The sequence below is a fragment of the Lepus europaeus genome, chromosome 2, assembly GCF_033115175.1.
Source record: "Lepus europaeus isolate LE1 chromosome 2, mLepTim1.pri, whole genome shotgun sequence".
Taxonomy (NCBI): Eukaryota; Metazoa; Chordata; class Mammalia; order Lagomorpha; family Leporidae; genus Lepus; species Lepus europaeus.
In genome coordinates, this window is record NC_084828.1 from 114,164,681 (window position 1) to 114,308,859 (window position 144,179).

General features: G+C 35.8%; 1 protein-coding gene across 1 annotated transcript; it reads left to right on the top strand.

Moving 5' to 3' along the window:
• Positions 1–41,947: 41,947 nt before the first annotated feature.
• LOC133751549 (importin-5-like) lies at positions 41,948–115,753 on the top strand. The gene is made up of 3 exons (XM_062181662.1): positions 41,948–42,074; positions 42,210–42,397; positions 113,754–115,753. Exons 1-3 carry the CDS (start codon positions 41,948–41,950, stop codon positions 115,704–115,706), a joined length of 2,268 nt encoding a protein of 755 aa, XP_062037646.1. The 3' UTR covers positions 115,707–115,753.
• The last annotated feature ends 28,426 nt before the right edge of the window (positions 115,754–144,179 follow it).

Genomic DNA, 144,179 nt, shown 5'->3' on the forward strand with positions numbered 1-144,179 from the left:
TTGTTCTTAAAAAGGAAGTACAAATATTTGGAATGAGTTAACTTACCTTAATTATAGTCCACGAAAGTTAGGCTTGTGTTGATTAAAGTTTAAAATTGTTGGAAGAAGTCAAAAAAATTTTAGAGAATTTGAAACATATGCATTTATTTATTTTAAATGAAAAATCAAAAGGAAAATTCCTGGTTACAATATTGTGTAATGTACATTCTCCTATACACTTCCATTAGTTTACATAATGATCATTCAACCCAACTTAAGGTCTTGAATAAGTTCTGTCAATTAAAATGAACTAGAACAATGTCCCCACCACAAAATATAATGAACTAGATAAGAAGCAAGCAGATGACCTATTTTCTTAAACCTACCACTTTGCTCCGATCTGACTTTACCATGTTTAATCTGAGACTAGTCCATGTAACTTCTGCAATTTCTATCCAGGAAGAAAGAAATTCCAGCTTATTTTACGTAAAGAACGTAAGGGTTTTTCAAACCATAAGGATGTGGTTGAGAAACCACATGTTTTTGAATTTATTTTTATTAGTATATTGCTTTCAACGATTGTTTTCACTTATTTTTTATGGGTTTCAAAGGAAAATAGAGAAACAAAGATCTTCCATGTGCCCATAACAGCTGGGTCTGTGCCATGCTAAAGCCATGATCCAGCAACTCCATTCAGATTTCCCATGTGGATGATGGGGACCTCAGAATCAAACCATTATCTACTGACATGTAGGACAGATTCACAAGAAGCTTTATTAGAAGTGGAGCAGCAGGGACACCAACTAGCACTCCAGCATGGGATGTGGATATCCCAAGCAGAAGCTTAACCTGCTGTGCCACAATAACCACTCATTTATGATTTTTTTTTCTTCAGTGATACATCAGCTACCTCAGGTAACACTACTAATTGTCTTTGTATGTTATGAGTAGTTGTTGATGAAATAAAATGTCAGCAGAGAAGAGGACTTCATATTTGATGAAATATTACAGAATGGCTAAACAAAGAGAAGGGACAAATGGAAGAAACTGGTTTAAAAAAATTGAGTAAACCAATGGCTCTACTCCCAACCTGTGTGTACTGATGGTCCTCTTCCCCACTTAATGCTGTATAATTGTTCAAACCTGGTAATGCCACTCTTAGGATCATTGGTTACTATCCTCACTCTGTCTTTTATGACCTTGTCTAAATATGATCAGAGTCGGCAAACTTGGAAGGCTTCCATAGCCTTGGCAACTCATGACGACAGCCTAGGATGGTTACTGGCACCATAAACTAGAGTGTCAATTTGTTGGGTCAACAACAGGAGTCACTGTGCACTTGCTCCTCATGTGGGATCTCTGTCCTTCATGTGCTGTACATTGTGATTTAATGCTATAACTAGTACTCAAACAGTATGTTTCACTTTGTGTTTCTATGTGGGTGCAAACTGTTGAAATCTTTATACTAAATTGATCTTCTGTATTTAAAGAGAATTGAAAATGAATCTTGATGTGAATGGAAGGGGAGAGGAAGTGGGAGAGGGGAGGGTTGCGGGTGGGAGGGAAGCTATGGGAGGGAGAAGCCATTGTAATCCATGAGCTGTACACTGTAAATTTATATTCATTAAATAAAAGTTAAAAAAAAAACTGAGTAACATAAAATGTCTCCCCTCTGTGCTGTAGTTATAAAGAAAAAAAAAAACATTATCATACACAGACTCAGTCTTATTAACATAAGAGTTCCTGAACGTAAAGAAAATAAAGCCCAACACCTCATTCCAGATCCCTGGGCAATCAAAAATGTCAAACAGTCAGGAGAAGTCCCTAACTAAATCATTCATTCTAAGTATTTAAAATTTTAAATTCAATTTATTCGGTAAAATTTTTGAAATTTTGGTTGAAGATACTCTTTTAATTAATTCTGAGAGTTTTAAAAATTTGTTTGATTAGCTTTCCATAATTGAGTAGTAGTTATAGGGATCATTTTTACTATGCTTAAACTCTCCAGCAGCTTTCCACATAAAAAAATGTGTTTTAGAGACTACATTCATATTTGTATTTGAAAATACATATTGATTTCCCTAATGAAGCAATGTGATGGTTAATTTTAGATGAAGTGCTAAAGTTCATAAATACTACTCTAGCTGTGTCTGGGAAAGCATTTTTAGAAGATATTAATTTTTTATCAAAGCAACATTTTATCCACAGCTTTATTTCCAACTTAAAAACCAAAATTAAAAACAAACTATAGATGATATCCAGATATGGCAGCACTGCATTGAAAACAGTCTCTTCATTACCAGAGAAAAGAAGCTAATGTCCTTTGTCCTCTGCTCTGGTACAAAGCATGCTGGGATACCACTGTCCGATGACATGAGAAAAGCTTAAAACAACTGCATACATTGGTACTAATAAATCACTGACAATTTCACCAAAACCATAATTAAAGATTGTAAGATGCAGACGGCTAAAGCTAACCAACTTCATGATCACATTTACATAAGCTACATTACACACACTTCAAATTGCAGTGCAAAATGAACACTGCATATCCAAATGGCTCATATATAAAATTATTATTATTAAAGCCCAATATGCACACAATATGCATTACACTCCCCTATGTTTAAGATACTGAGAACAATTTAATATTGAGTCAAGGAGATGACCCTCACAAGGTGGGTGTGACTCATCTAATCAGCTGTAGACCTTAAAAGACCTGGTCCTCCCAAGAGAAGGAGCTCTGCACTTTTGACTGAAAAATAGAGATTCTGCTTCAGTTTTCGGAGTTCACACTCAATACTGAAACATTTAACTTTGCTGGGGATACTCCAGTCCACACCCATTCTCTCTCTCTCTCTCTTTCAATCTGTGTGTATGTGAGTGTGTGTTTGAGAGAGAGGGAAAAAGAAAAAAAATATGTGTTCTCAGAAGAATCTAAACAGAACTGATTCAGCCAAGCACAAATGAAACCAAACACTGATGAGATATTGAAGAAACATACAGGTAAAATATTTGAGCAACCAGAATATACACAAAAACAGGAAGAGTCATTCCTAAATCCTAGATCCATACTTTGAAAAGCAAATTACCAGTTTGTTCAAATCCTCTGTTATGATGTCAAAACAATGGTTAATATTTCTCTATTCCTAAAACAGCAAAAATTTAGCTCCAGTATATTTTTCATATTCCATCAAAAATGAATGCAAGTCTCATGCTTCATGAAGTTTAGTGCTCTGGGCCAATGTGTTACATGGGGAATAAGAGATTTTAGGCATAGTTAACCTCATACTCAACACTGTTAAGCATTTCAACATCTTATAGGGAAATCTTGTCAGAATAATTGATTAAGATATAATGGTAAAAACTACTTAGTGCTAAATTTTTTTCTCTCAATTTTTTTTTTCAATTTACTAAAGAAGATACAATATCCACATGACATCTCAATCACTCTGGGGAAAAAATGCACAAAACAGAAGAGAAGAAAGTGTACTGGAACTAAATAGCCTGACTGTTAGAAATAACTTATACCAGGAAAAATTAACAAAATGGTGATGGTCAAAACACATCTTGTTAACAGGCTGACTTGATTGTATCAATTATTTTAAAAATATTTATAGATTTTGTACTTAAAGAAGGTGAACAAATTTCATATCTTGATTATTTACAGATTTAGGAGCATAACGAGACTTCTCACCCTACTCTTCCACCTGCCTACATTTCCAGCATTCCTTCATTTTCCTTTCTTATTGCTTATTTTAAATTTCACAATGACATATGTTCAGTTTCTTTTATATCATAAGATTAACCCTCTATTAAGTAAAGAATTCACCACATAATAAGGAGAAAAAAAAACCCACTGTTCCTCAAAAGTAGAGTCAAGGGCTGTAAACAATAATCAATAATCAAAATGTCAATTTTTCTCAGAATGGAAAACAATAGTATATTAAACGACACTTGTTTTGTCTCCCTCTTTTGTTGTTGTAGTCTACTATTGTTGCTTTTGTTTTGCGTGTTTTTTTCAGTCCCTTTATATTTGGTTTGGTTTGCTGGATTTGATTTTTACGTTAACCATATAGCCATAAGAATGTGAAGAATAGAGGAGAAGTCGTGAAATTCTCAAGAACTGATAAGCAGCAAAATACCTGCTATGGGAAGGAAGGATTGGGAGCCTTGACACCTATGCTGACAGGGAGAGAGACACTCTACCTGCAGCCTCACAATCCCCAAGAGATTCAGGAAAAGAGAGCAGCAGATACCCTGGAAGGGGAAGGTACACAGGAGATACACATGAAAAGATTATTTTTTCATTTATGTTTTTGAAAGGACAATTTCTCATTTCTCATTTTTCTTTTCAGATGTCATTCAACGTCTCTTCCCAGCAGAGGAATCAAAGCTTCTGTCCAAAAAAACTAGGGCACATCAGGCACAGTGTGGGCAGGCTGGGGGTGGGTACAGGATCTTGCAGTAGTGTGCTTGCCTTTGCCGAGAACACTGAGGGCCAGCAGAAGAGATAACCAGCTTTATCTTGTGGAAATCAAAGAAGGATCAAAACTTCAAATGATTCACAAGCAGCACTGACGGCAAGGAAGAAATGGAGCAATGCATCCCAAAGCTGAAGGTAGGAATTTTCCTTATGGATAAATGGAATTTATTCCTATCCCAATCATATTTCCAAAGTAAAAGTATAATAAAATCCATTTCAGAAAATGAAGGTCTTGAAGGGAACATATATTCAAGTTTTCTCATTCTGAGACACTGTACTGGCATGAGTTGTGAACCAAGAATGAAATAGACAGGATATAAAAACCAAGGGAACCCAAAGAAGATCAGGATATACAAAGTGTGGTGGTTAGAAGGTATAGTATAGTATAGTATAGTATAGTATAGTATAGTATAGTATAGTATAGCTAGTATAGCTGCTAGCTCAGTGGGATGAATTTTAGTAGACTCCAAGAAAAAAAATAATTGGGGCTCATGTGGTTTAGAAATTTAAAGTGTTGCCGAAAAATAATGTTTCAAGTAGTGATAAACACATAGAAAGAATTTGGAAATCAAAAATTGGAGATAACTCCAGTCTATGGATAGGATTATAAAAATGTGGACTGGACAAGTAGCACTTACAGGATTAAAATGGTATAACCCCCCCCCCAAAAATATATATATATATATGTATGTATATGTATGTATATATAATGTATATATCACAAATGTAAACACAACTCTAAAGGGAAATATAAGAATATATAGTGAAAATAAGCAAGAAACAGTAAAATTTGTATTAACATTATTAAATTGTCAGTTGATAATGCTTATACTATTTAGGCATGTGTTGTATGTATGTATATGTACACATATGTGTTTATATTATGCAAAGTTACACATATATTACATATATGATAGCAGGAAGTAGAAACGAAAGGATGCTATTAAGTGGCATGAAAGTAAATACATAAAGTTAAAACAAGTTGGCCGGCACCGTGGCTTAACAGGCTAATCCTCCACCTTGAGGCGCCGGCACACCGGGTTCTAGTCCCGGTCGGGGCGCTGGATTCTATCTCGGTTGCCCCTCTTCCAGGCCAGCTCTCTGCTATGGCCAGGGAGTGCAGTGGAGGATGGCCCAAGTCCTTGGGCCCTGCACCCGCATGGGAGACCAGGAGAAGCACCTGGCTCCTGGCTGCAGATCAGCGAGATGCACCTGCTGCAGCGGCCATTGGAGGGTGAACCAACGGCAAAAGGAAGACCTTTCGCTCTGTCTCTCTCTCTCACTATCCACTCTGCCTGTCAAAAAAAAAAAAAAAAAAAGAAACAAGCAAAAATGATCTCGTCAGAAAATAAAATTGAAAACAGTGCAAGATAGATGTTTCCTTTTAAAATTTGACTATATAAATATGTAAAATATCTAAATGGTAATATTTACTTTTATCTAATCCCACAATGAAAGAAAAGTAAGATATTAGGAGAAAAAATAGATGATCATTTCCATTCATTTGGTTCCCTTTTATACCAAACCACATTACAACCTCAGTAAAGAAATTTATGTTTAAAAAGCAAAACCTCACATCCATAGAATAAAGGAGACAACGCAGAAGTACCTAAACAAAACTGGAAACTACTCTGGTTATAGTAACTGTGTTAAGCAAATGTAGAAGGCTGATAATTACATACAAATGGAGAATCCAAATATTTAATTTTCATAGCTGTGGAAAAAATCCAAAGTTGAAGGCACTAAGTGACATGAAAGTGGCACTAACATATGTAGATAAACAGAAAGGCCCAAGGCAAATTTACTAGAGAAATCACTGAAATTCAAGGTGTTCAGTCTAACTCCACAATGCAAAGTGATTCACTGCCCTTCTCCCTCCACACAGGCTATTTATTTTCTGATAAATGTACCCAGAAGTATCTGGGACTGTAAATAACTCAAAGTGTCCTTTCTTTTCCCAGCTTCTAGAACAATAGTAGCAGAGGATTTTACTCACCAGGAACTTTGTTGAAAAATACTTTTCTAAGAATAACACTAGAAAAAGAGAATTCCTGAAAAATCCCAGAATTGCATTAGTGGGATGGTGAAAGGGAAGTTGTCATTGGATCATGATGCGATAGTGAAGTTAATTAATTAAAGAATGAGGAGTAAGTGATCAAGAAAAAAAAAGAAAGGAAACATGGAATGGGAAGGAGGAAAAGAAAGGGGAAAAAAAAAGGATAATATGAAGAAATATGAATATGAAGATAATATGAACAAATAGGAAGACAAAAGAAAGGGGAGCTCTATGGGGCCAGCACTATGGCACAGTGGGTTAAAGCCCCAGCATGCAGCGCCAGCATCCCATGTAGACACCGGTTCAAGTCCTGGCTACTCTGATTCCAATCCAGCTTTCTGCTATGGCCTGGGAAAGCAGTAGATGATGGCCCAACTCCTTGGGTCTCTGTACTCTTGTGGAAGACCTGGAAGAAGCTCCTGGTTCTTGGCTTTGGTTAGCTCAGCTCTGGCCTTTACAGTCATTTGGGGAGTGAACAAGCGGAATGTGAGACATCTCTCTTTCTCTCTGGCTCTACCTCTCTTTATAACTCTGTCTTTCAAATAAATAAAATAAATCTTTTAAAAATATATAGGAGCTCCACTAAAATATCTGATATGAAATTAAAAAAAAAAAGTCTTCCATAAGTGGGAGAAACACATATTGAAAAGAAAAGAAAGTTCCATTTTTTTTGAAGTGGTAATGTTGTATTTAGTAATAATTATTTCAATAGGAAAAAGAGTTTAATATGAACTAAAATGAATTTCAATCCCTACAAAAGTGGATGGGCTTTTTAAGAGATGAAGAGTAAGGACCCTGCAATTTGAGGTTCAGGAGAAAAGAGAAAGAGGTAAAGAAAATAAAAAGAGTTATTCGACATAAATACAGTTAGACTAGCTGTGTATTCTACTGTAAGTTATTAAAGTTAGTATTCTATCCTGTGGTTTTGACTGGGACAAACAAGAAGTAAATATTTTGGGCAGCCTAGGGTTTTCTGAGGAAGGCACATTGATGTGATTTTAGGTGTGTGACCTTGAGTGCTAGAAGGTGTGTTAGTGTGTGTTCAAGACTTTATAGACCAAAGTTAAGGTCTAATTAAGAAGAAGGTTCACGGGAACCTGGTTAGAGGTTGATCAAAGGAGAGAATCCATCAGAATACAGAAATGCATTTACCATATTAATATAGCTTTTCCACTCTTAATATCTTCATTGGATGGTAGTCAATGTTTCCAAATTTAAATGTTATTTTATTTATCCACACAGTTCAAATGATGCATTGCTTTTCCAAATCATGTTTCTATTTACTGGTTAGATTTGTTTACTACTAGAAACAACCTGGATACATAGGTTTAATGCTTACCTTATATAGTCACATGCATGCATGCACACACACATACATACACAGGAGCTTAAATAAAAACATCAATTGAAAAACAAATTAGGGATTTCAGATCAATATGAAGTAGCTTTAATGTTTAACCAGCACAAACCTAGGCAAAGAGAACAACTGATTGCTAGAGAGAAATAAACCTATTTCTGTTTGCCAACCATAGTCACATTTTGCCTGAAGTTATATGCCTTAATAAGTGACCCTGCTATGCAACTCCTAATGAGTCATCATTTGCCACCACTTCTAAGAACTGAATATAGGAAATTGAAGAAGAGATTGGTATGATTTTGACCTTAAAATTATATAGAGGACAGTTTTAGATGTTTACATTGAGAAGGGATTAAGAAGAAAGAAGTGAGGACAAAACAGTGACAAAATACGATGGTTCTGGCATTGGGGCACCAGTTTATCAGAGTACACATTGGAGTCCCGCTATTCTGTTTCCAATCCCATACCGTGCTGATGCACCTTGGAAGGCAGAGCATCATGCCTGAAATACTTGAGTCTCCGTAATCTGTGGGGGAGACCTGATGGAGTTCCTAGTTCCTGGCTTCGACCTGGTCCCTTGCTGGTTGTTGCAGCTCTTTGGGGAGTGATCTCCAAAGATGGAGAGTATCTCCTTCTCTCTGGCACTCCCTAGCTCTCTGTCACTCTTCCTTTCAAATAAAAAAAATACATTTTCAAAAACCAAAGATCATTACAAACCTCATCCCATATAAATTAGTTTGTTGTTGTTAATTGTGTTTCTATTTCTTTTTTTTTTAACTTTTATTTAATGAATATAAATTTCCAGTGTACAGCTTATGGATTACAATGGCTTCCCCCCCCCCCCATAACTTCCCTCCCACCCGCAACCCTCCCCTCTCCCGCTCCCTCTCCCCTTCCATTTGCATCAAGATTCATTTTCAATTCTCTTTATATACAGAAGATCAATTTAGTATAAAGATTTCAACAGTTTGCACCCACATAGAAACACAAAGTGAAACATACTGTTTGAGTACTAGTTATAGCATTAAATCACAATGTACAGCACATTAAGGACAGAGATCCCACATGAGGAGCAAGTGCACAGTGGCTCCTGTTGTTGACCCAACAAATTGACACTCTAGTTTATGGCGCCAGTAACCATCCTATGCTGTCGTAATGAGTTGCCAAGGCTATGGAAGCCTTCCAAGTTTGCCGACTCTGATCATATTTAGACAAGGTCATAAAAGACAGAGTGAGGATAGTAACCAATGATCCTAAGAGTGGCATTTACCAGGTTTGAACAATTATACAGCATTAAGTGGGAAAGAGGACCATCAGTACACACATGTTGGGAGTAGAGCCATTGGTGGTAGAGTAGAGGTTATGATTACAAAGGAATGAGGCCCAAGTGCACTAGACAGGGCCTAGAACAAAGGACAGAGTCATTATTAGAGGAGCTAAGAAAGGTGCTGTCTAAGCTACAGTTAATAATTGTGTTTCTATTTCTTTGTTCATGCTTTCAAGAACTCGTTTCCCTCCATAAGATCTCTTTTTTATTTTATTTATTTATTTATTTTTTTTATTTTTTGCCAGGCAGATTTAGATGGTGAGAGAGAGAGACAGAGAGAGAGTTATAGACAATGAGAGGGAGACAGAGAGAAAAGTCTTCCTTCTCTTGGTTCACTCCCCTAATGGCCGCCACGGGCGGTGCTGTGCTGATCCAAAGCCAGGAGCCGGGTACTTCCTCTCAGTCTCCCAGGCGGGTGCAGGGATCCAAGAACTTGGGCCATCCTCCATTGCCTTCCTGGGCCACAGCAGAGAGATGGAATGGAAGAGGAGCAACCGGGACTAGTGCCCGGCGCCCAAACTGGGACTAGAACCTGGGGTGCCAGAGCCACAGGTGGAGGATTAGCCTAGTGAGCCACGGCACTGGCACCTCTGTAAGATCTTAGGGGCTGGCACTGTGGCGTAGCAGGTAAAGCCATTGCCTGCAGTGCCAGCAACCTATATGGGCACTGGTTTGAGTCCTGGCTGCTCCACTTCTGATCCAGCTCTCCGCTATGGCCTGGAGATCGGCGCAGTTCCAGCCATTGCAGCCATCTGGGGAGTGAACCATCTCTGTCTCTGCCTCTCTGTAATGCTTTCAAATAAATAAAATAAATCTTAAAAAAAAATGATCATAGAGCTGTCACTCTGTTATGAAATCAAACAGGATAAACACGAATTATTTCATTGCATAAATTCATTGTTTTCATAGACTCTCTTATCTCAATGAAATATAAATGTTATAAACTATATTAATTATTAATTTTATATAACCATATTTAACCATAGTATGAAGTCAAATTAATTATGCTATGGGGAAATTATGCAACATTGAAAATATGCTTTTAAAACTTACCATTTTTCTTTATAATTTTAAAGCATACCTTAAAATATAAAGTTGTTTTTCTTAAAAAAATGTTTGATAAACAATGCTCTAGAAGACAAATAGGCTATTATACCTACTTGCAAGATCTAATTCACAGACCCTTAAATAAAGTATAATTGGAATGCAGTCACATCTATTTGTTTGCACATTGTCCTGGTTTGCCTTTGTACTGATGTAACAGAGATGAGTTGTTGTGACAAACTTCACATGGACTGCAAAAATAAAAGGATGAATTTTAGAGACAACTTTTGCAATTCTTGCTCTAGATAAATACATGAACAAATAATTCAAGATTTATTTAAATATACTCACTTTATATTTATATTAGAAAGTAAATTTATATTATAGGATTCTTAAATACCCTATCGTATTTACCAAACTGTGATAAACCAAGTGCATGTCATGCCATATTTTATGCATGAGTCTGAATCTGCAGCCATAACCATGTGATATGCAGGTGGGCTGTGTGTCTTCTCTTTTGCTACAAGAAATACCTACTTAAAATTTACCTTAGCATTTCTCTGAAACTGAAAGAAACTTTCTCACTCCATTATTGGAGGCTTCTCCTTGGAATAAGGCTGCTGTGAGCTTGTGAAAGGTCAGAGACTGGTCTTCCAGCAATGCTCTAAATTACTCCTTCAACAAAACCAAAGTCCTTTGGAAAGCATCCTTATTAGTGTCCATGAATAATGGAGATATTGCTCTATGGTTCTGGCCAGGCCTTTTCCTGAGTCTTTCCTGAAGTTCTTCACTTGTTCATGTCATGAAAGGATAATCTTTGTCAACAGTTTTAGGAGTCAACTTTAAAATCTTATGTTCCTTCTGAGAGACAATATAATTTCTTCATGAATGCACTCGTTGAAGAAGCTCAATTTAATGAGGAGATAAATGAGGCTTTTTAAAAAACTTTTATTTTGGTTTCAAAAGGTGTATTCAGTGATGAAACTGGAAAGCTGAGAGAGTTCCTGCCTGATAATATTTTTGTCAATAAAGCAAGAGGTGATAGGTTCTATTGAGAAAGCAAGGACTTTTTAAGAGTGCAGTCTCTGAAGGATGTAATTTTACTGCAAACAACATTCAAAATCAAATATTGATGGAGTAGTTGAGTTTAAATAAAAAAGGAAATTAAATTAGAACTTTTAAGTGATTTATAAAATATTGTAATCCACAATTTCTCTCTCTTGCACCATTTTCTAAATTGAGGTAAAGGCAAGAATTAGTCAATAGTATGGCATAACTACATTTTTTAAAAAGATTTTATTTATTTATTTGAGAGGTAGAATTACTGAGAGGGAGAGACAGAGAGAGAGGTCTTCCATCTGCTGGTTCACCCCCCAAATAGCAGCAATGGCCAGAGATGGGCTAATCTGAAGCCAAGAGCCAGGAGCTTCGGGATTTCCCACAAGGGTGCAGGGGCCAAAGGACTTGGACTGTCTTCTATTGCTTTCCCAGGCCATTGTAGGAACCTGGATCAGAAGAGGAGCAGCTGGGACTAGAAACGGTGCCCATATGGGATGCTGGCACTGTAGGAAGAGGATTAACTTACTGTGTGCCACAGCTCTGGCCCTCTTAACTAACTTTTGAAGTAAAGCAATCAAGAATGACAGGAAGCAAAAGATATTTGAATATTTAAGATAGATCATGAGGCAAGTATTTGAATCCTGCATTCTTTATGGGTAATCATATTGGCAAAGACAAACTATTTTATCATTTATTGTAAATAACATTTTTTCTCCATACCTACCAATAAAGATCCTGTGATATATTTTCTAAATATCTAGTAATGGAGTTGAAGAAGATGTGAAACTGAACAGATTTGAATGTAGAGGGGAATTTATAGTTTGAAATCCAACCAACAGAAGGCACTTAAGTTTAGGTAGTGTTGCTCCTCCTTTACAGTTCTCTACTTGCTACTGATAAAACTGGATTACAATCTAGAATATTCACAATGGCTTCAAAGGCTACACACCATCAGGCTCCAAATTTCCTACTACCTCCCAGGGTCTGCATTGACAGCAACCTGGATTCAGGAGGTGAGGATGGGAATTGATCCCTGCACTCTGAAATGGACTGTGGGTGTCTTAAACTGTGTCATAACCACTAGGTGGAAAGCCTGCTCCAATTTTCTTTTTTAATGATAAACAGTTTCCTTGATCTGCACAGGTTATGTTGATAATTAACCTAAGTTCCTTTTATTATGTTTTTCCAGCCAATAAAAGAATCCATTGCTACCTATAAAGGAAAATGTCTTCTTCAGGGCAAAGTATTTCCACAGTAGACTTCTGTACAAGTCCTTGAAGCATCATCTGTTTCTCCAAGTTGTGTGTTACAATCCTACAAGTGAAAAGCATCAGACCTCAATTCCTTTTTAACATTTTCTGCCTTGCCTGGCCAACGACTTAAGGTGCATAATTCATTTCTGAGATAAATATTTGTTAAAGTGCCACCAATAAAGACTTGAGATTAGCAGTTGATGACAGTTGATAAAAGATTTAAGGATTGAATTGTAATCTTTCTAAACTTTTTAGTTTGTAATCTTTGTAGGTATACATAAGCATTACAAAGATAGTTTCTAAATACCTTTATCCAGCTTCCCTTATATTAGAATTTCATAAAGCTACAGAATATTAATCATGACTGAGATAGTGATAGTGATACAATACTATTATCTGAACTGCATACTACTCAGGGTTCATCACTTTGCCCTCTAACATCCTTTTCTTTTTCTAGGATCAAGTCCAAGATAGCACTTTGCATTGAGATTTCATATATCCTTAGTCTCCTTTGATCTGTGACAATAATTTAAACTATGTGTTTGAAGCTATTGACCCTGATAAAAAGAAGTGGTCATGTATTTTGTAGAATATCCTTTATACTATATTTGTAAAATGACCCTTATGATTAAACATAAGTTAAAAGGATTGCGAATAATATTACAGAATGAATATGTTCTTTTCATCACATCATATCAAGGTATGCATGATGTCAACATGGTTTCCTGATGGTGATTTTAACTTTGATCACTGCAATGTGTTGGTCTCTGCTACCTTTCTTCATCACAATTTTACTAATTTTGTCTTATAATACTCTGTAGGGTGTGTGGCTACATCTTCCTATCTTTTCCTGGGATGATGGCATTTCCTAGATGGAAGCCAGGGGCATAGATGCAGGATTGGTTGGTGGTGTGGAACAGCTGGCTGCATCCATCCCCCTGCCCCCATTCCTTGTTGTCTTGTGGGGTCTCTGTACTGTACCATCACTTTTTAAGTTTTTTTTTTTTTATTTTTATTTAGGTAAGGTGAAAGAATTTCACGTATTTATTCAGATTTAGGAGCACATTGATGCTTCCCACTCCAAATTCTCTCTAACTCATGTTCCCACCACCCTTCCTCCTTCCTTTCTCATTCTTTATTTTAACAATGACATTATTTAAGTTTATTTTGTAATCATAAGTGGAACCCTCCAGTAAGTAGAGAATTCAAAATAGTAAGAAGAAGAAAAACAAAAACACTGCTTCTCAGCAGTAGAGACAAGGGCTATAAACAATCATCAAATCTAAAAATGTCAATTTCTCCCACATACATTACATTTTTTGTACTCTATTAGGTACCACAAATCAGGGAAAGCATATGATATTTTCCTTTTTGGGACTGGCTTATTTCACTAAGCATAGTGGTTTCCAGTTACATCCATTTTGTAAGGCAGGATTTCGTTCTTTATCAATAGCAAGTGGTATTCCACACTATATCTTATCTTCCATATCTATATTTATACAATTTCTTTATCAGGTCATCAATTGATGGATATCTGGGTTAAGTCCATACCTTAGCTTTAGGGAATTGAGCCGCAATAAAAATGGAGGTAGAAATAGCTCTTTCATATGCTAATTTTGTTTTCTTTGGATAAATTCCCAGGAGTGAAAAGGCTGGATCATATGGTATATTTTCAGATTTCTGAAGAATCTCCTTAGTGTCTTCCACAATGTTTTTACTAATGCATATTTCCCATGAAAATTTCTTCCTTTGTTTTTCAGATATCTCTCTGTGGCTGAGGTTAGTGTGGATAAGGTTGTATGGCTTCTCATTATTTGGCCAAGTTGTGTCTCCCCAACTTTCTGAAATTTGTTTCATATTTGTTTCATGCCTGTTCTAGGAACTCTTCACAGGCTCTGTGTTCTCAGACAATCCTCACTGCTCCTCTGCCAATCTGTGTCCTGAGCAGCCTGGGCATACAACTTTTTTTCATCATTTCAATTCCTGTGATGTATCAACTGTTGACTGTCTCCCTGCACTTTTATTCCTGATTTGAAAATGTATTTTTTCTTCTTCTTTACCTGCTAGAAATTTATCATAGTGAGTGCTATCAAATAAATATTTTTTACCCAGAAATATTTTATTTAAGATATAAAAACTTCATTCATTTCATAAATACAACTTTAGGAGCATAGTGATTCTTTGCACCCTACCAACCCTCTCAGTCACACTCCCACTCTTCTTCCTCCTCCCTCTCCAATCCCCTTTCTTATTTTTACTAAGATCTATTTTCAATTAACTTTATACATATCATATTAACTCTATGCTAAGACAAGAGTTCAACAAGTAGTATGAAAAAAAAATTGATCTTCAACAGTCGAGACAAGGGTTGTTCAATGTCATAGCATCCGAAAATATCACTTTCACTTATATAGATTACCTTTTAGGTGCTAAATTAGTTACCACAGATCAGGGAAAATATATTTTTGTCCTTTTGGGACTGGTTTATTTCACTAAGTATAATGGTTTCCAGTTTGATCCATTTTGTTGCAAATGACAGGATTATTTTAACCTTTTGTGGTTTATCCAGTAATTTCTTTTTCCAGTGTTCAATAGATGGACATTTGGGTTAATTCCATATCTTAGATATTGTGAATTGAGCTGCAATAAACATGGGGGGTACAGATGACACTTAATTTGCTGATTTCATTTCCCTTGGGTAAATTGCCAACGGTGGGATGGCTGGGTCATATCGCAGGTATATATTCAGATTTCTGAGGCATCTCCATACTGCCTTCCACAGTAGTTGTGCCAGTTTATATAACATAAACAATGAATTAGGATACCATCGTCCCACATCCTTACTAGCATTTGTTTGTAATTTCTGTATGAAAGTCATTCTAACAGGAAAAGTGAAACCTCATTGTGGTTTTGATTTGCATTTCCCCGATGGCTAGTGATCCTAGACATTTTTTCATGTTTCTGTTGGTCATTTGGATTTCCTCTTTTGAAAAATGCCTGTTTAAGTCCTTTGCCCATTTCATAACTGGGCTGTTTGGTTGTTGCTGAGTTTCTGAGTTCTTTATATATTCTATATACATATTTATATATAAATATGTATAAATTATGTAATTTATAAATATATATAATATACAAATGTATATAAATATATAAAATATATTCTATATATTTATAAATTACATAATTTATACATATTTATATATAAATATATATTGCACAGTTTGTAAATAATTTTTCCCATTCAGTCAGTTTCCTCTTCCACTTTGCTGAGTGTTTTTTTTACAGGGCAGAAGTTTCTCAATTTGATGAAATACTATCTGTTAATTTTGGCTTGGTGGCCTGTGCCTCTGGGTCTTTTGCAAGAACTCTTTGCCTATTCCAATGTTTTGCAGGGCTTCACAATATTTTCTAATAATTTGATGGTATCAAGTCATAGATTTAGGTTTTTGATCCACTTTGAGTGGATTTTTTGTGTAAGGTGTAAGGTAGGGGTCTTGCTTCTTGCTTCTGCATATGGAGATCCAGTTTTCCCAGTACCATTTGCTGAAGAGATTATAATTGTTCCAGAGATTGATTTTAGCTCCTTTGTCAAAGATAAGTTAGTTACAGATGCATGGGTTGGTTTCTGGAATTTCTGCTCTGTTCCATTGGACTATCCATCAGTTGTTGTGCCAATGTCTGTTTTGATTATAAGTGCTCTGTAATATGTCTTGAAATCTGGTATTGTGACACCTCTGATTTGTTTTTGCTGTGAAAGATTGCTTTAGCTATTCAGGGTCTCTTGTGTTCCACATGAATTTCAGTATCATTTTTTTTTTTATATCTGAGAATAATTTCCTTGGTATTTCAGTGGTTTCACATTGAATATTTAAATTGCTTTTGTGGCTGGCACCATGGCTTAACAGGCTAATCCTCTGCCTTGAGGCGCCGGCACACCGGGTTCTAGTCCCGGTTGGGGTGCCGGATTCTATCCCGTTTGCCCCTCTTCCAGGCCAGCTCTCTACTATGGCCTGGGAAGACAGTGGAGGATGGCCCAAGTGCTTGGGCCCTGTACCAGCATGGGAGACCAGGAGAAGCACCAGGCTCCTGGCTTCGGATCAGCGAGATGCACCGGCCGCAGTGGCCATTGGAGGGTGAACCAACGGCAAAAAGGAAGACCTTTCTCTCTGTCTCTCTCTCTCTCACTATCCACTCTGCCTGTCAAAATAAATAAATAAATAAACAAACAAACAAACAAATTGCTTTTGGTAGTATGGACATTTTGATATTGACTCTTCCAATGCATGAACAGGGAATAATTTTTCATATTTTCTGTCTTCTTCTATTTCTTTAATGTTTTGTAATTCTGATAATAGAGATCTTTGATGTCCTTGGTTAAATTAATTCCAAAGTATTTATTTATTTATTTTTTTTGCAGCTACTGTGAGTGGGGTTGATCCTAGATGTTATTTCTCAGCCATGGCATTTTCTGTGTATACAAAGCCTATGGATTTTTGTGTGTTGATTTTATATTCTGCCACTTTACCAAACTTTTCTGTGAGTTCCAATAGTCTCTTAGTGGAGTCCTTTGCTATATATATGTATATATATATATAAATATTATATATTTAATATAGCAATATATATATATAAAATTATGTCATCTGAAAAAGGGATAGTTTGATTTTCTCCTTCCCAATTTGAATCCCTTTGATTTATTTTTCTTGTCTAATGGCTCTGGCTAAATCTTCCAGGACTATATTAAATAGCAATGGGGAGAGTGGTCATCCCTGTCTGATTCCAGATCTTAATGGGAATGCTTCCAACTTTTTGTCATTCAATAGGATGATGGCTATGGATTTGTCATATATTGTCTTAATTGTATGAGGAATGTTCCTTCCACACACAATTTTCTTAAAATTTATCATGAAAAAGTGTTAGACTTTATCAAATGCTTTCTCTGCATCTAATATGATAACCATATGTTTTTTGTCCTTTGGTTTGTTAATGTGATGTATCACATTAATTGATTTGTGCATATGGAACCATCCCTGCATTCCAGGGATAAATCCCACTTGGTTCGGGTGAATGATCTTTCTGATGTATTGGATTTGATTATCTAATATTTTATTGAAAATTTTGTGTCTGACTTCATCAGGGAAGTAAGTCTGTAGTTCTCTTTCTCTGCTGTACCCTTTTCAGGTTTAAGAATTAAGGTGATTGTGGGCTTTATATAAGAAGTTTTTGATAGCTTGAGAGGAAATAGAGTTAGTTTTTCTTTTTTTTAAAATATTTATTTATTTATTTGAAAAGCAGAGTTATAGGGAGGCAGAGGCAGAGAGAGAGAGAGAGAGAGAGAGAGAGAGAGGCCTTTCCTCTGCTGGTTCACCGCCCAACTGGCCTCAACAGCTGGAGCTGGGCTGATCCAAAGGCAGGATCCAGGACCTGCTTTTGGGTCTCCCACTTCAGTGCAAGGGCCAAGGACTTGGGCCATCTTCCACTGCTTTCCTAGGCCATAGCAGTGAGCTGGATCAAAGTGGAGCAGCCAGGAATCATACTGGCACCTATATGGGATGTCAGTCCTACAGGCAGCTACTTTTACCCACGTTGCCACAGCTCTAGCCCTTAGTTCTTTTCAAATGTAGAATTCAGCAGTGAAGTCCCCTGTCCTGGGCTTTTCTTTGTTGGAAGGTCTTTGTAACTGACTAAATTTCTGTTTTGGATATTGGGATGTTTAGGTTGTCTATTTCTTCATGACTCAATTTAGGTATGTTGCATATGTCTAGGAATCTACCCATTTCTTCTAGGTTTCCTGATTGATTGGCATAAAACTCTTTGTAATAATTTCTGATGATTCATTTTATTTCTGTGGTATCTGTTGTTACTTTCCTTGTTAATCTCTAATTTTATTGATCTGTGTCTTCTCCCTCTTTTTTTCTTTTTCTGTTAGTTGGGCCAAGAATATGTCAATTTTTTTTTTTTCAAAAAGGTAGCTCTTCATTTCACTGATCTTTTCTAATTTTTTAGGGGAAGTTTCAATTTTGTTTATTTCCTCTCTGATATTAATTATTTATTTTTCTCCTACTAATTTTGGGTTTTGTTTTCTGTTGTTTTTCTAGGTCCTTGAGAGGCATTTATAGCTCATTTATTTGATGCCTTTCCAATTTCTTGATGTAGGCAGTAACTGCTATAACCTTTCCTCTTAACACTGCATTTGCTTACCCTGTAAGTTTGGATATGTTGTATTGTCACTTCATTCATGTCTAGATTTTTTTTTTATTTCTCCTTTGATATCTTCAGTGACCCACTATTCATTCAGAAGCATGTTGTTCAGTCTCCATGTGTTTGCATATGATCTTGAGATTCTTGACTTGATTTCTGGCTTCATTCCATTGTGGTCAGAGAAGATGTATTATATGGTTTCAATTATTTTTTATTTGCTGAGACTTGCTTTAGTTTTATTAGTAGTCTTTCTCTTATTCTAAATGCAGGGTTAACCTGTGTGGATTAACAGGTGAATATGTAAAGATGACATGTTGTCTATACAAAATGGAATTGTATCCAACCATGAGCCAGAATGAAATCCTGCCAGTTTTATTTATTAAAAATTGTTTTACTTATTTATTTACTTGGCAGACATAAAGATAGTACAAGAGATACAGAGACAGAGGAAGAGAAAGAGTTTTCTCTACCAGTTCACTCCCCCAAGTACCCACAATGATCAGGGCTGGGCCAAACAAAGACCAGGACTCTGGAACCCAATCTGAGCCTCCTATGGTGTATTTCAAGGATCTGATTACTGGCCACCTCGCACAGTCAACGTTAGCAAGAAGCTGGAATTGGCAGTGCTGCAAGAACTCAAAACAGGCATTCTCACATGGAATGTACCACAACTGGCCTCTTAACCACTAGGCAAAATATGTATCCCCTGCCAATTTTATAATTAGCTAGTTATGTACTATTAGAAGGGTGCTAGAATTTTGGTGAAGATCCATTAATCTCACAGCTCACTCTCCAAGATAATATCACGTTAACAAAGTTGAGTCTTCCTACTCATGATCATAGTACAGCATTCCACTGTTCAAGGTAGCTCTTCTTTAGTTTTTCTCAGCATTGTTTTATAGTGTCTAGTGTATAGGTCTTCTGCATCTTTTACTAAACTTATTTATAAATATTTTCTTTTTATGTTATTGTGGATGGAGTTTTTAAAAAATGTGTAAAATCCCTCACTGATAGCATATATGAAATAAATTATTATAAAATGACCCCATATAATAAAAATTTTCTAAATCTGTTTAATAAGTTATGGTAGATTTCTTTGCAATTTTCTACAACATTCTATATATTTTGCAAATTCTTACTTTCATTTCTGTTTTAATCAGTTTGGTTTCCCTTTAATTTATTTGCATAATTATTGTGTTATGGTATCTTATTTATATAGCTTCACTGAACTTTTTTACTGATAAACCCTAAATATGTGCTTTTTTGAAGCCCAGATTCTATTGTTTTCACAAGTAAATATGGAACACACTTAGGTATTCCTTTTAATATTGAGTAACTTTGGCTTAAAACTGAGTACCTATATATTTGGTTGATTTGTTCTAATAGGCAAAAGTCTTACTTGTAATAAATTTCATAATTTGCACATTTTTCAATGAGGTTGCTGTTAGATTAGCCTCTCTATAAATTTTTACTGTACAAAATTAATTTAGTTTCTGTATAATATCGCCAGGTTTCCTCTTCATGATACATATGGTGGATTCTTGTTTTTCATTATAAATAATGATAATGTTTTGGCTCCATTATCTTTAAATTCTTTGTTCTTTCTTCTCCATCTACTAGTAGATGTTTTCTAAATTTCTTCAACAATGGATAAATTGTTCTGGTTTGTGGTAATGTTTCGTTTCTTTGTCTTCTTTTAGAACATTGCTTGTGTTTACTGAGTCGGTTCTGCTATTTACTATTATCAGTGTAGATTTCATTTGATTTGTCATTTCCAGAACATTCTTCCTTGTTTCTTTTATTTTGGTATTTAGTATTATTTTCTTTCATTTTTATATTAGTCCTTTTTTCTTATTTATTAAAAGGCTGCAAAGATTGTCCGAGAATGGGTTGTAAACTTGGTCATCTTTTAGTGTCCTAGAAAGATTTGTCAATTTGTGCTTCAATTCTTTAGCTAGAGATAAACTCAAGAAATGTTCAGTTTCTTATACAATTCCTTTATTTATGAGTTTCATCACTTTTCTTCACTACTTATCTCTTTTTACTGATTTAAACCTGGATTTCAAGCTTTTAAAGCTCTTTTAGTATCTAAAATATGTAATTTCCCTTTACTTTGTCCTTGGCTTAATTTCTCCACTGGCACAATTTTATCACTAGTAAGTCCTTATTAATTTGTTTGTGATTTTACAATTACCCTGCTTTTGCAATATACTGTGAATGGGGAGAACATTGGCATTTTAGCTTTGATATAATGATCATCTCAAATTAAAAGTCAACAACATAAGTGAGATTTCCTCTCCTCTGAGCATGTCCCAAATTTCTGGTCAAGAGGTGGTGGATGATATAAAAATCCAACAAATTTTAATACTTTCTCTGTTCATGAAATAATGTTTGCATGTGAGATAAGTTATAGTCTACTTGAGTTTTTTTTTTTTTTTCCCCATCTTCACATCAAATTAACTAGATATATTCCTCCATGTTTGGTCAATTTGTTCACCAGTGCTTTTTTTTTTTTTTTTGTGATTGTTAGAGATTTTCCATTTATATATACATGCACTTAAGAATTTTTGAGATCCTATGTTGTTGGATGTCATTTTGTTCTAGATGTGACCAGAGATACTTTTTATAGCTTTATTGTGATTGTACCCCATCTATTCCGTCTAACAGAAAAATCTCCTTGATTTTCTTTTGTGAGGCTGTTTGGGAAAGCTGAGTTATAAATCCTTCATCCTCTTGTGCTATCTTAAGCCATCTCCACTTCCCAGTAAAACTTTGATTTCAACATTTTTGAAGTGCATTTCCAGAAGTCTTGCCACCACACTGAATTTAAAAAGGATAGTAGGAATAACTGGACTCACACTTGTGACAAAGTTTTTAATAGCTTATATAATATAATGTTATTACAATATCAATTAATAAAGGGCACAAATTGAAGAAAATAATTTTAATTTTTAAGTCTACGTAATGGAGAACAAAAATTGCTATTATTAGTGATCATTAAATTAATTTATGTCTTTTCTACTAAGCTTTAGATTTCAGTCTGGTAACACTACACTCTTCATCAGTGACTGGTTCATAAAAGCATCTGCTCAATAAATGTTTGCTAGATTAAATATCAGTATTATATTAAATAAAAATGAAGGAACATGTATAAAGTATCAATCTACACAGTAATTTCAATGTATTTATAACAGATAAACATTGTCCCTTATAAATGAAGCCTAAAATCTCACCTTTTACCTTTGTTATTTAAAAGTTGCTAAATTTTGCCTGTGATTAAAAGAGTCAGGAATCCCCAAATAGCTTTTTTTTTTTATTAATTACCTGACCCTAAGCAGGCATCTTAATTTTTCTGTTACATTTCTGTATCTCCAAAATGCTGATAAAACACATAGATTGCTTTTCTCCTGTCTTCCATCCCCAGAATTAAATAAAGTAACATATGGAACAAACTTGGGCTATCCAGTGATGTTCAAGTGTATATTAGTATCATAAATAATTACCTACCAACTTACAGACTCATTCTGGATGCACACTTACTCATTAGATAGATAGAAAAGGGGAGGGATGTGCTTGATCACAAATCTTCCTAAATGAAACCCAGATTTTAGATTTTCTCCTTGCCATTTCACCTTAGGAGACTTCCAAATCGACGGATCAGATTTTTTATTTTCTTAATATCTTTGGAAAAGACAAGATATTTTAGCATCACGATATAGGAATTTCATAGAGTTTCTTCATATAACTTTATGTAATGTTATCTCTAGCCAATGTCTCACTTATGCTACTCTGTATTTTGCACTTCATTGATAACAAGCTGGCTATTTTTAACCTGTATATATTGGTCTCTACCTTTCCCGTTTATCTTCACACACAACATTTAGTATTGCTGAAGTATCTAATCTATTGTGTCCATCAAAATTTCACAAGTGAGACCAGGAGTGTGTCACATTTAGTTAAGTGGCCTTTGCAACACAGCCATCAAATATCAGAATGCTACTTTGAGTATTGGCTGCTTTACTTTGGATAAACTTTCCTATTAAGGCTTCTTGGAAAGCAGTAGAATAATGGCCAACATATTTGGGCCCATGCCACCAATATGAAAGACCCAAATTAGAGTTCCAGGCTTTTGATTCTGGTCTAGTCCAGACTTGACTGTTTGACTGTTGCAGCCATTTGGGGATTGAACAAGCGGAATGATAATTTCTCTTCCTCTGTCTCCTCTCTCTCTGACTCCATCTCTGTCTCTCCTTCTCCATCACAATGCTTTTCAAATGAATAAATAAATTAATTAAAATCTAATCAGCCAAGTCTAGGGTTAAATATTATTCTTTCTTGGAATCACTGCCCATCTGCCAAAGTCCTATTTAAATACTCGCTCCATAGAGCCCTCTTAATGTTTTGTGTACATTTTTATTTTCATTAAAATTTGCCTCATCTTATTGCTACTGGTGTGTTTTTGTATACATCACTAGATAATAAGCCTTTTGGGAGCAAGAACCAATTATACTGGAAATTGGCATAAATTCAGCATAGTTTTCTTGCCAATAAACCTGAGTTCAAATCATGAATATTAATATATTTATATGATCTTCAGCAAGCAATTTCTATTTGACTCCCTTTGCATTATCTCAGGATTATAATGCTCAGAGAAATGGCATGCTACAACAATTATATTGCATTATTTATTTTGTTATATTTATCATTGCTTATTTTTAATGTATAGGTCTTTGTATTATTCCCCTACCACCTCTGTAATCTATTCAGAACTCTGCTCAGATGCACAATAAATATGTGTTGAAAAAATTATACTATGTTCCTCTTTAGCTATATTTTATAATATTATTCATCAGAAGATGTTTACTCATTTAACTAATACATTTCCAAAGATGGACTTCGGTTTGCAGATGTTTAAAGTTAAATACTGATCTTGCATTTCAATTAGGAATTAGATTACTAATAAGATATTTAAATCAAGAAGAGTTCAATATTAAATTTAATTTTAGGTAGTAATCAAGTTAAATAGAGCACTTAAGTAAAAGTAATACTCCAATTACTGTCAAATCATTATAATCATGTTGTGTTACTTTTGCTGTTGTATTCTTACAAGCATGACCTTTCATTTTGCAAAGTCTTGAATATACTGAATGAACTCACCACCTATTGATTATACCTTCATATTAATGTAGTATAGCATTTCACATACAATTGAGACACCTATTGCTTTGAAGAATAAAGCGGAAGAATGATTCCCACTAGGCTGTTACAAATGAAGAACACTGCACATGTATTGAATTATTTGACATCAAGATGAGCACATATTTTATTAGCAGCACATATTTGCCTTTTTCAAGCTTTGAAAATGTATGTTAATCTTGCAATATGAAAGGTCATAATGAAAGCCACTAATTATAAAGGAAATTACAATAAGAACATTATCATAGGAGTTAAGATATCTGATTTCAGACTCTTCTTTGAGTCCAGCAGAATGTGGTTTCAGGCAATAGATTCATGCCTTTGAGTCCCGGGGTCCTTATGAACAAAATGAGAAAACTTAATAGTGATTTCAGATGAAACATTTCATAATGTAGAGGCATTAAAATTAATACCCGCCTCTTCATATCTATGTCTGTCTATAGCTATTTATATTTATCTTCTTATTATAAGAGTAGCTATATACTTGTCTCTGGATTTAGACATATTCAAATTTATTTTGTCTTCATAGGTGTGATATAAATTATGTCAGTGCCGTTTTATTCTGTAATTTTATTTACGTAACAAAACACACACTTTTTTTGTAAATTACATCGTTTTGAAAGTGATGACAAAGAATCTCCCTTCACAAAAAGAGTCTCCAAAAATGCTTGAGTTGATTTCAAAATTGTGCTTAAATGTTGCTAAAAAATTACCTTATAATTTAAGCAAACAAAACAAGTAATATAGTTTAATGAAACCTCAGGGATGCAAGAAACTGTCAAATTTACCATATCATTGAATAGAAAAAGACTACAATTTTACATTACTTATGAGTCAGTTTTTGATCCAAAATGTCATTATTCTCTGAGCCAAGGATATTTTAATTAAAGTACTGTTAGAGAAAAACTAATAATATATTTCTCTACTTACAATCATAATATCTTATGCTAGCAGAACATCTTATGGGCAAAGTTGGTACAGTATAGAATCCTTTAAAATATAGACATCAGAAAGTGCTGATTTCTGTGAAATGTTGTAAAATAATACTGATGCAAGGAAGTTAAGTGAATGAATTCATAATTTATGTACTAAGTTATGCCATGATGCCTTGCTGCATTAATAGCATATGAGTTAATATGAGAGTTAATAGCTTCATTCCCTAATGCAGTAACTTCTGATGTGTTTCTTTAAAGCAGGTAAGTTTTCAAGGTACTTGTCCTTAATCAAATTCATAACTCGATTTGTAAACACAATTGCTAAAACTTAAAATATCAGTGACAAGTACAAAATGGCCAGTGTAGACGTGCTGAAATGGAGTATCACAAACTTCAATGTATGCACAGTGTATCTGAGCTTTTGATAAATAACATTTTGGATGCAATAGTTCTGAATGTTCTAAAAAATTTTCCATCTGATGACAAGGCTATTGACCCCTTGCTTCACAATGAATGAAATGGCACTAAAAACCAGGAAATCTGCTGTGTATGTTAAAGGTGTTTAGAGAAAGAATAATAATAAAAACCATGAAGACTTTCAAAAAGAATTGTGTGGGAGGGATCTGTAATGTTATAACAAACATATGCAGTTACCATTCTTTCAAAAGATCTATGGGGGCCGGCGCCACTGCTCAATAGGCTAATCCTCCACCTGCGGCACCGGCACACTGGGTTCTAGTCCCCGTCAGGGCGCCGGATTCTGTCCCAGTTGCCCCTCTTCCAGGCCAGCTCTCTGCTGTGGCCAGGGATGGCAGTGGAGGATGGCCCAAGTGCTTGGGCCCTGCACCCCAATGGGAGACCAGGAGAAGCACCTGGCTCCTGGCTTCAGATCAGCGTGGTGTGCCGATTGGAGGGTGAACCAATGGCAAAGGAAGACCTTTCTCTCTGTCTCTCTCTCTCAGTGTCCACTCTGCCTGTCAAAAAAAAAAAAAAAATCTATGGGAATTTTTCAGTATAGCTATATATCTTACTAGGAATATTGGATAGAATCTGGAGAGATACAAATGTCAAAGGACCAAAAATGCATTTCACGTTCCTTCCACAACACAGGCTTGTATAGTGAAACTCATAGACATGATATCCATTCAAGGCTGTTTCAATGGGAACCTGAGTTTACAGATCCAGCCTGCAGCTATTTCTCATATCTCTGAGTTTATAGTTGACATAGGTATACCTAGTGCCTAGCAGAAATCTTTGAAATTCTAGGGACTGATGTGGTGCCTTAGTGCCCATCATATCCCATTTTATTTTATCAGAATATCTGAAAAATCCACATGAATAACCAAAAAAGATGAACTAACTTTAAAAGATTCTATACCTCCACTTTGCCTTTCTTTAATGGATATGCTATCTTTTCTAAAACATGCTCATAGCGTTTAATATGCACATGCTGATCTGGCTAATAGCTTCTTTTTCAATCTCTTCAAGGAAACAATATCAGACTGTTGCAACCATATATATATATATATATATATATATATATATATTTTAATCTCACTACAGGGAAAGATTGAATCCCCTGTTTTTTTGTTATTACATAGTCCAAATAAATGGTTTCTTGTTCTGACATTTGAGAGAATTATTACTGGTGTATTATCTTCAGGATATACTAAGATTTCCTGATCAAGGGATGACAAATATTCCAGATAGTCTGGAAAGAAACATTTATACCAGAAGTTGGAAGATAAACATTCCAAATTGTTTTATCATTAGAAAATGATCAAAATGTCCACTGATCTTGCACATGGTGAGATATACTGTAGAAAACAAGTACAATATAATTTACCTCAAAACTTCAACTTTTTCAGAAGTTAATTTTGAAATTTACAGAGAATATGAGTGTGTGCAGTACTGAAGCGAATTTCCTGTGGTGTACTTGTTAAATAATGCAGAAGGCTACTAATTTTGTGAGGGTGCTATAGCAAGTGCATTTCTGTATCCAAGAAGTACCTATGGCATTTGAAGATTCTTTATGCATTTCAGGATGCAGTGAAATATGTTTGTGAGAGGTTCTTGGTTCTGGAGCAAGACTGTACCATTCTGAGTGTAATCTGTAGTCATTTCTAAACCACATTCTTTAAATATTTCTTACTCCTGAATAATTTTTTGAGAATAACAAGGTGATACTATTTACGTCCATTATTCATTGTAACTCAGTGTCATTTTTCCCCAGCCTTAGTCTGACAATGTGTCTTGCTTGCAGAACTCAAGCAAAGTTCATCACATTGGAAGATTCCAACTCAGATTCCGATTGAGTCATAATGGAGTCATTCATGCTTCTTGATGATCCCATCCCAATTAGGCAGCTTAAATATTATTTCTTTCAAATATACTCTGCAGGGTTTTCTAGACACTGATATTTTATAGTATGACACTCTAGGAACTCAAAATATATGTATATGTAATAGATGTGAAAATGATGCACCTGATATCAAACTTCAGATTTCTAGCAGACTGCTATTTGAAACAAAACTGCTTTATTTTAATAATAATTTTGGAGCTAGTATTATGTCATCTGATTAATATTGAACTTTGTAAGATGTCTAACAGAATGCCAATTATATACATTTTGCAATTAATATTATAAAATGTTGTCACAAATTTAACATGACAACTATGTTAATAAACACGTTAACAGATAAATCTCCAGAAAATATTGCAGCACGGATTATGAAAAATGCATGATTTTTAAAAAGCAGGCATGATATCTTTTTTCAAAAAAATTTAGGGAGATTCAGATATTTGATTATTTTCGTAGGACTGGGAAGGGAGAGAGGGAATTCACGTGCAATGGAGAATGAAGGTAAACTCTTAAGCTCTTGTTTCAGTTCTGCCAGTACAAGTTTTGGTCTTAAAAATTTACCTCACCCCTTATATTTTCTGAGATTTTGTGTAGATTTAATGAGGAACCAAATTTAAAGCTACCTTTTTTTTTACTAATAAATTATGTTGCAATAATCTTAAAGACACATTTTAAGCCTTTGTAATTCTGATATCTCAATATAAGACATGTATGTTTATGTGTGTATGTGTGTATATATGCACCTTTTGGCTTCATTGATATGAATTTATCATTGATGGAATAAATCACATACTTTTTTAATTTTTGAAATAAATTTGTAGATTGCTAAACTGTGTGAATTTAAGAATTTGTTAAAAAATGCTACCCATGTCAAGCATTTATGTCTTAAATTGCTATTTGATAAATTGAATCAACTGCATTCTTTTATAAATTAATTCTAAAACTTAGAAACCATTACAAGACCAGAATTTTTATTTTATTAGCTTGGAATAGAGGTATGGTAATACAAATATTGGAAAAAGAGGCTCGCCGGCGCAGTGGCTCAACAGGCTAATCCTCCGCCTTGCAGCGCTGGCACACCGGGTTCTAGTCCTGGTCAAGGCACTGGATTCTGTCCCGGTTGCCCCTCTTCCAGGCCAGCTCTCTGCTGTGGCCAGGGAGTGCAGTGGAGGATGGCCCAAGTGCTTGGGTCCTGCACCCCATGGGAGACCAGGAGAAGCACCTGGCTCCTGGCTTCGGATCAGCGCGGTGCGCCGGCCGCAGCGTGCCTACCGCGGCGGCCATTGGAGGGTGAACCAACGGCAAAAGGAAGACCTTTCTCTCTGTCTCTCTCTCACTGTCCACTCTGCCTGTCAAAAAAAAAAAAAAAAAAAAAAAAGAAAAAGAGGGAATTCATTCACTACCTCAAAATATTATTTTCACTGTTCCAGTGATTAAAAAGTTAATCTTTATAATTTTCATATATTTAAAATAAGCATAAAGGAAAACATTTTGAATTATTTTCACACTAAATTGAAATGTCATCAAAAAACAAAGCTAATAGTTTACTAAATTACATTAGATATTGTTATAATTTGCACTCCTGAGATTGTGTGAAGGACATCTTAAAATTATAATCTAAAACAGCCAGGGTTGTGTAAAGAAAATAATCAAAAGTTTGGTGCCATTAATTATGAACTTAAAGTTTCTTTTTAGGGCCGGCGCCGCGGCTCACTAGGCTAATCCTCTGCCTTGCGGGGCCGGCACACCGGGTTCTAGTCCAGGTTGGGACACCGATCCTGTCCCGGTTGCCCCTCTTCCAGGCCAACTCTCTGCTGTGGCCAGGGAGTGCAGTGGAGGATGGCCAAAGTGCTTGGGCCCTGCACCCCATGGGAGACCAGGAGAAGCACCTGGCTCCTGCCTTCGGATCAGCATGGTGCGCTGGTCGCAGCGCACTGGCCGCGGCGGCCATTGGAGGGTAAACCAACGGCAAAAGGAAGACCTTTCTCTCTGTCTCTCTCTCTCACTGTCCACTCTGACTGTCAAAAAAAAAAAAAAATTTCTTTTTAATCCCTATGTTATAGCTATTTAATAAGGGGCTTGTTATATAAGCAATATTCAAAGCACAGTTGTAAGCACTGATTGAATATTAGTTGCTAGCTTATTTCCAAGTTAATTTTTTACAGATACCAACCCAGAATCTTAAGAAATATTTGCATAATTTAAGTTTTTATTGAACGGAATCTAGGAAACATAAAACCATGTCTAATCTTGGGCTTAGAAAAAATGTAGAGGGGCCCCAATTCTCTTTTTGATTTGATATTCCTCTGATCTTGGAGTTGATAAAAAATAAACTAAGAATAATATGTCAAATTTGACTGGCTTTAATTAGAATTAAAAATACTGTGAATTGAGCCATTTTTTCTAGGTCTGATTCATGTTATATCGTTTCATTTATAGAGTGATTGTGTGCTATTTTCACAAAATTTCTTTGAATGCAGAACACATGAAAGCTATCGAACAAAGAGGCCCTAAACTACAGATCTTAGTGTGAGGAAAGCTATCATATGTTTGGATATTTTGTTAATAGTATCTGATTATGTTTAAGATATCCTTTACCTATTAGGATATTTGTGCTCAGCTTCTGGAAAAGGGATATTGTCATGCTGCACATCTAGAAACAATTTCAAATGTGCACAAATATACTTCCACCTTCCTATACATATATAAATCCATACACTTACATTTACCTATTTGTATAAAGTTATATATATCTGAGTTTTCCTTTAGGTATACAGCACTTGCTTGAAAAAGAAGTTATCTATAATGACAAAATAGAATCTTTGTGAATATGTTCATAAGCTTTTGGTTGTGACACATAAGTTGCATATTCCAAAATTTACCTCATAAAACAGTGTTTTTTTCATGTATATATTCAATATAGTTTTTAATATGTCAATGACCTTTCTTGTATTCATTTGTTTCTAAATTCTGGAATATATTTGCAACATATAAATACTCCACTTTAAATTATAATTAGGTTTCAGAATGTCAAACTATCTTTGTAAAATGATTCTTTTAAGTATATAGACAAAGGAGTTACTACAGTAAGCTTGAGTTTACAGTAAACTGCATTTTGTTTCCTATTTCTTTAAAATGTATTTCATCAGTATGAAAGCAAGTTATGTTACAGAAATAATGAAAATGGAATCACTTATCCTAAGGGAAAAATAATAAAGTTGTATTATTTTCTTTATTTTATTTATTACATAAACTTCGTATCTGATTTTATATGAGACATCTAAACAACTATTTTTGATATTAAATATCTGTTTAATGATTTAAATTGAAAGTACTTAACATTGATCACTCTCTCCTCATTCTTTGCTTCTGATGTGCTCATTATTTATATAGATAAATATTAAACATCCTCACTAAATTTTATTTTAATCAGAGAGATTATGCTGGTCTTTATCCATTCCTTACATATACTATTAGATTAATTTGATATATTATTAAACCCTTTGAAAATCTTTGTACCTATTAAATATTAATAATTTTACTAGGTTGACAATAAACATTTCATTTTCTGTGTTAATTAACATGCTTATTAAAATACAAATGTTAGAATAAATGCATTATTTTATACCAGAAAAATAACATTATGTTGATATTGTTGTTTGTATTCCTAAGCTTTCCGTGAGCGAAAAGTCATAAAGTGTTTTATATTTTCTTTTTTTAGAGCAAATTATTTCTATATTGACTTAAATTTATTTATATCTCTCTATGCCAAATGACTTAGACATATTACACAGATTTTTAGAGTTGGCCTTCTGTATATAACATTAATTAAAGTGAATCTTAATAAAGAATGAGATGGGAGAGAGAATAGTAGGTGGGAAGGGAGTGGTGGTGGGAGGGTGGGTATGGGGGAACAACCACTATATTCCTAAAGCTGTATCTATGAAATTTGCATTCATTAAATAAAAGCTTTAATTTTAAAAAGTGATTAATGAATAACAAAATTGATAATTCAAATTATTTTTTCTAAATTATTCTGAGCTAAAAAATCATATTTGTAAAAGTAAGCACAAAATTTAATAGTAATAACAAGATGAATGTGCTTAATTTAAATATTTCTTCATTATTGGCAGGTGCCTCAGCTCAATAGGCTAATTTTCCACCTGTGGCGCTGGCACACTGGGTTCTAGTCCTGGTTGGGGCACCGGATTCTATCCCAGTTGCTCCTCTTCCAGTCCAGCTCTCTGCTGTGGCCCGGGAAGGCAGTGGAGGATGGCCCAAGTGCTTGGGCCCTGCACCCGCATGGGAGACCAGGAGAAGCACCTGGCTCCTGGCTTTGGATCAGCGTCGTGCGCCAGCCACAGTGCGCTGGCCGCAGAGGCCATTGGGGAGTGAACCAACAGAAAAAGGAAGACTTTCTCTCTCTCTCTCTCTCTCTCTCTCTCTCTCACTGTCCACTCTGCCTGTCCAAAAAATAATAAATAATAAATATTGTTCAATTACCAACATGAATATTTGACCACTTACATATTTTTGAAGAAAATTACTTTGGGGTGGAGGGCTTAATATATATCTTCTAAATAAATTTGCATTCACTTTCAGTTTTCATTTGAAAGGCAAGGAGGCAGAATAGAGATGATCTTACATCTATGGGTTCATTCAGAAAATGCTTGTTACATCTGAAGCTGTCCAGAGAACAATGCTGGTCTCCCATGTGGATGGCAGGGACCTAAAGACAGGACAGTTATCTGCTGCCTCCCAACAGGCACATTTGCATGAAACTGGATCAGAAGTGGAAGCAGGTTCCCCCCACTGTAGGATGCAGGAGACCCAAAATGCAATTTAAAACACTGATGTCCAAAAATGTACTGATTCATATATGTCTTCAAATTTTACTATTAGTATTATGGGCAAAATATATGCAAGGAACTGTACCTTTTAATCATAGCTTTGCTACTTTGATCTTGTGTATGTGTATTTTAACCCCTTAAATATTACTGAAATTGAAATTTTTCTCTGGCTTTCAAACACTGATGCAATCTATACTGCATTTTGAGAATCATCTATTCATTTACTCATTTATTTGCTAAATAACTAACATGTGGAACACTCGGCTTCAGTGTTAGAAAATTATAAAGATGTATCATCAGTGCGATGCTTCTTTAAGGCAGAGGAGAATATTTTAGACGAGAAATATGAATGTCAATGTTTATTTTACATATGATACAATGTAGAACACTGCAAGTGCTGTAAAGGAAATGCTCATAAAATGGACTAAAATAATTTACTACATATATGAATTGAATGATAAAAGTATAATACCGTCATCTCTGAAGATATAAAAAGGATAGAAAAATTAATTTTATTTAATGATTAAAATATATTTGTATGCTGATACAGGAGAATATGCTCTTAACATGAAAGACATACACATGTGCTCAAGCTAATTTCATTGTAAACAGGAAAAGAAAATGACAAATGAGAAGAACTTTGATCATCATCAGGAAGTTGGTTTTCTTTTTTTTTATTCTTGGATTTTAGTCATTAGGTGTTGAAACGTTTGCAATCTTTTAACTTTTGGAGGTTTAATATTTCAATCTTAGGTAATAAATATAGTAGCATTTGCCCCATAGATTTTGTCAGTGTTATTGATGCATCTTTATTTTATTTCTTCTGAGCCTTATTTTTTTTCATAGCAAAAAAAGCTTTACTAAAGTATGTCACCTGTAGGAAAGAGTTGAGAAAATATAATTAGACAACAGTACACACAAACTACTTGGCTTACAGCTTATTACAAACTAATCACTAAAAACTATCAATGCAATTATTAATTAGTTTTCTCTTTCAGTTTAATATCCCTTTGGTACAAAGTGAATTTTGTCAAAATTATAGGAATGATTCCTGCAAGCTTTCCTTCTTTTTTTATGTTTTTTGTTTTAGTATGGCCTAAACATTTTGCTTACTGGAGCATCTTCAAAATCCACCACCGATTCAAAGTGAATCACGCAGTCTAGTCATGTGTGGTCTCTTCTTTATTCCTTAAACACTCATTTCACTCCAAAACCAAAACTTTGTTTTTGTTGCTTTCTTTTGTCCATAAATTATTTCTCTTCAACCTAAATGCTTCCCACTCCACTCATTTCTACCTAATTTATCACTTCTCCTACTTTGCCGTTCTATACTCAGACATTATTCTTCAAACTACTAATATTATTATATCTTGAACTACTTTGTGATCTTCATTTTTGTTTGCATAAAAATAGACAAACACCTGGACGAATGTGTACATTTGCAAGAAAGAAAAACATATATTCCAGATGTAGAGTTCAAGATCCCAGGCAGGCATTAGGCACAGCCAGTTAATCCACCATTCGGGATGTCCTCTCTGCCTGGGAATGAGACTTAGCCATTTATTTATTGGAAGCAAAGCAACAGAGAAAGAGGGAAAGATCTTTCACCACCTGGTTCATTCCCCAAAAGACCAAAATTGACAGGGCTTCTGGGCCAGGCAGAAGCTAAGGGCCAAGAATTCCTTCTAGGTTTCTCAGGTGGGTGACAGTGCCCTAAGAACTTGAGTCATCATCCACTGTATTCCCAGACTCACTATCAGGAAGTTGGATTGGAAGTGGCATTTGATATGGGATGCCAGCATGGCAATCACCAGCTTCAGCCACCGTGCCATGTGCCATTCCCTATATGTCCCCACTTCCAATCCAGCTTCCTGGCTTCAACCCGTCCCAACATCAACTGTTGTGGGCATCTGGAGAGTGAATAAGCACATGGAAAGTCTCTCTCTCTCTCTCTTTCTCTGTCATTCTGAATTTCAAATAAATTAAATTGAATACATATTTTACTTAACAAAATAATTCTAGATCATCAGTCTTACTTCCTTTTGCAAATGCTCTTAACTGACTGACTTCCTCTTTTTGTAAATAAATAACTGTTTGTTACCTCACCAGTAAGAGTCAGCATATATTGTAGTTAAAAAATGAAATTCCAGAGTCAAAATTCCTGGTTCAATTTATTTACCCACTTACAGGGAAGTAATTCAAAATGTATATGGTAATGAAATTGAAGACAAGTTGTTTTTGAGGTAGAAATTGTTAAAATCATGTATAAAAAATGCTATCAAATCTTCATGAAAATAACATATTATGAAAAAAATCTACATGTATTTCAACTTCTATACTGATATAAACATCTTTTAATTCCACATTTTCATGAGCTTTTTGAAATGTCCTTATATCTGAGTGATCTTGGGTAACTCAATTTTTCTTACCATTTTTCAGTTTTTTTTTTTTTTAAAGATTTATTTACTTACCTGAAAGTCAGAGTTACACAGAGAGAGAAGAGGCAGAGAGAGAGAGAGAGAGAGGTCCTCCATCCGCTGGTTCACTCCCCAATTGGCCGCAATGGCCAGAGCTGTGCAGATCTGAAGCCAGGAGTCAGGAGCTTCTTCCAGGTCTCCCATGTCAGTGCAGGGGCTAAAGGACTTGGGCCATCTTCCACTGCTTTCCCAGGCCACCGCAGAGAGCTGGATTGGAAGCAAAACAGCCAGATCTCAAAATGACGCCCACATGGGATGCCCGTGCTTCAGGCCAGGGCATTAACTCACTGTGCCACAGCACCGGCCCCTAGTTTTTGGTTTTATTACCAACAAAATGTGGATAATATAAAATGGTTTATCTCATAGCTTTTTATTATAATGAGTTAATCTTTTAAAAATGATAGATATCTAATAAATAAACTCTTGTTTATATAATATAAATTTATTTTTTTTAATTGGGTGAACCCATCCTCTTTATATTTGGGTATAATGAATACTGGTTTCATTTTTTATGTTTCTTTTGCATATATAATATAAAAACTGCTTTTGAATGTCAAGAATATTTCCAAGAAGCAGCTGTCTTTATTCTATCTACCTAATAGTTTTTCATAGGGACTGAAATTATAGTAAAGTCAACATCGATTTTGGAGCCGGGGATATTGATGAAGTTCCAGCTTACTTCGGTTTAAAACCCTCAACTATATTAATTCAATATCTATGCCTCACTTACTTTCACTTTGTAGGTAATAGTATCTACTCTTGCATGATTATTATAAGCATTCAATTAAATAACATATGAGAAAAGTATTTTAACCAGCTCCTAGCACTGTCGTTGCTTCCCTATAAATTGTGCAGCCAGGGTTTTATGATCCATTGATATCCAATTATTTGAAAAAGAATGCTCTTCACAATCCTAAAATGCAAGTGAGTCTGTCATACCAGGGATCTCCAAATCCGCACCATCACAAAACACAGTGATGTTCCTGGGATTAAAGTCCATCTACCATACAAAGGAGTAGTTGGAAAAGCCACTGTGCAGCTACCATTTATGACTTCACACAGATAATGACATTGGTGACTTATTCTCACAACAGCTATTAGGCATATAGTGATATTTGAATTTAAGCTTCTGGAGAACTTGTTTTCTCACTGGTGGGAGGAGGAGCAGGACCATAGAACTGTAATGAGAAACAAGAGAGAAGTGAAAAGCTATGTTTACCTTGTACCAGCATAAGTAGATATATAATTAAAATATCAATGTAAATATATTTGTTAGTTTGCTTACGTAATGCCAATTAAGCACAAGCTTTAAATTATAATTATACTCACGCATTCTACATGGGAGCAAATTAGTGAGTTACTAAATGAGTTAAGAATTTATGTAATGTACTTCTAAAGGAAAATATATCAGTATATACATTTTCAAAAATTTTTGAACCATAATAAACTTGACTTTTAATTTTATTTTTCCCATGAACATTTTGAAGTACCTTCTACAGTCTTATAACCTCGACATTCAGTACTATATGTGCTGCAGAAGCGAGCACAGACATTCAGTACTAACAAATTATGTAGTGTTCCATATAGAAGTATGGATAGACTGCATGCAACATCATTTCATGTAATTTAGTTTAACACATTACCTTTTAATTAATATTCAGTAAATGCATATATTCTATCAACAAAAATAATTCCTATCTGTATTCCCAGCTCTCACAGGCTACAACTATGATTAAAGTATTGCATTACTGCTTTTAAATATCCTTTCAAGAGCCAGCGCCGTGGCTCAGTAGGCTAATCCTCCGCCTTGCGGCGCCAGCACACTGGGTTCTAGTCCCGGTCGGGGCACCGATCCTGTCCCGGCTGCCCCTCTTCCAGGCCAGCTCTCTGCTGTGGCCAGGGAGTGCAGTGGAGGATGGCCCAAGTGCTTGGGCCCTGCACCCCATGGGAGACCAGGAGAAGCACCTGGCTCCTGCCATCGGATCAGCGCGGTGCGCCGGCCGCAGCGGCCATTGGAAGGTGAACCAACGGCAAAAAGGAAGACCTTTCTCTCTGTCTCTCTCTCACTGTCCACTCTGCCTGTCAAAAAAAAAAAAAATCCTTTCAAAATAATATTTGCTAGAACAGGAATTAGATACAATTTGCAAATATTATGTCCATAAATAAATATTTTGTTAGAAGGCATAGTTGTAAATCATTTAAAAATATTGAACAATATGCTCAAATAAAACATATTTGTCCTTCTTGTTTTTTTTTTCTATTCCATTCTTTATTTCTCAGAGGAAACAAAGGATTGATATTGTTTAATACTTTTTTCTTATGTCTAATATAAGAATCTAAATTTGATTAAATTATCAGATTGCAATTCTAAGCAGAATGGATAAATTGGTGAATTTTTCAAAGTATTAAAACAGAAAAATACCAATAGTCTCCATCCAAAGAAGAAATTCTAATTACAATTCTAACAGAACTTGTCTTATATATTGATTCTAAAATGTATATTTCAATGCAAGGGATATAAATTAAGCACAATAATTGCAATCACATTCATTGACTTTCATATTTTGAAGCATCTTTGTATCTATTTGATGAATCTTTCCTGGTCATTGTGATTCATAGTTTGAAAATGCTTTTGGACACAGTTTGCTAGTATTTTCATGAGGATTTTTCAACCTATTTATGTCAAAGAAAATTGGCCTGTAGGTTTCTATTTGTGTTGCTTATCTGCCTGGTTCTGATCTCAGTGTAATGTTTACACATAGAATGAATTTGTCAGAATTACTTCCTCTTGCATCTTTCAAAATAATTTAAGAAGAATTGATACTATTTCTTCACTAAATGTTTGATAGAATTCATGAGTTAAGTCATCAAGTCATGAGCTTGTCTTTGATGGAGAAATTCTTATTCAATGCCAATGCTCATTATTGATCTGTTCAGATTTTCTATTTCTTCAAAATTCATTCTTGGTATATTTTTGTGTCCATAAAAAATAGATTATTTTTAAGATTTATTTATTCATTTATTCAAAAACTTGAGTTAAGGAGAGAGGGAAGGACAGAGAGAGAGAAAGGGAAAGATAAATAGCCATAATGGCCTGGATTGTGCCAAGCACAAAACAGGAGCCTGGAAATCCATTCAAGACTGTGCCACATGTGTGACAAGCACCCAAGTGCTTGGACTGTCTCTTCTACTGCTTTCTCAGGAGTATTAGCAGAGAACTGGATTAGAAGTGGAGCATTGGACCAGTGCTGTGGCACAGCGGGTTAACGACCTGGCCTGAAGTGCCTGTATCCCATGTGGGTGTCGGTTCTAGTCCTGGCTGCTCCTCTTCTGATCCTGCTCTCTGCTATGACCTGGGATAGCAGTGGAAGATGGCCCAAGTCCTTGGAGGAAGCTCCTAGCTCTTGGCTTTGGATTGGTGCAGCTCCGGCCGTTGCGGTCATCTGGGGAGTAAACCAGCGGATGAAGGACCTCTCTCTCTGTCTCTACCTCTCTCTGTAATTCTGTCTCTCTGTCTTTCAAATAAATAAAATAAATCTTAAAAAAAAAAAGTGGAGCCTCCAAGACTAAAACTAGGGTACATATGGGATGCCAGTGTTGCAGGTGACTACTTGATCTACTGAGCTGCAATGTGGGCCTGAGAATTATAGTTATTTATAGTAATAGATGGGTGGAAAAAAATATACTAACTGTTGAAGGACAAACACATGTAAAAACTAAAGCTGCCACATATAATATGATTCATATGATTTATTTTTTAAATATTTCAAAAATTACAGAAAAGTACAAAGGTGAGCTGATTGACCACATATAGAATTAAAAATTTTAAAGGTTTTGCAATTGTCATTTTATATGTAGATATTATATATATATTACCATGCATACTCTTTTTTTTAAAGCATGGTAGAGATATTAGTATCACATACGTGGGATTATAACAAAGATCATGAGGTGAAGAAAGATAGATGTATTATACAAAGCTGATTAAATGAAGACAACATTTATAAGTGTTATTTATATTAATATTCTAGGTAAAATAAAATTATAGCGACCAAGATATTATCATTGTTTGCTAACCATGTCCCTTCCCTCCACTCTTGGTTGGGAGATAGGGTGAAACCTGATTTAAAAGAAACACCAAGAATATTTTTGGGTGTCACGACTGTGGTGGTGATACATTATAATGTATCCTTGTCATAACTCATCTATTTATGTAATTAAAATTGGTGAATCTTTTTTCATATAAATTATACTTTAATACAGATTATTTTAAAATATAACTATCAAGAAATTTTCTGCTGTGATATATATCTACAATATTAGATTAGTATATAGCACCTACATATATATTCATAAATAGATATGCATTGTCTTCACAGGATACAACAGTGTTAACATTAAAACGTGTTTTGCTTTTCCTCTTTCCCATTTTCCCCCTTCAAACTTACTCTCTGGACATTAAATTATATTTTTTCTAAAATTGTCTGCACCAACTTTCCTATTTTTCCAGAGTTCCATGCTTTTTTTTAAAAATAAACAAAACCATTTTTATGTATATGTTTGTGTAAAAATTATTGAGAATTCATGATATCCCAAGTAATGAATTAGGAACACTCGCACAAGTTTTTCTTTACCAATCTTAGTAGCAATTATCTGTTACTTCTAGCTCAGGGCAAAGGCAGTAAGGATGAGGTATCAGAATAGGTTCAATGAAATTCTAGAGTTTTCAGTTCATCAGCATATGCATTGTTCCATGTTTTCTCTGCTCTTATTAAACTGGATCTCATTACCAATATTAGATGAATTAGGGGTCAACATTAATTCAGGGTTGTTGATCCAAGTAACATGGATCCATTTTATTTTTAAAAGTGCTTTCCTAGGCCGGCGCCGCAGCTCACTAGGCTAATCCTCCGCCTTGTGGCGCCGGCACACCGGGTTCTAGTCCCAGTCGGGGCACTGGATTCTGTCCCGGTTGCCCCTCTTCCACTTCAGCTCTCTGCTGTGGCCAGGGAGTGCAGTGGAGGATGGCCCAAGTGCTTGGGTCCTGCACCCCATGGGAGACCAGGATAAGGCCCTGGCTCCTGCCATAGGATCAGCGTGGTGTGCTGGCCGCAGCGCACCAGCCGTGGCGGCCATTGGAGGGTGAACCAACGGCAAAAGGAAGACCTTTCTCTCTGTCTCTCTCTCTCTCACTGTCCACTCTGCCTGTCAAAAAAAAAAAAAAAAAAAAAGTGCTTTCCTATGGCGATAGGGAGCAGGCCATTAGGAATTTTAGAGACAATGTTTGACTTCTAAATAAAACAGGTCTTGGTAAGTATTTCTTTAATTAGCTTTCAAATAATTGCTAGATGAAAAATACTTACTTGGCATGAAAATAGAAAACACAAATTTCTTTTTATTAATCAGCCTATAGCTGTAATGACAAAGAACATTTGATATAGATAATTAAATAATAAGAAAATCAGCTTTCCACAAGCTGAAAAATTGACTCAGATAAAGGATCCTTGTTCTCATAAAAGAATTAAGAACTTTACATATCTAGTAGACAATGAAATTTAATAAGTAAAATAATTAATCATGTTTGCATACTATCCATCAGCCTTTTGTGAGTCACCATTTTTTCCTTTGAAACTTAGTTAAGATGTCAATGTATTTGTTACTTAATTAAAAGTTAACAAAATAGGAATTTTACAGCAATATTTGAAGTGTTTTTGTTAAAGATTCTGTTTAAAAAGGTCATAATAAAAAAGGTCAGTACATAAAATTTTTTTCCCGAAAGAAAGACAGAATAAGGTGACAAAGCTCTTTATGTTCATGCTGCTCATAACAATGTTAGATAAGTACTTAGGTAGCTAATTAGATTCAATTTAAGCAAAATAATGGACAAATGAAAACCTTTTTTCATTCTTTTTCTATAAAGAAAAGCCCACCAATCTTTTCCCCAGATAACATAGTTCTTAAGGTATGGGATAAAAATCACAGTATAAGTCTATTACATATATTTAAGAATATTCAAAAATATTGGGTCCTTGGGCCAGCGCCCATGGCTCACTTGATTAATCCTCCACCTGTGGCGCCGGGATCTCCTATGGGCTCGGGTTCTAGTCCCGGTTGCTCCTCTTGTAGTCCAGCTCTCTGCTGTGGCCCAGGAGGGCAGTGGAGGATGGCCCAAGTGCTTGGGCCCCTGCACCCACATGGGAGACCAGGAAGAAGCTCCTGGCTCCTGGCTTCGGATCAGCACAGCTCTGGCCGTAGCGGCCATTTGGGGAGTGAACCAACAGAAGGAAGACCTTCCTTTCTGTCTCTCTCTCTCACTGTCTATAACTCTGTCAAATAAATAAAAATAAATAAATAAATAAATTGTGTCCTCAAGATTTTAAGCTTAAATAAGAGTCTCAGTTGAATGTGTATATTTTCTACCTCTTTTATTCACACTTGTATTATATCTACATCATTCCTTAAAATTTTATGGAAACTACTTTTGAAGTCTAAATCTTCTTAACGCCTAACAACAAAATTGTGATTTCTGTGAGCTAATCTGTAATGTTGCTCCTTCCTCTCACTCTGTCAAAAAAAATTTTGGTGTTTCTCAATATGTGCATTCAATTAATTTTTTGAAATTGAAATATCGGAAAGAAGCTCCCAAGGTAAAAAAAAAAATAAAAATTAATCTAGCAATCAAAAAATAGAGAACAAAATCAAAACAAATTATATTTTATTTACAACATATAAGAAAGACAGTAAATCAAGTGGTGGTGTTTATCTTATTAAATTTTATTTTATTCTAATGCAGTGAAATTATATTTCATTTTCTTTTCAGACATTTCATATATCTTGTGTTCTGTAATCTTTAAATTGAATATTTTATCCTGTAGGAATTGTGAAGTGAACTTGAAGAAAGGCTTTATAAAGCAACTTCCTGGGAAATCTTTCTGTTTACACTCCCTTTGTTACACCACCTTTCTTTTGCCTCTGCAAATAGCAAAGGCCAATGTAACCAACTTGCACCAGACACTGCCAGTTTATAAAAAGATCAAAAGTCAGGAAACTCTCAAAGTGATAATGAAATTTGGAGATTAATTTTTGTGGGTGATCTGTTAAGACTGCCTGCCTAGCCCAAGCAGTTAGTGGGAGCCCAGGGCACATTTTACCCCCACCCCCACCTTCTGCCAATCTGGTAAATTGCTCTTGGGTGTGGCCCAGGCCCATTAGGAAAGATACTAGCCTACATGACCTTCAGGCTGATTGGAGAAGTATAGCGGCACCAATATAGGTTCTATCCTATAGAATTAGTGTTGCCCTGAATCAGTTATGCCCCTTCTGCCTGTCCTTTAAAAAGTGTGCATGGTCGTTAATAAAGCGGACATGTTCACTGAAACTTATCTCCAGTACTTGCTGCCAAAGAGCGCTGTTGCCCCGCCCATACAGACAGCACTCCAGTCTCATGGGATGAGCCTGCAACTGGTGCCCAACATGGGGCCTGAGCACATAAGTGAGCAAGGGTGCAGGCCCCAAGCCCTCTCTGCTAGGTTGAGGGGACATTCGTTCAGCTGGTCCCAGGGACCCCACCGTGCACCAGCCCCAACCCTCTGTGCTGCATGAAGAGGGTGCCTCCCTCACATTCTAGGGACCTCTGACATGGTCCTGAGCTCCCCTTGTAAACGTGATGAGAAGTGTCTGCCCACGTTCTCTAAATTTGCTTATCTTCCTACCTCCTACCTTGTCTCTTATCTGCGCACGCTGCCAGAAACACGGGTGGGGAAGGGAACTCCAATGGGAAAAGCAGGACTGCCCCGGGAGCCCAGTCACTGTGCGGTACCTGGATCACAGAGAGCACACTATTCTGGCCCTGCGGGTAGCCTCAGGTGCATGTCTGGGCCAGGGGCAGGGACTAAGGCAATGGAGGTGGGGTCTGAAGCCCTGGACTCCTCTCCCCACCTGGGTGCACATGGGAACTGAGACACACAGAGAGACCCATCCTGGCCCATGGCTCTGGCAGCAGCCTGCCCACCAGCCTGGTGGGTTCCCATAGTGGCGGTGGCACTGTGGCACCTGCTCCAGTGGTTGCTAATGTGTTCTTCTATTATAATTCTCTGCTCAAGCTAAATGGATTTAAAATCTATCACCACTATCTGGTAGTCTGTAAAATATGTTCTTTTCATCTTAAAGAGGCACTCCACTTCCAATTGGTCTTGTTCCAGTTTTGCTCATACTAATTGACTAACTTACATGTTTCAGAACTCAACAACTTCTGGGAGTAACTGATCATGCAGGGGACACAGACATTGGTGGTGACTGAGACTGCTCCAGTTCACAAAATGAATTTGTTAGATGAGATAGGGATAGGCAGAGACATAGAGACCCAGGACAGGCAGGGCCTGCACTATGCCCTCATAATCAGGAAACAGCTATAGAAGATGTGATGATTCTTGGTTTGTTTGGTTTTTTTTTTAAGATTTATTTATTTATTTGAGAGGTAGAGTTACAGAAAGTGAGAGAGAGAGACAGAGAAAGGTCTTCCTTTCAGTGGTTCACTGCCCAAATAGTTGCAACGACTGGAGCTGTGCTGATCCAAAGCCAGGAGCCTGGAGCTTCTTCTTGGTCTCCCACGCAGTTGCAGGGGCCCAAGGACATGAGCCATCTTCAACTGCTTTCCCAGAACATAGTAGAGAGCTGGATTGGAAGTGGAGCAGCTGGGTCTCTAACCAGCACCCGGATGGGATGCCAGTGCTGCAGGCCAAAGCATTAACTTGCTTCGCCAAGGCACTGGCCCCCAAGATGTGATGATTCTACACCTTTCAACATTCCTTAGGACTAAGGGAATGGAGTCTCTGAAGGGGGGATGATGTAGGCAGGTATATAGGATTAGGTTTATGAACTGGAAGACCACACCTTTACCACGCCCCACTGTGTGACCTCATGCCCCTAACTGACCACACCTGTGTGCCCACCTGCGGATTAGAACATGGTGGGCCCAGCCCTTTTTTCCCTTTGCCATTCTTTTTCCTCCCTGCCCTTAATCCCTGTGCTAAGCACTCTTCAGTTTAAACCCGAAGCTTATTGTGGGTTGTGGCTTGTTGCCTGCCATGCAAAGCAGGGTCACATTTGGTGCCTGAGATTACTGATAGCTCACGCTAAAACAGAGGGGGGAGATGTGGATGATCCTGCTGTAGGCAGTGGGAGCTCAGAGCACATTTTCCCCCACCCCCACCTTCTGCCAGTCGGGTAAACTGCTCCTGGGTGTGGCCTAGGCCCATCAGGAAAGCTACTAGCCTACATGACCTTCAAGCTGATTGGAGAAGTATAGTGGCGCCAGTATAGGTTCTATCCTCTAGAATTAGTATTACCCTGAGTTAGTTACACCCCTTCTGCCTGCCCTTAAAAAGTGTGCATGGTTGTTAATAAAGCGGACATGTTCACCAAAACTTGTCTCCAGTGCTTCTTGCCAAAGAGCGCCGTCGCCCCACCCATGCCAATAGCATTGTGAGCCTCACAGGAGGAGCCCACAAATTTTATTTGTTAATTTTCTCATAAGAATTGCAGAACAGTTATGTGTTTCTATTCCATGTTGAACGTTGCGCCACTGAAAAACATTTCTTTGAGGAAGTTTTCTTTTAGGACGCTGAATGTACACGTAAGTAAGCTTTAAATTGTGTGCTCTTCCTGAGAGTACACATAACACATTTTTCTAGGAATTAGATTTTTTAAAGCATGTTCAAAATATTGAAATATTTTATAGTGGAATCCTACATAGCTTCACACTAAAAATGTAGACATAGTTGCTTAGATGATTTTAATATTTTTAATTACCTTAAATACAGAGGAAGTAAATGAAAGCAATTTATGGATATGGTTACTTACTTAAATTTTAAATTTGTTATTAAGCATAGAAATAGATACTATAACAGTCTTCATGTTGACCTTATAGGATTGTGCGGGGAAGATACTGTTTATGTGGAGGAGAGGGGGAAGTATAGGGGGCTGAAGGGGAGGGGAGGGGAGGGGAGGAGGGGAGGAAGAGAGGATGGTGTTGGGAAGAGTGAAGAGACTCTAATTACTTATGATTAAATTTTATGTAATCCATTGCAAATCAAAACTGGAAGACAAGCCATGGAAAGCTTTAAACTATATCTTTCAGCGATTCCTTTTTCATTTTGGTATTGTTAATAGATCCAAGAGAGCATGATATACCATTTTTTTACGAATGTGTTTTATCAGTGTCCTTTAATAGATCAAAAGACTCTCTCTTTTTAAAATTCTCTGCCCCCTACCTCTGTCTCAGATAATTATGCATGTCACAGAGAGTTAGAAAATAGCAACAGTTAGAAATTTTGTTAATGGACTCCTTCACATTAATTACTACTGTTTAATTTCTGCAGATATTATTTTTAAAGAATCATCTAAAAGGTAGCAATTAAGCACGGAGTCAGCTACATAAGTTTTTTTCAGGAAAAAAAAAGAAATGAAACTCTAAATAATAAAAAAATAAAAAAACATAAGCTGTATTTTTTCTGTCAAAATATTAATTTTCTTCTACAAGACTATCATCAAGCTTGAAGAGTTTTAGGTCATTGTTTCATCTTGCGCTCAGTCTATCAAGAATGAAACTGAGGGTCCATAACTTAAGGAACTTGCTAATAACTTAAGGATCATGCCGGAAATGACAATTCTTTCACTCAAGCAAGCAGACGTTTAGCTAGGTGGTTCAAGATACTACTCCATGTCTGCTCTTATTTACTTCTTCACTCAACATCATAAATAGGTCCATTTTGTAAATTTTGGTCAACTTAGCTTAATATATCTGGACATTGAGACAAAATTGGATAAAATTAAGAAGAAATAATTATCATAAATTGTCAAAATAGCAATTTTCTAAAACATGGAATACTGCTTATATTTTTCATAAGTCAGGTTAGGTGTATATGAGCCCTAATAGGAAAAATAAATTTATGGATTAATTAAAACAACAGCTACATGGGTATTCAAATGACATTTTACACATAAATATGTAATTGACTAATCATCACCTAATTATTAAAAGTTAAGATAAGTCATTCTATTTAGATACGTAGTAACAGAAAGAAAATCAATTATTGAATCATTTTAAAATAATCACAAAAATCTTTTAAGCACAGCTAATGATCAAATGAATATATTGCAAATTAACACACTTTTTTATTAAATATCAACAGTAAATATACATTAGTGTACATTTAATCTTGTCTTATTAACAATGTGCCTCCCGAGTATTTGGGGTCCTACCACCTACATGGGAGACTGAGATGAAACTTGTGGTTCAGGATATTCTAGTCTTGGATGGCATGTAAACCAGTGGATGGAAGATTTCTCTCTCTTTCTCTTTCTCTCTCTCTCTCTCTGACTTTAAAATAAATATATATATATATGTATATATATATATATTTAATATATGCCTAAAATGAATTTAGGAGTAATGCCTATAATATAGAGTTCATACTTTAGATTTGGGTTTTGGAAAATTTTTCTCTGTTCTGCTGTATCATTATTATTTTTATAATTTATTTCAAAAGTAGCGAGGCAGACAAAGAGGGGATACTTCTAAAATCCTGCAACAATCAGAACTTCCCTGGCCAAACATGTAGCCATGAGTTCAATCTGGGTCTCTCATTAGAGTGGAGGGGCCCAAATACATGAGCCATTACATGCTGCTTTCCATAGTGGACACTAGCAGAAAGTTGGAGCTCTGTAGTGGAACTGGAACTTGAATCCAGAAGCTACAATATAGAATGCGGAAATCCTAAGCGGTGACTTAACCTGTCATTATATTCTGCTGCATTCTAAATGAGTCAAATTTCTCTTCAATCTGTTGGGTTTTGTGGGAAGCACAATTTAGTTAAGATGAAATCCTCAACTTAAGTCTTATTATTATAATGGTTTTCCTTCTGCTCGAGTAATAGTGTCAACTAAGACACTCTCACCACCCCATTTCTTATCAGTTCAGGCTAATTTTATCTGCTCATATTGCTGCATACAGAATAGGGAAAAACGCAGTCAACTAGAGATTCATCAATTATGCCTTCATATAAAATTTGAAGTCATCAATGGCTTATCAGTTGCTGAGACTGCTAGTTAGAATCTCATGTGTGAGCAAAGCACTGGAGTAGATTATGAGGAAGATTAATAGCTAGTCAGTCATTTTTAAGCCACTACAAGTCCACAGACAGAAGAGAACATTACCTGATCCTCACCAAGTGCATTTAAAAGAGACTTTGGAAAAGTCACACTGATCATTGAAGGATCAACTTCTCCTTTGAACTATCACTGCCACGACCTCAGCCAAACCCTATTTTCTCTATTTGCAAACAGATTGTTTTTGACATGTCTCCTTTCAGATATTGATTTCCTAAAAGCTCTAATTTTCTAACACATAAAAATCAACCATTCAAAACACATAAACAAAATGTATTCCTGACCATTCAATCATAATTAACTTATGATCTAAAGCCAGAAAATGATTTCTAAATGGTCTCACCCAGAGGTTGAGGCAGTCTATTCAAATGCAAATTGTTTTTGTACTTGGGGCTGAACTAATGAGTTTCTCCACAATTCTTCCACAATTTATCTTCCATACCGATGATCTTCAAAACAAGTACACCAAGATGCAATTACTTAATCTTATGCATTTTGAATTTTTCTAAGAATTTCTACTTATTGATATGATATTGACAGTATTCGGAATCCATTTGCAAGAGTATGCTCAGAATATATTGACTCTTTTCAGGAAAGTATGTCCTTAAAAGGAGTACTTTATTCATGAAGAGAGAGTAAACATTTAACATTTACATCTGGTAATGTAGCGATCAAAAAATCACCCATTTCACAGGTCTGCCACAGTAATTGAATGAACTGAGACTGGTAAACCATTAGAACACTGTATAACACAGAATGAAAATGTCACCTTACTATCTCATATCCATTAGATTTATCTCATATCCATTTATTAGACTTATCTCATATCCACTATATTATCTCATATCCATTAGATTTAGTCTAGCAGCTATAGTCTAAATCAGTACATACCTGAACAAAGTAAGATTAACTATATATTTTGTCTCTGAAATTTGAACTTTAGGATATCCCTTCAAGTGCATTTTATATATAACAAAAATAAAGTCAAAATAGCTCTTAAATGAAGTTGTGGTTGTCCAGGAAACAGAATGGATATATTTTATTACTATTCCCAATGTAAGAGAATTAATGAGAGAAAAAGGTTACATGGTTAAAGGCAAATTCCACAAGGATGTGTCAGAACAACTTCCTTAAGAGTGTCAATTATCATTGAAGGTCTCTATTTTTGTAATGATCTTAAGTCATTTAATTACTACATTGAGAGTTTCTGATAAGATGTTCTTTAAGTTTCCTTTAGGGCAGATAATATTATAACCCTCATAACACTTTTTAAAATAGTGATAAATGATTTAAAAAATCTTGAAAATAGATATTGAAAATTTTCCTTTATAGAATTATCTCTAACATATGTACCATTTATAACTTAATTGAAGTGTGGTAATATTTGAAAAAAACTAAAATGATGCTCAAAATTGTTTAAATCTTAGTAGCCACTGTTATTATATTGAATGAAAGCATCATAGACTATTCTAGTTATAAATGGAGAATTGTATGTAAATGTGATTTTTGTTATTCTTATTGCCTTTTACAATTCAAGTGAAAATGAGTATCTTTAGTTCCCATCAAGGTGTCATATATGGACTCTATCTGCATCTATTTTTTCTGTTATTTAAATGTAAGCACTTTGTTATTGCTTTTCACTTACCTGCTTAAAATGTTGAATTTGTCTCAAAGTGCTGTCATGAAGCTACTGAAGCATCCTTCAAGATCACCTTTTAGTTTGCCATGTGTCAGTACGAGAAAGGGAGAGAGGAAGAGAGAGAAGTCTAGAGGGGAGAGTAAGAAATATACCAGATTTAAAAACTATAGCAGAATATGCTATATTTCCCTCCCCTATGTCTTATTTTAGTTGTGAGATCAAGGTCACAGTAAGAATCGAAGGCAGAAGACAGGTGAAAATACTGCACATTTAAGAAGTTTAAATAGTGTATGTTCTGGGAATCTGAGACAGTAGACTGTTACATTTTAGGTCAAAGGGTAAGATTTACATTTTTTGGAATTATCAGAATCTGGTAGAACAAATTTTAATTGGATGTTTTAATAGATATATTTTCTATTGAGTTGTTGATTATAATTTCATTAGCTACTTAATATTTTCTTTTTTTAAATTATAATAATTTTATTAAAACTCAATATAGTAAAAATCATCAAAAGACTAGAACAGGAATAAAATGATAGTTATAACTGAAAATAATATAGGAATAAAAGTAGTTATTTCATGTAAACCACTAAATGACATTTATATAGCCCAAATGAGTGATCAGCTGGTATTTACCTATTTCACTGATACTTTGATTCACTTTATAGTGTAGAGGGAAAATTGCACTTTTTATATATTAATTGGAAAGAAGAGGTGTATCAAGTATCATATAGGATACCAACATGGGTCTAGTGTTTGAAACGTTGCTCAAATAATTAAGAAAAATAATCAGTCTACTGGAAGCAATGTGATTCCTGGAGTTTCCTGATTAAAGAACTTTGCACTCTAAAAGTAATTAAGTATATTTTGGAAATGCTGGAAATATATTCATCAGCTTAAATATTAAATGTATTAGGCAATGTTTGCAATTTGAGTTTATTCAATGAACTTGTGGCACAAGAAATCAGTAATGCTTCATGAATATAGAAAGAAATCACATTAAGTTCTCACAATACAGTTTTTGACAATAGTTTTTAATTTTAGCACAAAACATGGTTTTGATAACATCCAAAATTTTATTTGTGTCAATATTACCTGTAAACCTTAAAATATTGCAGATGACCATGTCTCTATCCCAAGTCAGTGAATCATAATATCTTCATTAGAATTAAGAAAATTGTAGTGTTGTCTGATAATATTGTTGTACCAAGTGTGTAGTAATGCAAATAAATATCTTGTGTTTTACTAAGCTCTCAATATGTTAGCTACACCAGTTATTCTTATTCATTTTTATGCAGTATAATTTTTGAAAGTCATATATTTGCCTATTTTTCTATTGTACTTTAATAATAATAGTGCAGAAAACAATTTTCCAGAACCTATAATATTTTTGAATACGTGTATATTTAGTTTTATTTTCCTAGAAAACTTCAGGTCAACAATACATTATCTGATTTTTTTACCCTGGCTCTGTGGCATAGTGGCAAAATCTGTCACCAGTGATACCAGCATCCCTTATGAGTGCCAGTTTGGGCCCTGGTTGCTCTACTTTCAATCCAGCTCCCTACTATTGGCCTGGGTAAAGCATTTGAAAGTGGCCCAAGTGTTTGGGCTCCTGCCACCCATGTGGAAGACCCAGATGAAGCTCCTGACTCCTAGCATTGGCCTGGCCCAGCGATGGGCATTGTCACCATCTGGGGAGTAAACCAGCGGAAGGAAGATCTCTTTGTCTCTCCCTCTCCGTAACTCTTTCAAAATAATAAATAAATCTTTTAAAAAATTGATTCCAAGGTTGGGTTTTTAATTTTTGTAGCTATTACCAATGTGATTGCTGTTATGATTTCTCAGTGATTACAACATGGGTGCATAAAAACACTGCTGGGGATTAAGCCTTTGGGTTAGCAGTTAAGACACTGGTTAGGGCAGTTATGTTTCTCATTGGAGCATGTGGATTCACTGTCCTCATTTAGCTCCTTATTTAAGCTTTATTTAATACACACTCTGAAAGACAGTGTTGATAGTTCAAGGAATTCAGATGCTGTTACCCACATGGGAGACAGGTTGAATTCCAGACTCTAGATGTTGGGCCTCATTGTAAGAAAAAAGGGAGGCATAAGAAGAGATATTATATGCTCCCTCTCCTTGTCTTTCTCTCTCTCCTTCTCTCTCTCTTGTTCTCTCTCTCTCTCTTTCTCTCTCTGTGTGTGTATGTATGTGTGTGGGGTTATCTTTCTTATTTTATTTTATTTTATTTTATTTATTTGAAGGCAAAGTTACAAAGAGGCGGAGAGAGAGAGAGAGAGAGAGAGAGAGAGAGAGAGAGAGAGAGAGAGGTGTCTTTCATCTGCTGGTACACTCCCCAGATAGCTGCAAAGGCCAGAGCTGTGCTGATCCAAAGCTAAGAGCCAGGCACTCCTTTGGAGTCTCCCAAGTGGATATAATGCCCAAGGACTTGACCCGTCTTCAACTACTTTCCCAGGCCTTAGCAGTGAGCTAGATTGGACTGGAGCAGCCGGGACTCAAACCAGCACCCATATGGGATGCTGGCACTGCAGGTGGTGGCTTTACCTGCTATGCCACAGGGCCAACCCCATGTCTTGCTTTCTATGCCAGTTTCTGAAATGGATATTTTAAAAAACATTAATGATCTTTGTATGTTGGTTTTTGCTGAATTTGTGAGCTCTAATAGCTTCTCTTTTTGGAGTCTTCAGATTTATGTATACATATAGAAACTTGTCATCTGCAAACAGAGATAATTTGTCTTATTCCTTTTATATTTCTATGCCATTGATTTCTTTCTCTTACCTACTTTCTCTGTCTAAAGCTTCCAGAACTATATTGCCTAATAGCAATGAGGGTAGATATCCTTGTATGTTTCCAGATCTCAGAGAAAATTCTTTAAGGTTTTCCCCATTTCCCTTCTTAAAAGGTAATGGGGAAACTGTAAGTCTACATACAGACTATTAAAACTTCACCACCGCTTACATTTGACATTACACAGAAATCAACTTAAAACAGACCAAATATTTATATACAGTATCTGAAACTGTAAAAGAATAGTCATAAATTCTTAGTTGCCTCATTAAATTTTCAAGTACAGTTTTTCTTGGAAAAATAGCTGGAACTTCCTGTAATTTTCTTATCATAAAACAAAATAGTTTATACTATGTGATAAGAAATAGTAAAATAAAATATAGACAACACCCATGAAATAACTATTTGCTTGACCAGCGCCGTGGCTCACTTGGTTAATCCTCCGCCTGTGGCGCCAGAATCCCTCATGGGCACCGGATTCTGACCCGGTTGCTCCTCCTCCAGTCCTGCTCTCTGCTGTGGCCCAGGAGGGCAGTGGAAAATGGCTCAGGTGTTTGGGCCCCTGTACCCACATCAGAGACCAGGAAGAAGCACCTGGCTCCTGGCTTTGGATTAGCACAGCGCTGGCCATTGCGGCCATTTGGGGAGTGAACTAAGGGAAGGAAGACCTTTCTCTCTGTCTCTCTCTCACTGTCTATAACTATACCTGTCAAATAAATTAAAAAAAAAAAGAAATTACTATTTGCTAATTGATTCAGAGTCAGAGTTTTATCGATCAATACTATCTGCAACATTTTGTTCAATCTCTATATGCTTTTTAATTATGATTTTGCCTCAATTTCTCTTATTAATAGTAATTATCTTTTTTTTTTCATTCCAGATTCTACAATTACCAGAATAAAAATACCAGAAGCAGACTCCCCAATGATCATGTAAAAGAGTTAGAATGCAATGCTATTTATGAAATAAGTGGATAGAGTGAGCATACATTTTTCAAATGTACAATTAACTTTCAGACTAAATAATACAGGGAGAACACTATTAATACATTATCATTTATTTAAAATTACCTGACTTTGATCTTTACCAAGAAAAAGAAAAATTGGTTCTTAGTAAAAATAGACACATACAATTTCCTTAAAAGAGAAAAACCCGCTGGCGCCGCGGCTCACTAGGCTAATCCTCCGCCTTGCGGCGCCGGCACACCGGGTTCTAGTCCCGGTCGGGGCACTGATCCTGTCCTGGTTGCCCCTCTTCCAGGCCAGCTCTCTGCTGTGGCCAGGGAGTGCAGTGGAGGATGGCCCAAGTGCTTGGGCCCTGCACCCCATGGGAGACCAGGAGAAGCACCTGGCTCCTGCCATCGGATCAGCGCGGTGTGCTGGCCGCAGCGCGCCTACCGCAGCGGCCATTGGAGGGTGAACCAACGGCAAAAGGAAGACCTTTCTCTCTGTCTCTCTCTCACTGTCCACACTGCCTGTCAAAAAAAAAAAAAAAAAAAAAAAAAGAGAAAAACCTAGTATACACCATATGAAACTAAATTTAAATAACTTTACTGGAAATTTTATTACATTCCTTTTTTATATGTAAATATTTATTATATAAATTATAATGACTCAAATACTTAAATATAATTTTATGATTTTTTAAAAAAGTACTAAATGAAAATATTGAACATACTTAACTTTATGTTATATTTTAATTATATTCAATTAGAATATGTAACTCTCTCTTTAATAAGAGTTGCATTTTTAACTTTCATATCTATAAACTGTGCCTACAATGTTACCAGATATCACGAACTACTAGTAGAAAATAAAACCTGTTGAGTAAATGTATTATTATTCCATTAGTTGGGAACATTTATTCATTCAATGGAAAGAAAATAACTGAGGGATATATTTCAAAAAATTTAGTAAATTATCCAGATTATAATCAGAGAGGTTGTTTCTGGGTTGAACCACCAACAACAACGTAGAAGATCAGGAGTTGTACTTGAGTTTTATAATTTAAAGAAGAGAAATCCACAGTATATCATACCATACACAGAAAAACAGAAATACATACACATTTATGGACATACGGCTCTTCAGATGGAAAATGTACATGCTAAAAATGTATATGCTTGGCCGGCACTGTGGCTTACTTGGCTAATCCTCCGCCTGTGGCGCCGGCACACCAGATCTGTCCCTGGTTGCTCCTCTTCCAGTCCAGCTCTCTACTATGCCCCGGGAGTGCAGTGGACGATGGCCCACGTCCTTGGGCCCTGTATCTGCATGGGAGACCAGGAGAAAGCACCTGGCTCCTGGCTTCGGATCGGCACAGCATGCCAGCTGTAGCGGCCATTTGAGAGGTGAACCAACAGAAAGAAGACCTTTCTCCCTGTCTCTCTCTCACACTGTCTAACTCTGCCTGTAAAAAAAAAAAAAAAAAAAAAAAAGTATATGTTTGATATTAAAAAAAAATTTGCCAAAATCTATTTATCCACAAACTATTTGAGGCACATTCATATAATATAAGCCAGCTGGATATTGGAACACTGGTATGGGAAAATGTGTATGAATATATTTATATATAACACTATGTATTACATATGAGCATTTAAGCATAATTTAAGCATTGCTCATTGGGAACAAAGTAGGGGAGATACATTAAGAAATGATGACCTCCAAACATCAAGATTTAAAGAGCTATCATTTATCTCAGATGTAACTGGCATTTCCTTATCAATCTATACATCAGAAAAGCATAGTGATTTTTCTTAGTAGTGTGTGTAATAGTTGCTGATGGTGCTGGGTAGAATAGCTTTTTTGACATGTAAATTACATGTCTGGAGTAATCATTTAGACTCTGACATTTCAAATGCTTTTCTTAGCAGAGACGACTGCTCTTCCTAGTAAATGAAATTGACACAACAGTTGCTGACAGCAATAAATATGTGGCTTTTCTATTTCAGCATCTGAAATAAACCTTCTAATTTTGCTTAAAAATGTTTACATATATAGAGATTGAGAAGCTTGATGATTCGAAAACATGAATACTAGCTTTGTTTCAGCCTGCAGATTTCAAACATGTGCTGAATAGATACAAAGCCTTATAGGGAAAAAAAAATTAAAAGTTGTCCATGGGATTAAAAAAAATTGAAATCTTGAACACATTTGTGGAAATACAAATTAATAAAAGGTTGTAAATCTTTCAAACTCTTGATAAATATTCAGAGGTTGGAATACCATTATCCTTCTCTGAAACATACAGCTTTTGAAATCTAGGAGTTAGTTAAGTATAGTTTTCTTAAAATCACCTGTTGCTGTAAATAAAAGAAATTGTGTGGTAATTAAAAGATGATAATAATTACTGGAGATTAAGTTTTTAGAGAAGATTCTGGTAAGACAAACTTCAGAGAGTAAATGAGCATATTGAAGAAGAATATTAATTAGAAAAACATTAACTGATACTGATGGTATTACAAAAAATGAAGATAATCTTAATGAAAATATTTATAAAAGCCATTAGATTTTTTAAATTATGTTTTACCTTGAACTCTCCCTCCCTCCCCTCTCTTTCTTTTTCATATGTATATACCACTTAGCTTCATGGCTGTATATACTGATAATTTTCCCTGTCACTCTTTATTTTTTAATTTTTTAATCAGAATAATGGAAGGAAATTAAAATAACTATAAGTAATACATCAAAGACCAAAGTGGAGAAAGTATAAAACATGCAAACTGATTACATGTTTTCAGAGTAAAGTTAAGAAATATAGGAAATAACCCAATGTAAATGCTGTAATTATTAATAAAGTGCTGTAGAATGTGTTTGAAGAGTTAATCTGTAGATTCAGCAGCTAAGAAAAAAATAATGAGCCTGAATATACGTGAATAATAATTACTCCAACTGAAAGAAAATGAGAATGAAGAGTAAAAAATAAAACCACCACAGCAAACAGAATACAGCACCAATTGTGATAAATCAATCTGTAGTATTCTAACACAGGCATATTGAGAATCCTAGAAAAAAAAGAAAATAAGATGGAATAAATATTAAAAAGTAATTTTTTTGACAGGCAGAGTGGACAGTGAGAGAGAGAAACAGAGAGAAAGGTCTTCCTTTTCTGTTGGTTCATCCCCCAATGGCTGATGCAGCAGGTGCACTGCGCTGATCCGAAGGCAGGAGCCAGGTCTTCTCCTGGTCTCCCATGCGGGTGCAGGGCCCAAGGACTTGGGCCATCCTCCACTGCACTCCCGGGCCACAGCAGAGAGCTGGCCTGGAAGAGGAGTAACCGGGACAGAATCTGGCACCCTGACTGGGACTAGAACCCGGTGTGCCGGCACCACAGGCGGAGGATTAGCCTATTGAGCCGTGGCGCTGGCCTAAAAAGTGATTTGAAATTATTCTAATCTTTTGAAATTATTGAAGAATACTTGTGGGGAGAAATGTTTTGAACTAGAGTGACAGATACAGTTAAAAAATGAATCCAACAAAAATACTTAGTAGTAGCATTTGTTAGCTACTGAGATATCAAAGGAAAACTTTTAAAGAAGGCAAGGAAAGGAATTCATCTTATCTACACAGGAATATAACTAAGAATTAAAGCCAAATGTCTATTAGAGACAGTCAAGTAGAAGTGACTCAATAACATAATACTGATGGCTGCATTCAAATATATTATCAGTGTTGAGAGGATGTGAGCTTTAAAAACAGACAAATTAAAAATGAAAAAATAAGGCCGGCGCTGCGGCTCACTAGGCTAATCCTTCGCCTTGCGGCGCCGGCACACAGGGTTCTAGCCCCAGTCAGGGCACTGATCCTGTCCCGGTTGCCCCTCTTCCAGGCCAGCTCTCTGCTGTGGCCAGGGAGTGCAGTGGAGGATGGCCCAAGTGCTTGGGCCCTGAACCCCATGGGAGACCAGGAGAAGCACCTGGCTCCTGCCATTGGATCAGCGCGGTGCGCTGGCCACAGCACGCCTACCGTGGTGGCCATTGGAGGGTGAACCAACGGCAAAAGGAAGACCTTTCTCTCTGTCTCTCTCTCATTGTCCACTCAGCCTGTCAAAAAAAAAAAAAAAAAATGAGAGAATCAAAAGCATGTGCTGTAATGAAAATATAGTAACTAATAAATGGATAGATAGTTACCTTTTATTTTCTGAAAACATAGGCTTCAAACTGTTGAATTAACAGAGATGAAAACGGCATTCTGAAAATCACAGAAGCAAGCACTATTTAAGAACTTGAACAATTTTAATTGTAAATGTATAGTATATATTGTATATAATTGTGTGGCTATGAATACCTAGTAACAATTTCAAAATAATTGAGGAAAAAATAGTAAATCTAAAGAGAAAAATAGGTAAAATAATTATAGCAGAAGATGTCAACATTTGGTTCTCCATAACTGATAAAACTGGAAGAGAAATATAGTAAGGGTATAGCTGTCCTGAACAACACTTTTTGTATAACTTCACCTGTGAGTGATCAAAATGGATCAAGAATCTAAGTCTACGACCTGACAACATCAAATTTCTAGAGGAGAAAATTGAGAAAACAATTCAAGACATTGGCATAAGCAAAGACATCTTGGAAAAGACCCAGAAGCACAGGCAATCAAAGCCAAAATAGACAATGGGATTTTATCAAAATAGAAAGCTTCTGGCCGGCGCCGCGGCTCACTAGGCTAATTCTCCGCCTTGCGGCAACGGCACACCGGGTTCTAGTCCCGGTCGGGGCACCGATCCTGTCCTGGTTGCCTCTCTTCCAGGCCAGCTCTCTGCTGTGGCCCGGGAGTGCAGTGGAGGATGGTCCAAGTGCTTGGGCCCTGCACCCCATGGGAGACCAGGAGAAGCACCTGGCTCCTGCCATTGGATCAGCGTGGTGCGCCGGCCGCAGCGTGCCTACCGCGGCGGCCATTGGAGGGTGAACCAACGGCAAAAGGAAGACCTTTCTCTCTGTCTCTCTCTCACTGTCCACTCTGCCTGTCAAAAATAAAATAAAATAAAATAAATTAAAAAAAAAAAATAGAAAGCTTCTGCACTGCAAAAGAAACACTTCACAAAGTGAATAGGCAGCTGCCAGAATGGGAGAAAATATCTGCAAACACTGCAACTGATATAAGATTAAAATTAAGAATCTATAAAGAGCACAAGAAACTTAACCACAGCAGAACAAAAAATCCAGTTAAGAAATGGGCAAAGGACTTGAATAGACATTTTTCAAATGATTAAATTCAAATGTTAAACAGACACATGAATACATGTTTAGAATCACTAGCCATCAAGGAAATGAAAAAAACCTACAATGAGGTTTCACCTCACTCCAATTAAAAAAGGCTCTCATATAGAAATCAACAAACAGCATATGCTGAAGAGGGTGTGGGGAAAAAGGCACCCTAGTCCACTGTTGTTGGGAATTTAAATTAGTATAATAACAAAATGGATTTAACTGGAGACCTTTATGCTTAATAAAATAAGCCAGTTCCAAAAAGCCAAGTAAGATTTTTTTCTCTGATATGTGGTAGTTAACATAATAAAAATGAAAGTGACATGATTTATTATTGATTGCTCTTGTGTATATTACAGAAGACACAAAGTGGTCTTTGTACTTTTTAATTGTTAAACATGGTTAGACATGCTTTGATCCTATGAATATCAAGTAAATTGAAATTATGCCTCAATAGTCTGTGGTCATGGCCTGCGATTGTTGCATGGCAAGTAAAGCTGCTGCCTAGATCTCCAGCATCCCATATGGGCACTGGTTCATGTCCTGGATTCTCCACTTCCCATGCAGCTCTCTGCCAATGCTCTTTGGGAAGCAGAGAACAGTGACTCAGTTCTTCATCCCCTGAACCCACATGGGAGACCTGGACGATGCTCCTGGAACCTTTCTTTGGTCTGGCCCATTCCTTGCTATTGTGGCCATTTGGGGAGTGAATCAACAGATGGAAGATCTCTCTCTCCCTCTCTGTAACTTTCACTTTCAAATAAATAAAATATGTCTTTAAAAAATAGTCTTTAGTAGTAGTATTAAAAAGTTTCCACAAAGTAGATTTCCTAGATCAAATGATCATGTGTTGAATTTTATCAGATATTTTAAAAGAAATTTTATGAATTCCTATTTTAGCTATAATAAAATTCATTAAGTGTATAATATAACTATTTTAATAAATAAATTTGTCTATAAGAGAAATAATCAACATAAATTATCAATAGAATATTTTATAATACTGACAAGAATTTATGAAAGAAGTAATGGCAATTTCACATAATCTGTCAGACAAAACAACCCTGAGAAATATATTGTGCAACTGGATGGCTAATGCTGTGCTAGGTAGCATGTGAAATGGTGTAGAAGCTCTAAAAATAGATTCTGTAAAGTTAAGCTAGTACTTAACACTTGATTCAGCAATTGTATATTTGATATTTATTTGAAAAATGAATTTTTGTGGCGACTCAAAAACCTCTATGTGACCATTATTATTAGGATCTTTATTTTTAAAAGACCTCCACCTGTCAATGATTAAAAAGTCCTTCACTGGGTGAACAGGTAAATAAAATGTGGCACATTCGTTTCATGGGATACTACTCAATACCAGTTTTTATGAATCTCAAGAATATTATTCACGATAAAAACAAACACAAGATGTAACATACCAGGGTTGGTATTGTGATGGAACAGATTAGACTGCTGTCTGCAATTATGACAACCTGTATGGGTGCCTGTTCAAGTCCTGGCTGTTTCACTTCTGATGGAGCTCCCTGCTAATGATGCCTGCGGAAGCACCAGAAGATGGCCCAAGTCCTTGAGTCACTGTATCCATGTGGAAGACCTGGAAGAAACTCTGGGCTCCTGGCTTCAGCCTTGCCAAACTCGCCATCATAAGTATTTGGAGACTGAACCAATGGATGGAAGATCCCTCTCTCTCTCTCTCTGTAACTATCTGTGTGTGTGTGTGTGTGTGTATAACTGTGCCTTTCAAATAAATAAAATAAATATTTAAAATGCAGTATACTATATGGCCCAGTTTATAGATAATTATTGAAAGCAAAGCAAAATTTTAGAGATGAGTTAGCATTGGGAGCTCATGATTGTTAACGCATAATATAGAACATTATTTGAAGTAATAAAACAGTTTTGTATCCCAATTGTGGTAAGGGTTACATGAATCTATATGTAGTACTAAATTTCAGAGAACAATCCATCACACACAAAGACATATACACACACCATTACTTACATAAAAACTGGAAAATCCTGGGGTTGGTATTGTGACACTGTGGGTTAATCCATTGCTTGAAATGCTGCCAAAATATATTTGAGTGTTGTTTCCAGGACTGGTTGCTCAGTTTCTGATCCAGAGTCCTGTTAAAGCACCTGAGAAGGCAACAGATGATGGTCCAAGTACTTGGGCCCCAACCACCCACGTGGAAGACCAGGATGGAGTCCTATCTCCTCGCCTTGGCCTAGGTCAGTCCAGGCTATTGCAGTAATTTGGGAAATAAAGCACGTGTAAGAGCTATTTCTGTTTCTCCTCTTCTATGTCCCTCTGTATTTCTCTGTTATGTCCCTTGTTGTGCAAAAGCCCTTTAACCTGATGAAATATGGTCTATTTTGCATCTGTTTCCTGAGCTCTGGGGGACTGATTCAAAAAAATTCTAGCACATGGTTCTGGCACTGTGGTATGGTAGGCTAAGCCTACACCTGTAGCACCAGCATCCCATATGGGCCCCAGTTCCAGTCCCAGCTGCTTCTCTTCCAATCCAGCTACTTTTTAAAGATTTATTGTATTTATTTGAAAGACAGAGTTACAGAAAGAGGTAGAGACACAGAGAGAGGTCTTCCATCCACTGGTTCACTCTCCAGATGGCTACAATGGCTAGATCAGCACCGATCCGAAGCCAGGAGCCAGGAGCTTCTTCCAGGTCTCCCACGTGGGTGCAGGGGCCCAAGGGCTTGGGCCATCTTCTACTGTTTACCAAGCCAGAGCAGACAGCTGGATCCGAAGTGGAGCAACCAGGTCTTGAACCAGCGCCTATATGGGATGCCATTGCTGCAGGACAGGGCTTTAACCCACTGTGCTACAGCCCCGCCCTGTGAAGTACTTCTTCAAAATCGTGTCACAGACCTCAATTCCTGGGAGTCCAATGTGACATAAAGTTTTTAGGGTGCCTTCATTTCAACCCATTATATGCTACAAATAAACTTTTCCTTAAAAAATAGAGGAGAAAAAAAAAACAAAAAAAACTTAGAATATGCTTATATATGTACATCAAAAAGAACAAGAGAAGGAGAGAAGTCACTGCTAGACTACCACATTAACGACTGCTGCAATAGTTCACTGACAAACAGACTGGCAAGTAATATTCAGTGAGAAACAGAATGTTTCATAATGTCCAATTTCACCCACATCATACCTGCTAATCACTGTGATAATTTTAAGATACTTCCAGAAATTCATTGATATTTAATTCCTCAGGACGCGGAGACAGGTTACCCTCTTGGAAGTCTGTGGCAATGAGAGGACTACTGTGATGCAGCAGCTTAAAGTTCTGTTTGTGACACCCACACCCCATATCTGAGCGCCTGATTTGAGTCTCATCGCCGCTTGTGAGTCACCTTCCCGGTAATGTGCACTGTGTTAGGAGGCAGGTGACAGCTGAAGTACTTGGGTTTCTGCCACCTGGGTTGAGTTGCTGGCTCCTCCCTTCATTGCACATCTAGCTTTGGTAGTCATTAGGGCAGTGACCCAGTGAACGCATGGAAGATCATTCTCTCTCTCTTTCTCTCTCTCTCTCTCTCCCCTCTGTCACTCTGCTTTTCAAATAAATAAGTACATGTTTAACAATAAATATACTTTAAAAAAGAATGTGATTTAGACTTAGTTGCTCAATTCAATGAATACAACAGGAGAAGGGAAAAAAGTTACTTTATTGGGAAAATCCTGAAGATCCCTGCTTTAATCAAATGAGAAAGGTTAACATCACCAGTTACAAGTCATGTTGATATCATATACTCCTTGTTTTAGTGTGTGAAAAGAGTTCTACACCTCCATGATACTCTTCTCAAAAATCCATAAACAAGTCTACTCATGAAAAAACATCCAGTTAATTTGCATTAAGGGTCTTTTTAAAAATCTCATGATCAAAACTACTCAGCATGTTAGGGTTAAGAAAAAAAAATAATTTATGAATAATTTGAGAAGACTCAGGAGACTTGACTACTAATTAACATATAGTACCCTGGAATGAAATAGGAAAAAACAGCAAAATTTGTATATAGTTTGAAATCTAGTGAACAGTTTTTTAAAGATTTATTTGAAAGAGTTACAGAGAGAGAGGAGAGGCAGAGAGAGAGAGAGAGAGAGAGAGAGAGAGAGAGAGAGAGAGGTCATCCGTCCACTGGTTCACTCCCTAATTGGCCGCAATGGCTGGAGCTGTGCTGATCTGAAGCCAGGAGCCAGGAACTTCTTCCACGTCTCCCTTGTGGGTGCAGGTGCTCAAGGATTTGGGCATTCTTCTATTGCTTTCACAAGCCATAGCAAAAAGCTGGATCTGGAGTAGAGCAGCTGGGTCTAGAACCAGTGGCCTTATGGGATGCCAGCACTGCAGGCAGCGACTTTAGCTGCTGCCCCTAAGGAACATTTGTACCAACATTAGGAGGTACTGAATAAATACTTACAATAAATAAATTTAGCAACTGTATTATCATTATAATGCTTATGTTAATTCAAAAGTATTTCAGTATAAAAGCTATTATTATTAAAAGTAAAGACAAATTATATGCATATTTATGTATACGTTGCTATTCTCTTACTGTGTCATATTTTTCTATTTTTGTTGTCCTGAGAATGTCTTCATTTTAAATATTTTCACAGTAAAAAGAATCTTAGCTGGCAAAAATTTTAGTACATTGTATACTTTTTTGATAATATTTCAACTTTCATTATTGTTGTTTCTTTAAAACTATTCTTACTTCTCTAGTTGCTACTATGATTTTTTTGAGATTTGTAGATTTGTAGTAGTTATTGTATAGGTTTTTTTTTCTGTTCAGTTTTTTAAACATTTTTAACTTTGGTTATTTTAAAAAAATATTATTTGATGTGAATTTCTTATGCTTTTTGAAACTCTGGCTTTAAGTTTTGGGAGTTTTTTATGATTTTTCTGCTAGAGTGACATGCAACTGCATAAATAATCTTTAATGGAACATAAAGGAAGAAAAGGAAGAGCTTCAGCTTAGTGTTTCACCTTGCCCCAGGAGATGCAGAACTTTCAATATAATTTGTCCTCTAAAATTTCCCCAGAGACAGAGAGAGAATCTACTAGAAATGATCTACATAAGAAGATATGAGCAGTTCAAAATGCAATTGTGGTGAACAGCATGAAATTCCTGGAGGGCTGTGGAAAGACAACTCTATTCCATTATTTGGGTCACGTCATCTTCCAGGGCAGCTTGTATCAACAACTGGTCATCCAGAGTACAAAGTTTTACACTGTACCCTATGTCAGAACAACAACCATAGAGCCAAGAAATTTTTATGCAATTAACTAAGACCTTAGGAAGGACTACATTGCAGTCATTTTTTTTCCTTTGTATTATCCTCCTTATTTCTTCCTTTCTAAGTATGTTGATTTGTAGATTTCTATATGGTAGTCTCATGCTGAGAAAATAGCCTACAACAGAGATTGTCAAAATAGCTGGTCAGTGTGCCAGTCTCCTAATTACTTTAGAACTGTTTGGGAGGAAGGGTGTGGGGGTTGATCTTCTCTTTTTGTCTTCATCTTCCAGTCCTACATGGCCTTATCACTTTCTCAAAGCTCTCAAAAAATCATTTTGAATATTTTGTTCACCTCTTCTAACTGATATCAATAAGAGGACTGGTTGGAATGACCTAATCTTACATTCCCCTAAGAGCAGGCCCTTTTTATTTTTTTCAGGGAGACATTTAAAATTTAACTGTAAGGGCTAATAGTGTGGTGCACTGGATTAATCTGTAATCTACAATGCTGGCATCACATATGACCACTGCTTAGAATCCTGTCTACTCTGTTTCCAACCTAGCTCCCTGGTAAAGTATATATATATATATATATATATATATATCTTAAATGAACATAAATATTTATTCATATATGTTTATCTCAATGAATACATACTTGCACATACACACAGACAGGCACACACACACATGTATGTGATCCCAATCTCCCACATTCCCTTTCTACTTATGGTGATTGTTCACTTTTTTCATATATCAGATTTACAGAGCAATCTCTATTCCCTTCCTGAAAAAATTACCTAAAGATAAGTAAGACAAAAACTTTTGGGTTGATATTAGTTGTTTTGAGAGTTTTTGAGTGCCTGTGTTTCTATTATTTACATCCAGAAAAAATAAATGCTTAAAAGTAAAATTGCATTTGATTTTACAATTTGATCTCATTTTTGAATCAATAAACTGTTTCTATAAAGCTCGAACCATTTTTGGTCTTTAGTCCATAATAGTAGGAATGAAATAACTTTCAAAAATTCAGAATGTGCTTCCTATATAATTTCAGTCTGTCTTTTAAAAGATGTTTTATCTATAGCTCTTTTTCTTCAGTTATAACTAGTCAACTCCCATTTCCTACCCCTGTATGTACATGTGGATTGCTCTCCAAAATTTAGTTTGAATGGAAGTTGCTGACTATGTAGTAATTTTGCTATGATATAATGAGAGACAATGGATGGCAAATGTGATCAGAGTTTACTGTATATTTTAGTTGACATTTTTTATAAAATCATTATAAATGCTAAAACCTATCACAGTTTACTTACCTACAGATAATAAGACTTTGCTGTTTTGATGTTGATAGGAGTCAAGTTTAACAGAAATTCATTTGGAGAATTCAAACAAGATAATGATACATCTGTTTTTTAAAGTATTCTGTTTGGACATTAATGGCTTTTGCAGATATTTCTTATGTTTGTCTTTCTCCATCTCCACATAAAAATTGGCAGTCTGTGCTGTAGTTATCACCTAGACTCGTTTAAATAGATATATACAGATCTTTGTGCCTCATTCTCAAAGAAGGTAGAATTGATTCTCTGTCACATTTCATAGACTATGGTATAAATATCCAAACCCCAGGACATTTAATAGGAATGATCAGTCATATATTTTCTTTCTAGTTCAATTCCTGTGAACAAATAGATGCTACTATTGACAAAAATAAACATCACCGAAATTTAATATTATGGCACATATATGTACTTCATATATTGGGTCTTATAATTTTTTAAGTTCAACACTATTCATAACAAACTTTGATAGGCCCTCATCATTGTAAAGTAAATATTTTAATAATGACAGGAAATATAATAATCACACAAATAAATAATCCTCTATTATGGACACTAACATACTGAGGAAGAATATTATACAGACACACACACACACACACACACACATATATATATATATATATATATATATATATATATATATTTACTGGGGAGGTAGAGTTACAGACATAGAGAGGGAGAGACAGAGAGAAAGATTTCCATATGGTAATTCACTCCCCAAAGGGCGGTAATGGCAGGAGCTGGGCTGATCCAAAGCCAGGAGTCAGGAGCTTCTTCTGGGTCTCCCATGTGAGTGCAGGGGCCCAAGGACTTGTGCCACCATTTACTGCTTTTCCAGGTCATAGCAGAGAGCTGGATTGGAAGAGGAGCAGCTAGGACTAGAATCAACACCCATATGGGATGCTGGCACCAAAGGCAGAGGCTTGGCCCACTACACCACATCACCGGGCCCGAATATGTTATATTTTTAAAAATTTAGATTGTGATTCCTTTTAACTTCAGGACCCATAATAAATAAATGAAGCCTAACTTTTTATTTAAAACAATTTTCCATATTGGTATTCATTTTATATATATTTATTGGTTCTTGCACAAAATGAGAAATAAGTAAGTGGGCTATGAGAATATAGTTTACATTATAGAATTTAATTTTGAGACCTTCAAAAGTTCTATAGTTTTTAAGACTGTTCATCTATGTAATCACATCATAGTTGTTTTATATAAATATATTAGAGCAAATATATATTTGTTGTTTCCCTGATTTGACATTTATTGCTCCTAAATCTTTTTTTTTTTTTTTTTTTTTGGACAGGCAGAGTGGACGGTGAGAGAGAGAGACAGAAAGAAAGGTCTTCCTTTGCCGTTGGTTCACCCTCCAATGACCACTACGGCTGGCACATCGCGCTGATCCGAAGCCAGGAGCCAGGTGCTTCTCCTGGTCTCCCATGAGGGTGCAGGGCCCAAGCACTTTGGCCATCCTCCACTGCCATCCCAGGCCACAGCAGAGAGCTGGACTGGAAGAAAGGCAACTGGGATAGAATCTGGCGCCCTGACCAGGACTAGAACCTGGTGTGCCGGCGCCGCAAGGTGGAGGATTAGCCTATTGAGGCGCGGCGCTGGCCCCATTCCATTTCTGAAGAGTTGAGTCTGGAAATCACACACAGCCATGACTGGTATAGAGCAATCATGGATTTCTGCTGAATAGACTGTGAAAGTTCCTTTCATTATTGATGTGTGGGGCAGAAGTTCTTTGTTGGGAGAAACAGTCACACTAACTCTTGTTAATTCTTTGCGTATATGTTTGTGTGTGAATGTTTGCATGTTTCTATGTGAGTGGGCTTGTTCACCTATCTTTGAGAAGTCCTTTATTGATCATCATCATCCATGGCAAATCAACTGCTTATATCCTGTTGTCAATTTTTGGGTGGAAACAAAGGGATGATTTAATATTTAAATAAATGAAATCTGCTTACAGTAGACTTTTATTGTCTTTGGGGAAAGTTTCCACACTTACAGCAGGAACCTAATCTATTGCTTTTGAAAATTTCTGTGTTCCAAAATTCCATTTTATTTTCAGTTGACATAGGTCTCAAGTCTGCCTTATTTCTTAACTTCTTCATTTTTATTCATTCTCTTTCAACATGAAGCTATCTAAAATTATAGGTTTGGGTGAGAAGGAAAGACCTTTGATTTGCATTATTGTCATAACCTAAGTGGCCTTGTTTAATAGGATTCTGAACAGACATTTATTATCCAAATATTTTCCTTTTATTTTAATTACTGGATTGGAGTCTTAGAAGCAGCTGAGTTTCCCAAGTTGGCAAGGCCACACATCTCCGGGTTTTATTCTCTTACATTTCTGCCTGAAAACTGTCAATTTTTCCCTGTCCAGAGCTCATCTTTCTTGTTTACTACTCGAGTAAAAGCAGAAAATAAGTGTCAAAAAATTCTATCTTTTCATTTCTTTCCAAAACCTTCCCAGAGAGCTGAAGTTTTTGTTAGAAATAGTCTGTTTTCTAAATTGCCTGCCATAACGATTTTGCCAATTCTTGTATGTTTATATAAAAATGGATCTTTAGTTATCTAACTACTGACATTAATTTCCTTTTGAATCACTGTTAAATCTTTTAGGCAATTATCCTTGTATCATTTATAACAGTGGCCAACCCATCAGATAATGTCTGTATTGTTTAAATAAACTATAATTCCTTAAATAAATACAATAACCTCCCAGTTCTGAATTTACTCTACTGTTTCAGTTAACTCCAGTCAACCATTGTCAGAAAACAATACAAAAAAGACAGAAAAATCCATAAATAAGCAATTCATAAGTTTATACTACATACTATTACTGAGTATGGTGATGGAAACTTATACCTTTCTAGGTATTCCTCACCAATGTATGAATCATCGTTTTGCCAATCTGTCCACAATGGGAGGATTACTAGTCACTGCCTACTAGTCACCTGGTATTTGTCTCAGTATTCATATGTTAGTGGTTATAGGATTCATATTTAAATAATCATAATTTTATTTAATATATATCCCAAAATGCAAGAATAGTGATTCTAACAATTATAATATGCAAAAAAAGAAAGCAAAACTGGTTTTCTTTACATGAAATCATGACAGTACAAAAAAATATGTGGAGAGGGTAAGAGATTATGTTTACATAAATTTTATTGCCATATATTGTGATAATTATTCCATTTATTGCCTTTATTGATCTGTTAAGATGACTATTTTATAAATTACTCTTTACTATAGCTTTATATATATATATATATATATATATAAAATAGTGTATGAAGGTGGTTAACAAGTTCATAAAAATTGAAATTAAAAGATACAGAGTTCTGTGCATAGTTTTTTGATTTTCTTTTTTAGGCTTTTAAAAATTTTTATTAATATAAAGTGAACATATTTCATATATTTTATAAATACAATTTTAAGAAAATAACCATAATCCCCCCCTTTCTCCCTCCCTCAACTCACCAACTTTCTTTGTTTTTCTTTAATTTCTGCAATAACATAGCTTCAATTTACTTTTTAATCACAGGCTTAATGTACCATTAACTATAATGTTCAACAAGTAAGAAGTAGAAAGACCACTATTCCATAGGAGTGTAGACAAGGGCTATGACAACAAACAATTCATAATATATCTGTTTCATTCTTATACCTTGGTTTTTTTCATAGTGTATTTTAACTACCAGATATCAGAAAAAATGTATGATGTTTGTATTTTGGAGACTTGCTTATTTCATTAAGCATAATTATCTCCAGTAACTACTATTTTGACAAGCCTTTTGCCGCCGCCTTATATGTACATATAGAATTCTGAATTCTCCATGATTTCAATCTTCTGGGTTTTGGAAAGAGTACAGATACAGTAACCGTAATGCAGATTTTGACAAAGAGGAAAAAAATCTCTCTCCCTCTAGTGTGGTGTTCCAAGTGCACATTCATTATATGACATCTACTTTCTGAAAGTTTGTTTATGAGTGCTGAGACAACCCATGGTATTTAAGCTTGTACTTATGTACTAATCTTAACACTTTTCAATATAAAACAATGATTACAATTTTCCCTCATCCCTCTCTCTTTTGTGATTATAGGTAAATATGTGATATCTTTATATGCTATTGTCCAAGCAATATGCATGCAGTTTCAAGAAGATACAACAGCAAATACTACTTTATATATACTCTCTTTTTAATTACACAATTGCCTTTAGCATTATTCTTTTTTTTTTTTAAGTGTGGATTTGTATTATTATCTGGGATCACTTGCTTCTATCCTAAAGAACATTTTTATTAGTTCTCATAAGTCTTGTCACTCTCCCCGCACGTTTTCCCATGATCAACATAGTAAGTAAAAATAAGCATCTTGCTATCCAGAGAAATTAATAAGAGACAATGAGGCCTACACTAGTGTAGAGATTCTTCATCTACTAGACCCAAATGCATACCAGAGCCAGGCCAAAGCCAGGGGCCTGGAAATCTATCCAAGTCTCCTACATGGGAGTCATGGGCCCAAGTAATTGGACCATCTTCTGCTATCTCAGAAGGGAGCTGAATCAGAAATGCAACAGCTGAGACTTGAACAAGTGATCATATGGGATACTGGCATCCCAGGTGGTAGCTTAAATTGCTGTGCCACAACACTGGCCCTATAGTTTCCATATTTAGCAAATGAAAATACAGAATGCTCACACAGTTTGAAATAAGATACACTACAAATTTACAGTGTACAACACTGAAAAATTTGCTAAGAAATAATCATTTATGGGAAACAAATGAAATCAAATAATTCCTAATTAAGAATTATCAGCAAATTTTTGATCTCTCAGGAAACACTGAAAGCCCCAAGACAATGAAATATTTCAAATTATGAGGAAGAATTACTTGTTTGTAGAACACTATACAGTAGGCATTATAAAGATGTTCTTAAATATTCAAAACTTCTGCACTGCAAAGGAAACAACGGGGTGAGGAGACATCTGACATAATGGGAGAAAATATTTGCAAACTATGTAGCTGGTAAAGAATTAATACCCAAAATCTATAAAGAGCTCAAGAAACTCAACGACAGCAGAACAAGCAATCCAGTTAAAAAATGGACAAATTACATCAACAGGCATTTTTCAAAAGATGAAATACAAATGCCCACAAACACAAGCAAAAATACTCAGGATCTCTAGCAGTGACATGCAAATGAAAACCACGATGAGATTTCACCTCATTCTAGTTAGAATGGCTATAATCCAAAAGTCAAAAAATGATAAATGTTAGTGAGGATGTGAGGAAAAAGGTGCCCTAATACACTGATGGTGGGAATGTAAACAAGTACAACTACTATAGAAGACAGTAGGGATATTCCTCAGAAATCTGAAAATAGATCCACTATATAATCTAGCATCTTACTCCAAGGAATTTACCCAATGAAATGTAATCAGCATATGAAAGAGTTATCTGTACCCCATGTTTATTGCAGACCAATTTATAGTAGCTAAGATATGCAATCAGCCAAGACATCCATCATCTGATGACTGGATAAAGAAATTGTGATATGTACACATAATGGGATAGTACTTAGTCATAAAAAATAAATTTTATTTTTCACAACAAAATGGATGCAACTGGAGACCTGAAATCATACATTTTCCATGATTTGTGGTAACTCTTATTCAGAGTACCAAAATGTAATATATGCCAGCAAAATGGCATTTAGAGCTTTGATTATTGTTTATAGCCTTTGTCTACACTCTTTAAGAAAAGTGTATTTCTACTTAGTATTGGCTGAATTCTTTGTTTAGTGGAGGGTTAAGTTTGTGATTATAAGGGAAACTGAAAGTAAGTCATTGTAAAAGTTAAAAGAAAGATAAGAATAGAAGAAGTGAGGTGTGACTAAATGATAAAGGGAGGGTATTGTGGGAAAGTTCATTATGCTCCTAAATCCATACATATGAAATACATGAAATTTGTTCACCTTATATAAATAAAAAAATTAAAACAACAGAGAGATCCTACAATTTTCCATTTCATATGTTCTACAAATTGTGATTCAGCAAAATCAATCAAGCTAATCTAAAATAAGAGTGACATTGTACTAACAAATGGGAGTTGTATGTAGCGGTACAGAGATGAATATCGCAGAGTCATAAAGAGTCCTAGAAAACTAGAAGGTCACATTGGAGAAGGAAGGTTACAGCTTCTTAGGAGAATTTAATGAATATATTATCTGATTGTTTCAGTATTTGCAGTTATTACAAGATTTGTTGTAGCTCTCTGGGGAACAACTAAGGATGGGTAGGTAAAAATCAGTATATATAAGAAGTAATGAGTATGTCCACTTGTGGACAGATGGAGTAATAAATACCACATTAACTATTCCATCTTGAACAACAAGAGTAACAAAACAAGATAAGACAAGAAAACAAGACAAAATGCTCATATGTGAAACAATGTAAGGTAGGTTAATGTTCACATCCACAGACTCATGGAAGGTACAAGTGAAAAGTTGTTTCATATTATTTGGATTAAAAATAACAGATATAATGGATAGAATTGGTATCATGTTTTGCCAGTATTATGTTTAAAGAAACACAACAGATAGATTCTTCTTCAGTGTACAAGTTTGGAAACACTTCTTTTGGAGCCAGATTAAAGATGCATCTTAATTACTAATAAAATGAGAAATGCAAAAGACGGAATGTCCCTCCTTATGATTGCCTCAGATGAAGGCCTTACCATGTCACAGGCATTGGTAAACTGAACTGACATCAGCCCATAGCAGATACACATTTTCCAGGCAGGCGAATACCAAAGATGGGACAACCAAGGGTAGAATCTTTATTTTCTTCTCACAAATCGTTAGTCATCTAACTCTCTTCTTCCTGCTGGACGAAGCAAAGAGTCTTAGAGGTAGTGGAATGATCCTCTTTTCTCTGTTCCTTCTAACAATGCCAGGAAAAGTGCCAATCAAACATGTAGAGAAGGCATGTGTTCCCTGTCATACAGAACAAAAAAGGCAATAAAACAAACACCCACGTTTTGTTTCTTCACATAAAATATATATATTTAAAATATTTGGAAGATCAAGTTAAAGTTAATATTTCACCTTGTAAGTCATACATGAGCCTGGTCTTCCTTTTATTATTTTTAATCTTTTCACTCATTAAGATGTCATAATTGGTTTACTGCTAGTTATTTCAGTTTGACTTTTTAGTTTTTGTGCTTAGAGCAAACTGAATTTGACAGTTCACTTATGGTGAATTTTAATGAGCAAACCAAGTTAAACATATGTCTAAATTATTCAGTATATATACCATAGTGGAATGCCAATTTGCATTGCAATTGGATTTATTTGATAAATTTAACACTTCAACACCTGCTCTATCTCCTTTTTTGTTGCTGTTGTTTTGTTTTTGTTTTTTGTTTTGTGAGAGAGTCAAATACCTTAGAGTTTATGAAGACAAATATTATAATGCAATGTTCTCTGGTAAGATATATTATCTACATTTAGATGCTTATAAGAAAATATATTTATTATTTGTGATGATTTAGAATATGTCCTTGTTCTCTTTATAGCTATTCTTTCAAGATAACTTTTTGTAACAACACTGATATACATCTGCACATCAACACACTTGTTTTTATAGCTCTACAGGTTCCTAAAATCCTTCACGTAGGCACTATGAAACATCTATGAGAATAATCACAAAGATCTCAAAAAATCACAAGGAAATATTAATGTGAAACTGAATTATTGAGTTTCACTTGATGAGATTGTTGCATGTATTGTTTTACAAGGCTGAAAAATTAACTCTTTCTCACTGGATTTATTTAAGATTCAGTCCATAATACCACAGCCCTTCTATGCAAAATATGACTGGGGGATTTGTTCATACAAATCCCTGACATACAAAAATGTTTTCAGTAACTGTAACAGTAGCTTTAGGTTCATAACTACATATTTGCTATGTGAGTACTTATAATTGTTGACTTTATATAAGAAGCCTTCATAAATTGTTAAGTATCCTATCCTAGTGAGTCTGCTTATTCCTTGTATTTTCTATAAATAAGGTTTCATGGGAGCATAGACCTGACTTCTATATACCTGATTTATAGCAGAGTATTTTTGTGTATTAGATGATCCAAATATTTACAGAATGAAGAGTATGCATTTAGTCCTGTCATTAGTTATGATTCACAGATAACTGAGTGATTTATATGACTTTACTTTAAACACTATAAAGCATGCTGATGCTGGGAAAGAGATGATAATTATATAGGCCATTGGATTTCATGTATTTCTTATTCTTCATCCATTTTTAATATCACATGATAAATTGAGTGTTTGAAAAATTTCTACCTAGGAGAACTTCCCATTGCCTGAATAAATTAGGCTGTTGAAGCATAAACTCACTCTTTAACAGTACTATAAAATACATGAAATAACTTATTTTATAAAAAGGTAAATATTGGCATACAAATACTATATACTATCGGTATTTCACAATTTTATACATTGCTGCTTGCTGTTTAACATATAATTTGTTTTCCATTTGTTTGTTATTAGAATGATTTTGTGATTATAATATGTATACATTAAAGTTTAGCTGTGTTGAATTGCTAGGTCAGAGCTTTAAGGCCATTGATATTATTGGATAATAATTAAGGAGATCAGAAGGTTTCCAATTTTATTACTATTACACCAGTTCATGAATACATATAATTCTTAAATATCTAAAATGTTAATAGTTTCCTAAACTATTATTTAATGAAGGTTTATATGCATCCTCATTTGAGACTCTATTGTCTATCTTTTAGAAAAAAGGTTTAATAGACACAAATTTTATTTATATATATTTTTATATTTGGAGAATAAATACTCTGAAAATTAAACTTGAAAACTGCTGAATGCCATAGAAAGCTGAAAAAATAAATTGCTTCTATTTAAATTCTGGGAGAGTAATGGTTTGGGTTTGATCTTAAATTGTATAAGACAAGAGTAATCCCTGAAGTCATTACCTGCATCACAAATTCACAAAAAATAATCTATCAATCAAAGCAAATTTTGGCTTTGTTATCATCTGTTTACAGCGCCATAAAGGATCAAATTATTGATAAAAGATCACAAATTTTGATGCTGACACCAAAAGACAAATATCAGAAGAATTTACACTTCAAGGAGGTAATATCCTTTGGATAGGAGACTGTCTTTCTGAAACATGATAATGCTGTATGACAACTTGAAGCACAGGGTCCTGACTATTAAACACAGGGTTCAGGGAGTTGTAAGTCATTTATGCTAACTGGCATGCCACAATGACACTTCTTGCCAAAGAAAGGTTAGAAAACAGAAAGCTGTGGCAACTAGAGACAGTTTTGATACTTTATCAATATTTCCAACCTACTGAGTTGATGTTTCTTGATTTCTATATATTAATGATGAAAATAAATTAGATTATGAATTAAATTTATTCTAAATACTTTATAAGCATTTTAATGTTAAATCTTTAATTATATTGTAATTTGTATATTGAGAAAAAATTTTCTAAAAACTTAAACTTGGATGATAAATGAAACTAGGCAAGACACCTGCTTTATTTCAATATTATCAAGTCATATATAATTGTAGTCATGAACTAGAACACTTGTGCAAGTTTTCAGTACTTTAATTGGTAAATAATGAAATTCAAAATTATTTAAAATATTTTCTCTTATATTCAAGGATATTGATACAACTGTGAAATGAATGGACAAAGCAAAATTGACTTATTGCTTAGATTTTGTATTTTTTCAGACAATAAGTATATTTAGAATTTCAAACATAAAATCTTGACACCTAATTGATACATGCACCAAGGGGTAGTATACATAAAAATCCTTTTGGATAGTTGTTTGACCTTGAGCAATCATAAAATAAGAAGAAAGTTAAATTTCACTGATAGAGCCCAAATGATGCATAAAAAGTATTTGTAGCTATTAATTCAAATTTTAAACTGATGAGTACAAATTAATTCTTACCTGTAGAATATGGTGGAAAAAGGGAAATTTGGTAAACACATCTGAATGATATACTCTTCTCTAATTTATAGAGAGGTACACAGATTCAATGGTATAGATACAAAGTGACAAGATTAGTAAATTTCAATAATTATAAATTTCATTTTCTGATGACCCACAGGCATGCATACGTCTCATAGTCACTCATAAAAATGGCCAAAGCAGACTGCTGTCTATTCTTTATACCCACGAAATGCAAGAAAAGTAAACGGTTTCCTCCACACAGAAGTGACTGAGATGAAGCACACATAACACACATATGACACAAATACTCAATTGAAGAGTAATAGAAAGTGACATTTATGAATGGAATAAGAAAGAGCCACAGAATCCAAAGGAATTTATTGATAAAAGTTCAGTTTATATGCTTAAGGCATTTGGCAACTTCATCATTTTAAATTTCTTATTTCCAATACATGCTACACATAAGGTTGGATTTTTCACAAGTCTTGATGCCAATATCACACCAGTGTTTTTCATTCATTGACCTGGATTTAACTCATTATTAGGTCCTCCCTAAGTGTGGGCACTGTGGAACAGATTATTAAGCCTCTGCTTAGGACATTAGCATGTCAGATTGCTAGATTTGAATGCCACCTCCACTTCTGATTCATCGTTCTACTAATTTGCCCTTGGTAAACAGCAAATGATGGCTCAAGTTTGGGTCCCTGCTACCCATATGGGAGACTGTGATGAAGTTCCCAGCTCATGATTTCTGCCTGGTCCAGCCCCGGCTGTTGCAGGCATATGGGCAGTAAACCAGTGGATGGAAGATCTCTCTCTCTCTCATCCTCTCAAATACAAAATCATACAAATAAGTAAACTTTAAACAGGAAGTCAATTTGCAAGTAGAGTTGAGATCAGCTCTGTTAGAACATTATCATAGATTCACAATTAAAGATTTGTATATCCTAGAAATTATGCTAGGGAAGAATCGAACTAATTTCTGCCAGAACAACAATTATGGGTGTGGCACTGGGAAATGTCCAGTTATTTTCAATTGTAGGTTGCTTATGCATAAAATAAATAGTTACAGTTAAATTAGATTTTATCTATATTTTGTAAAATTCAGCCCTAAAATCTACAATGCTGTGATAATGATATAGTCAAACATTTACAAAATTTGATAAGAACCAAGTCTGAAGAAAGTTACAGATAATACAACTGGAATAGCAGTTATTAAAATGTCATATTTACTAGAAACACCTTGCTCTGATAGTTAGCTAACATTCAGCATATTGTAATTTTATTTGATAGAATTGTGATACATACAAAAATTACTTATAACCATAGAACTGATTTAAATGTCAGCTCTAACAGGTGCATCTGCTTATCTTGGTTATCTGAGCTCATTAAATGTGGTACCTCATTTTAAAAATACACATGACATTTGTGTACACATTATATGTGTTTTATATTGTATTATTATAGAGATTCTTTATAAAAATGGAAATCACCTATTTAAATTCTATTATAAAATTATTTGAGGTAAGAGTGGGTGTTTGCCCTAACAATTAAGATCCCGGGTCTCTCATATCCTATCAGTATGCCTGAGTTTGTGTTCTAACTCTGCTCCCAATTCCAGTTTACTGCTAACAAGCATTCTGGAAGACAAGAGCTGATGACCCATGGGAAACCTGTAATGAGTTCCCAGCTCACAGCTTCAGCTTGGCCCAACCTGGCTACTGCCAGCACTTAGGGACTGAAACACAAAATGATCATTCACTCTGTTTCTCTTTTTCTTTGTTTCATAAATAAATTATTTAATGACTACATAAATACGTATTTTTAAATGTGGAGGTTAATTTTAAGATCCAAAGTGTGTATAATGGAATATAAAATTCTGAATACTCCAACTATCTCCCCACCCCCCCCCCCAAAAAAAAAAAAAAAAACACAAGATGTTTGATTAGTAGGCAAGTCTTTGGAAAATGCTGTTTTCTAAATTGAAGCTTTGAGTTTTCAGGTGAAGGTTAATCTCATAATCCTTAAAAAGTTTTTAGAATCATATAAAATATACTTCACCCATGATTTAATCTTTTTTACTGACTTTTTGGTCTTAGGTTGTATTTATTTCTTTCAAGGCAGATATAAGAAATGAGATTTTTGGGATCAATACGTCTCAGAATGAAGCAGAAATAAGACCCTCAAGTGGCAGGAAATATGTTTTCTTACAGATTGATGAGTTTAAAACAAATATATTTTTCTAAATATATGAGAATTTTATAAAATCTTTCAGTATAACCATAATACAACTGTGAAATATATTACAATGACTTATAATGAAATCAAAGATAATTTATTTGTTATTTTTTCTTTGAACAATTGTTTATTAAGCACTTACTATATATTAGTTACCAGGCAAACAATAAATAATACCTTTGTGTCATTGAGTTTTCAGAATGTTCAAGGAGATATACATTAGTTATGAAATCTTACAAATAAGCTTACATTATTAAATGTTAAAATACAAGATAGTAAAGTAAATGAAAACAAGTAACAGAAGGCATTTGAAAACTGTTAGCCTAAGGTCTGATAAGGAGTAGAAGTGATGCTCTCAGAGAGAAAGCATTCTATATAGAGGTACCAGAACACACAAAACTTGTGTCTTGGGAAAAAAAATAACAAAATCAAGCACTGGGAGGAAACAAACTGAGAATAGTGGTACTTGTCCAAGAGACCACAAAGTATCATGTAGGGAATACTAAAGTTTGCTTCTTTATCCCAACACCAAGGCAAAGTGGTATTAACAAGCTTTTCATTGCTATGGCAAAATAAATGGAAAATATTATTTTGTCTTACTTCTCTGGAAATTCAGGTATTCCCCAGTTCTTTGGCTACCTAATGTGCACAGAAAATGACAGTGGTGTACTAGTGCAGACAATCACACAGCAAGTCAGAAATCAGGGACCCATCCAGTCATTTCCTGGGAAGTACCCTCTGAGGGCATGGCCCCAGTGACCTAAGGACCTTCCACAAGGTCAACTTCATCAAAACCATATCATGATTAATTTTCCACTTTCTTAGTACCATTAATTTATGAAATTAGGGATACATCTGTATGAGTCAGGAGCCATACTCTATTCAAACCACAGCAAAAATCATTGAAGAGATGTATGTGTGTGTGTATGAATGTGTATTGGATATATGTATTGAGATATTGAAAGTGAATACATCAGCATTGTACATTATTACTTTGACTACATGACTCAAAATATCTTCACTAGTCACCTTGTTATCCTCAAACAATCCATGGGTATTCATAGCTTCTGCTTCCTTGGATTCTCTACAATACTGAGAGAAAAACTTACTAAGTAGCTTATCTATATCTCTTTCCAGGTACATATTTCCTGACTTCATAGATATCATGTAACAGACAAGTATGGTAATTGAGACCACATATATTAATATTTTAGTAAGTTTGGTATAAATTTAAGAGCTCCTGGTCTAGCACTAGGGCACAGAGTTAAACTGACACTTGAGATACCCACATCTTATATCAGAATGATGCTTAGATCTCAACTATTCTGCTTGTGATCCAGTTTCCTCGAAATGCAGCAAAAAATGGTTCAAGTACTTGGACCCCTGTCACTTATATGAGAAAAAAGGATGAAATTCCAGGTACTTGGCTTCAGCCTGGCTCACACCTGCATGTTGCAGACATTTCGGGAATAAAACAGTGTTTAGAAGATCTCTCTGTCTCTCTGCCTTTCTCTCTCTCTACCTCCCTTGCTCTCTCCCTCACTCTCACCCTTCCTCTCTTGTGTTGTACCTTCCAAATAAGTAAATATTTTTAAAATTTTCACAACCTCCTATAGGAAGGATATTTTAGCACAGCAGTTGAAGTTGCAGCTTGGGATGCACACATGCACTATCAGAGTGCTAGTTTTGAGTCCTGGCTATGCCATGCTTTAGAATCAACTTACTGCTGATGTGCCTGGGAGCCAGCACATGAGAATCAAAGTAATTATGCTATTTGGTGCCTCTGTCTTCGTTCTTTCTCCATTGAGAGAAGTAATTTAAGAATGAGATATAGATAAAAATCAGCAAAGCGGTTTTATTTACATGCATAGGGAAAGTATACACATAGGAATGAGTGTGGGAAAGCTCAAGAAAGGGCTGCATTCAACAAGACTTGAGGTTCCTTCCTTTGTATATAATCTGGATGCACAGGGGGCAGTTTCTGAGGGGGATTCATTAAAAATTCAAAGGAGGTATGGTATGGGCAGGGATTGGGTATCAATCTTTCCATTTTTTTGGGGGGTATAGAAGTGTCAGCCATGCTAGTTTTATTATAGTGATATTATAATGAAGTATATTAGCTCATTGCAGAAATGTAGCTTGCAGCCATGCTGGATAGTTTTGGCTAGCAACATTTCTAAGTGGCGAAACCAAGGAAGTTGTGGCATTCTGCAACATGGAATTGAAGGAGCTTGTCAGTGCACAAAAAATAATTTAGGATTTGAAAGGAAAGGGGAGTATTTGGTTGATGAATAGAAGGATTCAGTTTGAGTGATAAACAGAAGGCCGTAGGTGTAGGTGGCAGTATAGGCAAGGCCACAGCTGGCAGTGGTAACAAACCTCAGCTCCTCCTCATTAACTATATCCTTGTCTACTTCTTTCTATTCCTGCCACCCATGCAGGAGACCTTGATAGAGTTCCTGGATCCTGGTCATGACCTGACCCAGCTCTAAATATTGTGGACATATCAAAAGCAAACCGGTAGATGGAAAATTCTCTTTCTTTCTCTCTCTCCCACTTTCTCTCTCCCCTGCCCTTCTTCTGTCACTATGCCTTTTTAACTCAACAAATATTCTTTTTAAAAAGACCTCCATAAATGGATAAATCAAGACTTAAGGATATGTTGCACATGGAATATGAATGAAGTAGTTATGAAAGAAATTTTTTTAGTATTTGTATGTGTGTATGTTTGACTACAAAATCCACCAAGAAAACGAGCATTCTAAGAAGCCAGGTTGGGTGGCATATGTTGAAGTTTGTCTTTGAAATAAAAAGTGTAGCATTCAGCTTTGTATATATTCTTTCTTTGATCCCTCAATGACTCAGTTAGAAATCCTAGACACGTCATGTAGAGTAATCCAAATGTTAAGGGCAGATGGTTGGCCTAGCAGTTAAAATGCTTCTTGGGATATCATAGCAAGGTACCCGGGTTCAAATCATAGCTGTGGTCCCTGTTCCAGTTTCCTGCTGTGTTGCAACCTGTGACGCTGCTGGCAATGGCTAAAGGACTTGAGTCCTTATCACTCATGTGGGAAATCTATTTCAGACTGAACAAAACCTGGCTATTATAGAATACTATACAGCAGTAAGAAACAATGAAACCCGGTCATTTGCAACAAGATGGAGCAATCTGGAAAACATCATGCTGAGTGAATTAAGCCAGTCCCAAAGAGACATATCATTTGTTTTCCCTGATCTGTGATAACTGAGCACCAAAGGGGAAACCTGTTGAAGTGAAGTGGACACTATAAGAAACAATGACCTGATTAGCTCTTGTCCTGACTCTAGAAGTACAATGTAATACTTTATCCTCTTTAGTATTTGTTGTTGTTGTTGTTCTAGTACTAGTGGTTGAACTCTGTATTTAACACACAATTATTCTTAGGTGTTTAAATTTCAACTGAAAGGTGATCCCTGTCAAATTTAAGAGTGGAAAAAGAGAGAGAGGTGATGTACAATTTGGGACATGTTCATTCGGACTTGCCCCAAATGGTGGAGTTAGAAATGTGCCAGGGGATTCCAATACAATCCCATCAAGGTGGCATGTACCAATGCCATCTCACTAGTCCAAGTGATCAATTTCAGTTCACAATTGATGGCTCTGATAGGTCTAAGAGTCAAAGGGATCACACAAACAAGACAAGTGTCTGCTAATACTAACTGATAGAATCAAAAAGGGAGAGAAGGATCCAACATGGGAAGTGGGATACACAGAAGACTCATAGAATGGCAGATGTCCTAAACAACACTCTGGCCTCAGAATCAGCCCTTAAGGCATTTGGATCTGGCTGAAGAGCCCATGAGAGTATTGTAGGCATGGAAAGCCAAGATACCATGGAAAAGAAAAAAAAGAAGAAGACCTAAATGAAAGATCTCTGTGAGTGAGATCCCAGTGGAAAGAACGGGGCCATCAAAGAAGGAAGTACCTTTCTCAGAAGGGAGGAGAGAACTTCCACTTTGACTATGACCCTATCGGAATAAGATCAAAGTCAGCGAACTCTAAAGGCTTCCATAGCCCTGGCAACTCATGACTAGAGCCTAGGGAGATTACTGATGCCATAAACAAGAGTGTCAAATTGTTAAGTCAGCAACAGGAGTCACTGTGTACTTACATCTCATGTGGGATCTGTCCTTAATGTGTTGTCTAATGTGCAGTGATGCTATAACTAGTACTGAAACAGTATTTTTACACTTTGTGTTTCTGTGTGGGTGCAAACTGATGAAATCTTTACTTAGTATATACATAATCGATCTTCTGTATATAAAGATAATTGGAAATGAAAAAAAAAACCTGGTGTTAAATTGGAAATGGCATAGAAAATTAATTAATTTTTAAAAAATATTATGTAGGATCTCTGTCTTTAATGTGCTATACACTGTTATTTAACGCTATAACTAGTACTCCAACAGTATTTTTTTCACTTTGTGTTGCTATATGGGGGCCAACTGTTGAAATCTTTACTTAATATATACTAAACTGATCTTCTGTATATAAAGAGAATTGAAAATGAATCTTGATATGAATGGAAGGGGAGAGGGAGCCGGAAAGGGGAGGGTTGCGGGTGGGAGGGAAGTTATGGGAGGGGGGAAGCCATTGTAATCCATAAGCTGTACTTTGGAAATTTATATGCATTGAATAAAAGTTTAATAAATGAAAAAAAAAACTGGCTATTGAGGTCATTTGGAAAGTGAACTAGTGTTTGGGAGCTCTGGTTCTGTGTGTTTGCTTCTTTGTTTCTGTCTTTCAATTTTGTTCCCTGCCTTTCAAATCAGTGAAATAAATAAATATTTTAATTTAAATTAATTCAAAATAATTTACACTTTGAACTAACAGTCTCTTTTTAATAATCTTCCACTCTTGAGGATCTTGGTGATGTATTTTCCCAAAGACTTCAGAGTCATCAGTTCAAGAAAAGACTAATCAACTTGATTATAAAAATACTTGCTGAGACAGATGTGCATGCATTCCTGAAGCAACTTGTACTCATCTCATGGGACCCAGGGTGGGGAAAAACCAAAGTGTTCTCCAAATATTAGATATGTATCTCTGATTTCTGGTCACTGCTTCTGACAATGCAAGTGTGAGGAATTCATGTTCATTCTGGCCAGTTTTCCTGTCATTGTTGCAGCCCCTACAATTTCTTTTTTTTTTTTAATTTACGTATTTATTTATTTGCAGAAATGGGAGAGAGAGAGACAATCTGTTGGTTCATTCACCAAATGACAACAAAAACCGGAGTACAACCAAGCTGAAGCCAAGTCAGGAACTCCATTGGATCTCCCATGTGATGGCAGGAAATGAACTCAGTTGGGCCATTATTTGCTAGAATGTGCATTTACAGGAAGCTGCAACAGAAGAGCAGGTGGGAATTCATCTCCAGAATCTGAAACAAATGTTGTCATCCCCAGCAGTGGCTTAAACCACCGTGCCACAACAGCATCTCCTCCTTAAGATATGTCTTGTATCACAGTATCCTTATAGGCCCTTTTCTATGAGATTGGTAGTTCAGAGAAAGCTAGGTTATTTTTCTGATTTGACCACTTTGTCCTCTCTCAGTCTACAGAAATCATGTCACCCCTCACCAACCACTCTGGCCTTCGGGTCTTGCAAAACTTAAAAAATGAAGTCTTTTTTTTATTGAACAGTTTTAAGACATCAACCATACATAAACTTAGACTAAAGTAATGTGCAATACAATTATTGAGGGGATATAAAGGCTAAAAGATGAAGGACAAAATGTCTACATGTGTTTAGAACTGAAAAAGACCAAACTCTAATTCATTTATGCAGTTTAAAGTTTTATAAATTTCAGTCTAAAAGTACATTTGTTTGGCAGGACAGAATGCTATAACAATGCTCTGAGGAGATTTGACTTCTAAAGTGGTTTTTGCCAATTAGTCATGCATTGTTGCTATATTGCTCCATCTTTCTGGGACTCAGTTTTGTCTCTTATTAGTTATAAACTGGCTGCAAAACAGAATCACTGAAGAACAGATTTATACAATTTGAAGACTCAGATCTAATGAATAAGAGAAGATCCAGTAAACTGCTTTAGTACCATTATTATTATTATTTTGAATTTCAAATATAATTTAAATGGGCACTACATTTGAAAAATCACTAGAAAAACTCCTTTCTGGGTCTCTTTCTTTCAAAGCCTTTTAGGAGTATAGAAACACAAGGGATTCATGTGCATATATAATGATGATATAAAATCATAAGCTTTACATGATTAACTTCTTTAGGGTTACAATATTTTCCTTTTAATTATAGAAGTAGAAATAATAAGCATTAATATTTATACATAGAAACTGTTTTGTTCAAATATTTATTATAATTTTACTTTATTATAATTTTACTTCATTTACTTGAAATTTTGAACTTATTGGAAGTGTAAATTCAATAAGCCTAACCTAATCAATTTGAATCTGATGTGACATAAATATATTAATATTATTTATTATGAACATCACTTGTAGTAATTCACATTTGTATGAATATATGTCTGTGAATTACAGAAAATGTCTAAATGTCCCCTGTACTCACTTAAGAAGAAGCTTTCTCTGTGACATTTAAAAATGTTGCTGAAGCAGAATGAGAGCTTCATCATTAAAGGAAAACCCACTTGTAGATCTCCTATAAATATATCAGAAGTGAGGCATATTTTACACTATTTAGAATTTATGCAGCAATTTTGAGAAGTGCATTTTCATTAGAGTATCTTCATAGCAATCTTATGAGTTTCATCTAGTGGTGCTATGCTCCTTAGAAATGGATAAATTAGGGGCCAGAGAAACCAGGCACTGCTCAAGGTCATGTGGCAGTCAGGCTGCAGAGAAAGCTCAAATTACCACTCTGAGACCTGACATTTCCATCATGTTATTTTTCTTCCATGAACAACACTCTATTTTTTCCTCAGAGGAAACATTTTAGGTAGAATCATAAATATAGCATTTATATGTAAGGTCGGTAATTTACACGTGGCCATTATCGAAAAGGCAAGTGACGACAAACTGTCAGTGTATCATTTATGGGTCTATAAACCATTCTTAGTGCATAGTACTCTTCTAACCACATATATAACAGTTTGTTTTAATTTTAGTAATTTTATACCTAAGTATCTGCTTTCTTTGGAGAAACTCAGGATAAACAAAACTCTGAGGAGGAAACTGGTGATGCTAGTTACAAAATAAACCAGCATGCAATGTTAGAGAAAAGTTAAAGGAAAACTGATAGAAAATATCATTTTTCTCAAATGTTGGAATAGCATGTTTTCCTATGATTTACGGTAGTCTAATATGACTTTTATGAACTGCTAGTGATTCTGAAGAATGGATATGGCATGAAGACAAATTCCAGGTTCTGCAGTGACAAAAAAAAATCTATGAATGCCCTTCAGCTATATTCAGTTATGGAAGAATCATAATAACAGTAATGTTTCTTTTGAATGGTCCATTTTTATATTGATCTGAACAAACGTCTCTTTCTTAATGTGTAACAGTACATGTATGTCAGCTAAGGCAGATCTTGATATTAGTTTTTTCCTCAGTAAAAATCTTATCTACTTTTAAATTCCACCTTCATTTCTTTAAAATTTTTTTTTTAATTTTTGCTTGGTCTCAATTCTTGAATAACGTGCCCTGGAGCAGCAAAACTGTGAAACAATTCTCTGGCATGGAATGATTTTATTTTTCTCTTGAATGTTCTTCACAGACTTTTATTTTTTGTATAATACTTGACTCCGCTTTTATTTTTTCCTTTTTCTTTTTAACCTATGTTCATCTTGATGATTTTTAACTCTTTACCTAGATTTTGAAATAATGTAAACAATATGGGGCCAGCACTGTGGCGCAGTGGGTTAATCCTCCCTCTGAGGTGCTGGCATCCCATATCGATGCCAGTTCTAGTCCCGGCTGCTCTTCTTCCAGTCCAGCTTTCTGCTATGGCCTGGGAAAGCAGTGGAGGATGGCCCAGGTCCTTGGGCCCCTGCACCCATATGGGAGACCAGAGAAAGCTCCTGGCTCTCGGCACAGCTCTGGCCATTGTGGCCAACTGGGGAGTGAACCAGCAGACGGAAGACCTTTCTTTCTGTCTCTACCTCTCACTGTCTATAACTCTAACTCTCAAATAATAAATTCAAAAAAATTATAAAAACAATATAATATATTTGCAAACGATATTGATACACTAAACACATATCATGCAATTTGACTTTGATTATCTAAAGGACAGTTGGTTAAACTCGGCACTGTGTGACTAGATCATTCCTTCTTTCCAGAAAGGATGTGCTGTACTTGAGGATGTTTAGCAACATCCCTGTCCTGCTTCTACCCATTCCATTCCAGGATCCCCATCCTTTTTCTCCCCATCCTCATCTCCTGATGTTTATACATAGCTTGTGACATTACCAAATGTCCTTCAGAGGAAGAAGACAAAACTTCATCTACCTTGATAATCATTACTGTAAAAGGTTATTCAAGCCACTTCTCTCTAATTCTGCTACCAATGGTATACTTATTATAAGCCCATCTGATCCAAGATAATTATACTGTATGCGTTGATTTACTTATCATTGGTTTATTACTATCTGACAAGGCTTTACTCAAATTGGCCCTTGGTACCTTCTGCAATACAATATCTGCATTTTGTTTACTTATTTGAAATCTTTCTTTTCCTTGCTTTTTCTCACATATGCTAAGAATCCAGGACCCTTTTTCCTACACTGTCTGGATTGCCTTGGTTTCAGCTATTGACATTGGTCACTCCATCACTGGCCTCAAGTCTTTGCTCAAATTTCATTTTTTCAGTGAGGTCTACAGAGAGCCCCCTATTCATATAATGTCCTCTGACAAAATTGTGTTCTTGACTCTATTTTTTTTGTTTGTTATACTACATAATTTATTTAAATCTACAATATCATATACTTTAGGTATTTTCTCGTTTGTTTCAGTTAACTGTTTCCCCCATGAAATATAAGCTCCCTTATTTCAGAAAATTGTATCAGGACTGTTCACAATATATGTAATATGCATATTATATATATATATATATAATATTCCATCCTTGTTTGCTCTTGGAAATGTAATAGACAAATACACATACACATACATACACAAAAATATGGTTTAGAGAATATCCTTTAGTGTTGCAATAGTGGCATAGTGAAAAATAAAGACCTTTAAAAATAAATATTGCTGATTAACAAACAGTTCATGTAACTAATGATTTTATTTTATGCTTTAAAAATGGGATGTACTTTAGTCCTAGTAGTTAAGACATTGGTTTAGATGTCCATGTTCCATATCTGAGTGCCTGGGTTCAAGTTCCAGCTCTTCTCCCAATTTTGGTTTCCTGATAATGTAGACCCTAAGAGGTTGCAGGTAATTATTTAAATAGTTGTGTCCCTGACGTACCTGGATTGAGTTCCTGGCTCCCACCTTTGGTCTGAATCAACCTTGACATCACTCAGTTGTAGCCACTCAAAGGCATACAATGTGTTCAAAATATCCAAAATTCTTCATTCTATAGTGATTTTTTACTAGTTAAATGAATCAAACAACCAAAGTTTATTCCAAGGAAACAAACATTGTAAATGAGAAATCAACAATGCGCTTGAGTACAATCAACAATCAAGATGATTTTATATTGTAGTTCATAGAGCTATGTGGTAGAAATTGAGAAGACCATATCTGAGCTGTTAAGGGAGGGCGAGAAGATCCCAATCATGTACAAGAGAGAGAGAAGTGGAGGAAGTATAGCACTCCAAAGAGGGAATAATCCTGCATTGGATCTAACACAGCTTCGTAGAGCTACTGAAGGAGAACAATTGTGACCAAACATATCTAGTAAGGAATATTAGAGAGGTAGGCTGCAGCCATTAGAGAGTGGTGATTTTTTTTTTAAATTTCATGGACATGAATGGGCATTTACCTTTTAGCATTCTGATAATTCATCCTTCAATTGGTAGACAGATTTTGAGGATAGTTACAGAGTTCTGTTACAAAAGTATCTACTATTTTCAGTTTACAAAGCCCTTTTGTAATTCTTGTATTATATAAGTATTCAGAAGAAAATGGTTGTGAACAAATATGATTTTCTAACAACATGAAGCAGCTAGAATAGAAAATTTTTCAGAAATCAAAGTAATTTAGATTAGTAACTGTGACTGACAGCGGTAAATTCGAAATGCTAAAACATTTCAAAAAACTATATGAATACACAAGAAATATATTGCATATTTATTACTTAGAAATTATAAAAATATAAGATTCTAGCCGGCGCCGCGGCTCACTAGGCTAATCCTCCGCCTTGCAGCGCCGGCACACCGGGTTCTAGTCCCGGTCGGGGCACCGATCCTGTCCCGGTTGCCCCTCTTCCAGGCCAGCTCTCTGCTGTGGCCAGGGAGTGCAGTGGAGGATGGCCCAAGTTCTTGGGCCCTGCACCCCATGGGAGACCAGGAGAAGCACCTGGCTCCTGCCATCGGATCAGCGCGGTGCGCCGGCCGCAGCGCGCTACCGCGGCGGCCATTGGAGGGTGAACCAACGGCAAAAGGAAGACCTTTCTCTCTGTCTCTCTCTCTCACTGTCCACTCTGCCTGTCAAAAAAAAAAAAAAAAAAAAGAAAAAAAAAAATAAGATTCTCCTTAATTTTAAATGAAAACTATATGTAATATTGTAATAAGAATATCTCTAAAGGCGTTAAGATATTTTTGCTACATACTAAATGTAAAATTAATTCAAATTTATATGATTATACTTTTGCTCCTCCTGGTTTAAATCTGAATCTTAACAACACATCTATTCTACACTTAGTGTTTTTGAGTACTATGCATATAAAATTTTAAATATTAAAATTCTATATTTATAACAGTATTTTTAAAAGATTTTTATTGGCCGGTTCCGCGGCTCAATAGGCTAATCCTCTGCCTGCGGCACCGGAACACCAGGTTCTAGTCCCGGTCGGGGCGCCGGATTCTATCCCGGTTGCCCCTCTTCCAGACCAGCTCTCTGCTGTGGCCCTGGAAGGCAGTGGAGGATGGCCCAAGTCCTTGGATCCTGCACCCACATGGGAGACCAGGAGAAGCACCTGGCTCCTGGTTTCGGATCAGCACGATGCGCCGGCTGTAGCATGCAGGCCGTGGTGGCCACTGGAGGGTGAACCAATGGCAAAGGAAGACCTTTCTCTCCGTCTCTCTCTCTTACTCCCCACTCTGCCTGTCAAAAAAAAAAAAAATTTTTTTTTTTTTGGGAGGTAGTGCTACAGACAGAGAGGGAGAGATAGAATGGTCTCCTATCTGCTGCTTCACTCTGCATATGGCAGCAGTGACCAGAGATGCACTGTTCCAAAGCCAGGAAAGCCAGGAGCTTCTTCCGGGTCTCTCACACAAGTGTAGGGGGCCAAGGACTTGGCCCATCTTTGGCTGATTTCCCAGGACATAGGAAAGAGAGCTGGATCGGAAGAAGAGCAGCAGGAACACAGAGGCTTAGCCTACTTTGCCACAGCGCCAGCCTCAATACCAAGATTTTAAAATGTAAAACAATATAGGTTTAAACAAATAAAACACGATGTGAGAAATATCTCACAAATATGTACAATAATAAATATGTGGTTTTGAAAATGTAATAATTTATTACTTTTCTTTATTTGAAGGGAAGAGTAACAGATCAAGAGACAGAGATCTTCCATCCTCTGATTCACTCCCTAAATGCAAAGAACTTCAACTGGAAGAAGCCAAAGCCAGAATCCAGTAACTTCGTTCGAGTCTCTCACTTGAAAAGCAGGGCACCTATGTACTTGAGTTGTAATCTGCTACCTCTCGGCATCTGCATGTGTGGAAAACTGGATCAGAGAGAGAGGTGGGGCTCAATCCAAGGCACTCTGTTATGGAATGTGGGCATTCCATCTGTTGGCTTAACTGCCACACCACAACACTCCCTACCCCCATCAGATATGTGTTTTAATAATTCATTTCTTAAAACCCAGAGTATTGATGTATGAAACCCCAATATCAGCAAAATATTTCTAGGAAATTAATATTGATTTCCAGTACTATTGTCTACCTGAAGAATAAATGCATATATTCTAGGTCACTAGCTTGCTCTTTTACTGGGAGAGGGTGACCATGGATTTATAATTTATTTCAGAATTTGAACAATGTAAGTAGATGAGTGAAAAATAATCCACATCCTGGGGCCAGCACCATGGCTCACTTGGTTAATCCTCTGCCTGTGGTGCCAGTATCCCATATGGGCGCTGGGTTCTAGTTCCGGTTGCTCCTCTTCCATCCAGCTCTCTCTCGCCCGGGAGGGCAGTAGGGGATGGCCCAAGTGCTTGGGCCCCTGCACCCTCATGGGAGACCAGGAGGAAGCACCTTGCTCCTGGCTTTGGATCAGCGTAGCTCCGGCTATAGCGGCCATGTGGGGGTGAACCAATGGAAGGAAGACCTTTCTCTCCATCTCTCTCTCTCTCACTGTCTAACTCTATTTGTCAAATAAAAAAAATTAAACAAAAGAAAAATAATCCACATAAGATTAATTTCCTAGCAGTTATATTATTATTATCTTTTTATGTTCTGTAAGGATATGAACTGGGTATACGGTAATAGGCACATAATTTACTCTACACTGACTTCACCTCTTCATTAGCAAGCAGATTTAAACATATTGTATTCAGAGATTCCTTTCATATGTCTAATACAATCCCAATCAATTTATTTACCCTGCAGTTTACTCTCAAATGTTACCCTTCTAGTAAATGAATTTATCAGTCACAGTACTTTGTTTAGTATAACTTTAGAACTATTCACATGTTTGAATCCCTAAAGAATGTGTACCTAGGAGAAAAAGTGCAAACCTTAGTCTAGCTTTTCCTGTTGTCCTGAGTGACAGCAATTCTATGTTTTTTTTTTAATCTGTACAGTCATGAATTAAAGTGAGTTCAATAGTATGAGTTGTTGCCAACATCAAATTAAACAATATATGCGAAATAAAGTCTGTTAGACCTTCTCAAAGTTGTATTATTCATGATACGAATGTGGTGGTGATGATCGTGAAAATAAATGGAAAGACGACACTTTTGCTTGTTCTTCTTATGTTGCTGCTACCAGAAGAGACAGATCTGTCAAACAGGTAGCAATTAACTCAGCAGGCATTTACTAATGCCTCTATATTCCAGGCCATTTCTGCAAGCCAAAGCATATCCTCATAGCCTGTTGGCCATATATTTGACTAACTTTATTCTAAAAAATATTGTCAAGTTTCAACCATAGAAAAATTACAATTAAACATTTGATTTCTGAATTTTTCTTTGCAAAAATATAAAAATATGGCAACATTTAAATGATATCTCCAGTAGGTAGTGATAGCTGTAGCTGAAGATCAGCAGTTCTCTTTATAAAGGTGAGGTAGGAGAGATATCAAGTTCACCAGTGTCCCCACACTGACGTCTCCATATATATTGCCCATTTGTGCATTTCTATCACCCACTAGGCCCTGTAAACCTTGGTGTTAAGACAATATGTTCCCTGAAAGACCTCTGAATCTTATACAAGATTGGAAGAAGCAGCATGGAATTAATATTCAACAAGGAACTCTTCAGATCCTGAGAGACTTCTTTTTATTTTATAAAGACATTTATACACTAATTTTTTTCAAGTTGTCAACATTTTAGATCCAAATATAGTAAAATGGTATAATGACCTTACTTTATAATTATAAGTTGTCTACTTTAGTAGTTGGATGGCATTTATTGAGTAACTGTTATGTCCTGGGGATTGCACACATATAATTCATTATAATGTATCTATAAATTAAAAAAATAAGATTCATAAATAAAACATTAACCCAACTGTATTTTGAATTCTGTAGGGAACTGACACACTTCTATTTGATTTGATCTTCCAAATTGTAGAAAACAATTGCCACAGTCATAGTATCCCTAACTTATTCACCTTACAGGACAAAGTAGGAACCCCATGTGTGGCTGTCATGCATTGCATAAATAGCAGGATAGTATCTTAAATGGCTTTTTATCCTGGAGTACACATATTTGGTAGATCTCTTCACCAGGCCAAATTCAACTCTTTGAATACCAATACAGAAGGTTCAAATTCTTCATTGCTAGACAGCAGTGTACTTTTTAAAATTTGTTATTTAATCAAACAAATTGTATAGAAATAACATATAGTTCTTGAAAGATAATATCTTGTTTATGTTTCTTCTATAACTAAGTTCAACATTACAGCCTTGTTGAAAATCTGTTATGCATGATTGTGTAGAATATACAATTTTAAGATAAATTGATGAAATACTTTCAATGCCATATTTTATACTTAGGATAACAACTAAAACTTTGGCAAAATGTTGAAAACAGTAACATAATATTCTTCATTTTGCGTCTATTGAATCCAAAATAGTTCCCATCTAGGGATAGATATTGTAAAACATTTGCTAAATGCTACCAATTTTAATAAATTTATCACCAATGACAACACATTTTACCTGATAGTCTAAATCTACAGTGTTAGCAAGGAAATCTTTTGGTCCAATTCCTAAATGAGCTTCTGTAATCCTATTACCTCTGCTTAGCATTTTCACTTGAACTAGACTTTTTAATTTTATAAATATAAATAATGTATCATAAATTGAGAGGTGAAAGCATCATTCATATATGTACCATATGTACTTAAGAGGCTAGTATACAGAAAGTACTGCATTTAGTATTTAGGAATCTTTAGTCTGAGCCTTTCGTGGAGATTAGGAAAAAATAATTTATTTGCTTTACTTATTCAAAATGTTTAGTGAGTTGTTACACCGTGACAGGTGCTAATTTTGTATAATTGCTTGTTTGCTGTACATTGGCATACTTAACAGAAAAAATTCCTATACATTCAAAGTCTACATTTATCAGGCGAACCGACAAAAATAAATAAGCATGATGTGATGACAATTTTTTGCATAAAGTTGACTGTACTCAAATATGACTGTACTAAGATATAAGATGGTAGAGCCTTATTTCTGAATGTGTCTGGCATGGTTTTTCTGGGAGAAGTTAGCATTTAAGTTGTTACTATGAGTGAAGAAGTTCATCTTTACCAACATGGTGGGCATCATTCAATTCATTCAAGTCCTGAGTAGGACAGAAATGTGGAGCAACAATAAGTGTGTTCACTCTATGCAAGCAGACATCTGTCTTCTCCTACCCTGAGGCATTACTATTCTAGTTCTTGGCCTTTCAAATTCAGATGGAGACTTATGTCATTGAACCCTTGGCTCTCTAATCTTTTATGACCAGCACAATTGGATTCTCTGTTTCAAAACTTTTCAAATAGCAGAGCATGGACGTCTCTGGCTCCATCACATCATGAAACCAAACTCTCATAATATCTTTCTCCCCACTGCTCTTTACCTTTCCTTCACTACCATTGATCTCTTGTCTCATGAGAACCTTGGATATTACATGTGATCAAAAATTAAAATATATTATATATTAAAGATGTGTAGTGCTATCAGAAATTAGAATAAGACAAGAGGGCATGGGAATGTTACAGTGTTACTTAGAAAAATCAAGTTATTCATCATTGTGAATATTAAAATTTGAACAAATCTTGAAGAAACCAAGGGTGTTGTCAAGAGAATATTGTGGAAAGGACATTCCAGGGAGAAGGAAGAGTTGTTTAAATGCTCTAAGACCTAGGTATACTGAGCACAAAAAACAGAAAGTAAGCTATGGGTGTTGTAAATAAAGTCAGGGGTTGAGGTTTATGGCAAATAGCAGATTAAAAGGATTTTTGGATTTTATGTGAAGTGAAATATATATAAGGCTGCTTGTATTCAATTTTGGAAAATATTAACATTGGGATCTCTATTGTATTTCATAATGATTGTTTTGAGTGGTTATTTGAGTAAATAAGTATGAAGATGGATAACATGTGTTAGCTAGAAATAGAAATCAGAGAGTTAACAGAAATCACTAATAGAGTGAGTGCAGATGTTAAATAAGGGTTATAAAGATTCCTTTCTGGATTTTTCTGGATTTAATAGATACAGGAAAAATAAACCAGCAAAGGAGACTAAGCAAAGGATACCCAGATTAATCATGAAAGAAAAGAACCAAAAGTTTAGTGTCTTAGAAGGCAACATAAACCAAAGAAAGAAGTGTTCAAGTTTGTAGTGTGTGTACACGAACATATACAGATAGATATTAGAGATAGGAATGGAGGGGAGAGAGAGACTGAGAAAGAGTACTGATCAATTTTTTAAATGCTCAATTAGTCAAGTAAAGAAAGGTTGAGAATTGACCATCATATGCAGCAATAAGAGAGTCATAATTTACTGAATCAAATTAATAGTCATTAGATGTGGGACACACATGTTTGATGTAGATTGATTTAAGAAAAAAACTTTAGAAAGGTATATTAAAACAACTGGGGCTAAGCAGTCATTTTAAGGGACTATTTTTGCTAATTTTTATTGCTACTGCTTTTTTTACAGTTACAACGATATCTGACTGTATCAAACATATGTTATGACAGAGAAAACTTGTCTAAAAGTGTATAATATTTCTGTTTATATGCTAATGTATGGTATCAATAGAAAAAAAAATAACGTAGAGAACAGAGGGAAGAATCTCTGGAGTAATATCATTGAATAAGTGAAAGTTACATAAGGGAAATGAGTGAGTCTATATGGGCTTTGGTAATAAATGAGGTAGGAACACAGTTGCTAGTAACACAACATACACACTGGCAGGAAACAAGGTTTTCCACTGCTTCAGTTTTCTCCATGAAAAGAGATGAAGGCAACCAATTGTTCTTGGTTTTAGAAGAAAAGAAAATCATTATTTAGTGATGTGAAAGAGCAGAATCAGAAAACATACTGTGGTATTGGGGCAAAATTATTGGCATATGGGATGTTCAAGATTCTTGATTTGTAACAGATCAAGTAATACGGTTGTAGTTTTTCTTCAACCAATTTCAGCTGCACAGGTGCAAATATGAAGAAAGCAAAGATTAGCACTTAATCAGTATCATAGTTTTCCATATAATTCAGCAAAGTGTGAGAATTGCATTTGTTTTCTGTATCTTCACTGTGTTGGAGTATCTGAGAAAGGTGAGCAAAAAGCCACAGCTAGAATTATAAACATCACAAAATATAAGAATTTCAGCAACTACCAATGAACTCAGTTTTCTTCTTCAACATTGAAACAGGTATTTCACAAAATAATACCCAGAAGTGAATGAAATTGCCTTCCATCCTAAAATTCTGTTTTATTGAAAAATGAGTTTCCCATCCATTTTGGATTTCCAAATTTTATGTGAGTATCTGCTATTAATAAGATAAAACTAAAGCCTTCTCCTAAAATGACAACAGAAAAGACACACAGGACAAAAATTAGGATCTGAAGGTCAATAGGCTATGAACAATATTTAAATGAATAATATATTAAAGAGTAAAGTCATTGGTTGTCTTAAACTGGACATATAAATTTTAATATATTTTAAAACATTTATATACTCAAAATGTTTAAAGTCATAAATTGTTCAGGAGTTTTAGAAGATAATTCCATTCATTCATTATTTAATTAGCATTTTAAATGGGCAACCATGTGCCGAGTAGAATAATTAAATATTTGAAACACGGAAGAGAAATAAACAGAAATTCCAACACTTATGCAGATTACATTTCTCTGTATGGGAGTACATGCAATAATAACCAAATAAGTAACTTTTTTTTTTTTTTTGACAGGCAGAGTGGACAGTGAGAGAGAGAGAGAAAGGTCTTCCTTTTGCCTTTGGTTCACCCTCCAATGGCCGCTGTGGTAGGCACGCTGCGGCCAGCGCACCGCACTGATCCGGTAGCAGGAACCAGGTGCTTATCCTGGTCTCCCATGGGGTGCAGGGCCCAAGGACTTGGGCCATCCTCCATTGCACTCCCTGGCGGCCGGCGCACCGTGCTGATCCGATGGCAGGAACCAGGTGCTTCTCCTGGTCTCCCATGGGGTTCAGGGCCCAAGGACTTGGGCCATCCTCCACTGCACTCCCTGGCCACAGCAGAGAGCTGGCCTGGAAGAGGGGCAACCGGGACAGGATCGGTGCCCCGACCGGACTAGAACCCGGTGTGCTGGCGCCGCAAGGCGGAGGATTAGCCCAGTGAGCCACGGCGCTGGCCTCAAATAAGTAACTTTCATATAAAGCCTCAAACAGAAATGCATAGACTCAGGACAAACCAAGCGCTAAAGAGAAGTTGCAGAGACTTGTTGATTCTGAATTTTCAGTAGGCAGTATTTTGATCAGGAGTTTAAATGAAGTGATGTGAAGGCAAGAAGACTACCCAGGGAATCTTCCAGGTGAGAAGATATCCCAGAGGATGAAGTTTGTGTAGTCTGGTCAAAGAACAGTCAGAGTTTCAACATGCTTGAAAGAGAACGAACCAGGTAAAACATACTTGCTATCGAGGGGAGAAACGTACCATAGGGATAGATTACCCAAAGTGGAAATGTTTAGGTTATAGACCTAGATAACTAATATAATCAAAGATGGAGACTAAGATGTAGTTGTTTCTTTTTTTAAAAAAAGATTTATTTGTTTATTTGACAGACAGAGTTACACAGAACAAGAGAGACAGACAGATGTCTTCAAAGCTGATTCACTCCTCAGATGGGCGCAATGGCCAGGCCTAGGCCAGGCTAGATCCAGGAGTTTCTTTTGGGTCTCCCACTTGAGTGTAGGGGCCTATGCAATCGTGCCATCCTCCACTGCTTTCCTAGGTGCATTATTGGGAGCTGTATTGGAAATGGAGAAACTGGAGCTCAAACAGGCACCCTTATGAGATGCTGCCACTGCAGCTACAACCTGAACCTGCTCAGCCACAGTGCTGGCCCTGCGATTGCTAGAAAGAAAGAACGAAAGACAGAATGAAAGAAAGAAAGAAGGAAAGAAGGAAGGAAGGAAGGGAGGGAGGGTGGGAGGGAGGGAGGAAGGAAGGAAGGAAGGAAGGAAGGAAGGAAGAAAAAAGAAAGAACAGAGGGAGGGAGGAAGAAGGTCATTGCCTTAGGAACAAAGATCTATGTATCTATATATTATCTTTCATCTGTGTATATATCCATCCATCTACTGTACACAAAGAAAATGAAACAAAAATGAGATATGTTGCATCAGTGGGGGGAAATCGTGTCAAATTGTGAAGGATGAGATTATTGAGACACAGCAGATAAGAGCTGGAAAAATATGTTGATAAAAGATCATATCGGTACACAAAAAGTTTTAAATAAAGTGGTTTTCCTTTAGTTGCTTCAATGATCCCACATATTAAAAAAAAAAACAAAAAAGTTTACAAATACAAATGAAAATCTCATAATTCTTTAGAACAGCCTCTTATCTGGGAAATACAGCTTCAAACCTAGGAAGATACTTCAAGGAAAGTATCTTCCCTGGCCTCTTCCATGCTCTGAAGGCTGTTGTGTTTCATGGCCAATGTTTAACATAACTCTAATCTCTGGCTGTTTTCATATGTATGATTCCCCTATTTTTCTTCTTTTTGCCTCTTGTAAGAACACTTATTTTACTCAGAGCCCTGAATAATTCAAGCATAGCTCACTCAAGACCCTTACTCAACTGTATGAAGAAGCCTTTATTCTAAGCAGAGTGATATTCTGAGGTTCCAGGTGGATGCATTTGTCTTCAGGACACTATCCAAACACTACACATTGCTATTTCAGACTTTTATGTGGTTTTATTTAGTATATCATATTTCTTCACTATGATTAATCTTTTTTAATGTAAAACAATAAATTTATAAATGACTTACTCACTGTTTTTATTTACTCCAATCATGGTGTTTATATATACATCCAAAATATAGAGAGATATTAGAAAGTTATGGAACATAAAACCCTTGCATTATGTGCAGTCTTTCTTGTCAGCAAACTTTCTCTAACAGGGTTGATCCCTATGATGATAATGCTAACAGCCCTTTCTTATATACAGAGGGATCCTCAAGTTAGCATTTGTGAAGACAAGGGCTTTGAATATATCAATCATTTTTTAGTGTAGTATTGACATTTTCTTACATAGGCCTCCCTAACTTTGTCACCAAGGCCATAATTAATGACCTAAGGTTAAAATCAATTTTATTCACCTACAGTTAAAATGTATGGCAATCTTCTATTTCAATACATGCCTTCTCTCACTAATCAGTGGACTTTTGGAATGATAAGTAAAGTAAAAAGGATTCATACAGCTGGGCAAAGAGTCTTGTGCTTAGTATCCACTTAGTGGATATGACAGGGCAGATCCTGACATTAAAATGGGGTGAAATATTGATGATATTCTAATCCTAAAGAAATGTGGCAGCAATATTAACTGAATTGCTTCATGACAAAATTTTCCATTTTTCCACATTGGTGGTATTTCTGTGCTATGAAATGACTAAATAGTTGAGATGTTTTATGTTGTTATTGCACTAGAGAAAAATGACTAAAATTATTACTATACTCATTTGTCTAAATCCATATAGCCTTTTAAATTTGATTGGCTCTACTTTATTAGAATACACTGAAACAAGGCAGAGAGTTTTGATTCCCAAAGTCCATTGATCTAGATCAGCAGCCCTATTTTGATAATCTCTCCCCCTTTCTGGTCCACTGCTTTTGTGTCCACTCTGCCCCCTTCCCAGGCATATTTATCCATTATGACTTTCTGTTGAAGGGTACCATATAATTCATTTACATTTTTTATTGCAAGCAAAATGGCCACATTGTTATCAGATATAGGATTCAGATATCATTATTTTCTTATATATCTGTGGCTAAATATGTATAAATATCATGCTAATTCTTTTTTTTTTTTTGACAGGCACAGTGAATAGTGAGAGAGACAGACAGAGAGAAAGGTCTTCCTTTGCTGTTCGTTCACCCTCCAATGGCCGCTGCGGCCAGCGCACCGCACCGATCCAAAGCCAGGAGCCAGGTGCTTCTCCTGGTCTCCCATGAGGGTGCAGGGTCCAAGGACTTGGGCCATCCTCCACTGCACTCCCAGGCCATAGCAGAGAGCTGGCCTGGAAGAGGGGTAACCGGGACAGAATCCGGCGCCCTGACCGGGACTAGAACCCGGTGTGTGGGTGCCGCAGGCGGAGGATTAGCCTATTAAGACGTGGCGCCGGCCATGCTAATTCTTATAACTTGATGTGTTAATGGATTTTTCCATGATTGCCCTCTTCCTGAACTCCTTCCCTTCCTCCTGTTGCTGATCAGGTGAGATTATTATTGCTGTTAACCTATCAGGTAGGTAAAAATGTCTCTTGAAAATATAGAATCTCTATGGTATCTGAATGATGCCGAGAAAGAAGTAAGAACCTCTGATGTCAGAGAACTTATCTGACCACACAGCTAAACCTCGAAGTCAAATATTATTACAAATTGATCTAGCACTCACAGCTATATCTCAATGCTGTTCTATAAGGATGTCAAGCGTAAATTATGATAGGCTCCTGTTGGATATAAATAATATTACCGGAAGTTAATGTGAAACCATGATTTGCCGGCACCATGGCTCACTTGGATAATCCTCTGCCTACGGCGCCAGCATCCCATATGGGCTTCGGGTTCTAGTTCAGTTGCTCCTTGCGGGGGGGGTGGGGGGGGGCTCCAACTGAAAAGGAAACAAAGTTGCTAAGCCTTTGCTCCACAAGGCTTCTAAGCCTTTGCTTGGGTTTGCCGCACTTCCGCATCTCAGTGACTCAGTGTTTTCAACAATCTAAGATGGCCCCTGGGGGAGGTACCTAGCCTGACAGGAGACTTCTGTATTTATGGACAGTATGTGTCCTCGGCTGTGATAGGCCCTTGAGCGAGTGCCCGGCTCGTGTCCTGCCTTACCTTTCAGCTGGTTGGCTCAGTTCCCTGTGCCCTGGACAGCCCCCTTTCTGTGTCTATAAAAGCTCTTCCCCTCCCAATAAAGTCAAGAACCCGGCTGTGCCCTGGACGTTGACTGATCTCCCAGCTCTGGTGTGGTTCCTTTGCTGCTGACAGTCATCATCCCGCTTGGCCCCTGAGCTCCCCAGGCTGGCCCTGAGGAGCTCTATTGGACCTGCTGCTCCGTGACGAGCAGCAGCTCTTTTTCCAGTCCAGCTCTCTGCTGTGGCCTAGGAAGGCATTGGAGGATGGCCCAAGTGCTTGGGCCCTGCACCTGTGTGGGAGACCAGGAGGAAGCACCTGGCTCCTGGCTTCGGATTGGCACAGCACACCAGCTGTAGTGGCTATTTGGGGGGTGAACCACTGGAAGGAAGACCTTTCTCTCTGTCTCTCTCATTGTCTATCTGTCAAATAATTAAAAAAAAAAAGAAACCATGTTTCAGTGAAAACAGTACTTTTTTTCTGAGTGAATGTTTTTTTATTATATAATCAGAATTTTATTCTTGGTCTAGCTGCTCTTCCCATTAGATAAGGTTTAGTTTGGAAATCAGTCATAAAAAATTCCCATTTTTCAAAATTGACCAGTTGAGAGCAACTTCCCCAAAGTTGCTGAGCCATTTCCCCAATTCTATGGCAGTTTTTTTTCTAAAATATCTTCATGAGATACCCCATGGCTCCTTACGGTCTGTGTATTCTTTCATTGCCATTAGTGGTAAACCCAATTTATGCAATTATAGGAGTTCCTGAGTAGCCTTTGGCTGAAGGACTTTGATAATGTTCAATACTCTATTGCTACTAAGATGAAAGCTCCTAATTGCCACCATTACACAGAAGTCTTTATGAATACAACCAGGTCAATTTCAAAGCAATTCTCCTGCTAACAAAATTGTACCAAGTAATTGATTCTACACACCAAGGATTTGATTATTTTTCTCAAATAAAGACATACACATGACATTTCCATGCCAATTTGATTTCAAGATTCAGTAATGCTTCCATTAATATATCATTCAATATATACAGGTGGGAAAATTAAGAAAGTACATTAGAGATGACAAAATTTTAATTGGTGACCATTAAGTTGAATAAACATATATAATGTAGAATATATATGTTAGTTCATAGATTGATATATTTATAAAAAAAAGTCTTTGCAATTCTCAACCATATCAAAATAAAGGATATTATTCACACTGTTATAGTCTCCCCTAGCTACCCACCCCATTGTGATATTCTAAAATGTAAATTTTGTCTTAAATTCTATCATCCAAATGTAACTTTAAAATTATATACAGGCATTCATCAAAGATACTGTGGGCTCAGTTCCATATCATCAAAATAAAGGGAATATATTAATAAATCAAGCCAGTAAGTTTTGTGGGGGGGGATTTCCTATGTATATCAAGTTATGTTTACACCTTATAGTTTATTAAGTATACAGTAGCATCATGTCTATAAAAGTATATGTGTTAACTAAAATATCTTGTATTGCTAAAATGTCAACACTTATCTTAGTCTTAGTGAGCCATAATCTCTTTGCTATGGAGGGTCTTGCCTTGATGTTAATGTCTGCAGACAGATCAGGATGGTGATTGCCAGAGGACAGAGTGTATGTGTTCCTTAAGGACCACCATGAAGCTTCCTGCATTTATTCTCTCTTCCTTTCCAAAAGATTTCTCCCTAGCATGTGATTCCGTTTGATAGAATCTTATTAAAAAAAACTTCTTTCAAAACTGGAATCAATCCTCTCAAAACATGCCATTGCTTCATCAACAAAATTTATGAAAGACTACCAATATTTTGTTTTCCTTTCAATAAGGTTTCACTAAGAACTTGTATACTTTATTGTCTATACAATATATTTTATAAAGGCATGGTTGCCATAAAGAATATTTCTGTGATTGAACTAGGCAAAGACAATTTATAATCTTTTGCAAAGATTCTCAATGGCATTTGTGATTCATAGGATGAGGTTGAAATATCAACATTAAAATTTGTTTGGAAGGAGTTGACTCAAACCCTCATGGATGATTTTGACACATTAATGGCTTCAGTGAAGGAAGTAACTGCAGATGGGGTGAAATGGAAGGGAACATGAATTTGAAGTGGAGCCTGAAAATGTGACTGAATTGCTGAAATCTCATGATCAAATGTTAATGGATAAGGAGTTATTTCTTATGGATAAGCAAAGAAAATGGTTTCTTATGTTATGAAAATGATGTATTTCTTTAAATATCATAGGATAACTTCTACATTTTCACAGTTTTATCTTCCAGTATTCACCTCTCTCAGTTCAGAAGCTGTAGATTGTGAGTTGCATCAGAATCCATGAAAACACTCGTGTTCATTAATCTTGAATATTTTCACCACGGTTCTTGAGTTACCAGGTGTGTTGTCAACTTTGATAGGGATCTTTATTTTCCTGTAGCAACCATTCTCAACAATGGTACTAAAATATCCTAAAAACAACATTATAAAATTATATTTTATCATCCAGGATTTGTCAGAGAACAAGCAGAGTAGATTTACTCTAAATGGAAGGGTCATGAAATTTCTAGAACATAAATTGAGCATTTGGTTCAACTTCCAGTCTCCATCTGCATTAGATTTTAACAAGAGAACCAGGTTTTTCTTGAAGACTTGAAGACAGACTTTGGTTTCTCTCCAGCTGTAAAGTCAAACTTGAGCTAATGGAGGATTGGGAGATTTAGGAGAACACAGATTTCCAATGAACCTCATTAAGGCAATGGTATTCTCATTGATCACTTCTATGTAGACTAAGAAAAAGATGTGAAAGCAGAGAGAACCGTAAATTGGTCTTACATCCTATGTTGATCATCAGGAAAGATGTTTTACACAAAAATACATAATTAAAATTCAAAGACTTAATAAGTAAGCTCAATATAAAAAAGGCCAAGGTTACATATCACTCTATTGAGTCTGAGTGGTTAGGTTTCTGTTAGATATCATTCCAATGCCATTCGCCCCTCATTGTTTGTGTTGTGAAATCAGTTGTCAGACATATTACTAAACCTTTAAAGGAGTTTGTTAACTTTTGTGGTTGTTACTTTGAACATTTTCTTTCCATCCTCTGAGGTTCAATTGCTCACAATGTTCAAGGATTTCTAATTATTATAAAAATTAGTATTTATAGCTATTTGAATTTTTGATTGATATCATCTAGAGATTTGGAAATTTTCTGATGAGTGATTCTTCTAATAGTGCTTCTTCTGCCTCAGTCTTTTAAATTTGTATGATATTCCAATAGAATGCATGTGAATAATTATTTCATAACTCATAATGAAACTCCTGTTTTTTTCTTATAGTTTTCTTCCTTTATTTTCAATTTGGATATTTTACATGGATTTATCTTTAGAAATACTAATCCTGGGGCTGGCATAGTGGGAAAAGTTGCCTGCTGTGACACTGGCATTCCATATAGGTGCCTGTTCAGGTCCCGGCCACTCCACTTCTGATCTAGCTCCCTGTTGGTGTACCTGGGAAGGTACTAGAAAATAACCCAAGTGCTTGGGCTTTTACCAGTCATGTGAAAGACCAAGAAGAAACTGCTGGCTCCAGGCTTCCATCTGGTACAGCCCTGGCCAATGCAACCATTTGAGCTGATGAAAGATTCTCTCTCTCTCTCTCTGCCCTCCCTCTCTGTGTAACTCTGCCTTTCAAGTACATAAAATAAATCTTTAAAAAAGGAATGCTAACACTCTTTCTTAATATATCCATCATTTTCAACACAACTATTAAATTATTTCAGTTACTATATTTTTTCATTCCAAAATTCAATTTTGATGTGTATCTATATCATGCATTTCATTTCTTTTATAAATTGTTTTGTTAGTATATTTATCAATCAGAGTTATAACAAAGCCCATCTCTAGTCAGTTAATATGTGGTCAACATGATATTAACCATTGTCTATCTTCTAGCTTTTTTTTTTCTTATCAATTTCATTTTTGTCTTACTGTAGCATAGCACATAATTTTTAAAATAAATATGTGATAATATAATTAAAATTATAATACATGGGTAATACTATTTTCTTTCATAATTATTATTTTTTTCTGAAAGCCATTGTACATAGACAGCTGAGCTTTAGCCAACAGACACTAAAAAGAAAATAGATTTATATGGGGGTCTCATTTTATATTTTCCTTTTATTAAGATTAATGTTATAGTATTGAACAAGGTTGGCTGGTAAAGGTATGAGAAATTTCCTTCATACCTTTCATAACCTTCTGCCCATAATTTATAGCTATTTACTTTTCAAAATCCATCATATGTAATCATGTAAAATTCGATTTCCTGGGAAAATATATGTATACTTTGCATGTGAAAAAAAGGAAATCATTGCTAATAAACAGTCGGTAGCTTCTTGGCAAAGTGCACTCCATGCAAATATTATTTTCAGTGACAGTCAAGGGTATTGAGGTATCTATAATAAAAGTGATTTGTGTGCATTGATTTAGATCCAGGGTTTTTTTTTTTTTTTTCGTAATGTATTTTTGATTTTTTTGATTTGGTTAATGACTATGTCTTGATGAAATGAACATTCTCTATAAGATAAAATTGTTTTATTCATCATTGAATATTCACAGATTATCCAAAATTTTTCGGAAGCACAAATAGCCAATATAATAGTAAATTATACTTAACCAATGACATTTGTAATGTAAATAAGTGTTTGGTCTTTACTGACAGCCTGTTAGTTTGATGCTTGTTAACCTTAATACCATTCATTTTTTGCAGTTTTAGTTTACATCCCTTTAATAGGGAGACATTCTTTAATATTTTGTGTGATATTATACTAAATGAATCATCTATAGTATTTCAATCAGTCATCATAATTATCCAAACATTCCAATTCTCACACTAATGATTAATGGGACTATTATTTCCTATAATGTATAGATGAAGAAATTAGACTAAAAATAGAAATATTTAACTTAAGGATATATAAAAGTCCTTGGAAGAACTAAAATACCATCAATATTTTTTATTCTAAAGCTAGTGTTCATAATTTCCATATATCCACTTATTTTTGAAATAAAAATAATTTTTAAAGCATCACACTGTATAAAGAGTAGTTGTTGGCAAAATTCAATATTTAGTTTATATCCATAAGCTTTTAATTTGGTAAGATAAATTTCAAATCATCTTCTCCATATCAAAGATCAATTCCAAGAGGAGGAAGAAGAAGGAGGAGAAGGAGAGGGAAGAGAAAAGGAGATGGAAGGTAGAGGTGAAGCTGAAAGAAAAGGATATGAAAAATCACTCCAGTAGAAGTGTAACCATCAATCAAACAAGTCCTCTGTTTACAGTACATTCACATTTCATAGGAAATATTTCATGGTGTAACATCTCATTTAATTCTAATATCATGTAATGTAAATCATTTTTATATTTACCAAAATTTAAATGTTTCATTGCATTGTGTCGTAGGTCATCTTAGAAGTGAAACAAATACAAAAAAAATAAAATAAAATGAAAGAAACATTTGTGTCTAAATGCACACAAGACTGTGAATAAATGCTAATCAGGGAGGGGAAAAGTGTAGTAAACTTTTGTATATATTTCAAATATATTTAGTTGAGTTGTTTTGGAAATACAGGTATTGAGGAATACAAAATTAAATTTATAAGTATAAATTGTAAATACATAATTTTGCTAAAATGTTGCTACGTCTTTAAAACAAGAATGTCAGACTAGAATAATTTCAGAACTGAATCCAAAAAATTGAACATTGTGAATAAGTATATAATGTATTAACACAGAATACACGTTGTATACCAGTGCTGTCAATTGTTATTCTATGATGTTTGCCCCTATAGCTGAACACCACCTATAAAATCCTACCAATTGCATTTTGAACATGTATTCACAAATTTTTAAATATTATTTTAATTTTACAAGTCAGAGTTATTAGAGGGGGTAGGGAAGGAAGGAGGGGAAGAGGGAAGGAGGGAGGGAGGGAGACAGAGACAGTGAAAGAGAAAGAGAAAGAGAAAGAGAAAGAGAAAGAGAAAGAGAAAGAGAGAGAGAGAGAGAGAGAAGCTACCATCTGCTGGCTCACTCCCCAGATGGCTGCATCAGCCAAGGATGGACTAGCCTGAAGCCAGGAGCTAGGAGCTTCATTCAGGTCTCTCACATGGGTGGCAGGGGCCTGAGCACTTGGGCCTTCTGCCGCTTTTCCCAGGTCATCACCGGGGGTTGGAAGAATAGCTGGACATGAAGCAATGGAATGAGAGGTATGCTAGGAAGGTGGCCCACACTCACAATTTTCAGTGTATATTAGAACATTCTTTGCTACATTATCAGTTTTACATTTTGTATTACATGCACCTGCCTTTCACCATAGGATACATTCATGCTTATTAAATCAATTTCACCAGTAAGCATTTTTTCTTGTTCAGATTAAATTTATTAAATAACATAAGAACTCATAAAAATATATGCAACTATTGAAAATTCAATTTATTCTGTACAAATAACATTCTTCAGTTACATTACATAATTTTATGATTTTTAGAGCACAATGGCCACATAAAAATAATCATTCAAAGAGTATGCACAGTTAGCTCCTAAGTTTCTATAGCTATTACATTTTTTACTCTCATATCAATTATGCGCATCTGCCTCTAGGATTAACAGTTGCCTGCTCACCAACAGACAATTTTCCTGTGTGGTTTTTTTTTTTTTTTTTTTCCACTCAGGCACTGAATTTCCCTCAAAGACAACCATCTGGAAACTTTGACCTAGCAATATTTTAAACCGTCTGTTTTCTCTTACTGGCCCACTCAGAGGGGGAAGTTATTTACATCTGTTCCTCAAAAATCATCTGTAAATGAAGGGTTAATAGCAGATAAATAGTCAACCCTGAAGGTTGAATCTTCTTAGAATCACAGAAGAGGTAAAAAGTGCATTTGACACAATTTTTAAAATTATTTTTAACTTGAAAGATATATTTATCTTATTTAGAATGTATAATAAGCTGTTAATTGGTTTATCTCTTTTTTACTAAAATTTATTGCTTAATTTGTTTAAATGTTAAGTGATTAAAATATATTGCATATGTGGCCCCTCATATTAATGAAAATAAAATCTATTTTATAACCAAGTGTTCCAAAACTTAAATAAATGATGGAATGGTTGGTTAAAAGTTACATAAGCTTGCTGTATCAGAGCCATAATGTGCTATTAGTTCTTATAAGCAAATAATATGTAGTTAGGATAAGTTTAAAGATAAATTGGCTTTCTAGATAAGTATGCAAGTGCTAATTTTGTGTCATTGTGAATATTCATAAATGTTTACATTCAGGATATATTGTCACTTATTCTTGAGAACTGTTGTATAATTTTATAAAATCTAAAACTATGCCTAACATGACCACCAAATAACTGTAAATTTTAATACTTTTATTTAAATGTGAATTTTAGAATTTTTGTAAATCTGATAGAGTGGAAAGTCTGATAGTTTGATAGTAAAAGCCTATAAAATATGTGATATTTTAACTAAGATAGATTCAAGGAACATAAGTAGTAGGTAAAATTTACCACTGTCAAACACTTTTTAAAATGCATTTTAATTGAATAACAGAATCAACTTGCTATGGAACTTAGATTTTACTGAAAGCGTTTTATAGCAATGAGCAATTTCTTTTAAAATGTAGATTTGTTACATATATCGAATAGACTATTTATGTTATTTATTCTTAAAATGTGTATTTATTTATTTATTCATTCATTCATTCATTGAAAATGTGGAGTGACAGAGATCCTTCATCTACCAGTTTACTCACCATATGTCCTCAACAGCAGGGTCTGGATAAGCTGAAAGCCAGGAGCCAGGAACTCTATTCTGGTTTCCCACGTGGATGGTAAAAGCCCAGTTAGCCATCATCTGCTTGCTTTCCAGTCTATCCGCTGTAATCAAGCAGATTGCAAGCAGAGCAGTCAGCACTTACACAGTAGCTCTGGTAAGGGATGCAGGCCTTAGAATTGGTGGCTTTATACACCGTGATCCAGAATATCCTCTTTTTAAGTTTAACGTTTGATTCAAAAATAAACATAAATCAGTGTAAGAACCTATGAGACCAGATCAAAGTTTCTTGAAACTATTTTGAGGAAGAGGGGAAGAAAAATTTTGATGACTTTCTGTTGAAGCCCTGTTGATTCTATCTTTTAAACCTATGACAACTGCCAATTCATCTTCACTCCTATTATCAGAACTTTGGCTTAGGCCCATGTTGTCTAACTTCTCAAGCTGATCATCAACATGCTTCAGAGGAACATCCCTTATATCTTTGCCAGAATAAATTTGTGCTTAGGAAAATACAAAAGTATGACAATTTTTTGTTGACCAAGGCTTCTTACAGCATTTCTCGTTTCCACAAGCAATTATTCTTGAATAGACTATCTGTGTGTGCGAGCACATGTGTGTGCTTTACAGGAAAAAAAACAAAAGTGAAGTAATTGGTTCAACTGAGGAGCGAATTCTGAAACTGCACCTGTTTGTCCTTATTCTCATGCAGTCTAGAGGCCCTGAGAGACTTCTGTGGAATAATCAGATTCTATGGAACATAATTTGAAAAGCACTCTTTAAACTGATTTGAAATATAAGCTTCAAGAGCTATACAAAGACTTTCAAAATCTGACTCCAGAAATATATTCTATTTTATCCTTGCTACTATACCCATAAACCTCTGTTACAGCTATGCATAAATGGTTTTATTCTTTACAACATGCTTCTGTGTTGGGTGTCTCTCTGCCTATATAGAGGTTTTTTTCATCTTCCCAAAATGTCTTTTCTCCCTTCTTCATATTGAATTTCCTATAGTACCGAGTATAGGCATCTGATGGGTCTTCCCTAGTATATGTAGAACTAAATGCAGTTCTCTTTCACTCCTTCCTTATCTTGTTCATAATTACTTTTCAACATTCAGCATGCTTCCTTTTCCTATTCATGTTTTCTGCTACTCCAGAGCTCTGGAAAGAATTATGTTCTAATTATCTTTGTGTTTTTATAATTGATAGAGTGCCAGATACTTAGTAAGAACTAAATAAATGCTTATAAAATCACATAAATTTTGATTTTAAAAGGCAATGATATTTGATAGAAAGAAATTATTTTTATTTTTTAGTTTATTCAATCTTATCAGTCCATAAAATATCTTGTATCTCCAACTAAAAGCACACTATACATCAAAAATACTGAGCTCTAACTATGCTAAACACCGTGCTAGCATCTTATGTGTGCTGTACTTTTAATTTGGCCCAGAATTAAAAGATAAATACAGCTAGTAAGTACTGATGAACCTGAGGCATCTGTGACTATCTAATTTATTTAAGATCATATGGCTAGAAAGTGATGTTGTTGCTGTTTAAACAGTGCTGTGAGACAACTGAGCCTGCTTCACTGTTAAAGTCTAATCTACACCATAGAATATTGAATTTACGTTATGTAACAGATGCTTATATATAATTTATTTAAACAAAGATTCAAAACAGAAGATACCCAAATATATACACATGTGTTTTCAAGGTTTGTCCACTTTGTCTTTGTTTCTAAATAATTCTAGCCAATGCTTTTATCAGTTAGGAATATATTTGTATGGGAGCATATTTATTGAACTTGGTTCAGTGCCTTGATACTAATGGCAATATCTTCGTGATTCCTTTAATTTTTTTTTCCTCCCTGATCACAAAATCTTTTTTTCCATCTATAACATTAGATAAGTGCTTAAGGTATGATGCAGGGGAAGTGGTAAATGATAGTCAAGTCTGGTTTTTTTTTTTTTTATCAGAAAAACAGAAAATTTCTTAAAACCCTTATTATGCTTCAGCTTTTGTCTTATTGAGCAACACTGAATCAAATGTCCACTTCAGCTGTGAGCTTAAGAATGTTTTCTTTAACATCTACTTGCATTTTTTATATTTGTTGGTTAATTTCATTTGCTTTTATTGTTTTACTTCCTAAATGCATCATTAGTTTAGGGCCTAAAAAAAGGCAGATAGCTTTTATAATGTTAGCCACTGGTATATTAAAAATGATATTTTTAACTTTTATGTAAAGATTACCTTCCAAAATAATTTTGCATCTTCCTGGGCATTCTGTGATCAATAATAATTATTATGTATGTACAAATATCTCATTTATCTTGAGTTTTGACAGCATGAATCTCAATAGAGAGGCAAAGACCCCAAAATTATTTTTAACATCAAGAAAGCTAACAAAATGTATATTTATTACTATAGAAATTATCTTCAACATATTATCCATAGATTCAAGCTTGATGTATATACAACATAAATCAATAATTCTATTTAATCTCCAAGTATAGAATATTACAGAGACAAAATATTATAAAACTTTTATATATATATAAGATAAATAAGATATGTATGTATATATTATATGCATAATTATATGTAAACAGAAGTTACTACCACAGGAGTCTGAGCAGTGCTACTTTGTATATTGAAACATAAAGTAGAATCAAGATTCCTAGAAAATCAGAAATATGGTGTGTGTTCTAATTAAGTCTGGTCTTTTGTAGAACAAAATCCCTACTAATACAAATATACATTCCAGAAAAGAATTGCAAGTAATGTTAACCAGTAGTGTGGTTAACTGGTAAGTTAAAGAAACAGAACTAGAGATGACATATAATTATTTATCTGATGAGGCTGATAAAATAAAGGCATGGATAATTTATTTCAGCTACAAATATAATCCAACATTTATTTCGTAATATAGCAAAAATTTTCAAGTGTCTTCAATTTAATCTAAATTATGAACCCAGTATATTCATATTTTAAAAGATAGCATTCTACATAATGTGTATTTAATTAATACCAATTATTCACTATTATAGTGTTTTAATTATCTTCTATGATTAAATTTGAATGCTTTTTATTAAAATAATGTTAAAGCCCTTCAAACACATTGAATTTCATGTTTAAATGACATATATATGTATGTATATATATATATATATATATATATAAGAAAATAAGAGTCATTTCAGCTTCTGTCATGTTTTCATAAGTTTCATTTTTAAAATAGCCTAATGACTCATATTTTGAAGTAATTAAAGAGAGTAATGTCTTTGGTAGAATTTTCCTACAGCTTTACAATAATATGTATTTCTACTATCTGGAAGAATTTCAGATAATACACATTTAGTTTACTCTCTACAAAATGCCAACTACAAAATTGGTTCTCAGCCTGCCAGTAAGTTATATTGTTTTTATTTTACATTTTCTGTAATTAAAAGTTTGGTTTGCTACTTAGAATCTATGACTTCTACTCTCAAGCACCAAAGAGAAAGCAATTTAATCTTACACATTGTTTAAGTTTCTTTTTACTCCTTATCCTCATCACACTTATCTTTGGTCTTTCTGATAATAGCCAATCTTACTAGAGTGAGTTGATATCTCAGCTTCACTTTTTATTGAAACTTATCTGATGATTAGTGACATTGAGCATTTTTCCATGTACCCATTGACTATTTATATGTCTTCATTTGAGAAAAGTATCCTTAGATATAGAATTTATTTTTATCTGAATTATTTTTTTCTTTTTGCTGTTAAATTGTGAGTTCCTTGCATATTTTTGTTACTGCTAGATATATAAATTGTAAATATTACCTTATATATATTGTCACATCACACTCTGTTATGTTCCTTGTTTTGCAAAAGCCCTTTAGCTTGATGAAATATGGTCTATTTTGCATCTGTTTCCTGAACTTTGGGGGTCTGATTCAAAAAATTCTAGCACATGGTACTGGTAGTGTGGTATGGTAAGCTAAGCCTCCACCTGTAGCACTAGCATGCCCATATAGGGCATCCCATATAGCATCCCATATAGTCCCAGCTGCTTCTCTTCCATTCCAGCTACTTTATTTTTAGGATTTATTTTATTTATTTGAAAGACAGAGTTACAGAAAGAGGTAGAGACACGTAGGGAGGTCTTCCATCCGCTGGTTCACTCCCCAGATGGCTGCAACGGCCAGAGCTGTGCCAATCCGAAACCAGGAACCAGGAGCTTCTGGTTCTCCCACAAGGGTGCAGGGGCCCAAGGACTTGGGGCATCTTCCACTGCTTTCCCAGGCCATAGCAGAGAGCTGGATCAAAAGTGGAGCATCCAGGACTAGAACCAGCACCCATATGAAATGCTGGCGCTTCAGGCCACGGCTTTCACCAGCTGCACCACTGTGCCAGCTCCCATCAATCCAGCTCTTTCTGTGGCCTGGGAAAACAGTAAAAAATTGCCCAAGTGCTTGGGCCCCTGCATCCACGTGGGAGACATGGAAAAACCTCCTGGCTCTGGATTACCTCAGCTCTTGCCATTGTGGCCATTTGTGAACAAACAGATGGAAGACTTTTCTCTCTTACTCGCCCTCTCTCAGTAACTCTGCTTCTCAAATAAATAAATAAGTCTTGAAAAAATTCTTACACATATCAATACTGCTGAAACATTTTATCTGTGTATTCATATAGTAATTTCAAATTTTTATGTGCTATGCTGAGTACTTAAACCCATTTTATGGTGATATTTGTAAATGGTGGGAGGTAGATTTCTATTTTCATTATTCTGAATGAGTATGTGCACTCTTCATAGCACCGCTTATTGAAAAGGCTATCTCTTTAGTTCCAGTGTGTGTTCTTAGCACCTTTGTCAAAGATCAATTGGCTATACATATATAAGTTAACTTATAGGGTTTCTATTTAGTTCTGTTGGTTTATGTATCTCTTTTTTTGCCTAAGATGCACTTACTGTAGCTTTGTATTGTATTTTACTGTATTTATTTTATCTAAAAGGCACATGCACATAGAGAGGGAGAGAGAGAGAAAGTTTGAGAGGGAGAGAGAGAGGGAAAGAGTGGAAAAGAGAGGGAGGAAGGGAGGGAGAGAGAGAGAGAGAGAAGGAAATAGAGATATTGATTTACCAAATGCTAGTTCCCCAAATTCTTGCAAAAGTTAGGGCTTGGCCAGGCAAAAGTCAATAGCCAGGAACTCCTTCCAGTTCTTTCACATGGGTGACAGGGACATAACCAACAGAGCCATTTCCTTCTGCCTCCAAGATGCACATTAACAGGAAACTGGAATTAGGAGGCAAGCCAGACTCAAACCCAGGCACTCAGATATGGGGTATGGATGTCTTAAATGTAGTATATTTTAAAGTAAGAGAAGAGAATGTAACTTTTCCTGCTGCCACATTCTTTTTTTTTTTTTTTTTCTAACAAGATCTCTTTGGCTCTTCAGAACCTTTTGTGGTTCTACAAAAATGGCAGTATTTTTTCTTGTTATGTGAATAATGTTGTTGATAGTTTAATAAGTATTGCATTGCATTGCATCCATAAATGAATATAAATTATTACAGTCATGACCATGGAATGTTTTCTTTATGTCCTCTTCAATTCCTTTCCTCAGTGATTTCTAGTTTAAATGGTAAAATTCTTTCACCACTTTGCTTAAATTTATTCTTAGGTATTTTATTTGTCTGTAGCTATTGGGAAGAGACTTTTTTGTCTTGACTTCTTTTTCCAAATAATTCATTAATTGTCTATAACAGTGCTACTGATTTTTGTGCACTGACATTGTTGGATATGTTAAGGATTTCTATTAACATTTTTTGCTGGAGTCTTTGGAGTTTCAGTATGTAAGATCATAATATAACCAAACAGTTAAAATTTGACTCCCTTTTTTCAGTTTGGATGTTCATCGTATCTTTCTCTTCCCTAGATGTGCTGGTTGGAACTTTGGGAACTACACTAATTGAAGGTGTTCAATATGGGCATCTTTGTCTTGTTCCACATCTTACAGATTTCACCTTTCCCCTATTCAATGTGATGCTAGCTTTGGCTTAATATATATGTATGCATACATAATATAATAATTATAATAAATAATAATAAATAGAAAGGTAATAAATTGTAATATAATACATAATAAATATTATAATTATAGATATTATTATATTGTTAACAAATATATTTACTCTATCAGAATACATATTTCTCTTTATATCTCTTAACATTTGATTTATGGGAACCAGCACAGTGGCATAGTAGGCTAAACTTCTGCCTGTACCACTGGCATCTAAAATGGGCACCAGTTCATGTCCCAGCTCTCTGCTCTGGCCTGGAAAAGCAGTAGATGATGGCCCAAGTGCTTAGGTTCCTGTACCCACATGGGAGATCTGGAAGAGTAGAAAAAGAAACTGAAATATAAAATGATAAGAAATAGTAATAAAGGACTCTATAGTTGTTCTCCACTCTACCACACATTTTGAATTTTGATGTCCTATTTTACCTCTTTCTATATTGCCTGTATCAATATTTCAATGTTATTATTTTTATTGTTTTGAATTTCAGGATTTATGCATCATGTTTACAATATTAGAACATTCAGAATCTGTCAATATACTTATTCATACCAGTGAGTATTCTATCTTCTGTATTTTCTTCTTAGTTAATAATAGTTCTTTCAGTTTAAAGGTCTCCCTTTTACATTTCTACTAAGACATATTTGATGGTAATAAATTTTCTTAGTTTTTGTTCATCTGGCAATATTTTTTATCTCTCCCTCATACCTGAAGGATTGTTTTGCTGGGTACAGTGTTCTTCACCAGCAATTACTTTTCCCTTCAGTACTATGAAAGTAATTATACTGCCACCTGACCTGGAAGGTTTCTGATGAGAAGTTTGAAGTCAGATTGAATTGAGATCTCTTTTTTGTTATATTTCCCCCTTGTAGCTTTGAGAATCTTCTCCTTTTCCTTTAACCATGGAAAATATGACGATTATATGTCTTGGAGTACACTTTGTTGAATTTAATCTGACTGATAATATTTGGCTTTCCTGTATCTATACAGTCTTATCTTTCTCTACGTTTGTGAAGTTTTTATTATCTCTTTGAACATGCATTCTACAGTTGGTATCCTCAGGTCCTTCTTCAAGCCCAATATCACAGATATTGACTCTTTTTATGCTACCCCAAAGTTCTTTTTTTTTTTCATTTTAACTTGTCCTTTTCTCCTTCTACTGTGTGTTTTCAAGTAGTTTGACTTCAAGTTTACTGATCTTTCTTCTGTTTCATCCATTCTATCATTGATGACTCCTAACCCATTTTAAATTTCATATAGCTACCTTTGAACAGAAGAATTTGTTTGATTTTTAAATATTACCTCCATATTTTGTAAATTCTTTTCGATTTTAAATCATTTCTCCATGTACTTTTTAGGCATATTGAATTTCCTTAAGATAACTTTTTAAATCGTCATTTGAACGTTGGAAAATCAATTCTTAACAGGCTGCTATTCATTCTTTCAATAATGTGTTCACTCATGCCTACAAATTTAATACTCAGAGAAGTCTATTACATACTGACAGGAATGTTGCTAACTAATGGGTTTTCACTGATGAGCAAAATAGGTATATCCTTGTCCCCATTTAGTTTTCAGTCTCTTGACCTTAATAAAAATTCAGTGGATTAATGTGACATGGTTTATTTTTATTAAAAATGTAGTGAAGCCTGCAGCGCTCATTAATTTCACTGAAGATTGTCCCAAGGCGCTGCTTATTCCCTACCTAGATAACTTGGTGAAACATCTGCATTCCATTATGGTCCTTAAACTTCAAGAGTTGATTCAGAAAGGCACCAAGTTAGTTTTGGAACAAGTTGTGACGTCCATTGCATCAGTTGCAGATACTGCAGAAGAAAAATTTGTCCCGTACTATGACTTATTTATGCCATCGCTGAAGCACATTGTTGAAAATGCAGTTCAAAAGGAGCTCAGACTTCTGAGAGGGAAAACGATTGAGTGTATCAGCCTGATTGGTCTGGCTGTTGGAAAGGAAAAGTTTACGCAAGATGCATCAGATGTGATGCAGCTGTTGTTAAAGACCCAGACAGACTTCAACGATATGGAAGATGATGATCCTCAGATCTCTTACATGATCTCAGCGTGGGCCAGAATGTGCAAAATCCTGGGAAAAGAATTCCAGCAGTACCTTCCCGTGGTGATGGGGCCCTTAATGAAGACAGCTTCGATTAAGCCTGAAGTAGCCCTTCTAGATACACAAGACATGGAGAATATGAGTGATGATGATGGTTGGGAATTTGTGAATCTTGGAGATCAACAGAGTTTTGGTATAAAAACTGCAGGACTAGAAGAAAAATCTACTGCTTGCCAGATGTTGGTTTGCTATGCTAAGGAGTTAAAGGAAGGTTTTGTGGAATACACCGAACAGGTTGTCAAGCTGATGGTCCCTTTACTGAAATTTTATTTCCATGATGGTGTTCGTGTGGCAGCTGCAGAATCCATGCCCCTTCTCCTGGAGTGTGCAAGAGTCCGGGGTCCTGAGTATCTCACACAGATGTGGCATTTTATGTGTGACGCCCTCATCAAGGCCATTGGCACAGAACCAGATTTAGATGTTCTTTCAGAAATAATGCATTCGTTTGCAAAGTGCATTGAAGTAATGGGAGATGGATGCCTTAATAATGAACACTTTGAAGAACTGGGAGGAATATTGAAAGCAAAACTTGAAGAACATTTTAAAAATCAAGAACTGCGGCAAGTTAAAAGACAAGATGAAGATTATGATGAGCAGGTTGAAGAGTCACTGCAAGATGAGGATGATAATGATGTTTATATCCTGACTAAAGTGTCAGATATTTTACATTCAATATTCAGCAGCTACAAGGAAAAGGTGTTACCATGGTTTGAACAGCTGCTCCCATTAATTGTCAACCTAATTTGTCCACATCGGCCATGGCCAGACAGACAGTGGGGATTGTGCATCTTTGATGATGTTATCGAGTACTGTAGTCCAGCCTCATTTAAGTATGCAGAATATTTCTTAAGGCCAATGCTCCAATATGTATGTGACAACAGCCCGGAAGTCCAGCAAGCAGCCGCATATGGCCTGGGAGTCATGGCACAGTACGGTGGAGATAACTACCGCCCTTTTTGTACAGAAGCCCTTCCACTGCTTCTAAGAGTTATTCAGTCTGCAGATTCTAAGACCAAAGAAAATGTCAATGCCACTGAGAACTGCATCTCAGCAGTGGGGAAAATCATGAAGTTTAAGCCTGACTGTGTAAACGTTGAAGAGGTCCTACCACACTGGTTGTCTTGGCTTCCACTACATGAAGATAAAGAAGAAGCTGTTCAGACTTTCAATTACTTGTGTGACCTGATTGAAAGTAATCACCCAATCGTTCTTGGCCCAAACAATACCAATCTGCCCAAAATATTCAGTATTATTGCAGAGGGAGAAATGCATGAGGCAATTAAACATGAAGATCCTTGTGCCAAACGTTTGGCTAATGTAGTTCGCCAAGTACAGACTTCTGGAGGACTGTGGACTGAGTGCATAGCACAGCTCAGTCCCGAGCAGCAGGCAGCCATCCAGGGGCTCCTGAACTCTGCCTGACGGGCCTTAATATCACCACCGGAAAACTAACTCCAAATAAACGTTTACCCTTTTGTTTAAAAAAAAAATGTAGTGAAGCATAATTATTTAAATCCTTATTTAATGGTTTTACTAAAGACTGATATGCTGTATAGACTATCTTTCATACTGAAAGAGTCTGTAAGACTCTTACTGCCTAACTGGAAATCCATAGTTAATGGAAAAACTATTTATTATAAAGTCAGAAAATGAACAGAAGTTGCTGCAAAATTACATGAATTTGAAATAAATAGTGTATTAGGAGTAGACTGCTAACCTGTCTCGTGGCCCCAAAGTACGAGACACACATTCTTCTTCTGAGAGTCTAAACAATTCTGCAGTGGTAGTAACATGCACACCAGTTTACTAGAGTAATTGCGGAGCTTTCATTAAGAAGTAATTTTCTGGAAAATAAAAGCAGCAATACAAAAGAAGGAAGAAGGAGTGTGTCCATAAAAAACTGTTTTCCAAGCATAAATTAATAGAAAATCTTCAACTTTCTTGCTTGCTTTAGAAATAAAAAAAAAACTTGAGAACTAGCTCTGAGAGGCAAAAGCAGACATTTATGATAATAAATAACTTGTGAGATCCTAACTTAGATAAAGTTGCTTTTCTGTCTCTGCAAAGGTCTACTGTTATTTGTCTCAAGATATAATAAATGGGCAAGTAGGGCCTGCATATTATATGAATACACATTCAGAAACATCATCACATCAATAGATTTGTCTGGCTATGTCTTTATCTATTTTCAAAAAAGAATTATAAGTCTTTACTATCTTTCCTATGAGCAGTTAGTGACATTCCTATATATTAACTGAAATTTACCATAATTTTTAGTACTGTAGAAACTTTTACTCTTATCAGAAATTGAATATGCTCCTGACTTAAAATATTACTTAATAGCTATCAAAGTGTTCAAAGTGAAAAGTGATTTGTATGTGTGTGTGTGTATCTCTTTTTCCCAAACATCTTTGTTTTTCCAATAACCAACATCAACATGGAATTTCACTATCTTTCAAATCTATGGAGAAGTTTTATATTTTTTAGCCTTACCTTCCCCACCTCATCCTTGATTCTAACAATTTAGACGTATGCCATAAGCTATTTCATCCTCATTAGCTGGTATGCATAAAAAATGTGAAAATTTTAAATGAATTAAAAGTTGATTGTGAGACTTTTTAATCTCATACTGGATAATGTCCTAATTGATCTCTTTAATTGCCATCTTGTGGACTTTAATTTTGTTAGAATAACTTCCAAATAAATTGGGATTCTGCTTTTTTAAAGCCTTGTATAGTTACGGTTTAGTTTCACAGAAAGTTTAAGGTATTATCGTTTTTCCTTCCCTCCAGAGAAAATTACCCCAATGGTTATTGTCTACCTAGCCTATAGTACAGTAATCATTTTATAAATAACCTGGTAATAATATCTTGGCACTTTTCTCAGTTAACTCTGTACATCTGGTTTTAAATTTTTTGTCATTTCCTGCTGTTCCACTAGTTCCTCATTTAATGAATTAAATAAAACTTCAGCATAAACTCATTATTTGAGGCATAAGTTGTAAAAATTTGAGAATACACTTCCACAGTGCTCTTGCAAAATAGCATATGCTTACCTGGAGACCATGTTAAGTAAGAGCTCGAGAACTTCCGGCCAATGCAATAATTCTTTCAATGACTACACTCTCAGCCACTCAGATTTGAATCAAACTTCTTGAGCTTTCCAGCCAAATTGATGTGGAATTTCCCTGAAATCTGCCTTAGAGATTGAAGAGTTCTAATGTAATATCACTTCCCATAGTCTACACAAAAGTACTTCCAATAGTCTAAGGCATTCCCTTTTATTTTTCCTTCCTTCCTTCCTTCACGGGTCCCTTCCTTTCTCTCCCTCCTTTCCTTCTATTTTGAACTACAGTTTTGTATTTGAAAACCTTGATAATATGAGATCATTTCCAAAATCTACCAAATTTACTCCAGGAATATAAGTTATATGATTATCTCTCTTCTAAAATAACAAAATAAAGTAAGTACATTCAAATGTCTTTATCATAAAGATATAAGAAATGCCATTAGGTGGAAATGAATCTAAAATCATTTGAAACTAAACCTGAAAGGTCGTTTTTGTTTGCGGGGGGAGGGGGCATCATTTAAGACTCTCTAAAATGAAAAATTCCAAAGCTGAGCAATACACACTTTCCCATTGATTTTAAAGTTTCTTCTAATAGTCAGCCCTGTATCTATTACACATAGCTTTTCTAAATTCCTTCTTAAATTAATTTTATAAAAAGCTCACATGACCTTTGGAAACATTAGATTAATAAGGATTTTGAATGACAAAGTAAGTAAAAATTTGTTCTCTTTGACCTCAAGATGCACTTCTCAATGTGTTTCTTACTTCTAATACTCCAGAATAAGATTCACCAAAATTTACTGGTCCCTTGTAACAGATGGATTACCATTCCACTTACTCAGGACATAGCTTAATTTTCCCTTTTCTTGGATGTGCTATTTAATAGACATGGGACTATTCTAACACTAAGTAAATGAGTAAGAAAATTTCATATTTAATGATGATCAAAGATGTCTTTCTACAAGTGGGATATTATTTTAGTAGTTTTTTTTTTTTAACTTTTTCTTAATGAATATAAATTTCCAAAGTACAGCCTATGGATTACAATTGCTTCCCCCCCCTATAACTTCACTCCCACCCGCAACCCTCCCCTTTCCCGCTCCTTCTCCCCTTCCATTCACATCAAGATTCATTTTTTTTTTTTGACAGGCACAGTAAATAGTGAGAGAGACAGACAGAGAGAAAGGTCTTCCTTTGCCGTTGGTTCATCCTCCAATGGCCGCTGCGGTCAGCGCATCTCGCTGATCCGAAGCCAGGAGCCAGGTGCTTCTCCTGGTCTCCCATGCAGGTGCAGGGCCTAAGGACTTGGGCCATCCTCCACTGCCTTCCCGAGCCATAGCAGAGAGCTGGCCTGGAAGAGGGGCAACCGGGACAGAATCCGGCACCCCAACTGGGACTAGAACTTGGTGTGCTGGTGCCGCAAGGCGGAGGATTAGCCTGTTAAGCCATGGCGCCGGCCAAGATTGATTTTCAATTCTCTTTATATACAGAAGATCAGTTTAGTATATATTAAGTAAAGATTTCAACAGTTTGCCCTCACATAGCAACACAAAGTGAAAAAAATACTGTTGGAGTACTAGTTATAGCATTAAATAACAGTGTACAGCACATTAAAGACAGAGATCCTACATGATATTTTTTTTAAAAAATTGATTAATTTTCTATGCAATTTCCAATTTAACACCAGTTTTTTTTTTTTTCATTTTCAATTATCTTTATATACAGAAGATCGATTCAGTACATACTAAGTAAAGATTTCATCAGTTTGCACCCACACAGAAACACAAAGTATAAAATACTGTTTCAGTACTAGTTATAGCATCGCTTCACATTGGACAACACATTAAGGACAGATCCCACATGAGACATAAGTACACAGTGACTCCTGTTGTTGATTTAACAATTTGACACTCTTGTTTATGGCGTCAGTAATCTCCGTAGGCTCTAGTCATGAGTTGCTAAGGCTTTGGAAGCCTTTAGACTTTGATCTTATTTTAGCAGTTTTTATTAGAGCTTTTATTGTTCTGTTAAAAATTACTTTAGATCATATTCACAATTTCATTATCAAAGTGAAATGAGTAGCACTTTGTGTCAGGGTAACACGTTTTCTTTCTATACTATTTTGGCACAAATGTACCCAGATAACTTTTTGTTAAATAGTGATTTATTCTTAACATATAAAAGAGAAATATAAGAAAAGACTATGTCGATGTCTTAACAAATTAATCAAATGGTTGTACCTGCTGTATAATAGGGCTGTATCCGTCACTGCAGATTCAAAGACATGGGGCACGTTTTCTATCTTAAGAAGCTCACATATTACTAGACCACACTGATTAAAAGGCAGAAACATTTAACCTATATATATGCTATTTTAAAAGTATACATTATAAGAATTAACATAACTATTGGCCGGCGCCGCGGCTCACTAGGCTAATCCTCTGCCTTGCGGCGCCGGCACACCGGGTTCTAGTCCCGGTCGGGGCACCGATCCTGTCCCGGTTGCCCCTCTTCCAGGCCAGCTCTCTGCTGTGGCCAGGGAGGGCAGTGGAGGATGGCCCAAGTACTTGGGCCCTGCACCCCATGGGAGACCAGGAGAAGCACCTGGCTCCTGGCTTCGGATCAGAATTAACATAACTAAAATGGCTGCAATGAAAGTGAATGGAAAGAAGAGGCAGGCAAAGCAGTCTCCTGAGCAGATCCAATTTTAGCTTGGGTTTATGGAGTAGTGCTTAGGAATGGAGCTATCCTACAAACACTGACTCTTCTGAAAACAGTTGTCATTAACTGTGTAGTGACCACATGTTCCTGTGTGCCACATATATTCAACATTTACATAGTCTCATTAATCTTTATAGCAATGTGACAGATTAGGGAAAATTACTCTTGTTTTAAAGAAAATGAAAAGTCTAATACATTAAATACTTTTTCCATGACAAGCCAGCATGTAAATGATGGCTCAAGGAACTGAAGTGACTCTATGACTCCAATGAGTATGTTCATTAAAATTCAGTTCAGTTTAACATTTACTTATCATTTTCTTAGCCACTGATTCACCTCATAGAGAAATGAAGTCAAACAAGATAGAGTCATTGACTTGAAGAAATGTAATAGCATGGCTCTCTTGTCACTATAACTTTATATAATCTCCCCATTTTGAACTACTAGGAAAGCCATCTCAGTTAAGATAGGTATTTCATTCATTTACCAAAATACAAGTTAGGAATACTTTAGTTGATGTAATTAATAATTTGTTGATGTGCTTAAACTTCACTTTTTATAATGTCAATAGCCTCTCATAACCTTATATATATAAAGTATTGCTGTATCTAACATTTAATTCATTCTATTCTTTATCCCTCCCTAATTTGTTTTGAAATCTTGGCAAGTCTCATGGCACATGAAGCTTTTATATCTAGGCATACAAGCTAACATAAATAGCATCACTAGCGCTAATTTGAAGATGATATTATTCTTGTGAATAGACTTTCTTATTCATTGACTATTTGCTTGCTTTACTATGTTTTAAATTTCAGCATAGATGAATAGCATTTTTTTGCTTCAAGACCCCTGGATGTTCTCCACAATTCATATGGTAATGCATTTCATATGAAAGCTTTCAAGTTGACATTCTGTTTTTATCATGTGGCTCCACACACAACTATAAGCACATTCTTTAGAAACATGATTTGCTGTGAGCACCACTTATTTAATAATAATGCAAGCTGACAGGACCAGCTGTGTGTAATGCCGAGATGATACATATCAGTTTTCCTCTAGAAGAAATATCATTTTTCTGTTATCATACTATGGAAACATGGGCCAATATAACTTTACAAATATTCATGGAAAATGAAAAGCTTTTGGAATTGAAGACCTGTTATTTATGTCATTGTTGGTATACAGCTCCAATTTTATTTTTCTCTTCAGTTTCTCTATTTTTATACGTAGTACCTCATATTCAGATGGCCCACTGTTTCCTTTAATTCACAAAATAAGTGGTAATCATAATTATACTATGAGACATAATTCTTCTTCCTTAGAGGTGATGTAAAAGCATCTTGCCTTAGGATTCAATGGGAGCTGTGTTTTCAAGGATACTTTTGATATATATCCATTTGCAGAAACTTCCTCATAAATGCTTTTTTCCCCTTTTTATAAACAAAACTACTTTACAATATTCTCCTGAGCATGGGATTAACCTCTAGTACAAGCTAGTCATTTATACCAAAACCAGTGGGGTCCTTGACACTCATTAGTCACAGACATTACTAGCATGGGCAAATGTGAAAAGTAAGCATGAACTCTGTGCCATGTTCCGCAGAAATTTTAAACCATTTTTATGCCTTTTGATTGAGTCTATAATCATGGACACTGCTTTGGGGGTCCCATGCCCACCTCCATTTGGTTTGATTAAAAGATGCTGGAAAGGAGTGGGCAGAGACTTAACACATACATAGGATGCTGCCTGGGATACCCACATATCATATACTCGGGTCCCTGGTTTGAGACCTGGCTACTCCAATTCCAATGGAACTGTGTGATAATGTATACACCATGAAATAGTAGATGATAAATCAAATTCAAGGATCCTTGCAACATACCTGCATTGAATTCTAGATTCTTGCCTTCCAACTGACTCAGCCCTGGTTGTTGTAGACATTTAGAGAGTGAACCAGCACATGGATGATTTCTATCTATATGTCTGTTTCTATTTCTGTCCCATACCTTTAAAATAAAATGAAAATAAGTAATTAAAATGTTTTAAAATGCTTGGAAAAAATTTCTGAATAAATGGAAAATCATATTAATAACATATGCTAAGAATTTTCTTTGCATTCTAACCTGAGTTATTTATTCAGCAACAGTATAAATGCCTGTTTTGCTACTGTACTGGAAATTTGGAATTGAAGTGGCAAGAGAAACTGAAGTGACTCCATATTGCCCAATGGCTCTATTTTAACATACACAACCCCAACCCCATAAGACCAACTCTGAGACTTTTAGAACCCCAGACTGTGGCTCCAGGAAGCCTCCACACAAATCCTGTTTGGCAGTACATTCAGCACCTGTAAGTGTTCTGAATAGCAGCTGCAATTGCTTTTTTAAAACAATAAGGGCCAAATGTTACTTTTATGTACCTTGTTCCCATTTTGCCTTCCCCAAACTGATGGTGGTTTTTAGCGTTGAATGACCGACCCTTGCCTCTTCTTGGAGTAGAGAAATCTGGAGACACGAGTCTGCTCTGGGTCACCAGCTACTAAAGGACTCATTCCAAATTCTCAGTGTGTGGCATTTCTCTGTAACTCGATTGGGGTACAACATTTGGAGGCCCCAGTGAGATAGCCACTGGAGATGCAGCCTCACTCTAGGTCTCCCTGGCTTGGTGAGTTGTTATATGAGAGGCGCCCCCTGAGACCTTCTAGGGCCCCACAGGCTTTTCACCGGCATCTGAGGGGTTGGGAATGACTGCTGTCTCCCCCACTGAATCAGGCCTGTTCAGTCCTTCCTGTAATGCTGGGAGGTAAGCTCTGTTCTTCCTGTGTGCACCGACTCTGGATAAGGAGAGTGTCATTCCTGAGGAGGATTCCTTTCTCTTCTCAGAGTGACTGGGACTCTGGTCAAGAAGACTCTGTTTTGGTTTACTCTATTCCTGCTTTGTGGCTACCTTCCGATGTGATGTTCTGTCTCATCCATCATCACGGGAGGTAAATTTTTTTTCCTTGTCCTGCCTGCATCCTGTATTCCCTTGTCTCTGGAGTCTCTTTGCCCCTTCCATTTAACAAGGGCTCTGCTCAGTCTGAGCCGCACTCTTCAGTGTATGTCCAAGAATTTCTCTCTGGATTTTACAGATGACTGTGGGGTCTGCCTGACTCCAGGTAAACTGAACTCTGTGAAGTTGGCCTACCTCCAGTATTGAAAAGCTTCTCAACTCCTTAAAACTTGCTTTGTAACTTGCCAACTTTGTTTTGTGACTTGGTTTAACTGTTCCAGATGAAAAATAGCAATGGGTTATCAGCTCTTGTTATACTCTCCTAATGTGGATTTGCAATCTTTGGTTTATGTAACTATTTCCAATAAGAGTTTTAGAAAAATGAGTACAATTCTATGTAAATATAATTTTACCTCAATTCAGATGAAGGTATGATATAATATCAGCATCTTAAATCATCCAGTTGTAATTGCTAAATGTTAATTGGGGGAAGGTAAATGAGACAAATATCTCTAAATGTAAATTTTGGTACACTTAGCACATTGTATCTTATGGAAAAATTATTTTGGTTCATTAACACATATTTTCATAAACTGTGCATATATAAAAGAAATTCAACACTGTTTAAAAGTAAGGTTGAAATTTGATATTATTTTAAAAATATCATCTTGATTTGGAGATTTTTTAAAATGTTATTTCAAAGTGTGTATCAGGGAGCTCAGCAGAAATATTTGGAAACATCCCTAATTTTGAAATCTGTTTAAAAACTGTAGTATCTCCTTTAACTAATGTTTGTTTAATTGGTGACTCTTTGTTCATTTTCTAGTTTCCCGGAAGCTCTCTTCTCTTCCCTATTTCTTAAAATTGTCCCAAGTTATGAGATGATTCCATGTGCTTACTCATATTTTAGGATTTTAGTTCCCATTTTAGTGAAAGACCAAATAGACATCGAGTTTGTATCCTATTGAATTATCTTTTATGTTTTCTATCTCTCTTTAAGTGTTAATTGTTTTTAAAAAAAGCTGAGTTTTTTATTATTATTAAAGGAGTTATGGTTTGTTTAAATATATTCTCATTCTAAAGTATTTGAGTGATTACTTGTATCAATGTTCAAATGGTCTATATTATGTCATGATGTTATGGGATCCTATTTCTACCAGATATTTTAAGCCTTCTTGGCATCTTTGACAGGTATTCAAAAAATCAAACTTCCAAACATGAACTAATTAGGATTTTTGGATTACATAAAAGGTACTCTCAAGATGTAAAGTGGTACTAAATATTAAGTCATGAAAATGTCAGATGCTACTGATACAAATGTCCAAAGGTTACTAATTTCTAATAATTTTCTCATGCTATCAGTCATGATGATCACCTCAATGAAAAAGGATCAGATGCCTAAAAGGGATAAATGTTTTATAAAATCTTAAAAGTGCCTTTTTACTGTTTACTTTTTCTTATCTTCTTGTTGGTTAATGAGTTTATAATTTTAAGCATAATTATTTAAAATCTTTTGTGACTCACAGTTTTGTATTCTCCTCCAAAAACACTAAAAATCAGATTACTGCTCATGAAAATTAAAACATTGTTGGTTTTGAGTTTATATGTCTCCTCTTTTAGGTTCCAAAGAACTTCTTTTTCCCTGACTTCTATTGTATTCAGTACTTTGGGATGGCTCTGCAGACTGATAAAAGCAGAGTAGAACAGGTTACAATTAAAAAAAAAAAGTATGGTTAATTTGGGTTACTAGGAGCAGAAAGTAATTATAATCAATTGATGGTAATTTAAAAAAATGAAGATTTTAATAATCTATTATTGAAACTGCTTTCTTATTCTGTCCTTCAATGTATGTGATGTGTTATATGTGCATACATATTGTATGTCTATGCAGATAAAATTATTGAGTATTGTTCTACTTGGTTTATAGATAAAAGTTGCTCAAAAATTTAAACTGCTAAGTTAATCTAAAATACAATTTTCTATCACATGACCTAAATAAACTTCTATATCAGATGTTTTAAACTGTTGGTAGAAAAAAATATTTTTAAGTCAATGATGTTTTGCTTGGGTTTGCTGGTAAACAAGTAACACTTGTATTAGATATGTAAGAAAGATTTTTAATTATATATACACTTAAAATTGATAAAACTCACTGTACCTTTTGATAAATGCTTTTAAGCTGTTATTTGACAGTTAAAATCACTTGCTAAGTTTTCATTTGATATTAAGTTACTGACCGTAAGCAATCTGGGAAGCATGACATATTCCCTCATTTCTCTTCAAGACGGATTCTGTAGGACCCTCCATCAGGATGTGCAGCTTACTATTTAAGACCCAATGAAAGGGCTGGATAACATTTTTCTGTAAGAGTGCCTGCCAAACAACATAGCCTAAATGCAAGCTTACATTAGGATAGGATTTTGCAGGTAGATTTATTTTGCCATGGACACAGTAAACAGGAAAAACCCCTTTTTTCAGACCAAAAAATAAAAATCTTACTAATTACTTCAAAATTTATAGACAAGTTAGATAAGGTGGTCTCTATCAGGTTATTTATTTTTATATTTATTTATTTATTTATTTATTTGACAGGCAGAGTGGACAGTGAGAGAGAGAGAGACAGAGAGAAAGGTCTTCCTTTGCCGTTGGTTCACCCTCCAATGGCCGCCGCGGCTGGCGCGCTGCGGCTGGCGCACCACGCTGATCTGATGGCAGGAGCCAGGTGCTTCTCCTGGTCTCCCATGGGGTTCAGGGCCCAAGCACTTGGGCCATCCTCCACTGCACTGCTGGGCCACAGCAGAGAGCTGGAGTGGAAGAGGAGCAACCGGGACAGAATCCGGCACCCCAACCGGGACTAGAACCCGGTATGCCGGCGCCACAAGGCGGAGGATTAGCCTAGTGAGCCGCGGCGCCGGCTCTCTATCAGGTTATTTATACAGATTATGCAAGGTGGTTGATCTAACCTAGTAAGACATAGCTTCCTTCATGTAGATCATGTTATCTTACAGAAATAACATTGTCAAAACCTGCCTGTGACCACAGATTTCTAGCTCAGGCCACTCAAGTTAGAGATGGGATTGAGCACCCCTGGCTGACATCCTAAAGTTTTCCTCTGTGGTCTACTTTAACAGAGACCAGGAAGAAGAGGAGTGAGCTAGGCAACAGGAGCAATGTGATGACAGATGGCAGGCCAATAAATAACAGCTTTACACAGTGATCTGCCATCAAGGAGATACAACAAGGTCAGTCCACTCCAAATGGCATTGGCTTTTGATGTGGAAAGCCAAGTCTTTGGACAGAAAGATATCATGACAGAGGCCAGTCTCTGAAAAGCCCTATCAGCTCTGCCAACCAAGAGATGTGTCGCTGGAAACAGAACTGCCCTGGAGTTCAAGGACTCCTAGGCCAGAGCCGGAGACCTTGTTTGTACTAAGCTGAAAAACCCTTCACTCTGCCCTTTCTAAACTACCCACCTCTGCTGAGAGGATAGCCCAGGTCAGTAACACTGAAGGCAAAATTGTAAAGTTTCTTTGAGAGATGCCACCTACCTTCTATTCAGGCCAGCTCTCCCCAGGCCAGCCAGTTAATGGAAGTCAACAGCTTGCTTTCCCTAAGGAGGTTCTCATCTCCCTTGTGATGCCTCTTCTAGTACCCAAAGTGATTATCAAGCCCCTCCTGTCAGTTTCTGTTTGCCTCTTAATGGGAAAACTACTTCCTGGTTTGGACAATGCCTTTCATAGGTCCTCTGGCAATGACTCTGTCCTTTGTTTTGGATCCTAGAGTATACAATCTGCATATTAGATTAGTTTTCTCCAGACTTAAAGCAATGGGATTCTAGATGGCCATGCATATGAAACCTTGTATGGAAGCAATTTTTTTTTCTTTTTTTATTAAAGATTTATTCTTTATTTGAAAGTCAGAGTTACACAGAGAGAGGGAGAGGCAGGGAGAAAGAGGTCTTCTATCTGCTGGTTCACTCCCCAATTGGCCACAACAGCCAGAGCTGAGCCAATCCAAAGCCAAGAACCAGGAGCTTCTTCTGGGTCTCTTACATGGGTGCAAGGGCCCAAGGACATGGGCCATCTTTCCCAGGTCATAGCAGAGAGATGGATTGGAAGTGGAGCAGCCAGGACTGAAACTGGCACCCATATGGGATGCCGGCACTGCAGGCGGCAGCTTTACCCAATATGCCACAGCGCCAACCCCGACTGGAAGCAATTTCTACAAGTTGGCACTGTAGCCCTCTCCAGAAGCCACCTCCTGTTGGTGCCCTGTCTTAACCATGGTTCCCTAGGATAGGTAACATGGTAAGATCCTGACTGTGATAACAGACCCCTCAAAAAATAATTATCAAGATGCCGGTGATACTTCAGATGAAACCTGAAATGGAGGCTATCTCCTACCAAAGCAACCTGGATGGCCATGACCACCACCCTCAACACTCCACACCATAACAGGTCTCTAAGAGAATCACTCCCTATCATCTGGAAGTAGCCAGGATGAGATTAGTGTGTGAATTAAAAGAAGGGGGGATTGGGGCTGTCTGGTTAGGCTAAGTGTCTGTGAAACCCTCAGGCTTTAGCGGAATGTTTTTGCATGCAGGCTGTAAGCTGTGACAGAAACAGGCTTGCTCTGAGACTGGCTCTACCTCTCCCCACCTCTCCACACTGTGACAGCCTGTTTTTTTGTGTGTGCAAACCTGTGGTTTTGGCCACATCTTCAAGCTTGTCACAAATCTTCCACCCAGAACTAGCAGCAGGAGCTAGATCCAGCATGGAGAAAGCTAGCTCTTATCACCTCCCATTTGGGCTGCCAACAAATGTTCCACTCTTTGTTTAATGTACATGTCCTTCCTCAGGTCTATGCTTACAGTGGACCCGAGGGACACCATTTGATCCCCCTAGCCTTAACTATCGCCAACATCACGCTGCCCACTTGTTAGTCCTGGTGCTAGTTGGGCTCAGTGTGGCAGGCACTGCTGCCCTTGGCATAGCAGCCTTTGTTTGGGGTGAGCTGGGTATTTCCCATATGGTGACATTAGCCACCTCTAATTTTCCACTGATCTGTTACATAGCCAGGTAAGGTCTTGGAGAGGTTGTCCTACAAAATAGATGGGGACTAAACCTACTGGTTCTTTCTCAAGAGGTCTCTCTGTGGTGTTAAGTGAACCCTGCTGTATTTATGCCAACAAGCCAGGCATAATCAAAGATGACCAAATGCTACTCCACTGTACCTTGTTCTTATTTCTTCTCCTCCAGTTGAGATGGTAGTTTTCAGCTTTGAAAGACCTGCAGTTGCCTCTGCTCAGGGCAGAGAGATCTGGAGGCGTTAGCCTGCTCTTATCTGCTGATTAACAAAGGACTCATTCCATATTCTCAGTGTGCGGTGTTTTTCTGTGACTCACTTCTGGTAAAACACAATGTCATAGGAAAAAGTAAACATAATCTTTCCTATCCTGGTGCTTCTTTTCTGGTAAAACCAAGTTTTAATCCTTCTTCCTAAAATCAGTCTGACAGATAAATTTCATTTAATCCAAACACCATCATTAAACACCAAAACCAAGTTTTGAAAAACATGTTTCATATTTGTCTACTTGATTTTGAAATGCTTAAAAGACATTTTAGACTGAGTTTATGTCACAGAAACAAAGTCATTTCAGAGTGTGTTTATTTTGTTCCTCTTTTCTGCTGCTTTTGTTTAGCTATCCACAAAAATGGCCATTTCTCTGTTGGTCACCTTGTTGAAAGCTTAGATTGTCTCACTTAGTTTGTCACATTGAAGGATCAGTTAATCTGTTCATTAAAGGGAGTAATGGAGGCATTTCAACAACTGAATAGAAAATTAACTTTTGGTCATTCCTATCAGTGGAGAGAAATAGTAAAGGATACTTTGAATTCAGAGATTTGTGTTTTTTTTTTTTTACAAGTAAGCATCTAATATATTATTTTTTTTTCTTTTTTAATGCTTATTATACTTTACCCACCCCCAAAGAACCATTTTACTTAAGGAACACAAACTTCATGCATGTCACAAGTAGAATTCTAGGAACACAGTGATTCTTCCTAGCATACCCGCACTCCCACTCACTCCCCTGGCCCTTCTCCTCCTTCCTCTCCCATCCTCAGTCCCATTCTCCATTAAAATCCATTTTTGATTACTTTTATACAAAGAAGACAAACTCTATACTAAGTAAAGAGTTCAACAATTTACACACACACAACAAAACAACAAAACAACACAAAACTGTTCAACAGTCGAGACAAAGGCTGCTCAAAATCATTGCATCTTGTAGTCAATTTCACTCCACCTTTTTTTTTTTTTTTTTTTTTTTTAGAAAATTTAAAGATGCACCCGAGAATTATACATATTTTGGGAGCACTTAGACATAATTACAATACAACATTTTGAGGACAGAGGTCTTGCATGGGAAGTTAGTGCACAGTGGCTCTTGTTGTTAATTTAACAATTAACACTCTTATGCATGATGTCAGTGATTACCCAAAGCTCCTGGCAAGAGTTGCCTAGGCTATGGAAGCCTTTTGAATCCAGAAACTCTGTCAGGATTTAGAAAAAACCGTAAGCAATGTGGAAGTTTTCTCCTCCCTTCAGATAAAAGTGCATCCTTCTTTGATGACTACTACTTTCCACTGTGGTCTCATGCAATGAGATCCTTCATGTAGGTCATTTTTTTTTTTTTCCACAGTGTTTTGGCTTTCCATGCCAGAAATGTTCTCATGGGCTTTTCAGCCAGACCAGAATGCCTTCAGAACTGATTCTGAGGTCAGAGTACTATTTAAAGCAATTGTCATTCTGTGAGTCTGCTGTGTGGACTGCTTCCCATATTGAAACATTCATTCCTTTATAATTCTATCTATTATTATTACCAGTCACTCAACCCTATCCATATGATCACTTTAACACTTAAGATGGTATTTTTACCACCTATTCTAAATGGGTTTGGGGTCCCATGGGAAGTTTTTTTAATTGTACTCTTAGAAGTAAGTCCATAGGAATATATGAAGAACTATACAGCTTTAAAGTTACAAACTTCATATACTTTATAATTACAACTTTAGAAACATGTTATTCTTCCCACTGTGCCTGCATTCCCACCCCTCTTCCTCCTCCCTCTCTTATAGAACCTGAATTCTAGCCATTTCCAGTGCCATAACTTTCAGTGACCGCACAGTTTTCTTGCCCACTGGTGTTGATTCTTGTTTCAAAGAAGCATTTTAGTTTCATACTAGTATCAGGATTCTATTGAGTACAAATACTACATTTGAATAAACCCTCACCCCAAGTGTGACTCTATCTGTAGAAAGGGCCATTTAAAAGGTAATATATAATAAATTAAGACATCAGAATGTGTTCCTGATCCAGTAGGATTGTTGTTCTAATAGAAAGAGGAAGAGACACTGCGATTGTTAGCACATAGAGAAAAGACCATCAAAGGAAATATCAAGAAGGTAGCATTCTGGTCTGGCAAACCAAGGTTAGAGGCCTTAGAGAAACCAAATCTACTAATACTTTGATCATGGACTTTCAGCCTCTAGAATTGTGAGAAAATAAATTTTGATTATTTAAGCCACTGAGCCTGTATCATTCATTAGGGCTGCCCCAAGAGTCTGATATACTAACCTGTCATTAACACTGAGATGTCCGACTTTTCTTTCCTGACTTACACATTTTTGTTTTCTTTTGACCTTGATAATATTTGACTCCTTGTGCTGTTTTTTAATCTTCTCCAACACCATCATTATTTTCAGCATTTCCATCAGTAATATGGGAAGATGTTTCAGGAGTCACACTGATTGAGAAGTGAGATCAACTGCAAATAGATTTGTGACATTTAGAGACTCTATTTTGATCTTTACATCAGATTTCGTCAATATTTAAGTGCCTGTAATAATTGGTTACCCTGTCGTTTCCCTCCTAAACAATAATCAAAACTTTCACTTATGAGATTATTTGCATTAGTCACAAATTATACTTTCCAGTAATGTATATTACATGTACCACAGAATATTCTCTCAAAAAGCATTTTTAGGATAAGAAAAGAAATTAAAATATTCAAGTTTCACAGTCTAAAATGTGTAGTAAGGTACCAAGCAATAATACAAATGCTTAAGTGTTTAGAGGATTGGAGAAACATTATATAATTTTCATCAATTGCATTTTACTTTTGAAATTTGCCCTTTATGAAACAAATGTGTTTTAAAATACTTGTTGCAAATGAACTGTGTGATAAACCTTGATTCTTGTAAATACCCTGATAGATAAATATTTAGATTTTTTGAACTGAGGTAGATAGAATGAACTATCCTGGGATTCACTGTTATACTAATATTCCTTTCAAATTTTTAAATATCTAATTTCACTATATTCTATAGAATCATTGAAAATTTTCATTTTATCTCAATTTTTACACATAAATGTATCATAAAAAGAAATATGAATATGTAAGTCACAGATACTATAATCAGTGATACTAATTTTTCAATAAGACACATAACTAAGTCATAAACAATTTCTGCAGAAATTTTTAGAAATTGTTAGATTGAATGCAGCTCCCAGTATCAAAAATAGATAAAATGCCTAGTATTGTTCATGGAAAATGGTGATCCTGATACTTTTTAAAAATTACAAGTGTATATTTATCTATGTATATGCATTTTATACATATATAAACATATTCATACTTGTTCATTTATACTTTGACATTTTCAAATGGAATAATTCATTGACTTATGGTTAAATTAAACTCTAAAATTTTGTAATAAAATTTTTATGTATTTTATATATACAGATTTAGAAAGTTAGTGATACTTCCACGCCTACCCTCCCTCCTACACAAGCTCAAACCCTGCTTCCTCCTCCCTCTTACATTCCCACTCTTAATTTTTACAAAGTTTTTTTTCACTTACTTAAAAATCATATAGACAACCATACATTAATTAAAAGAATTCAACAAATAGTTCCTCAAAAGAAAAGACAAGGACTATAAACAATCATCAACTCTCAAAATGTCCATTTTACTCCTAAACATTACATTTTAGGAACCCTAATATTTACTTTGGGTCAGGGAAAACATATAGCTGCCTTTCTGGAACTAGCTTATTTCACTAATTATATTGGTTTCTAGTTGCACACATCTTGTTACAAAAGACAGGATTACATTTTTTTTTGTTTGTTTGCTTACAGCTGAGTAGTATACCATAGTGTATATGTACAATAAAAACAATCCGTGGGAGAAAGGACAGTTTTCAACAAATGATGCTGGGGAATTTGAATCTCTACCTGCAGAAATATGAGACTAGACTTCTGTCTTACATCTTACAAAAATGCATGCACTCAAGTTGGATAAAAGATACAAATTTATGACCCAATACCATAAAATACTAGAGAGCATTGGGGAAATTCTGCAATGTATGGACAAAGGAAAGATTTCTTGGAAAAGACCCTAGAACACAGGCAATCAAAGCTAAAATTGTCAAAGAGGATTACATCAAACATAAGTTTCTGCATTGCAAAAGAAACAGTCAGCAAAGTGATGAGGCAACTGACAGAATGTGAGAAAATATTTGCAAATGACACAACTGAAAAAGGAATAATATCCAGAATCTATAAAGAGCTCAAGAAATTCAACAACAAAACAAAACCAATGATCCAGTTAATAAATGGGCAAAGGACTTGAACAGGTAGTTTTCAAGAGCTAAAATTCAAATGACTGACAGACACTTGAAAAAATCTTCAGGATCACAAGCCATCAGGACTACAATGAAGTTTCACCTGACCCCCATTAGAATGGCTCTCATACAGAAATTAACAAAAAACAAATGGTGGTGAGGATGTGAGGGGGGAAAGGCACCCTGGTCCACTGTTTGTGGAAATGTAACTGGCACAGCCACTGTGGAAAACAGTATGGAGGTACCACAGAAATCTGAGTATAGACCTAACATATGATCCAGCCATCCCACTCTTGGGTATTTACCAAAGGGAAATGAGATTGGCATCTGAAAGTTATCTGTACCCCCATGTTTTTGCAGGTCAACTCACAATGGCTAAGATAGGGAATCAAACCAAATGTCCATCAATCAGCTGCATAAATAAAGCTTCTGTGAAAAGTTCCTAATATAATATTTGGCAATTGTAAACAACTTTTGGAAAAATAAAAAAAACGACAAAAACCTATGTCAAAATCTGAGTGTTGTTTCAACGAATTTTATAGCATTACTAAAAAAGATAATTGGATTGGATTGGAGAATGAGCAAAAGACTATTTCCAAGCATGTATGCATTTTGATATGAACTAGAATTAAAATGTTAACTCTTATTATTGTGAGCATGGAACAGAGTCAACATTATTGTGCACCTTAAAGACAATAGTTGGGGCCGACACTGTGGTGCAGCGGGTTATCGCCATGGCCTGAAGGACCGGCATCCCATATGGGCGCCAGTTCAAGACCCGGCTGCTCCTCTTCCTATCCAGCTCTCTGCTATGGCATAAAAAAGCAGTAGAAGATGGCCCAAGTCCTTGGGCCCCTGCACCCTAATGGGAGACCTGGAAGAAGCTCCTGGCTCCTGACTTCAGATCAGCGCAGTTCCAGCCGATTTCAAATAATAAATGAAATAAAATAAATAAAATAATAAAAATCTTTAAAAAAAAAAGACAATAGTTATTGTCCTTTGAGGCATGTCAGATACTTTCACATGATCTCATGCATTTATCTTGATTTATTTGTAGTGCATTAAAATTCATTTGGCAGTCACTTTTTAAAAAAATGTAATAAATAATTCATTTATAAAATAATTCAACGTTATAGATCTTAAAATTGGGAAATCATTGTCATACTTTTAGGAGATAATGTACAGGTTTAAAATTTGACATGTTGTATATGTCTTACATGTCCAGGAACCCTATGAATTATGAGCAGTAAAGACACGGATTGTAAAGACACATTGAGGGTCCAGCGCTATAGTGCAGCGGGTTAATGCCCTGGCCTGAAGTGCTGGCATACCATATGGGCCCCGTTTCGAGACCCGGCTGCTCCACTTCCCATCCAGCTCTGCTATGGCCTGGGAAAGCAGTAGAAGATGGCCCAAGTCCTTGGGACCCTGCACCCATATGGGAGAACCAGAAGAAGCTTCTGGCTCCTGGCTTCAGATTGACGCAGCTCCAGCCGTTGCGGCCAATTAGGGGGGTGAACAACTGGATGGAAGACCTCTCTCCCTCTCTGTCTCTCTGTCTCTCTGTCTCTCTCTCTCTCTCTCTACCTCTCCTCTCTCTGTGTTACACCAACTTTCAAATAAATAAATAAATCTTAAAAAAAGACACATTGAAATGTAAATATTTAAATTAAAGTAAAAAATTAACTTGCTAGTGTGTAAATGTACTTATCTTCAGTCTACAACTATGGCTGACTTTGGTCCCCAGTGATTTCATTGTCAGCTTGTTCTAAAGTTATTTATTGCCATAAGTAAGAAACAAACAAACAAACAAAACAATGCTTTCACCAAAGGTCAAACTCATAGTGATAAAGTGGAATGAGCACTAGTTCCTAATTGTTATAAGCCACAAAAATTAATGTGATAATAAAATCATCAAAATGCAGTAGTTCAAATTATTTTAGTGGACCCATGCTGGTACATGAGCAGGAAAGAATCACTCAGAAAGTTTATCATACACACCTAAGAAATAAACACGAACACAATGTGCTGTATTTTGAAGCCAACCAATTGGAATATGATATGACAGTGCATAGACTAGAAATGTACCAGTGATTTATCACTGAGCATCCTATGTTGACAGGTATATTAAATAAAACAACATGCCACAGATTGGAGTTGAACACTGAGAAAGAAAATCTGCTAACTGAATTTAAAATTCATGCTAGCCAACATGAGATATCAGGAGAATTGGAATTTAACCAAGTGACAAATGGAAAGGTCTATGTTGGTGCAGAAGCAGAAAGCTATACATTAAAATTAGGAAGGATGGCTGAATAAACAAGGAACCAAGATCAACTAATGAAAAACAGTAGCAGAGAGTTATACATCTTTCCTACTAAGGGGACAATTGTGAAACATTAGTCACTCTAGTGTGATACAAGGCATAAGGCTGAAAGCATGTAGTCACATGCATGAACACAGACAATTTAAAGTTCTTGTCCAAATATTTGACTAAGATTTAGATCAGAAGAGGACATTATAAGTTTTTATAAATACCATAAATTTCAAAAATGGCACCTAAATGATGACCAAGGAACTTAATTTACATATTTACTTTTTTACATTTTTAAAAAATTTCATTTAAGAAATAAAAATTTCTTGTATTTCATTTATACAGATTTAGGAACATACTGAAGTTTTACACACTATCTTTTTTTTGACCATGCTCCAACTCTTCTTCTTCCTCCACCTCCCATTCCTACTCTTATTTTTTACAAAGATCTACTTTCAGTTTATTTAATGATTACAAGGTTAAACCTATACTAAGTAAAAGAGCTCAACAAATAATACGAAAAAAAAAAAACCACTATTCCTCAATAGAGGAAACAAGAGCTGTAAAGAATCATCGAATTCCAAAATGTTCATTTTTCTCCAATACATTACATTTTAGGTACTCTGTTAGTTACCTCAGATCAGTGAAAAGATATGGTATCTTTTTGAGACTGGCTTATCTCACTAGGATTAATGGTTACCAGTCATATCCATGTTACTGCAAAACACAAGATTTCATTCTTATTTTTTTATAGTTCTGTAGTACTCCATGGTGTATATATACCATATTTTTTATCCAGTCAACAATTGATGGACATCTGGGTCGTTTCCATATTTCAACTATTGTGAATTGAGCTGCAATGAACATGGGGCTACAGATAACTCATTAATATAGTTATTTCTTTTGGTTTGGGTAAATTCCCAGGAGCTAGATCATATGGTAGGTCTGTATTCAGATTTCTGAGGTATCCCCATAATGTCTTTTACAGTGACTGCACCGGTTTACATTCCAACCAACAGTAGATTAGGGTACCTTTTCCCCATATTCTAGTTAGCATTTGTTGTTTTTTGATTTCTGTATAAGAGTCATTCTAATTGGGTGAAGTGAAACCTCATTGTGGTTTAGATTCACGTTTCCCTGATGGCTAGTGATTCTGAGCATTTTTTCATTTGTCTGCTGGCCACTTGAATTAACTCTCCCTTTAAAAAAAAGATTTCTTTATTTATTTGAGGGGCATAGTTACAGAGAGAGAAGGAAAGAGAGAGATTTTCCATCCACTTGTTCACAACGGTTGGAGCTGGAGCAGGGAGCCAGGAGCTTCTTCTTGGCCTCCCACGTGAGTGAAGGAACTAAGGACTTGAAAATCTTCCACTGTTCTCCAAATCCAATAGCAGTGAGCTGAATCTGAAATAGAGCAGCCGGAACTCAAAATGATCCCCAAAGGGGAAGCTGGCACTGCAGTTGGAGGCTTAACCTCCTAAGCCACAGTGCTGTTCTCTGAATTTTTTTTTCTTGAAAAATGCCTATTCAACTCATTTGCCCATTTCTTAACTGGATTGTTTGTTTCGTTGTTGTTGAATTTTTTATGCTCCTTATAGAGTCTGGATATTAACCCTTAATCAATTATATAGTTTGCAAATATTTTCTCCCATTCTGTCAATTGACACTTGACTTTGCTGAGTGTTTCTTTTGCAGTTCAGTAGCATCTCCTATTGATGTAATCCCATTTTTGAGTTTTGGTTTTGCTTTCCTATGCTTCAGAGGTCTTTTCCAAGAAGTATTTGCCTATGCCAACATCTAACAGAGTTTACCTAATGTTCTCTAGTAATTTGATGTTATTGGATCATAGATTTAGGTCTTTGGTCCGTTTTCAGTGGATTTTTATTTAAGGAGTAAGGTAGGGTCTAGTTTCATACTTCTGCACACAGAGATCCAGTTTTCAGAGCACCATTTGTTGAAGAGATTTTCTTGCTCCAGGCATTGACTTTTAGTTACGTTGTCAAAAATAAGTTGGTTATACATACATGGGTGGATTTCTGGAGTTTCTATTCTTTTGCATTGGTCAACAAGTTTGTTTTTGGGTGAGTACTAGGCTGTTTTGATTAACTGCCCCATAGTATGTCCTGAAATCTGATATTATGATGTCTCTGGCTTTATTTTTATTGTATAAGATTGCTTTAGCTATTCAGCGTTTTCTGTATTTCTATATGAATTTTAGCATCATTTTTTTTCTAAATCTGAGAATATCATTGGCATTTTTTTTTGTGAACACATTGTGTCTGTAAATTACTTTCAATAGTATGGAGATTTGGATGACATTTATTCTTCTAGTCCATGAACATGAAAGATTTTTTTCATTTTTTGTGTTTTCTTCTACCTCTTTCTTTAATATTCTGTAATTTTCATTATGGAGATCTTTGACATCCTGGGTTAAATTTAGCCCAAAGTATTTATTTTTTGTAGCTGTTGTGAATGGGATTGATCTTAAAAGTTCTTTCTCAGCTCTGGCATTGTTTGTGTTTATACAAAGGCTATTGATTTTTGTGTGTTGATTTTATATTCTCCCATATTACAAATCTTTTTATGAATTCCAAAAGTCTCTAGGCAGAGTTTTTGATCCCGTATATATAGACTCATTTCATCTGCAAATAGTGATAGTTTGACTTTCTGTTTACCAATTGTATTCCTTTGATTTCTCTTTCTTGCCAAATGCTCTGGATAAAACTTTAGGACTGGATTAAATAGCAATTGTGAGAGTGGGCAATTGTGAGAGTCTGGTTCTGGATCTTAGGGAGAATGCTTCCAGCTTTGCACCATTCAAAAGGATGCTGGCCTTGTATTTGTCATCACCTACCTTAACTGTATTGAGGAATTTTCATTCTATAACCAACTTGCCTAAGGTTTTCATCATGAAAGTATGAAATAGTTTATACTTTATAGTTTATACTTTCTCTGCTTCTATCCAGATACTATATGATTTTCATTATTCAGTTTGTTAATGTCATGATCACATTTATTGATTTGTGAATGTTGAACCATCCCTGCATAGCAGGGAGAAATCCCACTTGGTTCTTGTGAGTGATCTTTCTGATGTGTTGTTAGATTCTATTAGCTATTTTGTTGAGGATTTTTGCATCTATACTCATCATGGATATTGGTATATAGTTCTCTTTTCCTGTTGATATTTTTCTGGTTTAGCAATTAGGGTGATGCAGGCTTCATAGAAGGAGTTTGGGAGGATCCCTTCCCTTTCAATTGTTTTAAATTGCTTGAAAGGAATCAGATTTAATTATCATTTAAATGTCTGTTAGAATCCAAGAATGAAGACTTCCAGTCCTGGACTTTTCTTTGTTGGGAGGGTGTTTATTACTGCTTCAATTTCCATTTGGGATATTGGTCTGTTCAGGATTTCTATGTCTTCATGACTCACTTTGGTAGAATGTATATGTCCAGGAATCTATCCATTTCTTCTAGGTTTCCATTTTTGTGGTATGCAGTTATTTGTAGCAATTTCTGGTGATTCTTTTTATTTTTGTGGGGTTTGTTGTTAAATTTCCTTTTTAATTTCTGATTTTATGGATTTGGGTCCTTCCCCTCATTTTTTGGGGGGGGTTATTTGTGCCAGTGGTGTATAAATTTCATTAAAAAACAACTCTTTTCACTGATCTTTTATGTTTTTTATTACAATTATATTTATTTTTTCTCTCATATTAATTATTTTTTCTCCTTACTAATTTATGGTATGCTTTGTTGTTGTTTTTGTAGATCCTTGAGATAACTCATCTATTTGGTACCTTACCATTTTTTCTTGTTGTTACCAATTGCTATAAACTTCCCACTTAAGACTGATTTGCTATATCCCATACATTTTAATATGATGTACTGTCATCTGCATTCATTTCCAGAATTTTTTTTATGTTTTTCAACTTATATTTAATAAATACAAATTTCCAAAGAACAACTTTTGGATTATAGTGGCTTTTCCCCCCATAACCTCTCTCCCACCCACAACCATCCCATCTCCCACTCCCTCTCCCATCCCATTCTTCATCAAGATTCATTTTCAATTATCTTTATATAAAGATCGACTTAGTATGTACTAATTAGAGATTGCAACAGACTGCACCCACACAGACACACAAAGTATAGAGTACTGTTTGAGTAGTAGTTTTACTCTTAATTTGCATAGCACAACACATTAAGGACAGAGATCCTACATGGGGAGTAGGTGCATAGTGACTCCCATTGTTGATTTAATAATTGACACTCTTAATTATGACATCTGTAATCACCTGAGGCTCTTGTCATAAGCTGCCAAGGATATGGAAGCATCTTGAGTTCAACAACTCTGATCTTATTTAGACAATGCCATAGTAAAAGGGTGCCGCGGACCGGCTCTCGCGGAGACACAGACCGGGGAGAACAAGGGGTGAAGGCTCGTAGGAGAATCAGGAATCGGCGGGGAAATGACAGACAGACACACATGTTATGTGTATGTTACTGCTGCGATTTATTGTAGTAAGGCTTGGGTTTATATAGTAAAGGACAATGCTACAGGTAAATGTAAAACTTTTATCACAAAGGTTGACAAAATGAGTTAAAACAATGATGTCATATGAGTGGTTTTATGAGGAACATAGTGGGGACATTGTTTTTAGACAATTTACGGAGGATGAGAATTGACCTTTGGCTTAGTTTCGTTTACTGAGGATGAGAATTGACCTTTGGCTTAGTTTCGTTTTATGAACTGTTTAGGGGAATTACTACCCAAAGTTTTGCTTGCCTTTAGATACTTGGAGATAATCCCTGAGCAACCTTAACATTTTTCTGTCACTATAATGGGAACCTAATGATATGTTTTGACTTGCATTCCTAGCTCCCTCGTAAATAGCTTTAGTAAACAGAGGGGCAAAGATTGTTTGAATTTCTCCACAATCTTATGGGAAACGTTAACTTCTTTTTTTTTTTTTTATTTTCTTGTTCCTGATAATTGTGAGAGCAAGCAGTAAAGTGTAAACACAGCTGGTAGATAATGCATAATGAGATCATCAACAGAGCAGAGACACGGTGTCCCCAAAATTAGCAAGGACAGTCTTCGGCTTCCCTAATGTGAGGCGGGGGTCATTACAACCATAGACTGCACAGGAACCGTCTGAGGCCCCACTCCAACAGAGCGCTCACCTCAAAACCCTGCAGCCTTAGATCCCCGACGCAGCAACATCTTGCCACGTGGGTATCACAGCTGTGGCGTGGCAAAAGGGGAAGTGCTCTGCTCCCTTCAGAAAAAGATACCTCCTTCTTTGATGGCCCATTCTTTCTGCTGGGAACTCACTCACAGAGATCTTTCATTTAGGTCATTTTTTTTTTGCCACAATTCCTTGGCTTTCCATGACTGCGAAACTCTCATGGGATTTTTAGCCAGATCCAAATGCATTAAGGGCTGATTCTGAGGCCAGAGTGATGTTTAGTGCATTTGCCATTCTATGAGTCTGCTGTGTATCCTGCTTCCCATGTTGGATCATTCTCCCCTTTTTAATTCTACCAATTATTATTTGTAGACACTGGTCTTAATTATGTAATCCCTTTGACATTAAATGCATCTTTTTGATCAATTATGAAGTTAAGCTGATCACTTTAACAAGTAAGATGGCATTGGTGCATGCCACCTTGATGGGATTGAATTGGAATCCCCTGGCACGTTTTTAGCTCTACCATTAGAGGTAAGTCCAAGTGAGAAAGTGCCAAACTGTACATCTCTCTCTCTCTTATTCCACTTTTCAGTTAATTTTAAATGGTTAAGAATAATTATGTGTTAATTAAATAGTTCAACCAATAGTATTAAGTAGAACAAAAAATACTAAAAGGAATAAAATAGTAAGTTGTTCCTTGACAGTCAGGACAAGGACTGATCAAGTCATTGTTTCTCATAGTGTCTATTTCATTTCAACAGGTTTCCTTTTAAGTGCTCAGTTAGTTGTCACGAACATATGATATTTGTCAATTTGGGACTGGCTTATTTCACTCAACATGATGTTTTCCAGATTCTTCCATTTTGTTACAAATGACCGATTTCATTTTTTTTACTGCTGTATAGTATTCTATACTATAGAGTACATATCCCATAATTTCTTTATCCAATCTACTGTTGATGGGCATTTAGTTTGATTCCAGGTCTTAGCTAATGTGAATTGTGCTGCAATAAACATTGAGGTGCAGACAGCTCTTTTATTTGCCAATATAATTTCCTTTGGGTAAATTCCAAGGAGTGGGATGGCTGGGTTGCATGGCAGGGCTATATTCAGTTTTCTGAGCAATCTCCAAACTGTCTTCCATAATGGGTTTACCAGTTTGCATTCCCACCAACAGTGGATTAGTGTCCCCTTTATCTCACATCCTCGCCAGCATCTGTTGTTAGTAGATTTCTGTATGTAGGCCATTCTAACTGGTGAGGTGAAACCTCATTGTGGTTTTGATTTGCATTTCCCTGAGTGTTGGTGATCCTGAACATTTTTTCATGTGCCTGTTGACATTTGGATTTCCTCTTTTGAAAAATGTCTATTTATGTCCTAAGCCCATCTCTTAAGTGGGTTGTTTGTTTTGTTAATTGTGGAGTTTCTTGATCTCTTTGTAGATTCTGGTTATTAAACTTTTATCCATTGTATAATTTGCAATATTTTTTCCCATTCTGTTGTTTGCCTCTTCACTTTCCTGACTGTTTATTTTGCAATATAGCAACTTCTTAATGTGATGTAATCCCAGTTGTCAATTTTGACTTTTACTTCCTGTGTCTCTGGGGTCTTTTCCAATAAGTCATTGAGTGTGCCTATATCTTGAAGGGTTTCTCCGATGTTCTCTAATAATTTGATGACATCAGTTCATAGATTTAGGTCTTTAATCCAATTTGAGTGGATTTTTGAGTAAGGTGTAAAGTAGTGGTCTTCCTTCATGCTTCTGCATGTGGAAATCCAGTTTTCCCAGCACCATTTGTTGAATAGATGTCCTTGCTCCAGGAATTGCTTTCCTTGATCAAATGTAAGTTGGCTGTAGATGTTTGCATTGATTTCTGGTGTTTTTATTCTGTTCAATTGGTCTATCCATCTGTTTCTGTACCAGTACCATTCTGTTTTGATTATAACTGCCCTGTAGTATGTCTTGAAATCTGGTATTGTGATACCTCCAGCTTTGTTTTTGATGTACAAGATTGCTTTAGTTATTTGAGGACTCTTGTTCATCCATGTAAATTTCTGAACAATTTTTTCCTGATCTGAAAAGAATGTCTTTGGTATTTTGATTGGTATTACATTGAATCTATAAATTGCTTTTAGGTGAATGGACATTTTGATGATATTGATTCTTCCAATCTATGAGTATGGAAGATTTTTCCATTTTTTGGTATCCTTTTCTATTTTTTTCTTTAAGATTTTTTAATTCTAATCGTAGAGATCTTTGACATCCTTGGCTAAGTTTATTCCAAAGTATTCGATTGTTTTTGTAGCTATTGTGAATGGGATTGATCTTAGAAGTTCTTTCTCAGCTGTGGAACTGCCTGTGTATACAAAGGCTGTTGATTTTTTTGCATTGATTTTATATCCTGCTACTTTGCCGAAATTTTTTTTTAACTTTTATTTAGCAAATATAAATTTCCAAAGTACAGCTTATGGATTACAATGGCTTTTTCCCACCAATAACTTCCCTCCCACTCACAACCCTTCCAACTCCTGCTCCCTCTCCCATTCCATCAAGATTCATTTTCAATTATCTTCATATACAGAAGATCAATTTAGTATATATTAAGTAAAGATTTCATCAGTTTGCACCCACACAGAACATAAAGTGTAAAATACTGTTTGAGTACTAGTTATAGCATTAATTCACATTGAACAACACATTAAGGACAGAGATCCTACATGAGGAGTAAATGCACAATGACTCCTGTTGTTGACTTAGCAAATTGACACTCTTGTTTATGGCGTCAGTAATCTCCCTAGGCTCTTGTCATGAGTTGCCAAGGCTATGGAAGCCTTTTGAGTTCGCCGACTTAGATCTTATTTAGACAAGGTCATAGTCAAAGTGGAGGTTCACTCCTCCCTTCAGAGAAAGGTACCTCCTTCTTTGATGGCCTGTTCTTTCCACTGGGTTCTCACTTGCAGAGATCTTTCATTTAGGATTTTTTTTTTTTGCCAGAGTGTCTTGGCTTTCCATGCCTGAAATACTCTCATGGGCTCTTCAGACAGATCCGAATGCCTTAAGGGCTGATTCTGAGGCCAGAGTGCTGTTTAGTACATCTGTCATTCTATGAGTCTGCTGTGTCTCCCACTTCCCATGTTGAATCATTTTCTTCCTTTTTATTCTATCAGTTAGTATTAGCAGACACTAGTCTTGTTTATGTTAACCCTTTGACTCTTAGACCTATCAGTATGATCAATTGTGAACTTAAATTGATCACTTTGACTAATGAAATGGCATTTCTACATGCCGCCTTGATGGGATTGAATTGGAATCCCCTGGCATGTTTCTAACTCTACCATTTGGGGAAAGTCAGCTTTTTCTATGAGTTCCAATAGTCTCTTAGTAGAGTTCTTTGGATCTCTTAAATAAAGAATTATATCCTCTGCATAGAGGGATAGTTTTACTTCTTCCTTCCCAAATTGTATCCCTTTCATTTCTTTTTCTAGTATAATAGCTCTGGCTAAAATTTCCAGTTCTATATTGAATAGCAATGGTGATAGTGGGCATCCCTGTCTGATGCAAGATCTCAGAGGAAATGCTTCCAAGTTTTTGCCATTCAATAGGATGCTGGCTGTGGGTTTTTCATAAATTGCTTTGATTGTATTGAGAATTATTCCTTCTATACCCAATTTGTTTAGAGTTTTCATCATGAAAGGGTGTTGTTTTTTATCAAATGCTTTCTCTGCATCTATTGACATAATCATAGGTTTTTTTCTTCTGCAGTTTCTTAATGTGGTGTATCACATTGCTTGATTTGCAAACATTGAACCATCTTTGCATACCAGCGATAAATCCCACTTGGTCTGGGTGGATGACCTTTCTGATGTGTTTCTGCATTCTATTGGCCAATATTTTATTGATTTTTTGGCATATATGTTCATCAG

Excerpts from the sequence above, each read along its gene's own strand:
- LOC133751549 (XM_062181662.1), top strand. The coding sequence starts at position 41,948 with ATGTTCACTGAAACTTATCTCCAGTACTTGCTGCCAAAGAGCGCTGTT. Across the intron at positions 42,075-42,209 it reads CATGGGGCCTGAGCACATAA|GGACCTCTGACATGGTCCTG; the intron begins GTGAGCAAGGGT and ends CTCACATTCTAG. Across the intron at positions 42,398-113,753 it reads GGGAGCCCAGTCACTGTGCG|TGGATTAATGTGACATGGTT; the intron begins GTACCTGGATCA and ends ATAAAAATTCAG.